We start from the raw sequence: 104,560 nt of genomic DNA, 5'->3' as shown, positions 1-104,560 counted from the left end.
ATGGAGAACCACTAAACTTAACCACATTTACAGTTTGGGTGTCAACTGATCCACTTCAGATCGGACCCACCTATGTCTTCATCTAGATCACTTATTGGTGGATCCTTTTCTGAGTGCTTTCATGTTGGATTACTGATATAAAAATCACTTAGGATTAACTTCCTTAACAAGGAGCATTCTTCTTGGAATGTGATTTATAGGTCCACTAAAGAGGGTTTTACCTTTCTCAAAAAAGGAATTAGGGTTTTTCTCTCTCCAAGGCTGGGTTTCTTTAGTGGTGTTTTCCGGGCATTTTTGCTTGGGTTGCAGAAAGAGGGTTTTGGTGGGGTTTTCACCGTTGTTGGAGAGGTTATGGTTTTCACCCTTGTTTGTATTTAACAATCCTTGTTAGTAATTTTTACTTGCCAAATTGACCGAGGATGTAGTCCAAGTGCCGAACCAAGTAAATCTTGTGTCTCTCCGTTTTTTGTTTTCTTTCTTTATTTCACTACACGCTTGAATTGTAGCCAACACTCATTTGGACTAATTATGTGTACGGGTGGTTATTCAGTTATAACCAAACCGAATAAATCGAAATAGTTTCGGTTATCAAGTTCCGGTAACCGAAGCCGAACCAAAATTCCTAAAAACTGAACCAAAACCGAACCGATTAACAATTCGGTTAGAACCGAATAACTGAATTGTGAGAGAAAAAGAGGGAAAAAAGGAAAATCTCAGTTTGGATCGGAGAGCTAGGATCATCCGATCGAAATGATTTTTTGAGCACAACCTAATTAAGCTGTGATCAATCAAATGGATGGTTTTGATCATCCTACGGAGTGCCATATATCACTTTTTTTTTTTGGGAAAAATGGTTTTCATCCATAATTTCGGTTATTCGGTTAACCGATTTTTTTTTGAGACCGAATAACTGAATTTCCAAAAACAAAAACCGAAACCGAACCGACCGAACCAATTCGGTTCGGTTATTCGGTTATAACCGAATAATGACCAGCCCTAATTATGTGGGTTACCAGAGGCTATTTGTTATTATTTGCTTAATAACCGGATTTCTAGGCCGCGGGTTCTTGCCACAACATTTTAGGTAGACTTGGCAAACGGTGGGCCGGGCCGGGTTTGACCCGACCGGTACGGTTCCGGGTCAAAATGACCCGGAAAATTTTATAGGCACGAAACTTGGACCCGCACCTGGCCCGTATGGGCCGGGTCGACCTGCGGGTCACCCCGGTTTTTTGACATATTTTCTGCTATTTTTTCCCTGTTTTTATGCCCACACAGCCACACTGTAATAGGATGATCCAAACCATCCATGTGATGGGCAATAACATAAATAGGTTCAGCCCAAAAAATCATTTCCATAGGATGATCCTAGCCCTCTGATCTATGTAGGAATCGCATATTATTATTTATGGAAATGATTTTGGGGCACAACCTATTTAAGCTGTGTTCCATCATCAGATGGACGGTTTAGATCAAAAGCTCTATAGATGGTTAATTGATTCTAGTTTTTTCTCAATAATTTATTTTTTGTGTTTTTTTACCCCTGAGATCGGCAATTTAGGAGAATGTAAGTAGAAAGTAAATGAAACCATGCTCCCCTCAAAAGTATTCATGGCAAACAAGTGTTAATGGGCATGACCCATTAGAGAAAAAGAAAAAAATTAAAGTAAAAAGAAGTCATTGACAGCAGATAACATCATCACAGAGCTAAAATTGGCATTTATTCGATTTTCAACCAATTTAATGGTGAATTATCCATCAGAGGTCCCCTTATAACACTGATTCTGATACGTGTATTTTTTTGGCTGGTCTTTCAGGATAAGATAGAATTAGCCAGGTTGTTTTGATAAGAGTTATCTTTGTAAATAAAGCCATTAGAGGCTATCTTGTAGGGCTGTTAGCTATATTTTAGGAATTATCTAGTCTACTACGTGTATTTTGCAATTTGTATTTAAGTAGTAATCAATCAAAGAAACGGGCAGCTGAGATTTGATTCCTATTTCCCCTCTATTTTGGTGCAATCTCCCATACGAGATTATTTTTCCTTTCCTCTTGAGCAGTGCCTTGTGAGACACCATAGGTCGAGGATGCAAGAAAAGATACCAAGAAGCTCTGTCATTGAGGAATATCTTTTCTGATCATAACAGATTCTTTCTATTGTTTATTACCCATTATCGCAAAGTTTATGGAGATAAATAATAGACAGAGATTATTGAGAAACAAGAACTCTTATTCAATTTTGGTATTTTTTTGAACAGACTATAAGCTCTAAGCTCTGTGAAGATCCTGTCCATCAGAACCACTTGGTGCTATATTCTACTCCCAAAATAAGAGATGTGCACTGGACGACTCTGTTGAACAGTTGAAATTTAGTTTGGATGGAGCTTCGAAATCCTCCTCAGGCTTAGCAGGGTGCAGGGGTGTGGTGCGAAATTAGAATGATGCCCTCATGTTTGGTTTCTCGAAGCATTTGGCGGCAGTTAACATATTAACTAGCACAATTCACACTGTTCTTATTGGGCTTCAGTTGGTTTGGAAGAGATCTCCTATTCTTCAGTTAGAAAGTTGTTTCCCAGCCTTCTCAATCATAAGTTCAATGTCCACATTCAATTCTCCAACACTGTTAATAGGAGTTGGAATCTCCTCATATGATTAAAAATTCGAAAGATATCTTCAGCTCAGGTAACCACATTGCGGAGTGGTTTGCGAACCAGCCTACTAAACATCTTTTACCAAGTTTAATTTCAACTAAATTATCACTTTCATATCATGTGAAAATGATAGGCATACTATGAATCTAATCCTTGACGGATTTGCAAAAAATGGTCTCATATGCAAATTGAAGATGAGAAATAGATCCCAAGTCTTCTCCTCCACAATCAAGCCAGACTCCTCGGCTTTCACCAGCACCCTGGCCAGGGCTTCTCCAACGATTGTGAACATCAAAGGAGAAAGCGGGTCTAGCTGACTTAAACCACTAGAGCTTTAGAAAATGCCCTTCGGAATCCATTAAGAATCATCCATAAGAACGGTTTGAGATTCATCCCTTCATCTATTACCTCCAAACTAACTCAAATCCTATACTCCCTAGCATGTAGTCCACAAAATCCCAGTCAATATGGTTGTAGGCCTTTGCCCTATCTATTATGCAAATCACCCGTACAATTTTTTCCTTGTGCCACAACTCCAAACATTTGTTAGCGAAGAGGATACCATCAAGAATATGATTTCCTACCACAAAAGCACCTTGGAAAGGAGTGATGATTGATCCCATAACTGATTTAAAGTGGCTGCAAGGATTAATGCAAGAATCCTGCATATGTTGTCAATTTTCTGTCTAGAAGGGATAACATCAAAGAAATTTTTTAATCTGATATGCTCCTCTAAAGATAGAGTTCTAAAAGGGATACAATTAAATTTTGGGTGCCACCTTGTCCTGACATAGTACAACCTTTTTGAGAAAATAGATTATCAACTCCCTCATTCTACTCTCATCTTCTACCCACTGGCCATCATGCAAGATTCATTTGATAGCATTCCTACTAAGTGTTATCAAGGCCATTATGCGGAAGAAGTTAGCGTTCTTATCTCACTCTCTCCAAGCCAGCACTGTTGAACACTGCCTCCATCTAATTTCCTCCCAAAGAAGAATTTCATCGGATTCTTGAAATAGCTCAGAACTTTTGGAAATGCGTCTCCCATTTAGACGCCCACTTACCATCTCACCCAAATATTTAAGGATAGATTTAGTCTCTTCTTTCTTGATCTTGATGGACCAAACAAAAAAAGGTGACCTTCCGGTCCTTGCTTTAATATTTAAGGGATTGAAGCTTCTTAGCCATCTTGAAATCTTCCCACCCTAGATGTTATTGCCCAGCCCTCACTCCCTGATGGACTTGGTGAACACTGACACAAGGAACCGCATATCATCAAATTTAAAGGGAAGAGGAGAACCCTTGATGATGAATTGCATTGGGAAGGTCAGAGAATGGTTCGAGATTGGCCTAGGCACCGTCGACCGATAATGATTGGGAAAATGATCCTCTCACTCAGTAGCGTATAGGAAGCAATTTAGATGAGCCATCACTAGACGTGGTTGGTTGTTAGCCTAGGTAAACTGCATGCCATCTAAAGGAATATCTGCCAATCTCAGCTTGTTAATAGTACAATTAAATTTCCACATGCCAGTGGCCACTCCCTCCCTTTCATCCATAAGGGAACGTCTTTGGATTATCAGGGTCGTACACTGAAGAGAATTTCCAGCAAAAACTATCCTGCACATTCTGGAAGCATATCGATAGAGCAAACTTATCTATGCTACTTCCCCTCCCTCGTCATCAGAATGTCAACATCCCCGAGGAAAAAAATGATTTTTTCTCCGCATAGTTTTGGTTTTCTCATTCTCCGTAGAGAAAAAAAAAATGCAGAAACGCTAAATTTAAAGAACGGGCCCTAAGTTTCTCATATGAGGCTATTGGCCTCAGATCTAAGAATTCAAATCCATTCACACAAAAAAGACCCTAGAAATGAGAAGATTAATTACTCTCCCCTTAAATTCAACCTCACCATTCTTATATAATATGTCAAGCTACGACAACCGGATCAAAATGAGTGTTGATGCACAAACAGTCTCAAAGGGATTCCCATTGCTCCAACCCTGCTTTTATATAACTTTCTCGAGTAAGATAACGCAACGAGTGTGAATGCCTACAAAATACCAAAGCCCCCCTCAAGCGAGGCACATAATACAAAAGTGGGATAACCCACTTTGTCATTTCTTATTAGATCTTAAATGAAGACAGAATCTTCGACATCTTCTACGGATGTAAAATACAGAAGTTTCTTAGCAACTGGGAGTGAGAACCATACCAATCAAAGAAATTCCCTTTTCTATTACAAGCGCTTAACTTATAAACTGCACATTGGAATGAAGCAACAAATTCTAGTGCATTCAGTAGGGGAAAACACATTCAGTTCTAATTCTATGTTCTAACCAGATACCTTAACAAAAATTAGAACCCAAATTAATAGAATACCCTGACATTTAAAGGAAGTTTTATGCAAGCTGTATTACACCTTAGTGTATTCTGGGGACAATAGTTTGTCATTTCTAAAATGCAGAGAACTAAACAAATAATAGATGTGTTGAGGGAACTTCTTACATAACACCATAAGTGAAAATGTGTAGAGTCATAGACTATGATGTTATGCCAAGTTGTTGGAGAATTTAATTTTGATTTTCCCAAGAACAACACATATATAATATGCGTGCATCATTGTTATTGAGAGTCAAGCCAATTCATGTATAGCTAATATGGGCCTGAAATTTAAGATAACAACTACGGATTAACATTGTCCATTTAGTCCATCCAACTAGCCATGCTCTACAATATCAATTTCAGTTTATCCATCCTGTTTTGAATCTAATTGACAAGTATATTTTATAATGTCAGTTTATCCCAATGTTATCACAACAATCGTTTAAATTGATACAATACTAATAATTTCCCAATAAATGCATATATTTTAACAGTTTACTGCCACAAAATACATATATATTTTTATTATTGCAATATTAACAAAATATACTGATAATATTGCTACATTTGTCATTTCTTACATGTAAATACATATAATTTCTACTTTTTACTTACTCTTTGACTTCTATTTTTTTAATTATTTCTATTTTCCAGTACAATTCCCCGATATTATCCCAATAAAATCAGCAAATTTTGATATTATCCCGATAAATACCTGGGTCGATAAGTATTGAGAACAATGTCAATTCTATGTTCAAAATCAAATGATACCCCAATCTTGATCTCCATCTAACAAAAGAAAGTACTGTGAGGATTTTTGTTTCTTTAGAATTCAGCAGGAAGTTTTAATATTATACTGAATGAATAAAAGAAAACCCACGAGTATCTTGGGCATGCGTTTGACCAATTCCCACATCACATGTATTCTCTTAAGTTCAGCTGCTGAAGTTCATGCGGACGACAAGGACGTCAGCAAAATTTTGAGATCTCAAGTCACCACCTCAATTCCCACAGCAGTCAATGAAAATCCCAATAAGAAAATACTTGGTCACCGGTTTCAACTAATAAACATTCTATGGTTTTACTGTCGACAGATCAACACAATCTAGAGGAAACAACCCCAAAGATAAGGTGGACCAAACATTACTTTCATTGCTACAGGCTGTTTATTTCCTTTCTAAATTACTCTGGAAAGGAAATAATTACCCTCAGACATGGTTTTAAATTTCAGTTCCAGTTTTGGTTTTGGCCTCAGCCAAAAACAAAATTTCGGTGGAAATTTCGGTTTCGGTGAAAATCTTATAATTTCGGCCAAAATTTTTAAATTTCGGTTTCGGTTTTTAAATTTCGCTCCTGGCGGCCGAAATTTAAAACCATGCCCTCAAATCATCTTGGTAGTAGGGAAAGATATCAATCAGAACCTTAAGCTTTGACTAATCAGATATGCAAATGGTCCAAACCTGATAAGTTTATCATGTTTTGAATCTAATATCCTGCACCAATGTCGAGCTTCATAGAGATGTTATGGTTATATATTTCATAACATCAACTAAATAAGCACCAAGACTCATTTACCTGGTTCTTCCAAGTATGTGAGAAATGAGGCAACACTTGGACAAGTTCGTCATTCAGATGTACAGATCACTTCCAATAAATAGGCTAATTTGTAAAGAAACGTTATCTTTAGATGTAGGCATTCATTTGTTACAATATCATAAATGGAGGTTATTGTTTTCAAGGATGCTATATGTTCATTCTTTAATTAAAGGCTAAGGATTCATTAAACAACAAGTTATTTATTAGGCATTTTTAGTATCACAAATCTGCAATGCCGTATTCTTTCACGTGTTAGAGTTTGATTGTGTTGTATAATCACAATAATAATCCACCTCAAAATATGTAAACTTAGAATTAAGTATTTATGTTTAAAACTTCATGAGCAATATATGTAAGGGTAGTATCAACCAATATGCTTAGAAGGAAAGTAACCATCCAACTCGTCAGTCACCTTAAAATCTTTCACCAGTTAAACTTTCAGCATCTAACAAACTATTAGCAAAGCTTACAAAATATTCAAAAAAAAAAAAAAAAAACACAAAGAAAGAAAGAAAGCAAAACTTACAACAACTTTGAAGTAACTTTTATACCACTATTCATGCTCACTGACCTTCAAAGGGTTAACCAAGAGTAACTGTCAAACATCATTCTGCTCCAAATGATCAGGTGTTGTTTGATTCACACCTGAAACGAGCTCTGCTTCAAATGATTTTGAGGGCAATCTCTCATAAATTTTGGACCCCAGAGGCAGAAGTTTACGCTGCCCCGAGTTCAATGCCTGGTTAAGTTCCCGGTACTTCCACCTCTGTTGAATATAAACTATACTTGCAAGCAGAGTAGCAAACACTGGTATTGCAATGTCCCCAAACTTGGAGTAGAAATCGAAATTCGGGTTTACAAATTCATACTCCTCAGAGAAGTAGGGATTAAAAACAGGAGCTTTTATGTAGTCATAGAAATGGGGAAGAAGCCTCACTACTGTCACTCCAATGTAATATACTTTCCGTAGTGGTTCACAGTTGATCTGCCACAAAAAGTTGCCAATGATTTGAGGAAGCAGGAAGAAATCTTGAACAAGACCAACATACTCCTCGAGTTGGGTTTCCCACTCCCTCAGTTTATGGCTATTTCCTCTTGAGTCAATATACAGTTCTGGCCGAAGCGGTCTCTTACTAGTGTTTACAGCATGAACAGCAAGAATTATTAGAAACCCAATCGCATGTAAAGCCAAACTAATGAGACAAACCTGCCTATCACTTGGGACACGATCTGGTTCTAGAGGAGTACGTGTGAGTAGTCTCAAACGAGATTTCCATACCTTCTGGCAGAGTCTTAGGGTAAGTAGAAATGCAACCAGCACAAGAAACTTAACAGTATAATCAATTGCCCGGAATTTCTGGTTATTTTCAAGATCATATGATGGGGTTTCATAAGATTCTGATGCCATCCGAGAGAATAGGGCCTCTGCACCTGTAATCAGTGGAAGGCTATATCCAAGAGCCTGAACACCAAGCATGACAAGAGAGATATAGGGAACAGCATCAACCTTATCTCTAATGTAAAATAATTGGCTGAATATGCATGCAATAGCCACAGACAGCGTCAAAATACGAAGAATACCCTCTACACCCTTGCGCGAGAGTATGTCTTCTCGTTGCCTCCGATATAAAATGGGAAGTGTCAAGAGATTGATCGGGCTAAAGTGGAGGGGGTCGTCTTCATTCCTTTGGCTGGTGATAGAGATCTTCACTGTTGGATTCATTAACCACAGCGCAGTTGTGGGTGGGTACTCCACTTTCACTTCGATCAAACAATCCAGCCCACCTTCAAGATCCATGCTCTCAAACAAGATATTCCACGATGCACGGACATCCCTACAACCAATTAGATACATCTTTCCAACCATTGGGTCATACAGACCCTCCAAGAATAGCACTGAGACATTGCTGTCAGGTTTACCAGAAAGCGTTAGCTCTGCAGAGACATTCAAAAGAAGTTGTTCAGTGGATTTTGGTTTAGCATGGAATTGCTTCTCCCCTACTACAGATGATTCATTTTGAGATGACCAATAACGTCCAAACAATGGACCTAGAGAGAGGACCTCCATCCGAATAGATGTCCTTTGAGAAGGAACTTTGGGTAATGGATCAGATATTGCAGAGACATGAAGAGTGAGGTCTTCCGAAAGAAGAGAAAGACTAACTTGTTCATAGCCATCCTCCAATGTTGGATAGCTAAGGAGTGATTTCTTTATAACAGCGCCTAAATAGAATGACTCACTTCTCTCCAGAAATGCACCAGCCAAGTTGATTTTTGAGTATTTATATGAAAGATGAGAGGTGCTGAACCTGTTCCACAGTTCCGAAGGGTGGAGTACCCTTTCAAAGGATAAAGGAAAGTACGAATTTGTCTCATTGTTGATGCTAGATATGCTCCCAAAGATGATGCTTCGCTGTGTGATAGAAAAAGAGATGGGAACATACAAACAAATGCGAGAATTGCACCCATCTGCAGCTCCATTTAGGCAACCAACCATGCAAAGCTGCCCACCAGAGGAATTCCATATTCCTTCAGCCGAAAGTGTCATGTTAGTAAGAGAACTTCTTTGTGTGGCTGTATACTGATTCTCCAATGGAGGAATTGCTCGGAATATAGCGGACACTCTTGCAGTACTTCCATTATTTTGCACAAATTTAGGTTCACACCTCACATCCTCAATCATGAGCTTGACATTCTTAAAACCACCATCTGTGGCCCTAACCTCCCTTCCAGATGCAAAAGGACCCAACTTACTGCAATAGTCATCAGTGACATTACATTTCCAGTTTGGCACGACATTAAAAGCTTCTCCCGATGTAAACTGCTCAAGAATTCCACAGAACCCAAACCCTTTAAAAATCTCGATCTGGTTGTCAGTCAAGTTATCTTGAGCTGGGTAAGGATCGCAGGCTTTGGACACAATCCCTTCGGATCCGAACTGATAAATCGAATAAGGGCCCAACTGGGAAGATACGTCGATCTTGTCAAAGTACTTAACATTAGGTTCCTGGTTTAGACTTCTCATCTCACCATGTACTGTTCTGCTGGTCAACGTGAAGGTCTTCGGATAGTGAAGAACGAGTAAGATCTTGTCATCTTGCAAAAGAAGAGGCTGGGAATAGCCAGAATTAGAACCCTTCACCCATTCCCATGGATCAGTAGAATCAGATTGTCTAGAAGGCAAGATAGAAGTCCCTAACAAACATAGAATTCGCTCCCCGCCATTCCTTTCCGATTCGACATAAACCCCTTCGAACAGAATCGAAAGCCAAGAACTCCCAGGCAGCATCTGAAACTGAGGAGATCGCGAATAAATACTGTAGGACGACGTGACATTTCGTCTACTTATGCCTAAATTCAAAATCCCACTAACATTAACCATTTTTTTAGATCTATGAACTGAATCAACATCCATCACTCTAAAAGAAACCAAGTTTAGGGGAGGGGGAAAACCCGAATCGTTCTTCGGTGCATCGCTGCTATCGAATGGCATTAATGGTGCACCATTATTCTCCTGTCCCCAATCTCCATTACTGAAGGATAGTTCATTTGGAATACTAAATTTTCTGTTTTCGTCGGGTTTCAGTTCAGAACCTAAAGATATAACAGATGCACATTTCTTTTCGACCTCGCCAAAGCGAGCATAGTTGTTGCTCACAGAAGGGTCATATTCTTCGGCCAAGGTAGGAGTCCATGTGAACACTTCATGACCTCTGTAAGAAATCGTGAAGCTAAAGAAGAACAAGAACTCTAAGGTCAAGAGATAGAGAATCAGAGATAGAATCTTCATAACTGAAAATTGTAGGCCTTCTTTTTAACAATTTCTCAACTACCCACTTGCTAAAACAAGAAATAATAGAGATCCGGATGCTCAGAAATAGAATGTGAGAAAAAAATAGGAAAAAGAAAAACTGGGTTGGGAAAATCTGATTCAGTTCTTCACAACAGATGGAATAAAAATGTGAAGAAAAAGTAAGATGGGACTGAGTGAAAATTTATAGAGAATTTGATATGGAACTGAAAATCTCACTTACAATGAAAGGTTCTTTGTTTCCTGTGGTTGATTGGGTGTCTGAATCTTTCTAGATCTTGGAGACGAGAGCGAGAGTGAAGCCAAATTTACGAAAGCATTGTGTTTTGACTTCAACATAAAAGAAATGAAAATGGCAAAGTTAAATAATACAAGCTGCAGTTCTATCAAAAGACCATTGCTTCACCTAAATTTTCAATCCTACCACTCACAACTGAACTCGTTTAGAATGAGAATGATACCCTCTACTTAAAAAATCGTTTTTTTTTCTGACAAAGCTAAGCCCTGGTCGTTAAGATTATGACAATCGATTGTAAGTGCCAAACTGATTATTGTTGTCATAATCTTTAACAAACAAGGGGATTGGGTCTCTAGCTCAATGGTCAGGGCTTTGTTTTCAACCTAGAGGTGGGAGTTCAACCCAACCTTACCTGTCAGAAAAAAAAAAAGTCTAATCTACTTGGTTTTGGATTTTGAGCATCAAAATTTGAGTACAACCATAATCAGTCTTGGGCTCAAAATCCAAAATCAATAGGCCCTTAATGTTAATGATTCACTTCAAATAGGTTATTATTCTAGCTCAAACTACGATTAATCCGACAGGGCCTTAACGTTCATTATTCACTTCAAATGTTGACGTAAATACCATATTTGTTTTGGATTTTGAGGATTGATTGAGTCCAAAATTGATTATTGGACTTAAAGCGGCCGTTTTCATACATGGGTTTTAGAATCTTGAATTTTTTCAAAATCATGGATGGGAGACAAGAGAAGAAGGTGACTGTTTGTTTCGCTTCTCTTTAGAATCCTGAATTTTAAGTAAGAAATCCAGGTTTTAGAAATCTCTCTCCCATCCTGAGATTTCTAAAACCAGGAAACATGGGATGATCTCCTCCTCTCCTCTTGTTGACGGAAAGAAGGGCGAGAAATAAGAAAACGAGAAACGGTCTCCTTCTTCTCTCGTCTCCCATCCTGGATTTTGAGGAAAATCAAAGTTTCTAAAATCCGCCTATCCAAACGGCCCCAAAATACTATTTAAAACCAATAATCAGTTTTGGACTCAAAATGAATCCTCAAAACGAATGTTTCTCTGGTTACCCATAATAGTTGCAAAACTTTAGAATTATTGAAAAACTCAAATTTTTGTACCTTATTTTAAACCTTAAAAAATCCTAAATGATTCAAAATTTCTCGCATTTATCGAATTAGATGTGAATTTTATAAATTCAACTCAAATTTTCCTAAATAAACACAGATTAGATAAATAACAGCATTTTGTCACATAGTGTTTATGAAATCTAATTAGAAAATAAAAATTATAAAAGATACATTATAGTGAAAATTGAACTCAGGTCCAAATGTAGCAAACACATGCACTTAACCAGCCTCAGATTATTACTTTTGTTATATCTTACATGTAAATAAATAGATAAATGGAGTAACACATGCTTATTTACTAAAACAATAGTAAAAGAATGGTCTAGTCCGGATTTCGGGATTCAGTGGAACACTACTTTACCCGGGCAACTGAAATTGGAAATGAGTCCAAATTGAGAAACCGTTGGGGCAGTTTGTAATATTCAAGTGGAATAGGGGGTGTTTATTTACTAAAACAATAGGAAAAGACGGCCCAGCGACGCGGCGGTGATTTAGGTGAACCAACAACCTCCACCGACCCTTTTCTATGGTCCGAATTGGGAGTTTATATAGAAAGGAGATGATTACCCGCACTTGCTTGTTTTGATAATGTCACTCCACACATTGTTTTTCATTTTTTATTGGATTGATAAATTCGCACCCCCTGTAGGATAATTCACGTCCCTTTTTTTTGTTAAAAAGCGTTGAAGTCTGCCACATTTCCTCCTTTAACAAACAATTAGTAAACTCACAACAAGTTTAAAGTAACTTTTAAATCCTGCTGCAAATGACTAATGAGTTACGGTTTGTTTATCGCCCGAAACTATCTCCGCTTCAATTGATTTTGGGGGTAATTTCTCACAAACTTTGGAACCCAGAGGCTCATTGTGCAGTAATTCAACCATATTTATTTATTAGGTCTTATTATGGATGGGCTATGCACGAGAATCCACTCTGATTGGATGATTCTATCCCTTCGATTTGTGACTATTAAATAGAACCAGTGGGCACCTGTTTACACCCATTTTCGGGAAAGATCGGTCATAAGAGACCCAATCACTAGATGACAACTCGGATGGGCCCCTTCTAATTTCTAAAGAGATATTTGCCAGGCCGGCATTTAGCGGGAGCAATGGGAACATGTGGATTAGACCGTTATCATAAGTCCCTTCCCACATACAAGCGTGACTGAAATACTAAAACTACCCAATTGGAGTGGGTCAGATACGTGACACATTACCACCCAGAAGAAAGGACGGGCGAATAATGGAGCATGGAGAATGCAGTTACTAAAAGAGTTCCCCCCATGAGAACGTGGGGTAATGAAGTCATTGATGTGTGGTTTCCCGAATAAAGCTATAGAAGGAGATGACTATCTCCAAGAAAGGGGTCCCAGAATCAAACAACAACATGTTTTAGCATTTTATATTTTATCTTTCCTGCACCGTACCTTTAACTTTCTGTAGCTATAGCTTTTCCGGATTAGGGAAGCAATGAATTCATCTTCCTAGGTGGGTTTTTCTCTTTAATTCAACTATCCCTTGCATTGGCATTTGTGTCGTTCTATTGGTTCGTTAGATCGAACAATTTGTCAATCCTAAAAGTCGTTTGCATTATGCGTTTGTGTCGTTATATTGGTCCGTTAGATCGAACTGTTTGTCGATCCTAAAAGCCGTTTGCATTATGCGTGCACCAACGGCGGCGTTTGCATTTTGTGCTCATTGATGTTTCAACCAGTCACGAGTCGTTCACATTCTGTGCGTGTCAACTTGTTATTCACATTATGCGTGTGTCGACATCCTCACATTTGGCGTCGTGTCTGTAATGTACTGTAAAAAGTTAAAGGGAGAGGAGCCTAAGGAAGAAGTATCATTCGATCCCCTGTTCTTCTCAATTGCCCGAAATCCAATCATAGGGGATGGAAACATTTCAGTCGGTTGTCAACCCCTGCAATTGAGTTTCCAATTTCTTGCCTCCCATGAGGCGGGCATGCCCATGCATTTCACCACACGCTCACACACACCCACACTTGGTGCAGTGGCTGACAACCCCGGACCATTTGTGACGAAACAGCCCCACTTATACTTTTGCCACTAATACTATTGAAAGAAAAAATATGAGCGTGCCTCATTTAACTATGGGTGTCAACAGATCCTATTCGGACCGGTTTCACCTATGCCTTCTCCATGATCCATTCGGATCCTTTATTGGTAAGATCTTAATTGGAGTGCTCTATGGATCCTACTGCTAGTGCCTTGTCCATGATCCATTCAGATCCTTTATTGGTAAGATCATAATTGGAGTGCTCTATGGATCCTACTGCTGGTGCCATGGCCATGATCCATATCGAATTGGGCCATCCATCGGAGTGACCTGGGTCCTAACTAAGTTGTACACACTTTGAATTTTGGAGATTTACAACATTCTGTCCACTATTAGTGTGTGCAGGGTGGACGCACATATATCATGAGGGGGCCATGGCTGTACATGTATGCTTAAGTATTTATCCCTCCCCCCGCTTTTACCCGTGTAAATTCCTGTCTCTACGCCTGACTCTGTGGCTCCATAATTTCTTCAGTCAAATCAATCCCTTATCTATGAGTAATCGAAGCATCTAAATAAGTAAAACAATGAGAAATCATATGGTGAATGCGCATGTAAGTCGGTATCAGCGGTATTACAGGAGTACCACCCTTGATATTTGATCCAACAGCAGCATCTTAAAAAGTGGGCTGCTGTTGGATCAAATATCAAGGGCGGTAGTTGGAGAGAGAGAGAGAGAGAGAGAGACTTTTTTTTCCAAAGGATAAAAAGAAAAAAAAAATTGATTAGGAATTTTATGAAAAAAGTACCCTTCATGAATACCCTTTCATTTACAGCGTATGAAGGGTATTTCTGTACATCAGCACCCTCCAAACGATAGATAATGTGGCTATGTCTGGGTCCAATCCGGCATGATTTCAGGCCTTGATATATGAATTCGAATTGGATCCAACCCCATAGGTGCTGTCCAATTAAGTCCGACCCTCTGGAACCATTAGCTATTGAAACCCTTACATGTAACTACTCAATTTCGTATAAACATTAACATGTCTAATTCCTCTCTTCAGTGTCACTCAACACATATTTTTATCAAATAACAGTCCCTTTAGAGGCCGACCAAAGCGATTCCATTCCTTTCTCCACCCTCACATGTATGAGATGCTAAGATCCATGTACGTCAATGGTCAAACCATCAAAGAAAAAGGAAAAGAAAAGGCCTTTCTTGCCCTTAATCAAAGACAATGACAAAGATTCCGAGAGTGTGAGTAGCATGACTAATGTGTGACACACTTACCACTTTCTTCTTTAGAAGCTAAGAAGCCAGCTTAATTTTATTTTAATGGTAACCCCTTTATCTAACCATACATTTCTAGCTTGACAAAGCTATGCTTCTATGAGCCTCTTTGGATCCCACCAAAAGCCAAAGTTATTTTAAGTTAATCTTACTTGTAAACATGGCATTAAGCCCTCGTTGAAAGCCTAAGTATAGCCATTATTTTATAAATAATTACAGCAAATATCAAAATCATTTGCATATAAGATCGCTATTTGGTAAGGCAATACATATAGCACTATTTAAAAGTAGGCTTATTAGAGGGAATGAAATCCTCACTCCCTGATTTTGATAATGGTACTCCACACTTTATCAGTCACTATTATATGATTAGCTGTCGAGAGCATCTATCTTAGGAAATTATAACATCTTTTAAAGCTAGTTAAAAAGGTAGAAACTAAGGAAGTAGGGAGTGCAAATATCATTTCCCGTATTATAATTTTCAAAAAATCTATCAGCTGCCAATTCAAAACGGGGTTTAATAAAGTGAATGGTACCCATATCAAAACAAAGGAGAAACTAGGCAGAGATTATAGTTGGGTTAATTAATGGTGACGATCAATTAATTAGACGATCTCACACCGAGTGCGTGCAATCGAGACCATTGATCTTGTCGAGCATCAAGGTTGTTAATTATAGCATTTTTACAAGACTCTGTGGGCGCTGATGGACAAACCATGCAGAAGAGGTATTAGGAATTGAAATTTTATAATTTTTCAAAAAGTACCATGGGGCCCACTTTATAGGAAAATCCTAACCGCTCCTTTGTTGGGCCGTAACTTAAATAGGCACTGCCTTACAAATCATCTCCATCGGATGATGATTTGTAATGTGCAGTCCCTGTACAGATTCGAAGGTTAGGATCATCCTAGGGTAATGGATTTCGAGCTACAGCCTATTTACATTGTGGTCCAACAAATGGATGGTTTGGATCATCCTATGAAGTAGACCCCGCTGTACTTTGAGTGTGGATATCATCGATCTACCATCGTTGCTCCATATCCGCAAGAAAGAAACAAAAGAAAGTCATAGTGATAATCGAAAAAAGATATGCTAGTGGCAGTGGTGGGTTCGAATTTTATCGGCTTCGAATTTTCACAGTTGATATTCCCACGAAGAGAATACACCGAGACAAGAAGGATATTCAGAACAAGGACGATATGGAGAATATTAAGACACGTGTCAGGAGGAGAATCCTCTCTAATCGACAGAGAATCGTGACAAAAGGTAAGGGTTGGAGGCTTGTAGGAGAAGAGTAAGATGGGAAAGTGACCAACCTTCATTATTGCACAGGGGAATTCGATGCAATCTCAGATTCTCAGTGAGAGGGAGAGAGAGATTAGACACTTTTTAGTGAGAGAATCTTCTTACCTTCCTACCCACTTCACTAATAAAGTTTAGTAGCAGAGGAAGATTCCCCACCTCTTACTCCTCTTTCCTTCTTTCGGATGGAGGTTCTTCTCCTTTAAGCTTTGGGTTTTGTGCAGCTGTTTATACAACCGTAGAATTCGGACTTAGATATTCCTCACCCCACAAACTCAAAATATAAAATATTCTCTAATTTTCCATTACATATTCTTCCATGAAAAGCTTTTTATACAACAAAAGCTGCTTCTTTTCTTTCGAATATGTTTTTTAATAGTGAACGAGTGTATGTGGTATATGCAGCTTTTCATTAATTAATCATGGCAGATTCATGCTGTTCATAAGAAATTAAGCTTTGGATAAACATCAGCTTGGACCCATTGCATTAATTGATTCATAAATGCCAGTTTTCTATGACAAAATGATTTTCAACCGTCAAACTCTCCATTTTTCCAAAAAATAGAGACGTAAAGGATAGATGGAGACCATTTTTTTATTAGTGATATAAACCGTTTATTTGTTGGTATCTATCCTAGATAATCCATACCCCAAAAATATTCTCTATTGGACAATCCTAATCCTTAAACTTTGGTCTCTATGGAAAAGCATCAAGATGTCAGTATAAATAAGCTAGTATACGTAGCAGATAGGTGAGATGGGTGAGCAGTAGGGAGCACAAGGAAGAGAGAAGAGTCTTTTCCCATTTGTGATTTGAATTCGTACAAAAGACAGAAAAAGGTTCTTAAACCGAGCTCTAAGCACATGACCCATGGCCACCTTGATTCCTTCTCAGACCATCCCTAGCTTTTCCCTTTGTTCTTTACAAGAAGTTACCATCCCTTTGCTTTATCTCTTGCTTTTCTTTCTCCTCACCCAAAACCCAACTTTATTCTCCCCTCGAATTCACCCCTAAAACCAAGACGATCCCCTTCGATCCTCCTTGTGTTCACAACACATCCTCTCTCTCTCTCTCTCTCTCTCTCTCTAGAAACAATACTACACAAACATGGGTTCATCTTCGGAACTAAGCCTAGATTGCAAGCCCACAAGCTATTCAATGCTTCTAAAATCATTTGGAGATCAGTTTGACCAGACCCAAAAGCTTGAAGAGTTACTTGCTCGCCTCGAAGAAGAACGATTAAAGATCGATGCTTTCAAACGCGAGCTTCCTCTCTGCATGCAACTTCTCAATAATGGTAACCATACAATTATTGTTAAGCAATTACATTCATTCTTTTTCTTTCCTTTTTTTGATGGTTAAGCCTAATCTGTTAAAGTATAGGAAGATAAGTAAAATAAAACAAAGGTAAAAAGCATGCCAAAATCAGAACCAAAGAAAATAAACAAAACTGAACTGAATTTGTGTGGTGCAACCACTTATTGGTTTTAAAATAATTATTTATATTTATAGTTCCATCGCTTATAAACTCACGCATGACTTTGAGGTGCTACGATGATTTCCAATTACGAAGAATTTCGATAATATTTGTGAGCTTCCACTGTGAAAACATCAATAGTTTTCTGTTTTGAATCATCTTTTTTTCCTTTCCAGCCATGGAGGCTTTTAGGCAGCAGCTTGAAACTTACCAAACAAACCAAGAAACAAGACCGGTACTCGAAGAATTCATACCTATTCGTCACTCAAGCTCTGAAGCCTCAGAGAAGGTATCAAATTTATCGGAAAAGGCAAGCTGGATGACATCGGCGCAGCTATGGAGCCAAGGGAACGATGTGAACTTGCACCAAATGGGGACTACATCTTTGAAAGAAACTGAGCATAGCATTACTGTTAGTCCAAAATTGGCTTTAGATAATAAGCAAAGAAATGGAGGAGCTTTTCTTCCATTCTCTAAGGAAAAGAATGGATGTACTGGTTCCATGATGCGAACTGTGCCGGATTTGGCACTGGCTCCGATCGATAAAGATATCGATGAGAAGAAATGCAACGAATCGGAGAAAGGAATGGGGTGTCCAAGGAGAGAGATTTGCAACAAAGGCGGCGGCGGAGTGACAACAACAGAGCAAGGAAAGGGGTCGGTGACTCAACCAGAAGCACAAGCAACAACAACACAGGCACACAGAAAAGCAAGGAGGTGTTGGTCACCTGATTTACACCGGCGTTTTGTGAATGCTCTTCAGATGTTGGGTGGCTCTCAAGGTATGAGGAAAGTGATATAAATTTAAGATAAAGTAAATTTCCTTCTTTCATTTTTAGGAGTGTTTCATTTGTTATTTTTTATGTCTCTTTTTTGTCTTTCCTTAAAACGATTGGATTTTCATGTCTTCTATTTATCTTTTCCAGAAAAAAAAAAAAAACAAGTAATTTTCCTGGAAAACGAAAAAACGTGGGAGTGGTACCGTTACCCTCCTATTGGTGTTCTTGTTATTGATTTCTTTTGTGATGTAAATTTTAATCTGTTGAAACAGTTGCTACCCCAAAGCAAATCAGGGAGCTGATGAAGGTTGATGGGTTGACGAATGATGAGGTGAAAAGCCATTTACAGGTCTCTCTCTCTCTCTTTCAACATGCATGATTAAGAGTGCCCGCTAGAGACGTATGACACTTTTGAAGAAGTTCTATTTGCTCAATGAGTGACTCCCCACGAACCCCTCTTTTTGTTTGTACACTACTGCTAGAAATTGATCCATATGATCGAAGTTATATACCCTATAACACAGGCCTTATCCACACAAGCAATAGACAACTTACGAAGGCTTTGGAATATTATTTCGGGCACTCAAGCTTTCTTATGTCACATGAATCAAATGTTTCATTTCATCCGGAAAAAGCCATCTCTTTCTCAACAATGCCTAACATTGAATTGGTCTCTTTACAGAAATATCGACTCCACACTCGAAGGCCGGGCCCAACGCCTCAAGCGGCCCCGACCGCAGCACCTCAACTCGTAGTCCTAGGTAGCATCTGGGTCCCACCAGAGTATGCCACGGCTGCAGTGGCGCACAGTGCGGGTCCCGCAATCTACGGCGCACACCCATCCACACACACCTCTGCACACTATTGTTCACCTCAAGACTTCTATCCTGTGCCACCTCACCACCCCTTACATTCCAACCTCCCCCACCCTCATCACCAACACCGCCAGCACTACAATGCGTCGCCTCAAACACAAACCTCGCCGGAATCTGACATCCGGGATGCTGGAGATCGCTCGGAGAGTATCGAAGAGGAGGGAAAGTGTGAAAGCAACAGCTGGAAAGGAGGAGATAGTGGCGAGAACGGGGGAGGAAAGGGTTTACTTTCATTGAGAGACAATGGAGAGGAGAGCAATGGGAGCGAGATCACCCTCAAGTTCTAGGATTAGGGTGTGGCTCTTCGGCATAAGTCTAGGGTTTGCTCCCTGGAGACGTGTGATGGAATCCCACCCGGGCTTACCCTATGCGCGTGGTTTACGGGCTATTGCGCGCATCCGTAGGGAATAGTCCTACTTCCAAAGGGGGTGGGGACACCCTACGTCAAAAAAAAAAGAAGAAAAAAAGAAGAAGAAGAAAGTTCTAGGATTAGGGTTTTTTAATTCCCTCGTTGAGGATTGGTTTTCTTTTTTTTGTTTTTTCTTTCTTAGCTTCTTGAGAAGATAAAAAAGGAGTAAAAAAAAAAAAAAAAAAAAAGAGAGGAAGAGCCAAAGCGAGTGTTTTCTTTTTCTCCGTTCTAGTCACTGCGTGGAAAATGCAGTTGGGCTTTACGTGGGTTTTGGCGTTTAGAAGAGGGCTTTTCGGATCAATAGAAATTAAAAGACGGATTTACCCTTTATTTTATTTATTTTTGTTTGAATGACAACGCGTATGTGTCACCTTTTCGAAATGAGATTTTTGAGATGTGAAGGATAAGTTTGTCTTTTTAGGATGAATGAGTGTTGATGCGACGTATTATCACTTATCAGCCAGCAGATACCTACAACGGCGTTTTTTGTCTTCACATTTTGCTTTCGACGTGCAGTACGTAAAAGTCTAACAGGTTCTAAACCGATCATTTGGATCAACGAACGTAAATAGGTTGGGCCCCAAAGATATCACCAATGGATGATCCTAACCCTACGATTTGCAGTGTTTATATAATGTGTTCTCCTCCTACAAATCAAAGGCTTAGAATCATCCCGTGGACATGATTTGAAAATGTGCATATATAAGTAGACGTCGACATCACATGCCCGCAGGTGTGAACGGACTTGTATCGGCATGACCATGTGACTATCTGCTCTCCTTGTTTTACATCTTTATAGTCTCTTTATGAAAAGCTATTACAATTCCCAAAATGCTCTAAGCACTACTTTGTTTTCATAATGTATGAATATATACCATTATATATTGGGAAATGATTTCAGCACTCCACTCTTGTTAGAAGATGCGCGAAAGCATCTTATTGTTTAGTATTTAGAGGGCTTGTAAAACTTTTTTAAGAACTGTAATATTCCAGTGACAGCCCTTTAAATACTACACGACAAGACGCGTCGCTCATCTTATAAAAACATAAGAGTGTTGATATCATTTTCCTATATATTTTGGTGTATATATACATAATGGTAGAGTTTTGTAATTTAAATTTACCTTTAGCTATTTATAAATAGTTATTAATGTAAATTTTCGTACGCCAAATAAATCTTTCAATTTTTCTTTTACATTAATAATTTATAGTCTCTTTAGCTATTAATTTAATGGATTTACAAGGCAAACCATCTCGCGGCTCACTTTTGCAGGAGAGAACCATTTGGAAACTGTCTGCGAAATGGCTTTCTACTAAATTGCCTAGCTAGCAAATCCCATAATTTAATATTACATAATAAATAACTATTGGGAGATTCACATTTGTAAGATAAAGAGAAATCTACACCTACAAGGTTTTGCCATTATATTTAGTATGAAGTATTAGTGGACATAAGTTACTGCCACAAAACGTAAGACAGCTCGTACATATTCATTACGGAAACTACTGCTTCCTTTGACAGAATTACCATTTGACAAACAAACACAAGCCTTAGTAAAGCTAAATAAGCCTTGTTCTAGCTGAGGTATATACCCCATATCTCAAACTTGGGTTTTCTTCGCCCCCATTAGTATTGTCGGAGAGTACTTCAGAATAAGAGCCTCCTCACATAACTTGACAATCTGAGTCTGCGGGAGAGTGACCATAACCATCCTACTCAGAGGACCCTCACCCTCAGGCGAAGGAAGTATCAATACCTGCCCTTCTCCAAACACTCGCTCTAAGTAACACGACACTCGAATCGGCTCAACGCCCACTTCGAACGTGGCCTTGTAAGAAGACAGACTCTCCCAGTTAGCACACACAAGTTCAGGACCACTAAGTATAGGACGCTCTTCACTTAGCTTCTCTCTCCCACCTCTCTCTGACTCCAACCATTCAATCAAATCCATGACCCCTTCATTCCCCATCTTTCCCACCGCATCACTTACAGCCTTACCAGCTTCCACAAGCCCTCCTTCCTTTAATCCCTCCCCACAAACCTTACTAAAAACCATAGCATTTCCAAAGAACCCTTTATCTAGGCCCAACACCTTTCTCATCTCTAAGCATATAGATATGTCTAGGAGCCCATTCTTTCTTCCCTTTGCCCTGCTGACACACACCCAAAACAGCCCAGCAAGAGCCTCGAATGTAGTCGGGGTTGGCCCATCAGGCATACTAGACTCAGCCATGCACCAATTCACCATATCTTCTGTGAATGCAAAGGTCACCGTTGTGAATTGCTCGACGTCCGAGCTTGGGAAGTGCTTGTTTAGAGCCATGGCGGCTTCGTAATGGTTGATTAAGTCGATATTTATCTTATGGTCAGGGCTTTTGTAGCAAAGCTTTCTAGGGGGCAATGAATGGACATATGGGGGAGAGAGAATTTTGCCAAGTAGAGATGTATCTGCCCATGCCTTGATTAGCATGGTAGCGCAAGCTGTGTCTGCAAGCAGATGGCTGCAGCTCAAACCGATTGCTAGCCCACCGCCTTCGAACTCGGTAAGCTTCACTAAGACAACAAAATATATTAAAAGACCACCCACATGTTCAACAAAAACGATTTCTTAAATTATTTGGGTTGATGAGGATAATAACCTACAAGGGTTATTGTCACCCATCAATGTAGGACCAACAGTGATGTATCGGATTCATGGTGGCCCACCTAGTCTGTTATGTTTATGGCTCAAATTCTATCTCATGTATATTCCTATGGTCTACTACAATTTCAATGTAGCCCAAACTGCACCCATAATATTAAGGTATTCACGGAGGAAGGAGGTCAGAGTAGTGCCCCTAAGCACAAAATAAGGGAATTTTTGACATGAAAAGTGCATAGTTTACGTCTATAGGAGAAACAATTGTTCTCAAATTAGGATTCGGATTCTACACAGGTCTTGGTTGTAGACCTTTTGGGTATCTTGTATTTGGTAATTTTTCGTCTATTGTAGAAATTCTTGTATCGACTTTGCTTGCTGAGTTGCTGATTCAATCCCACAATATAGGGGTGTAAACGAGCCGAGCCGAGCCGAGCCGAGCTTGGCCAGGCTCGGCTCGGCTCGTTAAGCTCACAAGTGAGGCTCGGCTCGGCTCGGGCTCGGGCTCGAACAAGGCTTGGCTCGGCTCGGTCAGGCTCGCGAGCGGCTCGCGAGCCTTACCGAGCTTGGGTTATTTAATGTTCACACCCCCACATCTTCCCTGGACAGCCCTGCTAGTGTAATTTGACTACTTTTTTTACACTATGGGGGGTGGTCCTAGTAACAAATGGGGTTCCAAAAATGAAGTGACATATTTTGCCCCCCCCCTTTCACTCCATGGACAATCCTTTTAATGTATATATTAATATATAATATATATATTTAAATATATTAAATTCTTAACGAGCTTTAACGAGCCGAGCCGAGCCTGGCCTAACTCGGGCTCGGCTCGGCTCGTTAAGGATTCGAGCCGAGCTCGAGCGAGCCTCCGAGCCCGAGCCAAAATTGACACCCTTACCCCAATATGATTAACCACGTAAATCTCTCGTATCTCGATGGGATTTTTTTAATATAGTTTCTATGATTGTTTGTGTTTCCATGAAAATCGACAGTCATCACAACAGTTGGAGTACAATAGGCTAGAGGGTTATGCTAAGTAGAGCCTCTTATCTATAGCAATATGAATTAGATATGGCAAGAGGGTTTGCTAAAGGGAAGTGATGTATCCACCACTTTATTTTACTTGGGACTGTCACCTCTAGTGTATCTATTATGACTGTAGAGGGGCTGATTTACTTCCAAGTAGGAAAGACTCAACGGCCTGATTGCCACATACACTGAAGTTGGCTGTCCCATGTAAAGAAAAGGGGTGAATTTATCATTTCCCTTTGCTAAAACATCCATGTGCAAATTAACTAAATTGCCTCACCTGAACATAGAATGTGGACCAGAAATATTGCTTGTGAAACATGTCCTCCCAGTAAGTGAGCTTCAGTTCTTGTACCCGATCCGCCGTCTGTAACCATTCTTCAACACTCCCACTTGCTCTCGCCTCGATCATTCTCACACCTGCATCGTTACACTTAACCATCCAATGCCCTTCTGGGTTCTTCAGTAACCTACCAGTAACAATCGGAAAACTTGTCAGCGTCTCAGACAGCGACTCTCTTAGTTTTTCCGTGATTCCACCAACATCAAATTTGGTTTGAAAACGATAGTAATAGATGATCCGAACATTGTGCTGTTCCATGGCATGATCGAGAACCGACAGAGAGTAGAATTTCCCCGGTTTCACCGGCTTAGTGCTAACGACAGTTCGCTTGCACAGGAACCTGACCTCAGCCATGATCGGAGTCTCAAGCCTTTCAATTTCTGACTATATTTCTTTCTTCTTAACCTAGTCTATCTCTATATACAGAGACTGTTTGTAAGTTTGAACAACCCATGTTCCACGGGAGAATGATTTTCTCATGATGCAAGCAGGTTGGAAGGGGGAGAGGGAGAACTGATATTTCCATCAACTTTTTCTCTAATTACCAAAAATGCCAAGTAGTTTTCATTTATAATTTCAAGGTGTTTCAAAGGAAGGATGAAATGGTCATTGATTGAATACATATGGACATTGGAGGGATTGCAAGAGCCAACTAACTGATCCAAATGCACAAAATTCGAATTCAGACAAAAGATGACACGAGATTGGGATGAGTGGCTTTGCCCCATAACACAAGATTAATAAAAGAACCAATATTTCTAACAAGGGTGAATTTTTGTTTACTTGACAGACAAACCTACATTCAGTTATTAACCTTCCTTGCTTTTGTTACTGCGAGTCTGTATTCAGAAATCAACACCATCATAAAGCAGCACAAAACTGATTCAAGTCCCTTCTTTTTCACTCAGAAACTGTATTTCAACTCCACACCATCATCATCATCATCAAAAGGGCGGCTTGAGATCCACCTTTTGATTCTCTCACGAACAAAGAGGCGAGATCCGCATGCTCCGGCGAGTTCCTGTTCGAATGCCCACTCATGCTGATCTCACAGAGCCCCATAGTCCCCACAATCTTTGAGGGCTGTGTCACTTGTTTTGAATCCCATCGGTTTCTTTGAGATATAAGTTCAGGAATTAGGATACCGGTTGAACCCCTGTATGGCTTCTTCTATTTCTCGATAAAAAGAAATATCACCAACAGTAGTTTGAATGTATATACAAAGGATTTCTTTTTTAAAACTTCTTACTAGAAGATAGTGTCCATAAATTCGTTGATAGGAACCCAAAGATACAAATCCGGCCAGGGTTAGGTTAGAACGAAAGTTGAGTTTAAGTGTTTTAGAATTAAAGAACTAAAGGGCAGAGGTAAGAGCAGAAGAAAATCTTCTAAACCACAGAAGTCGAAAATGCTCCAGTGGAGGACACCATGGTAAAATGGCATGGAAAAGATCTCTTGCAACCTCACAATCAACAAAAGGATAACATCTACCGATGCTACAGCAATTTTTACAGACAGAAGAACCTTTCTGCTTATCTTCTTTGATCAACTGTCTATCATAAATGAGAGAAGAAATCGAAAAGAGAAGATTTGAGAAACTAAAAATATATATAAAAAATTAAAGCTAAATTGAACCTCAAAGCTAAAAATATATCAAAATTAAAGTTGATATCCAGCATGTTACAAGGAGCTTATAACTGAAAACAGCAATTCGGTGAATTAAAATAACCATTACACAATGAAACAGATGGATGATCATCGTATCAGGGTTGAACCTCAAAGCTAGTGATTTATCAAAGTTCCCAACTTGGATAAGGGGTTCAGGCCTTCCCATTTGCATACAGGGCTCCTTCCCTTATGCCAGTGTCCTCTCCATCATCAGCTTCAACCATTGTTGTATCAACGATCGACTGCAGGAAGATGCGTAAATTGATGCTGTGAGTAGCTTATGTATATTTGTAAGATCCGGTTACTCATAAACTCATATGCATCCAATGCATGAAAAAAAAATAGTTAGCATGAAAATGAAGCATAATTTTCACACACGAGAAAGACTAGGTGTGCAGGAGCACCCTGTATACTTTTAGGAGTTTTCCCAAACTATAAAAGGGAAGGGGGAACTGGATCTAGTTTTCAATCTTTCTGGGGAGAGTACCATCCCCTGCCTTCGTCCGTAAAGGTCAATTTTTGGGCTGTGTGGAGGATGAAGTGGTATGTGAAGACAAAAGCATTGATCTTGTAGAAAATCAAGAGGCAATCCACATGGCCTTCGTCCCATCCCTAAAGGACGCATCCCATGCATAAGATAAAAAGGACTACAAAAATCAGTGGTTTAGCTTTTCTTAGCATAACCATAAATAAGGACCTAAGATCATCCGATCAAAGTGTTTTCAACAGCATTTGGCCAGATTTATGATTGCTGTTCAGATCAACTGATCCAATCAGGTAAATGAGGCAGAAGTGGACAAGATGTGTATTTGAATAACGAGCATAAAAGCAAATTTATGGTCAGCATCTTCCTTCATACCCATGCAGAATACCGCATTTGAGTGGCCAAGATGTCGTGAGTGCATCCTATATATGCATATCCATTGTGTGCCCTCACATGCACCCACAGTGACCACTACAGAATCATGTCTCAAGTGTTGGCATCAATGCATCATTCATGCTTGAGACCAAGTTGATGGTGACAGCTGACGTGCACGTGAATGATCACTCATGTAGATGCTTTTTTCACTAAAACTAGTTGGGTTTTATCAAGCATACATGAACCGGCAGGCCCAATTTCAGCTAATCGATCAGACTCAGAAGTTGACATCCATAAAGAGTGTGTTCAGCAAGGCTTCTCATTTGGGAAGCGACTCCGAGTCGCTCCGCAGAATCCCATCTTTTTCGTGGTTTAAAACGTGTATGTATGAGAAAATTTAGAAACGGGCCTGGGTGGGTCAGGATAGCTGAACAAGATTTTAGGGATTCTATTCTTTTTTCATTCACCGAACCTAAAAAAGAGGCGGAAATCATTATCTGACGGGTTTCCGAACACACCCTAAATGAACAAAAACAGTTTGCTAAGATCCTATAAAAGCATCATGGCGAGAGAAAGAGGAGGAAGCAAACCTGGAGTTCCTGTTCGTAGTTTTTGAGCCTTTCAGTGCAGTCTTTCACTTGCAAAAAGCATCTCTGCACCTGCAGAAAAAAACATAAATATACAAACATGATCTCCATGAACTCATAGTTCTGTAATTAAAGTGCAACTACCCTTGAAATTCTTTGACAATACATTTAACCTGGTAAACATGTGAATACCTTCGTCAGCTGTGTATGCCGTTGAGAAGATATCTTCTTTGCAGTGCCCAAGGCATCCTCTAACCTCTGTACTCGTCACCAAACCATTCCAATCAGTACAATGAAAGGAATCAGGTGGGTCACGGAGCTTAGTCCACTTTGATTTTGGCCAACCATGTGAAGACATCAAATGCTAATTCAAAGGACAAAAATGAAACTGAAGTTGTTAACAGCTTCACAGACCTGAGACTTCTTTTGTAAATCTGAAATGAGCTGTTGTTTTTCCTTAAACTTCTCTTCGATCTGAACAATCTGATGATGCAATGGAAAATCATTTTTCTATTATTCATTGGATTGGCTAAAAGAAGAGAGGAAAGAAACACGGACACACTTGCAACTTAGAAGTTGAAATGGCATGGAAGTCAGTAAATCTCATCATGGAATCAAGAATTGAAGCATCTGCTTAGGTTGGATTTCCACCAATTGATAAAAGCAGATCCTAATTTAGAGTCATCAGCATGAATCTTGCTTAGGGTATGTCCGTTTGAGATTATGACTACCACTGATGAGCTAGCAAACTGATTATTGGACTCAAATTACAATAATTTTGTGTCCAATAATTGGTTCGGGGACTCACCATCGGTTATCATAATCTCAAACGAACAGGGCATTAGCTTTAACTAAGTCCCTGTTCGTTTGAGATTGACCCAACCGATTGTGAGCCCCCAACGGATTATTGAACTTAAAATAATTGGTTTAGGGCTCTAAATCGGTTGTCACAATCTCAAACGAACAGGGCCGAAAAATTAAAATACCACACTAAGCAAGTCTGATCCATTTTGAAGGCCACGCGTACCACAAAAGACCTTAATTACTAGAAGCGGCAGGAAGTGGGAAGTGGTGAGGCAGCAGTCTTGGAAATAGGAAGTAAAAAAAAAAGTGCTACTTGATGGCCTAAAGTAATTAGAAATTACGAGATCTGAAAGAGTGAGAAGACCATAAAAGTAAAAGACTTCAAGATTGTGCTTTTATGAACTAATATTAAAATAATAATTACTGTACAGACATGTTTATTTTCTTTCATAGGCTTGCCGTGTCTGACACCTCTTATCTGTGTCTAACATTGTCACACTAAATCTCTCTCTCTCTCTCTCTCTCTCTCTCTCTCTCTCTTAAAAAAAACAAAAACCAAACACAGCGTCACACCTAAGTTACAAAATTCGTTCTCACATCATAGTTGCACATGACCTTAAATTTTTATTTTTTTTGTAATATTATATTATTCAACAGATGTATACATGGATGTTGATTCAGTTTTCTAGGCCCCTGTGTCTGACGAGTCATATCTGTCTAACACTGACGCAATCTAATGTTATTGGAATTTGTCGCCATAACAAATCCTCCCACTTGATCTTCAAAATTTTCCGAACTAAGTGCACAGTTTTGCTGGCATGCTTCAACTATGCATTGGGTCAAGACAAAAAGGCTTGGTACATAAAATCACACAGACGGCGCAATTTGAGTCACTGAAATAAAAACAAAAGTCCACATGCTTATTCAACTAGATAATCTGAATAAGTAAGCACACCTCTTTTTGGAGCTCATCACGCCTTTGAATGGATATCTCTAATTGTTCACTAACCTGATCAACATGAAAGTATTAAATCGAAATGAGAGCGAACACCAATCAATCAAAATTTCATGAATATGTTCTAACCAATCAATCAAAATTGTACGAATATGTTCTATGTACTAAACTGCGCAGTCAGCGTACCATTGCTGATTACCTGATCATGATATTCATCGCTGGAATTTGATGAGAGCTCCCTACTTCGACGATCGCTGACATGAAGACTGCTTTGGAAAACCACAAAGCATAATCAAGCAATGCTCTTCTACACACAGATAACTATCAATTCCCATTTAGATTACTCTATGAAAGCTCTACAAGTTTAGAGAGCACTTAAATACCATTTCAAAAATAACTAAATTTTTTTTGCAGCGCGATAACCTAAAATGGCACACCACTGCATTCAAAGTAATCCATGGCCATTTTAAGAGACAGATATTAATTTCATTAGTTTTGGGGCGAAATTTCAGGCAAGGGCCATTCCAGTAAGAAGGAATTCCCAAGGCCCCCTACAAGTCAGATATCACATCCCACACTTTGATATGTGTACAATCAACCGCATGATTAGCTAGCTTATTAGCTCGGAAGTTTTTGGAGACGGCAAGCTAGGATCGAAATTTCTACAATTGATGGTGGATACTGTAGAAGCAATTTGATCTAGATAAACGAGATTTTTTCTTGAATGGCAACTATTCATTAGAAAAAAAGGGCTATGCGCGGGGGCTGAGATGATCAAAATACACAACATAAACAAAGAACAAAAGATCAAAACCCGAGCAGGAAGGTAGTCAAAAGTCTCTAGAGTACGTCTATCCACCCTAGAGCGAGGAAGCGTGAATGCATTGCTATTAGTCAATTGACAAACATACTGAGAGGTAATAGAGTGAGATTCATAATGCTGCTCCAATTTGTGGTCAAGTTTGGAGCAGTATATGGGGTTGCCAGCCTCAATGAGATCATAAGATTCATAACCAACGTTACAGATCATGACGTAACAGTCTGTGATACAATGCTGAATTACCAGTTGTCTTAGTAAAAAAGAAAAGGAAAGTAACAATGCGTAAAATCAAGAGCTTACCGAAGCTGATTATTTGACTGTTGCTCTTTACCCTTATCTCTGGAGTCTCTGCTTCTATCATCTTTAGTTTTGTCGGTCTCTCTATCTCGGTCCCAGTTGAGATCCCTCTCCATGTCACGCTCATGATTCTGGTCATGTTCTTCATCCTGGTCATCCCGATCTCGATCCAGTATATGGTCTCTTGTATGATCATGTTCGCGTTCGTGCTCATACTCTCTTTCTTGTTCCCGATCACGCTCGCGAGAACGATCATTGTATCTGTCTCGACGGCGATCTCTATCATGAACACAACCCCTTCCTCTATCTCTGCCCTTATCCCAGTCCATGTCCCTCTCCATATCCCGATGGAAAGTTTTAGAAGTTAACCTTCCACCTCTGGTACGCACTTCATTTACTCTTACAACTCTCCCGGCAATAGTCTAATTTAAAGCTTTGCAATGTCACAAAACTAAAATGTAGGAAGAAGAGCCAAATATTCTTTGACCTGTAAACTACAAATATGCCACTGAATAAAAGAGAATGAAGAAAGACATACCCTGCCGTTCATATCATTGATAGCATCAATTGCAGATCTAGGATTGGTAAAAGTAACAAATCCATAGCACTTCCCCCCAACTTCGCGATCATTAATTATCTGCATGTAGAAAGGAAATAGCAATTAGCAGATGCATAATTCCACATGCAAAACAAACCCAAGGATATTTTCCAATACTACATTCTCCATGTCCTAGTTCACCATGTTTCAAGCATTCATGCTAATAGGTATTTTAGCTTCAATCTTGCCAAGTCATCCGTAGATATACTATTGATCTTTCATATGCATACATGCCACGTATATAAACTAATAAAAACATATATACTATTTACCGCGACCCAAAAACTCCTTATGTAGACCTTGATGTGGCCACATATTCACAAATTTTGTAGAGAGAATGAGTCATTGTCTATCGAGATTTATTAATTAGTTGGTGAATTGACTTTTACTATCATGATTATCATTGCCACATATTCATGCAGAATTGACTGAAAAGTTCCAGAGCCTTTCAAGGATATTTTCAATAGTTTTGAAGAAATACTATTGAGGATGGATAGTACGGCCAGAGGACGAAGAAATTGGAAGAAATGGGGATTAGATCAAATTCTATAGGTCGGAAAAGGATTCCCAAACATGAAGATTGGGTGGGAGTGAATGTTGCGAAGATTTAAGGAGTTATGGTTGATTTAGGGCTTTTTCTTGATAACAAGAATTTGAAGTTTTCGTGTTTATTTAGGACTCTAGGAGCTTTTCTATAAATAAGAATGGGGCAACCACGACACACGAATTTCTCAATTTATTTATTATGGTTTAGCTAGAGTTTCAAGTCAATTATCTTCTTCAAGTGATCATTCGACTTATGTATGCAAGCTGAAGAAAGCTCTTTATGGGTTAAAGCAAGGAGCAAGGGCGTGTTATGATAAGATTGCCGAATATTTACAATTTTATTGTTATTTTGCTTCAAACTTCAATTCTAGTTTATTTGTGAAGAAAGGGGGAAGACTTGCTTGTTATTGTGCTTCTTTATGTCGACGACATGATAGTTACCGGCAACAATGAGGTGGAGGTTGCAAAGCTAAGGGCGGAACTATCTATTTGTTTTGAGATGAAGGATTTGGGAGAGCTAAGTCACTTTCTTAGCTCGGAGGTGAATAGCTTGAAGGATGTCATTCTTGTTTCCCAAAAAGGCCATGCGGAGATATGGATATTATCGCCCCCAATGAAATGAAGTAATTCAAGTCCGGCACACTCAATTACAGGCAAAATCCATGTGTGAAACAAAAGTTGTATCATATAGAGAGAGAGAGTTAGAAATTCAGTGTCATAATCGTAGGTATAGAAATGAAACCTAAGAAAAGGGGAAAACCCTAATAATGGAAGAATAGAAAGCATAGAAGACAAAAAGGCATTGAGAAGGGACGACCTTGACGGCAACGACGGCGCCATACAAATCGAAGACTCTGCGAATGCTTTCTTCACTGGAATCGTACGGCAGCCCTCCCACGTATATCGAATTATCATCGTCCAGCGTCATTTTCCCACTCTTTCTGCCAACTAGAAACAGTGAAAGAGAAAACTTACGGGCCCTAATTCTCAAAATTGGAAGAAAGAAAAAGCAAATCTAATATAAAGAGGAGAATGCACGAGAGAGGTGCGCGCTCGCTGTACGCCCACCTCAACGAGTCGCAAGGTCCGAGTCGTCTTGTACGAGTTTTTATATGGTGTTAGTCTACAATTGTTCAAAAAAGACTGTACGGTCCACACCAAAGGATGATCCAAACCGTCCATTTTATGGGCCACATCATAAATAGGTTGTGCCCAAAAAAAAATTTCCATAGGATGATCCTACATCTGCTGTGGCACATTAAATGGATGGTTTGGATCATCTTATTTTTGAAAAAATGTTGGACTATATGGTCTTACACCATATATATTTTAATGGGTCCATCTTGCATATTTTAATGAGGTAGGGAAACTAATTGTGAAACAAAGGAGGAAATTATATGATTAATGGGCATATACACACAGATCGGAGGGTTGTGATCATCCTATAGAAATATTCTTTTCACACAACAACCTATTTACATTACATTGTGGACCATCACATCACATGCACGGTTTGGATCATCCTATAGTGTTGTCCGTACAGTGCTTTTTGAAAAATAAGGGCCCTTTTTAAACAGCTGATGTTGGATCAAATATCAACGGGGTACCAGATAAACCCTTTGAGCTTTACGTGTGGGTATGAATCGCTCGAAGGCATGGGAGTAGGGCTGCAACTCGGGTCGGGTTTTTTTTCGGAAAACCCACGATTCCCAAACCCGGCCCTACCATGATAAATCTCGGGTCGGGTCGTTGGGTCGGGTTTTTTCACGTTGACGCAATTTTTTAAGGAAAACTCTTGTTTGGCAAGGCAACTCAACTCATAGAAGCAGAAATTACACTCACATTACACTTGAATCAAACAATGATGTAATTACACTCACATTACACTTGAATCAAACAATGCTGGAATCAAACAATGTTGTAATGACAATCAAACAATGCTGAATCAAACACTTGAATCAACTCTACTCATTGAAGCAGAAATTACACTCACATACTATAACAGTGGGTGCGTGGGTTTTTACTTTTAACTTTTAACTAACAATAGAAAAAAAAAGTACATACTATAACTTATGTAGCTCCGGTCGGGTCGGGCCCCTTCAAACCCGGCTCGACTGGAGATTCATGCGGGCTTTTGGATGCTCAACCCGGCTCGACCCGAAACCCATGAAATCTGAACCCAACCCAGGCTATTTTGGGGTCGGGTCGGGTAAAACACGGCTCGAGTTGCAGCCCTACATGGGAGGCGGAGAAACGTACGGGACTCCTCGCAAAATGAATAGCCAATAGCCTGTAGTAACAGGGGCTTTAGGTCATTTGGCCAAGAGAGACAGTAAGAACCTTGCAATCTCCACCTATAGGTTGCTGCTAAAATCCCCAAACATCTTTAAAATCCGCTATTGGTCGCTTCCTACTTGGTAGATACCCTTCTCAGCTTCGCATCTATCCGAATCCCCCGCCTCTCTCTCCATGGAAACTCCATCTGAAGACTCAACCACCACCCCCCTCCTCCCCCAAAGATGGCACAACCGCCTCACCTCATTCTACCCCACCAGCTTCCGACTAAAAACCAGCATCTGGTCAGAGCTCGGCGGCTCCGTCGGCGATCTCGGCACCTACATACCCATCGTAATAGCCCTCACCCTCGTCAACCATCTCTCCCTCTCCACCACTCTCATCTTCACCTCCCTCTACAACATCCTCACCGGCCTCCTCTTCGGAATCCCCATGCCCGTCCAACCCATGAAATCAATCGCAGCCGTCGCCATCTCCGAATCTCAAACTCATCTCACCGTCCCCCAAATCATGGCCGCCGGTATCCTCACCGCCTCTTTCCTCCTCTTCCTCGGCGCCACCGGTCTCATGTCCTTCTGTTACCGTTTCATCCCTCTTCCTGTCGTCCGCGGAGTCCAGCTCTCTCAAGGTCTCTCCTTCGCCTTCTCCGCCATTAAATACATCAGATATGATCAAAATTTCTCCACCGGAAAATCCAACCTCCCCCGCCCCTGGCTCAGCCTCGACGGCCTCCTTCTCGCCTTCTCAGCCATCCTTTTCATCGTTTTAGTCACCGGTTCCGGAGAAGAATCGTCTTCATCTTGCTCATCTCTGCCGGAATCTTCGGATCGCGTTCGTCGTGCTAAGAAATTTCACATTCCAGCAGCCCTTGTGGTTTTCTTATTGGGTTTGATCTTGTGTTTTGTTAGAGACCCTTCAATTGTCAAAGACCTAAAATTCGGTCCGTCGAAGATCAGTTTAGTGAAGATTTCATGGGATGATTGGAAGATTGGATTTGTACGGGCAGCGATCCCTCAGATTCCGCTTTCGGTTTTGAATTCAGTGATTGCGGTTTGTAAATTGTCTGGAGATCTCTTCCCTGAGAGGGAGGCGTCTCCTATGACGGTTTCTGTGAGCGTAGGGGTTATGAATTTGGTGGGTTGTTGGTTTGGAGCAATGCCTGTTTGTCATGGAGCAGGTGGGCTTGCTGGGCAGTATCGATTTGGGGGGAGGAGTGGTGCTTCTGTGTTGTTTTTAGGGCTTGGAAAATTGGTTTTGGGGTTGGTTTTTGGGAACTCCTTTATGAGGATTTTGGGTGAATTTCCTATTGGGATTTTGGGGGTGCTTTTGCTGTTTTCAGGGATTGAATTGGCTATGGCTTCGAGGGATATGAATAGTAAGGAGGAGTCTTTTGTTATGTTGGTTTGCGCTGCTGTTTCTTTGACTGGTTCTAGTGCTGCTTTGGGATTTGGTTGTGGAATCATACTCTTCTTGGTGCTCAAGCTCAGAGAAATGGATTTCTCTTCAGGGTTTTTGGGTGGTGGTTTTATCAAATCCAAATCTTCTGACGCTGCTGAAACCGGACTCAATCCTTAGGATTTGAACAAGAGAAGATATGGGTTGTTTTTTGGTTTTCATTTCTAGTGTTTTTCATTTATCTCTGTTTTACCAGCAATGATTTTTCATTTTTAGGATTGGCCATGGGTAGTATTGTGTATAAACCCTGTCTCTGTGTCTCTATATGACTATGTTATTGCCAGCAATGGAAATTGTACATTTATACTTCCGACTTTTAGAATTTATTGGCTTATATTTCCTCCCAAAAATAATCTCAAATAACAAATTAAAATAAATTTAATTGGAATTAGAGAACATATGAGTATGAGATAAACTCCAAAATTCTCTATAATTTCATGCACCTCTTTTGTAGGTTGGTGCATCGAAAGTGGGATAAGTGGGGTAATTTAAATTTTTTCGGGAGTAATTTTGTCTTTTGGTCCTTCAAAATCTTGGGCATACGTGGTTTATTGGCAGTGAGCAAATATCGGAATATGCAGACGTTAAACTTGTACAACTTCTCACTTGGCATCGGAATTCAAAAAAGATCTTTGGGTGTTCAAATAAATTGACAGCTACATTCTCCGCCTCACTTCCTTGTATCACGCCCTGAACTCCTTTTTCTTCTCAGGAAGTTTCATTTCTCACCCGTTTTTCCAATTGTATTGATTTAATTTTTTGGGCTGAAAGATCAAAGACCATGGCCACTGGCTTCTCATTTATAGAAGAAGAGATGGCCATCGACGAAAGCCTTGGATATCCGAGGGTCTACACGAAGCTCTGTCGAAAACCCAGTCTCCACAACCCCTACAAGCAGGGCCCTCCTTTCACTTTCATTCCTTATGTCTTGCAGCCTCAACAAGTAAGATTATGCCCTCTTTTCTCATCCTTTTCTGAGTTTCTTTTTGGTTCATTCATTTCCTGCTATCAGATGTTTCTGATCATGGGTTTCTTCATATTTGTGTTTTGAAAATGAATTGTTAAGAGGATCTCTCTCGGGATCTTTTCTTTCATTTTTTGTTTGTTTTCTTTGTATTCATTGAATTTCCATGAACAAATGTAATAGAATGTATTTGTTATGGGTTTCTTTGCATCGTGGGTGATTTTATCCCATAATCTCTCCATTCCGAATCTTATATTTCTTTTCATTTTCATAAGATCATCATCAAGATAGTCAGGAACTTTCATGTTCTTTGGTTTTTGTATGTGAACTGCTAAGATGATCACACCCCACTTCATATTTTCTTTCTTCTCTAATTTTCCCTCGGTTGTTTTTGTTCAATTTCTGTGAAGAAAAGTACACTATATCCTAATCAGATGATTTTGGTAGCCTGTTTACTTGAAATAGATTTTTTTTTTTTTTTTGTCAATTTATAAGATAATCTGCAAGAAGAATGATAGTTTGAATGATCTTAATCAGTTGTTTCTAGTCATGGCCTTTCTTGGCAATTGGGTTTCTTAATTTAACTGTATCCACCTTTCTATTTTCGCTTGTATTTCCTTTTCTTCTGAAAATGATAGTTAAATTGATCTGAATCAGATTTATGGTAATAGGTTTCTTGATTGTGAGTTTCTTGGTGAATCTTTAAGACCAGTGATGTTTCTTGTCACGAGTTTCTTCATCTTAGGTAAACGAGTATTTTGCTTGCAGGCTTTGAGATCAAGTGATTACAACCAGCAGTTCCCTGTCATTGATCCGAACAGAAAACCTTCTGTGAACCCCAGGAATTACACCAATCTACTATGGAAGCAGCTCAACCAACTAGGGTGAGCACTTGAATATGACTTGAGGTGAATGAAATATTGAGATAAAATTTTATGAGGCTCTAATTTTCTTTTGGAATTGTTAGGAATGCTGGCTTTGATCCTGCAAAGTTTCGAGTAGACATGTATGGAAACGTTCTTTACTTCTATGCAGATTCCGGTTCTCCCCTTGCTTGGGAGATTGATCACTGGTTCCCTTGTTCAAGTAATAATTTACATAGAAATGTGTTCCCTGAAATCTAATCTGTCTGTAATATATTCTCTTTTTCCTTAAATTAATCATTTTAGGACTATATTTGGGATTTCAGGAGGAGGAAAAACTGTTCCTAGCAATCTGAGGCTATTGCAGTGGCAAGTATATAAAAAGAAGCAGGGCAAACTGGAATTTCTCGTTCCTTGGTGGGATCTGCAATTGGGTATCTCAGTAAATCAGTTCCTTTCTATATTTGCTTCTACAAACTCGGATTTTAGGTAGGTTTTTATCTGATATCTGATACTATATTTTGGCCTTGAAAAGCCAAAGGCAAAAACTGATGACATAGGTTTCGGATGTTTTACAGGAATAGAGCATTTTCATTGTTGTTCTTGAATGGTGAAAATGAAGAATTGAATGATTCACAGGTGATAGAGTCTCATGCTTTTTCACAACAGCTCATTGAGACAGAAGAGAAAGTAGGCCTTGCTCCAGCTGCCATTGTTTTCTCACGCAGAGATGTAGATCAATCTGCACTGAAGCCCCTTGATCTCAATAGACCTCCAAGGACAAACTCTCTTGCAACTGGTTAGTGTATGATCAAAGAATTCCTACACTCCTCTCTTCGAAATATTCACTTTAGCCTTAATATAAAAATTAATTTGTGTTCTTCATAAGGTCTATCAGCTAGAGAGACTGCGAAAATGAAAATGATGAAGCTAAAGCAGAAATTCTCAGTTGAAGATGTTGAAGCTCGCTGCAAGAAAATTCAGACATTCAGACCAAGTTTTTCGAAAGAAAATGAAAATTATGACATTGGTAACAACCAAAATATGGCCATTTCCATAGCTAGAGATTCGCTAAAGCAGAAAGAAGAGTCTGCGAAAAAGCGGGCAGAGATACAGAAATTTGAAGATGATGAATTGATGGAACTGAAACTGAAAAATGAAATGGAAAGTCTAGCTCTTCGAGACTTAGAATCGATGCTCATAAAACGCAGGAGAAGAGTTGAAACATGCAGGCGTTTGGCAGAAACACAGTCTTCTTACCGGGCTTTACTTGAGAAGATGATCCAGGATGCCGTGCACCAGTAAGATGGAATAAACCCTTAGATTTGATAGCCATCATACCAGTTGTTAAAGAAACAATATTTTACGCTCTGTAGTGTGATTTTTATGTCTTTTCTTGCAGGAATGTCATTTATAAGGAGCAGATTAGATTGAACCAGGCTGCAAGCAGTGCCCTCATGGAAAGATTAGAAGAGCAAAAAGTAATTTGTGATTCCTCAGAGAAAGAACTCTACATGAGATTCAAACAAAGAGACGGGATGGAGACCCAAACCAGGCTTTACTGGCAACAAGCAAGGAAAAGGTCACATATGGATGATACTCTATTTGAGGAAGAACAGAAGTTGTCAGAAGCCGGGATATCTCATGGTGAAGAGAGAGAAAGGGAGCAAGAGGAAGATGAAAAGACGAAAGCCGTAATAAGCACCAAGGATGCGGAAAGGAACCTTCAAGAGGATAGGTCTTTGATTGTAGCGGATGAAGAAATACCACTCAACGATAAACTCCAGGAATTAGAAATTGGAGACGGGAATTGCAGAAAGACCAATCGAGAAAAGAATAAGAAGAGCAGTTCACTTCCTCAAAGCCTACCAAAAGAAAATGATGAAGAATACAGAAAGGAGGTTGGTAAGAGGAATCTTGACAAATGGCTTCAGATAATGTTGGAAAACACGCACGAAAGTTCACTATTAGATTCGCCTTTGCAGAAAGCTGATGAACATGAGAAGAGCAAGGCTGAAGAAATTTTACAGAAGCTGAACCTCAGAAATCCACAGAAGCGGATTAAAATGCTAAGACTTCAAGCTTCGGAAGAAAGGGCTGGTACTAATCAGAATGAAAGCCAAGCTGGTTCAAAATCAGTTTTCGACGAAACTAGTTGTTCTGATCTGACATGTACCAAACATCAATTTGAACAGAGAAAAGAACCGGTTGCTGGGATGGATGGTAGTGAGGTGAGCAGTGCTTACAAAGGTGTTGGAAGTAGCAGGAGTTTTGTAGGGAAGGAGAGAGGACAGAAGATCGGAAAGGAGGTGAGGCTTGCGAGGTGTGAGAGTGCTAGAGCCTTTAAGCCAATTCCATCATCTCCCTCAGTGCGGGCCTTTAGGCCAAAACCATTATCGCCCTTGGTGATCTTGGGAATGAGAAGAGGAGTAGATTGCATGGCAAAGAAGCCATTGGTAATTGATGATGATGATGATGTGGATTGTGATGAGAACCATGTGACAAAGGATAAGTTCATCAAGACATCAATCAAAACCTACGCCCAAGCAATCAAGAAAGCAGTTAAGATGTGAAGTCGTTTTTCTTGTTTCCTTTGTGGCTGTGTGCCTAGAATCTATAGTAGATGAATAAGTGTTTCCAGGCTGTTCTCTCCTAGCTCTCCGTGAAATTGCCTAGCAAATCCCAGTAGAAAATATCCATATTGATGTGACTCGGACTCGACCCACTTTAGGCTCATGTTTCGATTTCTGCTTTGAAAAGATGCTATGAATATTTGGGTAGCACAAAGTCAGTTCCTTAAGCAATTCTAGCCACCTGAATACATTCTACTCAGTTAAATTTGGACCATTACCTGTGTCTATACATTTTTCTTTTCAAAGGTGATTCAATCTAAGTCATCTTTGGGTCATGGCATCGCCACACTGAAACCCAATAGACGAATGATTTGGATGAAGCTCATCTGATGTCCGTGGGTACAAAATGAGTATCGCAAGGGAACTTTTACGTTCGTTCATCACAGCATTCCTTGCATTTTATTAAAAATAAAAGAAGTCCAGTACCTTTTTGCAAGCAATTCTAGCATTGTTATATCACAGGAGCTTCGGATTTAGAAATATGGAATCTTATCCCCAACATCGACCTGAATTAGGTCACCAACCAATCATTAAAGCATTATTGTTTCTAAACTTGTGAACTGAGCAACAACAAAAGAGGAAGATTGAACAACTAAAAAGTGAGCATTAATTGAAACAGCCCTGAGTGTGAAGTTAGGGTGCGTACGTTATATGCCAGACTCAGATTTCCAGTTGTCTTTTTCTAGAAAGAGGTTGTAGCCTCATGGACTATCAAGATATCATATGGGAAGTGATATATCGGCTCCCTTTTTTACTTGGGACAGCCCCAAAGTAAGGTGTTATTGTCCTGTACCAAGAATTTATTCTGGACATTGGGAACAGGTAGAGTTGGGAACGAACTATGAGAAGATTGGTAGAGGGATTGAAAACGGGTATATATTAGTTTTTTTTTCATGTGTGAATAATGAGTATACACATCTCTTTTTTAGAAACAATACATCCATAATTATTAACTCTTAACCTTGAATCTTATCTTAGAGGTGCGCTACAAAAGCCACTTAAAAATTGTTGGACCCTCTCAATTATGCAAGGAATTCTCTAGGATTCAATCAAGATTGGTGTACTTGAGTCTCACTCACTTTAGATTTACAAGTAATTTAGAGACCACAAGAGTTACCTCTATAACTCTATCTCAATTATTAGGCAATCATAAATCAATATAAAGCAATTTGATATTAACAAACCTACCATTTAAAAGTCGATCAGCGGTTGCGATCATCAATAGATACCAAGATGTGTTTAGATCAAATCAACTTGGTTTAATCAAACGGCGGAGGTTGAAAATATAAAGATTCAACAAAAGAATATCAGCTTTAAGGGAAAGCGAGTTGATCTAACCCTGTTTGGATTACCTTGAGATTTTTTTAGATGGAAATATTTTCCTTTCCTAATAAATTTAGACAGCTGTTTAAATAAAAGACAAGATGAATTAGTGCAATTATTAAAACATGGCAGTGATCTTATCTTTCAGAAAATGTTTGTAAAATAAACATGATAATGAAATGGTTGAAGATAACTTAAAATGAGGGATTTCAAGAAATTGGATGATCCGAACTTTGTGCTTTCAAATGGTTAGACGCGAACAGATCCGTCATGTGACCACCTGATTATGTGGACGTGGGGCCCACACCTTACCCGCACATCCTATTCAGTATCAGAGTCGCAGTCATGGGGCCCACGTATTTATATGGAAGTCCTGTGCCTCATTTTTTATGTTTTTTTCCATTTTCATCTCTAAATCGTCACGCACTGCAGCAACCTCATCTTTTCCTCTGTTTGGATTGGGAAAAATATTTCTCGCAGAAAATTTATATACGGAAATGATATGCCTTTATCCAAATAGGGCCTTAATTAAGTGCGCTTTTGAAGATGCTTTACACATCAATGCTGTCATTCAATAATTGGGGGAGAAGTTTGGTTTACAATTTTCTTTTTAAATAACTATCTTTTCTCTTTGAAAGATGTTCTGTTGCCATTTGTAGAATTTTATATAGTTAAATAAGTGATATATTAGAATAAATAAATGTATATTTATTAGGTGGGATTTAGCAAATCCCTTATTAGGTATTTAATACTGATAAATTTTTTGAAAATGCTAAAAAGACAACACGCTGGGCCGCGCTTTACTGCAAGTCAAACAAAATATCATTTAGAACACCATGGTTGGATTGCACTATATTCTTGATCCATATATCCTCTTTTTAGGACTCTGCCACCAAAAGATAAACAATGAATGATTATTGTTATTATTTATCTTATGAATGGGATGCCCATGAGCAAGAGCATGCGGGTCACCTATGATGTTCTTCAAGATCAACGATCTTGATTGTGGATACATCTCCCCATATGTGATCCAAGAATTGATCGTCACCATTGAGGTTGTTTGTGGAGGTCATATATATATATATATATATATGAGAAAAGTTTTCCTAGTCGGCCCCGTAGAGAAGGTTTTCTAGTATGCCCTTCTAAAACACCGTCAGATCTAAAGTGGTTTAATCTAAGCCCTTCAAATACAAAACCTAATGATGTATAAAAAAGAGAAATTTCGACGCCCTATTCCCTCGCTGTCTCTCGAACGAAAGTAGGGTTTTGAAAAAAACCAACCTCGCTGAATCTCTCTCTCTCTCTCTCTCTCTCTCTCTCTCTCTCTCTCTCTCTCTCTCTCTCGCGCGATAGAGAATCGTTGGGTTTTTTCACCCAACAGAGACCTCTCCTCTCCACTCTCTCTCGCCGCTGTCTCTCGAACGAAAGTAGGGTTTTGAAAAAACCGAACCTCGCTGAATCTCTCTCTCTCTCTCTCTCTCTCTCTCTCTCTCTCTCTCGCGAGAGCGCGATAGAGAATCGTTGGGTTTTTTCACTCAACAGAGACCTCTCCTCTCCACTCTCTCTCGCCGTCTCTCTCTCCCTCTCTCGCTCTCACAGTGAGACCTAGTTTTGGGTTTTCCCTACTTTGGCTAGCACAAATCAGAGGGTTTCAAAGGCATCTCCTAATCAAAGGGTTTCAGAGATATCTCCAACCGAATCTTGTGAGTTTCTATCTTTTTAATCTTGGATATTTTTGGGGATTTTTTGTGTGGTTATGGCTGAAATTTTTTAGGGTTTATTAATGTGGTGTTATGGTTGGATATTTTTTGTGGGAATCTGCAAATTTTTAAGGGTTTATTGATGGTTGAGATTAGATGGAACAATTTCCATCTAATCTCAGCCATCCAAATTAAAAAATTCCTTCCTCTGTAAGTTTCTTCCTCACCTTCCTCTGCACATTTTTAGGGTTTATAAATGGGTGGATTTTTTTTTGTGATTATGGCAATTTTTAGGTTCGATTTGTGGGGCTATTTTGTTCAAAAATTCTTGAAAAAAACTCATTTAAAGGTGGTAAAAATGGCTGGTTGGATATTTTTTGTGGTAATTTGCACATTTTTTAGGTTTTATTGATGGCTGAGATTAGATGGATCAATATCCATCTAATCTCAGCCATCTAATCCGTGGATGAGCTCATTTTTTAGCAGATTTTTTCTGTCAATGTTTTCTGATGGATTTTCTCCTCACATTGAATCAATGAGCACACTGTATCCAAATTCTATCTGATGAAGATTCTGAAATGCCCCTTAATTGTCGTTGTTCTTTTAGAATGGACTACTTGATGGATACTAACTTGGAGCAGACTGTTGGGCTATCAATTGATGACATCGATGCTAATAGGTTACTTTTTGATGAGGAGGGGGAAGCTTTTGGGTTAATAAACAATGAATCTGTCGGCAATCAGTTACTTTTGAATGAGGAAAGGGGAAATCTAAATGATGGTGCCTTACTTTCTATGGTCAACGAGGAGGGTTGTAGTGGTAACAATAGTGAAGATGGTGAGAGTCATGTATTTAAGGAACCCTTTCTTAACCAGGAGTTTGAAAGTGTAGAAGCTGCTTATGAGTTTTATAATATTTATGGGTTGGCCACAGGTTTTGGTATAAGGAAATCCAAAACCGAAAAGTCGAAGGCAAATCATGAAGTTATAATGAGGAGATTTGTTTGTGCTAGAGTGGGGTTCAAAAATACTAAAGATAAGAGGCAAGTAGGAAAAGAAGTGAAGTTGCATCGAAGTGTAAGAGATGGTTGTGGAGCGAAGTTGGAGATTAGAAAGAAAAATGAGAAGTGAGTTGTGTCTAAATTTGAAGCCAAACATTGTCATGAACTCACCTCTCCTGGCAAAAGACAAATGCATCGTTCACAGAATAACTTCGTTAAGAATGTGGTCGCCAAAAATTTGATAGACACTCTCAGTGGACGCAGGGTTCAATCTTCTAAAATTGCTAGGTTTCTTACTTCCACATCTAAAGCTAGTGCTGTCACAGCACATCAAGTTGTGTCCCACGTGAGAGTACACAGGCAGAACAATATGGGGAAAGAAGCATTCCTAGTAGTCCAACAGTTCCATCAGAGACGACCAGAAGACCCAAATTTCTATTTTGCCATGGAGATGGATAAGAAGGGGAATTTGCGATCCATGTTTTGGGCCGATTCACGGGCTAGGAATGCTTACTTGGTCTTCTCTGATGTCATTGTGTTTGATGTGACCTATAGGATGAATAGGTTTCAGATGCCTTTCGCACCATTTACTGGAGTTAACCATCATAGGCAATCTACCTTATTCGGATGTGCGTTGTTAGCAGATGAGAGAGATGAGACATTTACATGGTTATTTGAGCAATGGTTAAAATGCATGTTTGGTAAAGCTCCTGGTTGTATTATCACAGACATGGACATTGCTATGAGAAATGCTATCAAAACCGTTTTCCCAAACACACGTCATAGGTTTTGCTAGTGGCACATACAGAGGCACCTAGTTGAGCATATTGCACCCATGCGAGATTCTGATAGTGAGTTCTGTAAGGATTACAATAGGTGGTATTTCAAGAAAAACATACACGAATGTGAGGAAGAATGGGAAAATTTTGAGCAGAAATATGGGATTGAAGAAAACAGTTGGCTAGGTAACATGTGGCAGCTACGAAGTCATTGGGTGCCAGCTTATTTTAGGGACACTTTCATTGCTGGAATGTCATCCAGTTCACGTAGCGAAAGTATCAACTCATTCTTTGACGGATTTGTTAACCATAGCACTACTCTACAAGAATTCGTCGAACAATATGATAAGACACTTGAAGATCGTCGAAAAAAAGAAGCTGAAGAAGATTTCAGGATAAAATCTTCAAACACAATATTATTGTCTTCAAGGAACAAATTGGAAGCACAAGCTGGCAAATGTTATACAAGGTCAATGTTTACCCTATTCCAGATAGAGATCAAGGATAGCAATGATTGTTGGTTTGACTTATTGGGTGAGAATGGCAAAGTGACAGAATACAGTGTAGGAATGAGTGATGAGGAGACTTGGAGATGGTGCAAGGTTGTCTTTGAAGATTCTGAAGAAGGTGTGATGGTTACATGTGAGTGTGCGAAGTTCGAGATGGAGGGAATTTTATGCAAGCACATCCTTCGCATAATGTCCCTGAGGCGTTTAAGTAGCATTCCCGAGCAATATATATTGAGTAGATGGACAATTGAGGCAAGATTTGTTTTCGATGGTGGGATGTCTACGGCCGAAGAAGATAATGATGAGATTACACATCTTCATAAATGGTTCCTAATTTCAAAGTATCAAAGATATTTAGATGATTATCAATCTCCGAAGAGCTTGTTCAAGAAGATAGATGAAACTCTTAACGAATGGATTGCGGATGGTGAACGGCATAAGAAAGAGAAGCAAAATGCCTTGTCAACTAGCGGAAGCCAAGTATATTCTAACATTGTCATGGAAACCCCAGAAATATCTATTCACGACCCCCAGCTTGTGAAAACCAAGGGTCGTCCGAGAAATGCTACACAATTCAAATCTCCAATAGAGGTATCCCAAGCTGGATCCAAGAGACGGAGGTGTAAAAAATGTGGACAATTAGGCCATAATAAGAGAACCTGTAACAAGAATTCAAAGGCATGGATTTCTACTTCCTTGTCTAGTTTTTTTAGGAGAGATAACATATATATCACTTTTTTCATTTACTATGTATGCCAATAGATGTCGACAAAAAATGATCAAGAGGAATCAAATGAGGACGGACAGGAAAAGGAAGGGAAGAGGACCTAATGGCAGATTGAACAACTACAACAGGTTTGTGTAATTTGTTTTTTAGTTGTGATCATAACCCAAACATTATTTTTTTTCTCATTTTGTTGTTCCTTTTAATGTGTCTGCTATATATAACTTACATGTGCTTTACTATTTACAGGTAAAATGGCAGAGCGTAGATGGTGTTGTGGACATCCAAACTTTGGATGGCAGAGCATAGATGGTGCATGTTTGTTTGTTTAGATTGTGGATGCTGTGGACATCCCTGTTCTTGTAATCCAAGTGCTTTACCATGTTTCAGTTGTAACAATGAATTTTAGCAGGCGGTTTGTGTACTGTCTCAGTTGTAACAAAGATATTTAGATGTTACTATGTTCCATGTGCTTTACTATGTGGACAATTAGATTGCTGCACATGGTCCTACAGGTAGTTTGTTGTACTAATCCCTGTTCTGCATAGTAGAAGTAGCTAATGGAGATATGTAAAAGTACCTTTTTTTTGTTGCTCCCAAGAGCCTTTTTGTATATTAGCAGGTGGTAAAGAGAAGATGGATTGTGATGTTTCTTTTGATAGTTTTGCAAAGTGTGAGTTCACCTTTTATTTCTTATTTATATGTTGTAAAAAATGGACTCAATTGGCTTGGGTCAAGAATATAGTTCCTTTAATTCTGATCACTGTGTGCCACATGTACATTGAGTTAAAGCCAGGGGTGTGTTCGGCAAGGCTTCTCATTCTCATTCGACTAAATGGGGCAAACCAGCTTAATGAGAATTTTTGGAAGCTACTTCAAGTCATGGAGTGGACAGTCCTCGTATGCTTTTTTCCCCTTTTATCGGTAATGGCCCCCCTTCTTTCAATTAATAAAATTTTCCATCATTAAAAAAATAAAGATAATGGATTTATTAGCTGTACCGAGTATTCCCTCATCTGCACCACGTTGTAGCACTTGAACAGGACACCAAACCCAATTTTATTTTGTTAAAAATTACCTACAGAAAATTACCTACATAAGTGATAGAATCCTCGAAGTAGTGATTTATTTATGCCGGTTTCGTAGATCCCAAATGTTCTCTTCCCTTATAAACCATGCATAATTGCAAGGTAGCTGATCTTTGAACAAAAGAAAAGACCAGCATCGTAGAAAAAATTGATTGGCGTCTATTATTTTGAGACCTCATCAGGTGTGAGATGTACCATGTATGGGTCCTATAAGAGACCCTTATCTGGTGGCTGGTGCCCAAATTATGTATCTCCATTCCAAGTCTACTTTAGTTTAGGATCCTTTATTTTGGCACCACGTTATGTATGGGTATGCACTATGCACCATGTATGTATCCATAATAAATGTTTGGAAGGCTTTATGTTAGGCCTTAATTGCATATGCAGCATACCATATCTATCACATTAATTCAAAAAAGGCTTATTGCCTTCGAAATAAACTGATATCATACTCTTAAAAAGGGAAATGATATTTGTCATTCCTTGTTTTGATAATGAAATTCAATACTTTATTAGAAGAATTTTCTGATTTGTTGTTGACAGCTTTATGGGATTTGTAGAGAACTGGTAAATTAAAAGAACAACTATTGAAAGAAAGCTTCATTGTCCATACAACAAACATAAACATACAACAAACATAAACATAAAAAAAAATTAAAGGTTAAGTTCATCCAATCATAACAGCTTTAGGGTCATGGCAATCCAAGGTAACGGCCTGAAACTTTTGAAGAGATACAGAAGAAGAGGTACCAACAAATAAAGAAAAAAAGGGCAACAACTCCAACTGCTTTATTCCACCCCTTCTCATTCTTTATGACTTTAGAGCGTCGCACCAAGAGCTTCAATTCAACTACCGCTTCCTTCGTCTCTTGAACCGACACGTTCAATCTCGATACCTCATCTCCCAAGCTTCTTAGATGGTTATTGGATTCCCTCTGCCACCCAACCAAGCTAGATAACGCATCTCCCAAATTGTTCTGTACACGGGGACTCTGAACAGGGTTGACCTTCCATCACTATTGGAAGATGAAGCCATCAATTTCTTTAACCTCGCAAAAAATAAAGAAAATATTAGAAAATGAACCCTCATATAATAATTGTTCTGTACACATTTTCTTTAAAAAATGAACCCTTAATTTCAAACAAATACAACAACTAACAATTGTTTTGTACACATTTTCTTTAAAAAAAATTGGCAAAATCATGAAATGGCTAGCAGGTGAGGAAGAAACTTACAGAGGAAGGGGTTTTTCATTTGGATGGCTGAGATTAGATGGATCAATTTCCATTTAATCTCAGCCATCAATAAACCCTAAAAATGTGCAGATGACCACAAAAAATATCCAACCAGCCATTTTTACCACCATTAAATGAGTTTTTCTCAAGAATTTTTGCACAAAATAGCCCCACAAATCGAGCCTAAAAATTGCCATAATCACAAAAAAAAAAATCCACCCATTTATAAACCCTAAAAATGTGCAGAGGAAGGTGAGGAAGAAACTTACAGAGGAAGGGGTTTTTCATTTGGATGGCTGAGATTAGATGGATCAATTTCCATCTAATCTCAGCCATCAATAAACCCTTAAAAATTTGCAGATTCCCACAAAAAATATCCAACCATAACACCACATCAATAAACCCTAAAAAATCTCAGCCATAACCACAAAAAAAATCCCCAAAAATATCCAAGATTAAAAAGATAGAAACTCACAAGATTCGGTTGGAGATATCTCTGAAACCCTTTGATTAGGAGATGTCTCTGAAACCCTCTGATTTGTGCTAGCCAAAGTAGGGAAAACCAGAACTAGGTCTCACTGTGAGAGCGAGAGAGGGAGAGAGAGACGGTGAGAGAGAGTGGAGAGGAGAGGTCTCTGTTGGGTGAAAAAACCCAACGATTCTCTATCTCGAGAGAGAGAGAGAGAGATTCAGCGAGGTTGGGTTTTTTCAAAACCCTACTTTCGTTCTAGAGCCAGCGGCGAGAGAGAGTGGAGAGGAGAAGTCTCTGTTGGGTGAAAAAACCCAACGATTCTCTATCGCGAGAGAGAGAGAGAGAGAGAGAGAGAGAGAGAGAGAGAGAGAGAGAGAGAGAGAGAGATTCAACGAGGTTGGGTTTTTTCAAAACCCTACTTTCGTTTTAGAGACAGCAAGGGAATAGGGCGTCGAAATTTCTCTTTTCTTTACATCGTTAGGTTTTGTATTTGAAGGGCATAGATTAAACCACTTTAGATCTGACGGTGTTTTAGAAGGGCACACTAGAAAACCTTCTCTACGGGGCCGACTAGGAAAACTTTTCTCATATATATATATATATATATATATATATATATATATATATATATATATATATATGAGAAAACTATTGGTGAGCTAGCGCATCATTTTTTTGGTGCGCTTAAGTTGTTATAATGCCTCCCATTGGTGCGCTTAAGTGGGACCCAAACATTTAAACGAATGGGAGGCGTTATAACAACTTAAGCGCACCAAAAAAATGGTCTCTCTCTCTATATATATATATATATATGTGTGTGTGTGTGTGTGTGTGTGTGTGTGTGTGTATGAGAATAGTGTTCCCGGTAATGTTACCAGACAGCTTCCCTGGTAACGAATTCTTAAAAACCCTCCTATTGGCTAATCTGGTGTGGGGCCAAACGTAACAAAGTCGGAAAAAAAGAAAGAAATTGAGAATAGTGTTCCGTATACGACTCATGTCTTCTCTCCTTCGAATAGAAACGGGAAAAAAAAGAAAGAAGTAGAGAATAGAGTTCGTATACGACTCCTGTCTTCTCTCCTTCGGATAGAAACCCCCCTTTCACGTCTTTGGCTAGGGTTTCTTCGGATAGAAATCCCCTTTCTCGTCTCTGGCTAGGGTTTCAAACCCAGGAAAATAATGACCTAGAAAGGATGACAATATGTAATAAATGAATGTGGAATCAACATTTATTGTAGAACCCAGACAACTCAGAAAAAAGTAATAAACGAATGAATGGTGACTCAGTTTTTTAAACCATTGCAGAAACAAATCAAATAATATATATACAGAATATCTATTGATTGATGTTGTCATATTTTTCTTGTGTTCTTTCTTTCACCATCCCTGGACAGGCCATCTCTTGTTGGAATCTGGTAGCCACGATGACCACCTCTTCTTCTTCTTCTCTTGAAAACTCCCTTGGGTTTTGTTGGTGGCATTTGCTGTTCCATTCCTGAAAAAGACACGGTTGAAAAAGAGCCAACATGTTTTCTTGGTTGGAGGAACGAAACTGGACAGAGAAGAGGGTTTTTTCTCTTCTGAAACCCTAGTCGACGGAGAGGGAGAAGAGGGTACCTCGAGTCTTTTTAGGCGCTTGTGTTTTTTTCTTCATTAACATAAGTGGGACCTACCATTACTAGCCAATAGGGGACTGAATAAACCAACGTCCGCAGATAAGTTATCTGCTAACGTTAGAAGGAACACTTTCCTCTCTCTCTCTCTCTCTCTCTCTCTCTCTCTCTATATATATATATATATATATATATATATATATATATATATATATATATATATACACACACACACACACACACGCCCCTTTTAATTGTGTGGACACCCCGATTTGAAACCTTTTCACCGGTTAAAAAAAAGTACCCGGTTACACATAGTAAGTCTTTTTTAAATGACCAAAAGACCCATAAAAGCATCTAAATCGCCAACTCTATTTTCCATCTTTCCCACACGTCTCGCCCAAATCCAGAGTCCAAGCTAGGTGAGAAATGGCTGCCTGATTACATGCCATGGCCCGCTGGAATGGGAAAAGAGATAGGATTTGTTTCCGTTCTCTTTTTCTCCGATTTGATTTCGAGTGCATGCCGTGTCTCAGCTACTAAAAACGTCGGCCTTTTTACTTTCTATTTTCCTAAGAAAACCTAAAATCACACAATCGGATTGGTAACTGTAGAAAGCTCAGGGTGTGTTCGGCAATGTTTCAAGTTAAACAATGGGGCTCTAATTTCTTCCAATCTATTTATATTTTGTCTCTCGGAAAAAAATTATATGAAATAGTACCATTATTATGGCGTGCAATTTTAATGTTGTTGGATTTTCATAAGTAGATCTTGATTTGCAATGGAATTTATGAGAAGTCAATAAATAATTGCATCTTCTGTAAATACGATCTTGATTTGCTTATGCTCTCATAAGTCAATCGTTCATATCGAGAGCTTCTTGATATCAGGATACATTTTCAGCAAATTTTTGGAACTTACCTCTCGACATTAAGAATTGGGTCGCTTATTGTGTTGTATTTACATTGTTGTTCAGAGAATGCTTTAAACACTTGTTTCTGTAGATGGATAAGATGAGATGCTTATTTAGTTTTGTGTTGTATGGCAGAGCTTGAAGGAGCTATTACAGTATTACAGGATTTGTGTTTCTACACTACTTGGAATAAAACCCAGAAAGACCTTCTAAGTTAGGCGTTGTAAGCTCGAATTTTGGTGAGACGCTCCTGGATTTGGGAGAGAGACAGACGTGTGGAGAGAGAGAGAGAGAGAGAGAGAGAGAGAGAGAGAGAGAGAGAGAGAGAGAGAGAGAGAGAGAGAGAGATGGGATATGAATCACTGTCATGGGTATTTATGTGATTTCAAAAAGTGCATTTCGGGTATAAATGGCTACCTTCGTTAGCCCGTTTGGTGGCGTGAAGATGGGTGTCCGCAGAATTAAAAGGGGCGTAAATATCAGCTCCCTATATATATATATATAATGTGGGACCCATGTGTTTGGGCCCTCAAGCTCATATAAGCTATATGAGCTTCAAGCTCACAATCATTTTCCTCATATATATATATATATATATATATATATATATATATATATATATATGAGAAAACGGTTCCTACACATATGTGTAGATAAGTTATCTACACACTAGCTTAAAATACAGTGGGGGCCACATTATTTGGGTGATCCAAACCATTCATTTTTAAGGCCCTCACATAGATAGGGTGTCCATAAAAAATCAGATCCATAGGATCATCCTAGCCATTCGAACTATGGAGGCAAAAAACGGACTAATTTGTGAAGGTTTAAAGACATCCATTTTACCTCCACAAATCATAGGGTTGGGATAATCCTATGGATCTGATTTTTTGTAGACACCCTATCTATGTGAGGGCCTTTAAAATGGATGGCTTTGATCACCCAAACAATGTGGGGCCCCACTGTATTTTAAGCTAGTGTGTAGAGAACTCTCTACACATATGTGTAGGAACCGTTTTCTCTCTCTCTCTCTCTCTCTCTCTATATATATATATATATATATATATATATATATATATATATATAGAGGAATATGTTTGTGCGCTCAAGCTCTAATAAGGAATGGTGCGCTTGAGTGCACCAATCACATGGGTCCCACAATTTCTGTGAGGATCCAAACCATTCATTTGCAAGGGCCTATCATAGATAGGGTGTGTACCAAAAATCAGATCCATTGAATCATCCTAACCCCTCCAAAAGTGGAGGGGAAAAATGGGCAGATTTGTGGTCTGTCAATTTTGACCTCCACAAATGGATGGGTTAGGATGATCCTATGGAGCTGATTTTTTGTACACACCCTATCTATGTAAGGCCCTTTCTAGTGAATGCTTTGGATCATCCTAACAATGTGGGCCTCAATGGTTTTTGAGCTCAAGCTCACGAATATGTTCCAACGCTCAAGCTCACAATCCTTTTCCTCATATATATATATATATATATATATATATATATGAAAATAGTGTTCTTGCGCAGTGCTCAGATAGCTTATCTGAGCAGCAGCTTCAAAAGCTCATGTGGCCCCACATTTTTAGGGTGATCCAAAGCATTCATTTGGAAGGCCCTTCCATGAATAGGGTGTGTACAAAAAATGAGCCCTTTAGGATCATCCTAACCCTGCCATTTGTGGAGGGAAAAATGGTTAGAAACAGTGTCTGTCTATTTTCCCATCCACCTTTGAATGGGTTAGGATTATCATATAGGGCTGATTTTTTGTACACACCCTATCCATGGAAGGGCCTTTCAAATTAATGCTGTTTATCACCCCAAAAATGTGGGCCACATGAGTTTTTGAAGCAGCTGCTCAGATAAGCTGCGCAAGAACACTATTCTCATATATATATACACAGAAAAGTGTTGCTGCTCGGTCTTGTAGCTAAGCTTATCTACTCGGTCGGGTTAAATACAGGGAGGCCCACATTGTTTGGGTGATCCAAACCATTCATTTGAAAGCCCCTTACCTAGATAGGGTGTCCACAAAAAATCAGATCCATAAGATGATCAGAGGGAAAAATGGGCAGATTTGTGGACAAATTGTGTTTGTCCATTTTTCCCCTCTGGGTCTGATTTTTTGTGGACACCCTATCTAGGTAAGGGGCTTTCAAATGAATGGTTTGGATCACCCAAACAATGTGGGCCCCCACTGTATTTAACCCGGCCGAGTAGATAAGCTTAGCTACAAGACCGAGTAGCAACACTATATATATATATATATATATATAAGAAAAATGATTGTGAGCTTGAAGCTCATATAGCTTATATGAGCTTGAGGGTCCAAACACATGGGTCCCACATTTTTTGTGGTGATCCAAACCATTCATTTGCAAGGCCCTGTCATAGATAGGGTGTGTACAAAAAACGAGCTCCATTGGATCATCCTAATCCCTCTAAAAGCGGAGGGAAAAGATGGGCAGATTTGTGGCAAACAGTGTCTGTCCAATTTGCCCTCCACTTTTGGATGGGTTAGGATGATCCTATGGAGCCGATTTTTTGTATACACCCTATCTCTGTAAGGGACTTTCAAATGAATGCTTTGGATCATCCTAACAATGTGGGCCCACATGTGTTTGGACCCTCAAGCTCATATAAGCTATATGAGCTTCAAGCTCACAATCATTTTCCTTTATACATATGTATATATATGAGGAAAGTGTTTCTAGTTGGTCAGCTAGAGAACCTTCTCTAGTCTCCCGACCAAAAAACAAAGTGGGCCCACATTAATTGGATAATCCAAAACATTCAATTGGTAGGCCCTGACATAGACAGGGTGTGCTCAAAAAATCAGCTGCATAGGATCATCCTAACCCTTTGATTTGTGGAGGTTAAAAATGGACAGATTTGTGGAGTTTATACGTGTCCATTTTAACCTCCATAAATCGAAGGGTTAGGATGATCCTATAGAGATTATTTTTTAGGCACATCCTATCTATGTCAGAGCCCATCAAATTTTTTAGGCACACCGACTAGAAACACTTTGCTCTCTCTCTTTCTCTCTCTCTCTCTCTCTCTCTCTATATATATATATATATATATATATATATATATATATATATATATATATATATATATATATGAGAGAGAGAAAAGAGAAAAGAGAAAAGAGAAGGTACTCCTTGGAGTAGATAACTTATCTACTCCCTACCTTAAAATAATAGTTGGAGCCACATTGTTTGGGTGATCCAAAGCATTCATTTGATGGGCCCTCACATAGATAGGGTGTGCCCAAAAAATCAGCTTTATAAGATCATCCTAGCCCTATGAACTGTGGAGGCAAAAATGGACGTGTATAAACCTGCACAAATCTGTTCATTTTTTGCCCCCACAGTTCATAGGGTTAGGATGATCCTATCGAGCTGATTTTTTGGGCACATCCTATCTATGTGAGGGTGCATCAAATGAATGCTTTGGATCACCCAAACAATGTGGCCCCAACTGTTATTTTAAAGTAGGGAGTAGATAAGTTATCTACTCCAGGGAGTACCTTCTCTTTTCTCATATACATATATATATATATATATATATATATATATATATATGTATATATATATGTATATATATATATATATGTATATATGTCAGGGTCCATCAAATGAATGCTTTGGATCATCCAAACAACATGGGCCTACTGCGTTTTTGGTCGGCGGACTAGAGAAGGTTCTCTAGCCGACCGACTAGAAACACTTTGCTCTCTCTCTCTCTCTCTCTCTCTCTATATATATATATATATATATATATATATATATATATATATATATATATATATATATATATAGGGGTGAGGTTTCTGAGGTATCTCGCGGCCTAAGCAAGCCACTAAAATATACCATCTCCCATGTTGTTTCACATCCAACCCATTCATTCCATAGGACCTCACATAGATAGGGTGTTCCTAAGAAACCATCTCCATACCATAATCATAACCATTCAATCTATAGAAGTACATTTTGAAGCCATCCATTTTAAACCTCCAAAAATCATAACCCTAACCGTAACCTATAATCCTAACCATAACCATAATCCTAACCATAACCTATAGAATGAATGGGTTGGATGAGTCAAACAACTATAGGAGATGGTGTATTTAGTGGGCTGCTCAAGCTGCGCAATACCTCATAAACCTTTTCCTATATATAGACACACACACACACACACACACACACACGTGTAGATAAGTTATCTACACACTAGCTTAAAATATAGTGGGGGGCCCACATTGTTTGGGTGATCCAAACCATTCATTTGATTGGCCCTCACATAGATAGGGTGCCCACAAAAAAATCAGCTCCTCATCCCAACCCTACGATTTGTGGAGGCAAAAAATGGACAGATTTGTGAAGGTTTATACACGTCCATTTTACCTCCACAAATTGTAGGGTTGTGATGATCCTATGGAGCCGATTTTTTGTGGACACCCTATCTATGTGAGGTCCAATCAATTGAATGGTTTGGATCACCCAAACAATATGCCCTCCACTGTATTTTAAGCTAGTGTGTAGATAACTTATCTACACTTGTGTGTAGAAACCGTTTTCATGAGCTCAAGAGCAAATAGCTTATCTGCGTTCGAGCACAGAAAACAAGGGTGGGCCTACATTTTGGGGGCGATCCTAAGCACTCATTTGAAAGGCTCCATCATGGATGAGGTGTGTACCAAAAATTAGCTTCAATTGATCATCTTAGGGTGTCCATTTGTAGGGGGAAATGGACACTGTTTGTCCACAAATCTGCCAATTTTTCACCTCACAAATGGAAGGGTTATAATGATCCAATGAAGCTGGTTTTTGGCACACAACCCATCCATGATTGGGCCTTTCAAATGAATGCTTAGGATCACCCAATAAATATGGGCCCACAATGTTTTCTGCACTTGAGCACAGGTAAGCTTATCCGCGCTCGAGCGTAGGAACTGTTCTCTCACACATACACACATATATAGTCACAATAGAATGTTTTGTAGAAGAAATCTACTAGGAGTTTTTTGTTAATATTTTTACTATTGATATAATTAAAATCTATCAAAATAATAAAAGTGTTGAGAGAAAAGTTCAGAAATAGCCTGTTTATGGATCGAGGCATGTCAGAAAATGTTCTTTCCTTAAAGACGATATGCCCCCCTTTTTTGCACCGGGTTGATTGGTGTCTATCTCTTAAGATACAACGATTCTTTGGGCCTCTTCTGTGTAGGAAATCGATCACTCGAACTCTTAACTGCCCTTATTGCAAACACAATAAAATATAAAAGATAACCTTGAGGAAAAATCCATGGAAAAAATGGTATTGTGGGGGAGAGATATTTTTACCTACATGAAGAGAGAAGATATTAACTTTTTTTGATGAGGGAGAATTTAAAGGGATTAGACGTTTGAAAACGTCACCGTGTCCCTAGAATCTCCTCCCATTCTTAACCTTTCACATGCCTCTATTCTCTCTAAACTTCTTCCCCATTCATAACGAAATCGTTTTTCACTAATTTGGGTCCCACCATATGCATTGTTTGAGTTGAGTTGGTGGGACCTACCCTATCAAAACATATTGGAGAGTGTCATGGGTATTTTGGCCATTTTACAAGTAATATTAGTCTGTTTACATATGTATATGGACATTTTGGTCTTTTTTTGTATTTTGGTGACAAAATTATGACACCCCTGGATTTGCAAAACTCACCCTCAATGTGATTGTTCTATTTGGGGGAAAAAAGTAGGGCTGCAACTCGGGTCGGGCGGGTCGGGTTTTGGAGAACCCAACCCTACCCGAGAAATATCTCGGGTCGGGTCGGGTCGGGTTTTTTTTCGGAAAACCCACGATTCCCAAACCCGGCCCTACCCATGATAAATCTCGGGTCGGTTCGGGTCGGGTCGGGTTTTTTCACGTTGACGCAAATTTTTAAGGAAAATTCTTGTTTGGCAAGGCAACTCAACTCATAGAAGCAGAAATTACACTCACATTACACTTGAATCAAACAATGATGTAATTACACTCACATCACACTTGAATCAAACAATGCTGTAATCAAACAATGTTGTAATTACAATCAAACAATGCTGAATCAAACACTTGAATCAACTCAACTCATAGAAGCAGAAATTACACTCACATACAGTAACAGTGGGTGCGTGGGTTTTCACTTTTAACTTTGGGATAATTACATTTACACCCCCTCTAGTTTCTGACACATCCACTTCCACCCCTATAGTTTAAAACGTGACAAATACACCCTTGTAGTTTCAATTTGTTTAAGGTTTGCCCCCTCAGCTGAAGGTTCGTCCATAGATTGAAGGGTTAGGATGATCCGATGGAGCTGATTTTTTGGGCACACCATATCTATGTCAGGACCCATCAAATGAACGCTTTGGATCATCCAAATAATGTGGGCCCCTACCCGAATCCAAACACTACCAAAAAATCATCCAAATAATGTGGGCTCACATTGTTTGGATGATCCAAAGCGTTCATTTGATGGGTCCTGATATAGATAGGGTGTGCCCAAAAAATCAGCTCCATCGGATCATCCTAACCCTTCAATCTATGGATGAACCTTCAGCTGAGGGGGCCTACCTTAAACAAATTGAAACTACAAGGGTGTATTTGTCACGTTTTAAACTATAGGGGTGGAAGTGGATGTGTCGGAAACTAGAGGGGGTGTAAATGTAATTATCCCTTTAACTCTTAACTAACAATAGAAAAAAATGTACATACTATAACTTATGTAACTCGGGTCGGGTCGGGTCAGGCCCCTTCAAACCCGGCTCGACCCGAGATTCATGCGGGCTTTTGAATGCTGAACCCGGCTCGACCCGAAACCCATGAAACCTGAACCCGACCCAGGCTATTTTCGGGTCGGGTCGATGCGGGTCGGGTAAAACCCGGCTCGAGTTGCAGCCCTAGAAAAAAGGGCGATGATAAATTCGCCCCTCTTAGATAATTCACACCCCTGAACTTTCCTATACGGTATGTGGCATGGTGCGAATTATCCAAAAGGAGGTGCGAATTTATCATTGCCCAATAAATAAATTGGGGACGAAACCGTGCTTTTATTAGGGGTGGCAACGGGGCGGGGCGGGGCCGGATGTTGGGGTCCCCTTCCCCTTCCCCTCTGCGGGGAATTTTCCCCCTCCCCTTCCCCTTCCCCTCTGCGGGGATGGTGGGGAATCCCCCTCCCCTCCCCGCGGGGAATATCTAATCCCCTTCCCCTTCCCCTCCCCGCATCCTTCGGGGACAAAATCCCCGCCCCGCCCCCTCTTTGGAACCCAACCAAACCAGCAAACAGAGCTTCTTTCTTCTACGTCCATTACAGACAATATTGTGATGAATGCTATGATTCTATTCATGTGATCAACAAACAGATGGACAAAATCAGAAATGCATGGATGAGACAACAAACATAAATAACAACAGGACCTCATCTTTCAGCAATTTTCTGCATAAATTGTGGAATGATAAATAGGAAATGAGCACCAGGATTACCTTCATTAACAGGCAGCCAATGTGCAAAAAGTAACTATTTCAGTAGTCACAATGAACTTTAAAAGTCCATAAGTGGGCGCTCACACACGCAAAATAATGTTCATTAGTTCATTCTGTATAGCATGTTAACCCCTAGATGAGCATGAGAAATGAGAATGGAGAAGAGAACAAAATCAACAAATGACTTATTTCTTTAAATTCAGTCTAGTGCTGACATGAAACAAATTTCTAGTAGCTAAATTTTTCATGTTGAAAATTAAAACCTGCAATCCAACCCTAAAATTCTGTTGGCACTACGATTTTTTGATAATTGCATACACTCAGCGTCTCAGGCTCTCAGCTTGTCTTTATTATTTCAACATCTGTGAAAAGGTTATTATAGTTCCCAAAATGCTCTCAGAAGCTAATTAAAAGGAAAAGACAAGCTAAGTTTATGTTTGGGGGAATCTTGTAGCTGATCCACAGAGTTTCTAGTAGTTTTCCTTAAAAAAAACACTTAAAAATTTACAAAAAAATGGCATTGATTTGCGGGGCGTAGCGGGGCGGGGCGGGGACAACTCTATCCCCTTCCCCTTCCCCTTCCCCTTTCAAATCGGGGAATCCCCTCCCCAAACGGGGCGGGGCGGGGCGGATCCCCGCTTTTTCGGGTGAAATTGCCGGCCCTAGCTTTTATAGGCTAAAAAGGAGAGGAGAGATGATTCGGTTTATTTGCAGCGATTTCAGTGTATGGGCTATTCATACTGTCTGATCGCGACCAGACACTAATAATAAGTAGAGGGAAAATGTGGACCCCAGCAAGTGATAGAGCATGTTGTGGACCTATCTCAGTTCCATCGGATGTACGCTATTTCCTACCAACCGATAACGACTAGACAATTATACGAAAGGAACGGTCCCCCAATTACAATTTGTATCCAACATTTATTGTGGGCCCTACTCATTATCCAACTGTACTAGATCCTAATTTTTAGTGTCGAATGTTCAAAAGGAAGTGATGGATTCACCCTTTTTTTCTTCACTGTCCACCGCTCTCTTTATGATAGGGGTGCAACTCCGGTCGGGTTGTATCGGGTTGAGGCCAAAACCCAACCCGGGATAGCATTCCCTCAACCCTAACTAGACCCAAACCGAGCCTCGGGTTGAGGATGGTCAACCCTAACCCAATCCGCCTCCAAATCGGGTTGGGGTCGGGTTTGGGTTCACCTAGGGCCAAATAGAAAAATACAAGAAAAAAGCATAATCCTAGAAAATAAGGAGAAAATTAGAGGACGGAGGGTTCGGGTTGGCAAGGTCTCAAACCTAACCCAACCCAGAATTAAAACGGGTTGGCTTTTCCCAACCCTAACCCTAACCCTAACCCAACCTGAGCCAAAATCGGGTTGAGCCCCAAGTTGCACCCCTAGTAGAGGGTGGCTCAAGGAAGGAACGGGAGCCAATATATCACTTCCGTATTCAAAACGCTCAACATTTTCCTTTTTAATTTTCATTTAAAATTATTAACACCCACACAAATCCAGTAAATGCATATGTATATATGTATAAATACTGAATTTTAAAAGGAAAATAGAAGTAAAGTTCGATTCTATTTTATTTTATTTTTTTATGTTTTCATTCTCTAGGGTTAGAGATGGAATTAGGTGGATTTTTAGCTGACAAAAAACTGAAAAAAAGACAAAGAAATAAACAAATAGTTTTTATTTTTCATTGATATCAACGATAAAAGGTAAAAACGGAAAACAAAAAAAGATCTCTACTAGTAAATAAATTACTCTAAATTGGCACATGAATGCATGAGAGAGTAAGAGAGAGGGGAACAAAAGGCCTAACAAATATAAAAGTCATTATATTTTATCTGATTGGAGCTCTAGGGGAGCCGCGGCTTGCCAAGCCGAAGCCGCAATGAGGGGGCGGCTGTGCCAGCCGAGTGTGAGACAACCTTGTTTCTCTTCAACACAGTAACCTTCGGCGGAAAAGAGAGTGAGCAGCATGCTAGCCTGCTTGAAAGCGTTCGAGCCGAGATGTAATGGCTGGAAGCCGGCTCCAATGAGTCGACCCCGCCACTTGTCCAACGGCTCATGGCGCTCGACTCGGCTTGCGCCCTCACAGCACACCACGTTACAGATTTCCCTCTCGATGTACATCTCGGCTACGGCTTTCTCCGGCTGGAGCGGGCAAGCCTCCAACGAGTCGAACATGGTCGAGTAGTAATACAAAGCTTCGGTAAATCGGTCCAAAAACTCGGGCTGATTATGGTCCGCCTCCTGTTCCACCACCGTTAGGATCTTCGGGTTCAGGCTCCGGATCCAGCCCAAAACGGAGTCTATCGGACCCGGATCCGATCCGCCGAGAATGCGGTGGAGCTGCATTACGGAATTAACAGCTACGGCTTCCATGGATCCAACTTGGAGCATCCAAGGCTTGACGTCGTCGAGCCGGGAAGCCGCGACTCCGCGAAAGGCAAATCGGACGTTAACAGATCTGGCGAGCTCGGCTAAGCGCAAGCCGATCTCACGGAGGGAATCCCGGCCGTCCGGTGAAGGAGGGCCGATTCCGGTTAGACGTAGGAGAGGGGGCCCACCAGGACGGAGGGCTAGGGCTTGGATGAGCGCGGGCCATTGTAGGCCGTGCATCAGGTTGAAGTCGATGACGTGGACGCAATCGTGGCCTTCGAAAGCTTCTAAGATGGCTTGGTTGGCTGTGAAGTGAGCGAATTTCAGGTAAGGGCAGGCCTCGTAGAAGTGGTGGTAGAGGATCTCGTTTTCCAGGGCGGAAACGGAGCCGGTTAACGGCGCGTAGAGCCGCCGACAGAGTGCGCCGATGAAGTAGCCGGCGACCTTCCCGATGCCGCATGCAGTGTTGACACGTGTCAGGAGGAGCCTCATCTCTTCGATTAAAGATCCGGCCAATCGGATCTCACCACGTTGGATGAAATCCGCGCAGTTCATCAGCAAGTGCACTAACCGGATTCCGGAGTCTTCTTCTCCCAACGTTAAATGCTGAGGTTGTAGCTGCTGATGATTTTCATTTGCCGTACAAGGAGGAGGTGGCCACGTGTCGAGCATCGCGTCCGGTTGTTGTTGGACGGCCACGATCTGATCGTCCATGTAATGGAGATCGGAATTTTGTCCGGGAGGGTGGGTATTGGAGAGCATGGATTCGACCCAAGAGGCGAGATCGGAGGGGTTGTAGTGTACGGCATCGGAGACGATTTGTGACATCTCCGGCGCGTTCACCATAGCAGACTCGAGCCGCTCGAGGCTCTGTGCCACGTGGCGGAGATCGGAGGATCTGACTCTATATCCAGCTCCGGCCAGCAGGCCATCTATATCCGTTATTTTTCCGGCGCAAGGGGACGAGCTGCAGCTGCTGCTACCGCCGCCTCCGCTCGTCGAGATACACGAATCGTAGGGTCCCATTTCACAGACGGTCAGAATTCCGATCAGTAACTGAGAGTTCTCCGGCGAGCATGCCGGATTCCGGCAATCTTGCCCTAGGAGGGAGAGAGAGAGAGAGAGAGAGAGAGAGAGCGAGGGGGAGGGGGGGGGAAGAGTTGGAGTGAAATGTGAGGAGAAAGGGAAGAAGAGGAGAGTGGGGTTTCTTATTTGAGAGAGAGAGAAGGGATATTATGACGTCATGGGGTAATGACATGTATGAGGGGTGTGCCTGCCACTGTCAAAAAGTTTCATGGGGTCATCCATCGGAGTCTACGCACGTAGCAATGACACGAGATTTACCTTTTCCTACTCTTTTCGTTTCCCGAGAAATTTAAATCTCCAAGATGAATTACTCCGAAACAACCAAATCCAACTATGTGGCGAAATTATCAGGGGCATATACCAATTGACAGTGTATTCAGGTCAGATGGGCAGAGTTTCTGGCACACCAGCATAAAGCGATGCAAATGCTCAATTGTAGGCATCTACACGGTATGATTCTCCTAAACTAGTAAACTTGGAGCCTTGATACAAGGGCCACCTTGGTAGCAACTTATGTTCGTTTATCCATTCGTCTGGAATGCTTCACTAGGGTGCCACCTCTTTGTATTCTAATGCAATGTGGCACCGCCATTATACAATACTGGCCCCAACTGTCCACTTGAAAAGCCTAGCGTTGGAATCTAATCACACAACAGAATGCTAATGGTTGTTTATATGTAGTTTGTTATTGTAAGATTCCACATCGGAAAGGAAAAGGGAGAGAAAGTATATGTTATCTCTCCTTCTACATGTGTAGACGTGTCTTTAGTATCTCCAAGAGGGTGAGCCTCGTGGAGTGGGTCGGGCACGGACAGTGCTGTTGGAAAACAAAACCAAAACCAGGGAGGGTTGAAGACTCAGAGGCGGATAATATTCACACAGTGGGGTTAGAGAGTGGCCGCTATCATCCATTTTCTGCAACAAAAGTTACATATTTTATGTTATTGATCCAATTGAAGCTAGGTTTATTAAATGGAGAGTTAGGATCAATCAAATATGGGGCGCCATATTGTATTGCAATGAGCTTGTGCCCAACTCAAGCATTCTTCTTGGTTCAGGTCAGGGTTGAGGCGCATCAACTTCATTTGTGGCTGACGCTTTCTCATTTGCAACTTTCTTTTGTTCTAAATCAATAGTTAGTTCTACTAAAAAAAATTCAAATTCTTCAAAATTAATATCTACATGAGGTGGGAAATTGGGACACGTGTTAAGAGTCGAAAAATTAAAAAATGTTGGAGTGATAACAAATAAAGATGAAAGCGAAATTGAGCATTGGACAAGTTACCTTCAACGTTGGTTTGTGATTTTCTAGTTTTAATTATATTTCACAAACCATTTTATGAACCAATCTGCACAAATCCCTTTACAATATGGCATGTCATCGACCAAACTAGGTAACTCACCCCAAGGCATTTCGCACGCCGGATGTTGCATGAGAAAGCAGCCACATATGCTCAGATTTTGTCTCATTCATTTAATTCGATTGAGACGGCTGCTCTAAAGTGTCAAGCCATGGCTTATCACATCTAAATAATTAAATTTACAAAATAAATAAAAACATTATCCTTTCTTCACTGCTTAAAGAAAAAAAAAATCATTTTTATCATTCCTACGATGCGGTAGCAACTCATCGTCTATAAACCTCTCAACAACAAGAACATAATTGAAAAGAAAATAAAGCAAAAAGGAAAATGGTTAAAAATAATGGAGAAAACAAATGCGAAGTGGAGAAATAGTTTTTTTTTTTTTTTTTTTCCAATAACATGATGACCACTGTCTTAAGGTGGCCCAGCAAAGCAATTGCTCTAATCACCATGTTACGGTGGGCCTGCCTAGTTTCATAGTATTTTTCTATACCATTAAAATATCACGATATATCATGAGAAATATTCAATTAATGTGATCTAGAGTAACTTCAAAGGAATTATTCTCTACTTTTTTTGTGTTTGTGGTGGAAAATCTCGCCATGTGATATAAGCAATATTTCTCACACAGAAATGAGCGCATGATAGTAACACCTAGTGTGAGGTCTAAATCAATTGGATGTAAATTTATTTATATTTTTAGTTTTTCTTACACAGCTAACAAAACCAAACGCCCAACTGGTTTTGTGTTTTTTTACATGTAATAAGCAAATGGGTGGTCCTTTAAAAATGTCTTGAAAATGTCAAAATATGTGTCTTTTTTTAATTTTTTAGAACTTTTCATCCTATCACCCCCGATTCTTTGTCATGGGTACTCTCTAATTTCATGAAACTCGATTTCATTGCTTTTCTTGGATGAATTTATCAGCGTCTTTAAGAGAGAAAAATGTTACAATATTATGATAATATTAATTTTAAACATGGGTTTTGGGTGCATCTTGATAATGACCATTTAACGAGTTTGAATACCTTCAAATGACAAGAAATCGCTATGAGAATGACAATTTATCATGGATTTTTTGTTTATTTCTTTATCATTTTCAATTGTTGTGGTAGATGTTAGTGAGTATAGTCAATTAAAAATTACAATTAAGTTACAAAAATTATAGCTGAATGTTTTAATACCTTGGGATTTGCTAGGACCATCGCAGAAGGCATTTTGTGGACCCGTTGCATGAGAGAGCTGTCACATAGCCTCACTTTTCATTTGATTTTGTTCTTATTCATTCAATTTGTCTGAGGTGGCTGCACTCTCATGCAACAGCCAGTCCGCAAAGTGCCTTCTGTGATGGTCCCTAGCAAATCCCTAATAACAGCCTTACCCCTGCTTTGCAGAATTGCTGTTTCCGTGACACGAACCCGTGGAGAAAAAAACTTGAAGTATACCTGGAAAAAAAACTTTTAAGAGGAGAAAATTTTTCGTAAACAATCATGTACGATATGGACCTGCAGCCACGTGTAGCGATCAGATCCATGAATATTGATCAAGAATGGTAAAAAAAAAACATCCTTTAAGAAGTCTCCAAGCCTATGATTTCTGAACCCCTCAATTGCAAATGAGATCTGATTTTGACAATAGATCTAAATCTGGGATTTCGATTTCTTTTACTGAAATTTCGGTTTTGGTGAGGACCGAGATTAATATAGCTGGAATCGAAATTTAAAACCTTGATGATGGCACATGAGATCAACGCTACCATCACAAAGAAAATGTGCATCTGTGCACTAAATAATGATCGATTTCTTTCATCAAGATGTGATAGTCTTGTTGCTCTCTCTCTCTCTCTCATACAAATACTAGCATTCTTGGCCCATTTTATGCATGGATGTAAAACAATGCCTGCATATTCCATCAAAGCATCAGGTGTAAAATAATGAGGCGCACACTATGCATGGGCTTGTGTGAAGATTGCGAGACCTAGGGATGGCCAACCGGTTCGGTTCTCGGTCCTTGGTTACTTTTTTTTTCGGTTCTCTGTTCCCGGTTCCATGAACCGTTAGAACCGAACCGAACAGTAGTACATAGTAGGACCGAACCGAACCGGACCGAACATAATCGGTTCGGTCCGGTCCAGTTCTCCGGTTCTAATGGCTAATTACTAATTATAATTTATAAAAACTTTTAATTAAAGTTATAATATAAGTTACTTTCTTATTATAAGAATAGTATTAACTATTACTTATTAATATTATAAGTAATTTATATTAATAAGTATATGTATAATAGAAATATAAAAAATATTATATATATATATATTCAAAAGTTCGGTTCTTCGGTTCCAGAACCGAACCAAGAACATTAGACCTGGAACCGAACCGAATAAGTTCGGTTCTTCATCAGTGGAACCAAACCGGACCCAAAGTATTTTTAAACAGTTCGGTTCCGGTTCGATTCTGGCCACCCCTAGCGAGACCCACACTGTCAAAACATGGTGTAAAATGGTGGGCCCCTCTCATGCTATGCATGGACCTGGGTAGAGATAGTGGGCCTACTCATGGTGGGCCTCAACCATGCTTTGCATGGACTTGGTAGATATAGTGGGCATATTCATGGATTGTAAAATTGTGGGGTCCCACCTTATGCATACGTTTGAGTAGTGGCAGTGGGCCCTACCATATCAAAACATGAAATGTAAAATGGTGGAGCTCAACCACGGTAGGCAGGGGTGAAAGGAGTGGTTGACCTTATAAAAACATGTTTTGTAAACTGGGCCGATGGTGTGATGCATGAGGTGTAACCATGTCATGAAATCCTACTTTCTAGGGGAAAATGTTTTCCAAAAAAAAATTCTTAGAAAAATGGTTAGTACGTGTATATATATATGAAAAAATGTAGCTACACATACGTGTAGCTAACTTAGCTACACCGACGGCTTAAAATACAGTGGGCCCCACATTGTTTGGGTGATGCAAACCATTCATTTGATGGGCCCTCACATTAATAGGGTGTGCCCAAAAAATCAGCTCCATTGGATGGTCCCAACCCTTCAAACTGTGGAGGGATCATCCAATGGACCTGATTTTTTGGGCACACCCTATTAATGTGAGTGTAGACACCCCATTTTGACAAGGCCCTAAACCCGCATATTCGAATAAAATCCCGAGGTCAGACGGAAAATGAATGAAATTAATCCGAGCAAAAGAGAATGTGGGGCCCGCTTGTGTGGGACCCGTTTGTGTGGGACCCGCCTGTGTGGGACCCGCTTTTGTGGGGCCCGCTTTTGTGGGGCCCGCTGATGTGGGACCCGCTTGCGTGGGGCCCGCTTGTGTGGGGCCCGCTGTTGTGGGACCCGCTTATGTGGTCAAAGAGAGAATAAGGACTGTCATCATTTTCTTCGTTTTTAAAGTGGGCGTAATGAGTGGTTTTGGTTTTCGCATGGCATCCAATGCCATTTGAAAATTATTTTTTATTTTTTTTTATTTATTATTTTGCAAAAAAATGGGAAATGGGGGGGGACAAGAGGGGGACAAAAAAAAAAACCCATCATCCTCTCTCATGATGAGTCATGAGAGCCTCCCCAGTCTTCTTCTCTCTCGCAGAGAGAAAAGACCAGAGGAGAGAAAAATCCAGGGGAGGGAACTGGAGAAGAAAAAAAAAAAACCAGAAAAAAAAAAAAGAACCAGAGAGAAAAAAAAAAGAAAAAGAGGAGGAACCAGAGAGAAAAAAAAAAGAAGGAAAAACCAGAGGGGAGAGGGAGAGAGAGGGAGATCTGCAGAGGGGAGAGAGAGAGAGAGAGAGGAGAGATCTGTAGAGAGAGAGAGGGAGAGAGAGAGAGAGAGTCTTCTCCTCCGGCAATCCAGCCGGAATCCGGCGAGGCCAAACCCATCTCCGACCGGCCATCCACCGATCACCACCACCTTCTCCGGCATCCTCCCAACCAACCACTGGAGCTCCACCGGCATCCACATCTCCTCCACCCCACCTCCAGCGGGCCCCACCTCCAGCGGGCCCCACCTCCAGCGGATCCCACATCAGCGGGTCCTACATCAGAGGGTCCCACATCAGCGGGCCCCACACAAGCACGACTCTGTCAACACCTTCCTGGATCTCTTGTTCCTCCCATAGCTGGCGTAAGTTCATTTTTTTTTTATTTTATTTTATAATTATTCATTCTTCGCACAGCGGGTCCCACATCAGTAGGTCCTACAGCGGGTCCCATATCAGTGGGTCCCATATCAGTGGGTCCCACAGCGGGTCCCACATCAGCGGGTCCCACAGCGGGTCCCACATCCACGGGTCCCACATCAGCGGGTCCCACAGCGGGTCCCACATCAGTGGGTCCCATAACGGGTCCCACAGCGGGTCCCAGCGGGTCCCAGCGGGTCCCACAACGGGTCCCACAGTGGGTCCCACAACGGGTCCCACAACAGCGGGTCCCAGTGGGTCCCACAGCGGGTCCCACATCAGTAGGTCCCATAGCGGGTCCCACATCAGTGGGTCCCACATCAGTAGGTCCCAGTGGGTCCCACAGCGGGTCCCACATCAGTGGGTCCCACATCAGTAGGTCCCACAGCGGGTCCCACATCAGCGGGTCCCACAGCGGCGGGTCTCAGCGGGTCCCACATCCGCGGGTCCCACAGCGGGACCCACAACAGCGGGCCCTAGTAGCGGGACCCAATGCCAGCGGGCCCCACACAAGCATACCGACTCTGTATTGGCAGCCACCTCATTTTTCTTTTTATATATATATGTCAGCCCCCTCATCTTGATATTGTCAGTCCTCTTCACTTTAATAATGGCAACCCCTTTCATTTTGGTTTGTACAGCCCTCTTCACTTTAATAATGGCAACCCATTTCATTTTGGTATGTGCAACCCTCTTGCAAATGGTGTTAACACCCTTATTTGTCCTCCATCTCTTTAAGAGACATGCCTTGTCTCATTAGCATATATTTTTTAGAATTTCCAGTTTGAGAGTCAGTCCTTCAGTCAGTCCAGGAATTTTTCCTATCATCATAGGGGTTAGGATTCTGTCCATCATCTCATCAAGTCGTGATCTTTACCCGCTCCGGCAAGGTATAGGATGCTGTCCAACCCTTGCCGAGTTATTTTCCTGTTCGTTCCCCCGCAAAGTATAGGATGATGTCCAACCTTTGCGGGATTCCAGAAGTCTCCCTACCCTTATGATGATAGGATTTTATTCTCTGGTGTCAAAAAAACAACAAAAACATTTCAAAAATACTTGAAAACAACAAAAACATTCCAAAAAACACTTGAAAATTCAAAAACATCTCAAAAACAATTCAAAATCCAAAAATATTTTAAAAATCAAAATTTCAAAAAATCTTGAGTCACATAGATAGGGTGTGCCCAAAAAATCAGCTTTATAAGATCATCCTAGCCCTATGAACTGTGGAGGCAAAAATGGACGTGTATAAACCTGCACAAATCTGTTCATTTTTTGCCCCCACAGTTCATAGGGTTAGGATGATCCTATCGAGCTGATTTTTTGGGCACATCCTATCTATGTGAGGGTGCATCAAATGAATGCTTTGGATCACCCAAACAATGTGGCCCCAACTGTTATTTTAAAGTAGGGAGTAGATAAGTTATCTACTCCAGGGAGTACCTTCTCTTTTCTCATATACATATATATATATATATATATATATATGTATATATATATATGTATATATATATGTATATATATGTATATATGTCAGGGTCCATCAAATGAATGCTTTGGATCATCCAAACAACATGGGCCTACTGCGTTTTTGGTCGGCGGACTAGAGAAGGTTCTCTAGCCGACCGACTAGAAACACTTTGCTCTCTCTCTCTCTCTCTCTCTATATATATATATATATATATATATATATATATATATATATATATATATATAGGGGTGAGGTTTCTGAGGTATCTCGCGGCCTAAGCAAGCCACTAAAATATACCATCTCCCATGTTGTTTCACATCCAACCCAACCAACCACTGGAGCTCCACCGGCATCCTCCCAACCAACCACTGGAGCTCCACCGGCATCCACATCTCCTCCACCCCACCTCCAGCGGGCCCCACCTCCAGCGGATCCCACATCAGCGGGTCCTACATCAGAGGGTCCCACATCAGCGGGCCCCACACAAGCACGACTCTGTCAACACCTTCCTGGATCTCTTGTTCCTCCCATAGCTGGCGTAAGTTCATTTTTTTTTTATTTTATTTTATAATTATTCATTCTTCGCACAGCGGGTCCCACATCAGTAGGTCCTACAGCGGGTCCCATATCAGTGGGTCCCATATCAGTGGGTCCCACAGCGGGTCCCACATCAGCGGGTCCCACATCAGCGGGTCCCACAGCGGGTCCCACATCCACGGGTCCCACATCAGCGGGTCCCACAGCGGGTCCCACATCAGTGGGTCCCATAACGGGTCCCACAGCGGGTCCCAGCGGGTCCCACAACGGGTCCCACAGTGGGTCCCACAACGGGTCCCACAACAGCGGGTCCCAGTGGGTCCCACAGCGGGTCCCACATCAGTAGGTCCCATAGCGGGTCCCACATCAGTGGGTCCCACATCAGTAGGTCCCAGTGGGTCCCACAGCGGGTCCCACATCAGTGGGTCCCACATCAGTAGGTCCCACAGCGGGTCCCACATCAGCGGGTCCCACAGCGGCGGGTCTCAGCGGGTCCCACATCCGCGGGTCCCACAGCGGGACCCACAACAGCGGGCCCTAGTAGCGGGACCCAATGCCAGCGGGCCCCACACAAGCATACCGACTCTGTATTGGCAGCCACCTCATTTTTCTTTTTATATATATATGTCAGCCCCCTCATCTTGATATTGTCAGTCCTCTTCACTTTAATAATGGCAACCCCTTTCATTTTGGTTTGTACAGCCCTCTTCACTTTAATAATGGCAACCCATTTCATTTTGGTATGTGCAACCCTCTTGCAAATGGTGTTAACACCCTTATTTGTCCTCCATCTCTTTAAGAGACATGCCTTGTCTCATTAGCATATATTTTTTAGAATTTCCAGTTTGAGAGTCAGTCCTTCAGTCAGTCCAGGAATTTTTCCTATCATCATAGGGGTTAGGATTCTGTCCATCATCTCATCAAGTCGTGATCTTTACCCGCTCCGGCAAGGTATAGGATGCTGTCCAACCCTTGCCGAGTTATTTTCCTGTTCGTTCCCCCGCAAAGTATAGGATGATGTCCAACCTTTGCGGGATTCCAGAAGTCTCCCTACCCTTATGATGATAGGATTTTATTCTCTGGTGTCAAAAAAACAACAAAAACATTTCAAAAATACTTGAAAACAACAAAAACATTCCAAAAAACACTTGAAAATTCAAAAACATCTCAAAAACAATTCAAAATCCAAAAACATTTTAAAAATCAAAATTTCAAAAAATCTTGAGTCATGTGCAGAGTAGTTAGGAATTCAGTCCGAACTACGTTGGCTTGATCCCTTTCAACAGGGTACGTAGTGCAGCTTGGGGTCCACATCCCAGGTCCAGCCAAACCTTTAAAAATAAGCATTTCAAAATTTCCAAAAATACAAAACTTCTTCAAAACCTTTTCAAAAAGATCTTCCCCTAGAGTTAGGAGTCTGTCCTAGATATTTAGGGTGTTTTAGAGTTAGGAGTCGGTCCTGATTTGTATTGATATGGTGTGTCCTGTCGTGTGAGTGTCCCTAGAGTTAGGAGGCCTCAAGTCGATCGGTTAGACATTTAGTCGAACCGATGGCTAGACTAGGAAGCATATAGTCAACCCATGGTTTTCCTTAGAATGCACAGCCTAGATACACATAGGATGTAGGGCCCACCTGCATTAGCTTAAGGCTAATCAACTTGCATTAGTTAGTACATATAGAGAGTCGTAAAAATCACAATCCACTTGAATTTAAGCAATCGCACAAAAAGCTTTAAAAACTAGTCGAGTCTAGTTGATCGAGTCTAGGATAGCGGTCCTAGAGGTTTAGGCATTGTAGTTTAGCATAGGACACCGAACTACGTTGGCTCTGATTCTTCCCGAGGCCGGGATACGTAGTGCAGCTAGGATGGATGGCCATCCTGGTCCGAGTCAAGTATTGCATTAGAGTCTAGGGTTTGTCGTGTCGGGTCGTGTGTCGAGTCGTGTTGTGTTGTGTGTTTTGCTGTGTTTTCTTATTTTTATGTACAGATCCTATACCTTTAGCTGTAACATGCATGTGCTTGTCCACCAGAACTTAGACACCAATTAGGCATGGCACTCATAACCTAGCTATTCTTAGGCGACATATCTTTCATTTCTTTTGTGTGTGCTTTTTATTCATCTCCGAGACATGCATGATTAGCTAGACGTTATCTCGGAGATATTCGTTCTCATTTCGCATGATTTTCGCCCAAAACTCTTCAAAATTAATAATAAATGGCATAAGAGACCAGGTGCTAGCACTTGGGCGAATTGGGGGCGCCTAATCCCTTCCCCATTCGTCATCAGGCACGAACCCTATTTTATATCTCTGGTTATCCGTTGCAACAGAGCACAGCATGGGATCCAGGGCCCACTTCCTTGGATGGCGACTCTTCTTTGTTTAAGGTACGCCTCGAATCTGGGCTAGTCCCCGAATCGAGAGGTATCTCACTTTACATCGCCGCTCATGCTGTGAGGGGCACTCTTTCGAGAGTTCCTTGGTGGGGCTCTCCTTCACGTGGACGATCTAGAGAGACTCGCGCGGGGGCCCGTCCCCGCGCCCCCGTCCCGGATCTGGTTCCACAGTGAGGGCCTATCAAATGAATGGTTTGGATCACCCAAACAATGTTGGCCCACTGTATTTTAAGCAGTCGGTGTCGCTATGTGTAGCTTCACTTAACTCTCTCACACTTAACTCTCTCTCTCTCTCTCTCTCTCTCTCTCTATATATATATATATATATATGAGAAAAGTGTAGCTACACATACGTGTAGCTAACTTATCTACACCGACGGCTTAAAATACAGTGGACCCCACATTGTTTGGGTGATGCAAACCATTCATTTGATGGGCCCTCACATAGATAGGGTGTGCCCAAAAAATCAGCTCCATAGGATCATCACAACCCTACGATTTGTGGAAGCAAAAATGGACGTGTAAAAACCTTCACAAATCTGTCCATTTTTGCCTCCACAGTTTGAAGGGTTGAGATCATCCAATGGAGCTGATTTTTTGGGCACACCCTATCAATGTGAGGTCCTACCAAATGAATGGTTTGGATCCTCCAAATAATGTGGGCCCACTGTATTTTAAGCCGTCGGTGTAGCTAATTTAGCTACACGTATGTGTAGCTTCACTTAACTCTATATATATATATATATATATATATATATATAGTTTAAAGTGTTGTGATGATCCAATGGAGCTGATTTTTGGGCACACCTTATATATGTGAAGGCCTATCAAATGAATGGTTTGGATCACCGAAACAATGTGGGCCCACTGTATTTTAAGTTGACGGAGTAGCTAAGTTAGCTACCCGCACGTGTAGCTACACTTTTCTCTCTCTCTCTCTCTCTCTCTCTCTCTCTCTCTCTCTCTCTCTCACACACACACACAGATATATATATATATATATATATATATATATATATATATATATATATATATATATATATATATGAAAAGGATTGTACGCGCGAGTGTGCCGAGCTTATGGTACGCTCGAGTGCCCAATCACATGTTGGCCCACTTTGTTAGGATGATCTAAAGCATTCATTTGAAAGGCCCTTACATAGATGTGATGTGTACAAAAAATCAGCTCCATAGGATCATCCTAACCCATCCATTTGTGGAGGTCAAAACAGATAGACACTGTTTGTCCACAAATCTGCCCATTTTTGCCTTCCACTTTTGGAGGGGTTAGGATGATTCAATGGAGCTGATTTTTGGTACACACCATATCTATGATAGGCCTTGCAAATGAATGCTTTGGATCACCACAAAAATGTGGGACCCATGTGATTGGGCACTCGAGCGTACCATAAGCTTGGTACGCTCGAGCGTACCATCCTTTTCCTCATATATATGTATATATATGTGTATCTTTTACAAAAAAATTGGAATGATTTAATTCTAAATAGAATAGTAGTTAGGGTTACGAGTCATGGGGTGTATTTTATTGGCATTTCAAAAATAGTAGCGAGGAATATTCGAGCTCGATGCATGTGTCAACAACAGGTGTATAGACAATGGACATACATCACAAGTCATTGTGAAAAAATAAAGCTATTAAATAATTATTTATTGGTCGCCATTGAAATGACAAGAGGATTGCATTTTTCTATAAAAATTAATATCAAGTTGGGCGGATTTATTTAATGGGAAAAATGGGTTTGATATAAACAAATGAATGAAGAGATGGGGTTGTTGTTTTTAAACTAATTGCAATGGAAGGAGAGATCTTTGGAGACCAAGTTACATAGTCCAAACTCCAAGCTCCAAACCCCAAGCTCAAGAAGGGGAGTTATTTATTGTTTTTTTATATTCATGGTTTATTTTCAAATGCTCTCTCTTTCTCTCTCTAAGATTATTGGGGAGCTCTTTCTATATTTTATTATGAAAAAGGAGCCCAATAATTCATTTAATAACTCTGGTGAAGTAGTGATATTGATCTTTAAGGGTATCCCTAATTTTCATGATATAGGATCCTCTTGATCCAAATTCCATGTGATCCTCACACACTCCCTTGTGTCATATTAGTAAGTAGAAGATAGATGTCCATACATCTAAAAAAAGCTCAACACATGAAAGGAACTTTCTTTCCATCTTCAAATATATATCATGATATGGGAATGGGATCATGATTTACTAGTGCAGTACTTTCTAATGTTTAACAATGAATGGAAATTTTTGTAGTAATATTTAAAAGAAGTGATTGAAGGTTTGTTAAATAATACATAGGCGACATCTACAATATGGAATGAAAATAACAGTAATATCTTTTAATATGATTCTAATAAGGCGAGTCAATGATAGATGACTCATACTTTTAATTAATCAGGCGATTTTAAGGAGTTTTTGATAAGTTTTGGGAGAAAGACTTATCCGTACGAGAGTTTGGCCCAGGTGAAAAGGAGTCGATCTATGCAGTCGAGTTCATGGTTTTAAATTTTGGTTTCGGTACCAGTTTCCGACTTCACCGAAACCGAAATTTTGGCTGAAATTTCAAAATTTTGGTCGAAATAAAGTCCTGTTTCGGGTATTTGTGATTTCGGTTTTTGTCTCGACCGAAACCCAAAATTTTGGATTTCGGTCCAAATTTAAAACCCCTAGAGTTTATAATTGACTTGGAGTGTTTTCAAACAGTGGTCCAAAGAGGAGCAGATTGAGGTGGTCCTCTCAAGTGATTGGGCTTGGGGGACCAAAATGGCGTGGCTAATGTTTTTCACTTAGTGAGTTAAGTGTGAGAGTAAGATTAGGAATTATAGAGAGAAATGTTAACTCGAATCCCAACATGTCATTCGAACAAAGATGTGGTGTAACTACTAGCAGTCAAATTTATTAAATGTGTTTGTTTGAACAATATCTTGGGACCAGCATGCCCTAGAATATGTTGTTGGACGGACAGACACTTAGGTGTATGTGTCCCTCCCGTTGTTTCAGCTGACACTCACGTTACTTGTACACACCATGCCTAGGTTTTATGCCCCTTAGGCTTTGGTCCCAAAACTCCCCCCATTTGTTTTCAAAATTCCAAAAATTCTCTCTCTCTCTCTCTCTTTCTCTCTCTCTCTCTCTCTCTCTCTCTCTCTCTCTCTCTCTCTCTCTCTCTCTCTCTCTCTCTCTCTCTCTCTCTCTCTCTCATGCTCTCATGGGATTGGAACGAATCGTTTTATAGTTGGAGCCTTGGAGGGTTATAATCTAGTTGTTGCTTGCGTATAAAATTATTTATACGTGACAATTCTATCATTTTACAGTGAGGATAGAATACATGTTAGAAAAATTATGTGCAAATCTGTATTTTAGGATTCGAGAATACCTTATAACGAATTAACACCTTAACTTGAGAAGGCAGAAATCAACAATAACTATTCTGCAAGAATCAATTGTAATCAAACAGAGATACAGTTAGACCACTTATCGAGTTGAGGCACGAAGGATCTTCGCTGTCCTTAAGGCAAATCTCGCCCCCACTATGACGAATCAATGGTACAGATGGGCGTCTTGGCACATGCCTCAAGGATACAACAACTCTTGCTCCAGGGGTGTGTACTCACGCAGTCTGGATGCCTAAGAACTCACTTATATGTGCCAAAAGCTTTGATTAGAAAGCTAGGGGAAAAGGATCTGAAAATCAGAGAGAAGGAGCAGAAGAAGAATCCGTTAAGGATATCTTTCTGTTTTCTCTAGAACCGATTTTATAGAAAAGCAATCGATACGTTAGGGTGAAACGTCGCACTCTTTTAGTGCGTGAGAGACTTTTTCCAAATGGCCACTAAACCACGATTAAGGAATCTCAAACAGTAAAAAGAATGAAAACAAAATAAATAAACTCTTGAACCGTTAAAAGAAAAAGAGAAAAATAAATAATAAAAAAAGAAAAGGCTTTGGGCAATGCGCGTGGCCGGGCCGGGCAGCGCGTGTGTGGTATGGTCTAACCCACCGGCTCAAGCGCGAGGGTCTCCCTTTTCCTCTTCTCATTCACAAGACATATAAAAGTGGATATATATACATATGAGGAAAATGTTGGTGAGCTAGCTTGCCCAATCACATGGGTCCCACATTTTGGGGAGTGATCCAAACCATTCATTTGCAAGGCCTTATCATAGATATGGGGTGTACCAAAAATCAGCTCCATAGGATCATCCTAACCTCTCCATTTGTGGAGGGCAAAAATGGGGCAGATTTGTGTCTGTCCATTTTTGTCCTCCACAAATGGAGGGGTTAGGATGATCCTATGGAGCTGATTTTTGGTACACCCCCCATCTATGTAAGGGACTTTCAAATGAATGCTTTGGATCATCCTAACAAAGTAGGCCCCCATGTGATTGGGCAAGCTAGCTCACCATAAGTTTGGTGAGCTTAAGCTCACTAACAGTTTCCTTTATATATATATATATATATATATATATATATATATATATATATATATGCCCAAAATTTGAGTTAAAATGCTCAAAAGGCAAAGAGAGCCACAAAGGACAAACTATAAAATAGGTCACAAAGGACAAACCAAAAAATGACAAAATGTCCCACAATTTGTAATTTTGAATTACAAGTTGGTTTTTTCAATAAGAAAAAATCAACAACAATACATACCATCCCAAGTAAGGCCCTGTTTGTTTTGGATTTTGAGAATCAATTTTCAATCCATAGCCAATTCTAGGCAAAATTGGGAATTTGCTCCTCAGTTGCAGGATCGAGTTTGGATTCGAATTGATTCTATTAGTCAACAAAAATACACAGATTGTTGGTACGTATAATCAATGTTTGAGTCCAAAATTGATTATAGGCCCTGCTTGTTTTGGATTTTAAGAACCGAACGTGTGAGTCCAAAAATGATTGTTGGACTCAAATTTACGTTTAATTTTGATAGAATAATCACTTTTGGACTCACAATTGATTCTTCAAAACCAAAACAGACAAGCATTGTTTTGGATTTTAAGAACCAAATCAGTTTTGGATTCACAATTGATCAAAATCCAAAACAAACATGGCCGAAACGTTACCAAGAATTGGTTTTGGAATCAAAATCAATCTCAAAATCCAAAACAAACGACACCAAATGAATATCAGCAATCTAATGAGATGTGGACCCACGACGTTGATAATGAGATCTTCATATGATTATGTGGGCACACAAACTAGGCAATTTCTCTCTGTTCTAGTGGTTTAGGAAACTTCTATGCTATTGCTACCGTTGGTGAGAGCCGAAGGGGCCACCTGAAGTGAGTGGGAGCCACACTTATCGTCCCGATGAAGGCACTACAATTGGTATGGCCCACTGCAGTTTCTAATAAAACTTAGGGGGATGATAAATTTGCACACCTGTAAAGGAGGGTATCTGGTCGACTTTAACGCTTTTCTAACATTAAAGGGTGTGAATTTATTATTTCCCTAAGGCCCGTTTGGATACCTCAGATTTTGTATTTGGATTTGGAATTGAGTTTTCAGTACAAAATGAATAGATCTGGCAGATCATATTGAGGGAGACAGAGAAGGAAGAGGGTAATTCCTGTAGCAGGGGAGAGGTTGAGGAGCCAAGAGGGTTAAGGAAACTCCCAGATCAGTGGATTTCCAATTTCTTATTTCCACATCTTATTTGGAAATCTGACTTTTTTCACAGTCAGTCGCTGAATTGGAAATTCGAGGATTTGATCGGGATCCAAATGTCAATGCAAAAATGGCTGCAGATGTGAGAATTCCAAATCAAAATCTTCTCGGCATCCAAACGGGCCCTAAAATTGACCAGCTCATGGGCGTCCCAAACCTCTGTCTAAGAAGATTAGGCCAATGGAGGATCGCCTAACATAATGGGTCCCACCTCTGACTGATCTCAACAGTTAACTAATAGACATTGCTTTGGATCCCCTTTGTCCTAAAAAAAATCAAGTCAATCATCTTATTGCAATGTCAAATAATGTGTATTTTTTGTTGTTGGCACAGACAGTTCACTTTTAATGAACAGCATTACATATTATTGGATGTTAGGATTGCATGATTGCTGTGATTTTTGGGACATAGGAGATCTACAGCAAGGACCATCAGGTGAATGATTCAGATAAAGGTAGGGTCCACTAGGTGGTAGTAAGCGCACCTAATTGTATTACAATGAGGTCGCACCCTACAGAAGCATTCTTCCAACATGAAAAGCTTCACATGATCTTAGCATAATCTAGATGCTTCACCAATGGTCAAAACCATTGCATTAGAGGCTGATTACGCCAATCAGACAATCCCAACCATTCCATCAGAGGCCTCCAAATGGGCTGTTAATAAACAGACTTGCGCAACTAAACCTCCATCAAATGCTCCAAACAGTTGGCCTGCAAATGATTAAGGGTTTTCAATATGATTGAATTTTATGTCTTGGTCCTAGAGGCACTCCAACATCGTAATTTCATTTAAACATAATCAATATCTAACTTCAATAGCACAAGCTAGGCTCTAATGCCACTTTGATAAGAAAATTAGCCCTTTTCCCGTATATTTGTTTATTGAAATTGATAGACCAAGCCAATCTAAGATCACAGACAACAATGTCATGAGAGAAAAATAGGAAAAGGGTTCAAAGTGAACGTACTGATATTTGGAGAACCTTTCAAGATGAAGGGAAAATCAGAGCAAATTTCATTCACTAAGGCCACGTTTGGCAACCGTGAAAAATTAATCTATTGAATAATTAGGTGCTCAAGTGTACGAGGCGGGCGGAGGAGGGAGAGCATAACACATGAGTTAGTGGGAGTGGAGAGAGCTTCAACAATCCCTTAAAAATAGTGAAGTTTTCCTTTCTTTTTGGAGCTTCTCATGCTCCCCCCTCACTCTCTTCCCTCTCTTGCCTATCTCACACAAGTCGCAGCACAAATATTACATGGAAGATTTTTTCAAGGTTTCCAAACATGGCCTAAGGCTCCGTTTCTTTTTAAAACTAAACACCAAGCTAAAGATGAAATGTAGGGATGTTGGCTAGGACAACTTTAATCGGAGTGACTCTGACTCCACGAGAGACGAGATTTCTCTTCCACGTTGATAATATTCTCTCCAACCTTTCCACTATCAGATCCCAGGGTTTCTTTTTGGGACGACCAAATCCTAAGCAGCGACCCAAATAAGTGGTATGGAATTCTTATAAAGTGCATCCCAATCCCAATAGGCCTGCCATTCTACTTTTCTCTTCCTCTTCAATTGCATTCCTAAAAGCTTGGATTTTTTGAAGTTCGATCTTTGCACATAAACACCTCGATGTAAAATAGGCATGAAACAAAATTTACGCCTATTTTCACTTAAAATTGGTGTAAATTTTTTTTCACGCCCATCTTATGTTGAAAGAGACAGAGCTTAAGCAAAGAATCAAGGGTAAAATACAATTTTCTTTTCAAGCTAACAAGGAGCTTGTGATCTTCAAGCTCACATAAGAGAGAGAAGCCCACTGATTTTAAAAATTAAAAAGAAAAAACCCACATGGGAATGATATTTGAGTAGACAAAGAATCCACCCAAGAATTCTTTGCCTGCCTATAAATGGAAACTAGGAAAAGGGAAACAGAATCTAATACTTAATTTCTAACTCATTTTCCTTTTAAGGCCAAAGGCTAGAAAAGCACTTCAGAGGAACTTTCTAACAAGAGGTTGGAACTAAATATCTAGGTTTAGTTGGAATGTTGGCCAGATTACCTTCCCTTCCTTAAGATTTATGACATCCACACTTACAGATCGTATCAATATCAATACGATATAACTAGAAGTGTTGTTTTCAGGCCTTTTTAGCCATTTATTTTTAACCATAAGGCCCATCATAGCCCCATTCATATTAGTATTGTTCATGGTTCAAGCAGACTAGAAACTATATTACACGTAAAATACATGGATTTGATTTGGGGACTTCTTACCAAAGGGAATTTGTTCTGGTAGATGTCTTGCATTTTGTCGGTGATTGGTTAGTACCGTAAAACTTTTAATGGACTTGCATAGCACATGTTTTGGCTTCTGTAAAACTGAATTGTAAAGAATTATTGTTTTATTATAATAAAGAGTAATCCAGATCTTTACGTAGACGGTTAGTGATCAATAAGGTTTTGAGCCGGGAACATCTTAGCTGCTTGTGTTCATGTTGGAAGGGGTATGGTAATAGGTTAACAATATGTCTGGGCCCAATGTAAGCCCAATAAGATAGATGGGCTTACTTGAAGAACACGATTCCATAATGGGTAGACTCTAGGCTTTCTGTTAGTTATTATAGATATGAGATTGGTCCTTGCTCTCACCTACAAGGTTGTTATTACTCCCAATTAGAATACACATAATGAAGCGTGGAGAGAGTAGAAGACCGCCTCATAATGTTCTTCGTTTCGCAGAGGATCGGAATCATCCTAGGATCAAGAAATCATCTTTTCCAAAGGATCAAAATCCATGGATAGAGGTATTTATCGTCGATCTCTGCTTGTCTTTAATTTTTTGAATTGTATGCTTATGGTTTTGATGACCCAACCTTAGTTATACTAGTGCTACACTCCCAACTAGGGTATTATGTGAGTAGTAATGAAATCAGTCTTCTAATTTTTGAGGAGAACTCAGATACGTTAATGAAATGTACGACTTTGATATATAATCAGCAAAGGTAATGATGATTGAATTGGACAATTTCTTCAATAAATTTGGGGTCTGGACACCCATGCGCGGCCAATTGAGTCGACTCACCGGTGAGTCCCAAACTGATAAAAAGCCTACATTTGATACAAACATAGATGCTATACTATCCTAAAAGTGTTTCTTTCTAGCACGCTTGAGATCCGAGTGCTTGAGATCCGACTATGTCATACCAATGATAGCTTAACGTAAGAGTCAACAATGCATTCGTTTATAGTCTCCATGGTCATCAGTGAAAAATGTCCCCAGCTGTAAATTCATACATTTAGTCTCCATGATCATCAGTGGAAAATGTCCCCAGCTGTAAATCCATACCGGATTCCATTAACTTTTATCCAACTCGGGTAACTTTCTTTAAGATGTCATCTTGCATCTTCTTTCTTAAGCTCCTCTAAGTCCTTTGTTCGCTTGGCCTCGGCATAAATGTTCGACGTAAGAACATATATATGTGCCATGGTGCATAGGCTCCAATTCTAGTATCTTCCTAGTAGCAAATTAACCCAACTTCCATGGATTCCGGTGGCATCCGGCCAGTAGAGCACCCCAGATACAGACATCAACTTCCAACTTTAAGCTCTATAAATTAAGTTGCTTCTTCAAAGTTTTAACAATCAGTGATGCCCAAGAAGACCAATCAAGCGGAAACACATACAGGAAGAACATTTAGAAATGTAATGGAATTGGGTTTGATGGATTTTCCGCCAATAGATTGCATTTGTTTGAAGATATGGAGAGCCTCTCTCCCAATTCCAAGCATGGCCAGACCGGAAATCAATGCAGCCCATCCATTGATATTGTGGGGCCAGTTGTAAGAGATGGGCGGGAAAGGGAGACTTGAGAGGGTGGGTATAAGGGGAGCATGAAAAGCTCCTAAAAACAGGGAAAAAACCTAATTTTAAGGCAATGTGCGGCAATCGTGATTTTGTTTTCATGATAAATTTAGTTTCTCAAGTGGTGAGAGAGGGGTAATACGTGTGGGAGGAGACATTTGAGAGGGCACAAATAAGTAGAGATTTAGAAGTTGCTAAAAAACAAGGTAAAAATCAATCATATTTTGAGAGAATTTTTTTTTTTTCCCTTGTTTTTCAGGTCTTTGTCACTCTCTACTCATTCGTGCCCTCTCGAATCGAGCAGACATTTGAGAGGGCACAAATGAGTAGAGATTGAGAAATGGCTAAAAAACAAGGAAAAAATCAATCATATTTTTAGTCAACTTTTAAGAGGCTAGCCTTGGTGCAAAGGTAAGGTTGCTCCATTATGACCTGCTGGTCACGGGATCGAGTCACGGAAACAGCCTCTTTGCAAAGCAAGGTAAGGCTGCGTACGTCTAGCCCTCCCCAGACCCCGGAATGGCGGGAGCCTCGTGCACTGGGCCGCCCTTTTTTTTATATTCAATATTTTCAGTGAACTTTTTTGTTTCATTGTTTTTCAGGCTTTTTTCATCCTCTACTCATTCTTGCCCTCTCAAACCTCTCCTTTTCCCACCTGCCCTGCTCCTTCTTCATCACTTTAGTGATTAAATTTATAATGAAAAAAAAAATATGGTTGCCAAACAAGGGCCACGTAGTTAATCATCATTCGCCATTTTTTAGGGATTTCTCATGCTCTCGCCTCTCATGCCCTCTCAAGTCTCTCCCTGCCCCTCCGCAGCCCATCTCTTCCAATTGTGCGGACTAATATTCTATGGGGTAATTTCTCTTGGGTGCCAAACATGCCCTTAATATGTTCTAAAATATGTATTTCAAAATGATATTTATTTTGTCTTATTAAATCATTTTTTGTAACAAAGTGCTCTTATTCTTAGCTTTATCCTTAGTGAAAATCTTTAGTCACATATGAATAATGAAAACTAAAGAGACTAAATAATCTTTAGTCACATATGAGTTTTTATGGAGAATAAATTTCTCTAAGGGTTGGGATGTAATGAAAACTAAAGAGACTTGAGAGGAAAACTTTCATAATGTGCATCGAGTCGAGTCACGGTTGTGTTTCTCCTTGACCACACTAATTTTGTTTATTTATTTTTATTTGACATAGTTTATTTTATGAGGAATGATAGATGCAGGGGCCCTCTTTATGCAAGGGCTAAAGAAGGGCTCTTGAATAGATCCACGCCATTAAGTGAAACCGAATTCAGTTTCTCAACCGATTATAAAAATGACACGGAGTTATTCAAGGGCCCTTCTCTGGCCCTTGAATGAAGAGGGCCCTTGCATCTATCATTCCTCTTATTTTATTCATCTTTTATTAGAAGTGATCGCAATTGCACATGCATATGTGATCGAAAAACTGATATTTGTGATCACAAATGATAATGTTTGAATCTCTATCAATTTTTGTTTGTGTTCGCTTTAACGAACAATCATTTTATTGAACATACACGTTTAAGTAAACAGTCATTTCTAAATGAACTTTTCAGCGAATTCATTAGTACATGGTTGTGAATTTTTTTCATCCAAGAAAATTCTCTTTTCGAAATCAAAAGCGAGAGTATTTACACAGTTTTTTCCTCTGCATTTCTCTCATTCTGTTCTCTAGATTCTAGGGGTGCAACTTGGGTCGGGCTCAACCCGAACCCAACGGGTTCAACCCGATTTTGACTCGGATTGGGTTGGCATTTTCTAGGGTTGGGAAAAGCCAACCCGATTTAATTTTGGGTTATGTTAGGGTCGAGGCATTGGTAATCCAACCCGACCCGACCCGACCCGAACCTGACCTCCGTCCTCTAATTTTGCAATGATTTTCTTAGAATTATTATTTTTTATTGTATTTTTATGTTTGGACCCAGATGAACCCAAACCCAACCCAACCCGACTCAACCCGAACCCGATTAGAAAACGGGTTGGGTTAGGGTTGACCATCCTCAACCCGAGGCTCGGGTTGGGTTGGGTTAGGGCTGAGGGAATGCTACCTCGGGTTGGGTTAGGGTTGGCCTCAACCCGACCCAACCCAACCTGAGTTGCATCCCTACTAGATTCTTTCAAGTAGTCGAGGCACACAAGGCATGCTCGCTAGCTAGTCCACTGGACAAGTCATCACCATACACATCTTCGACTCGTCGGAGTGGAGGCAATTTGTCATAAGGACGATGGGTTTTGATCCGAATCTCAACTGGGTAATTAGTCTAAATTATTTTTATTTTATTTACAAGATAGGATTGTTCATTTGATAGATTATCGATCCAATTTGGATTACAGGAACTGATTTCTTGTGGTATACTTTATATACATCATTAGAGTCCTAGCTGCTCGCAACCTAAAATTAGGCTTGTCTCGGAAACACCCCCTCTTTTAGGAACCATGGTCAAAATGTTTCAATATGCCACATACCTCAGCGCGTTGGCGAACTACGTGCGAGCTAGTTCCATGCACTCACACTTTTTGCACATATTCATCAAGAATGACAAAGAATTTGGCTAATTGCTGCTTTCAATTCCCTCTTCTTTAAGGTAACAATGAATTGTTAATGTTTTATACAGAAATATGAATATAAATTAATTTTTTTAAAGTTTAACTTATTTATGATTTTGCCTCCCACTTTTAAAGTGTATTTTTTCTCCTTTCCCTCTGATAGTTTTGTCCCACATTACGAAATCTGGCCATTAAAATTCCTTCAGTTCTTTATTTTTCTACTGATCCAACCGTAGGATGGCTCAATTGTTGGATCTCTAACCGTTTCGTAATTTAACATACCAATCATGTCTGTTTCAATTGAAACACATATCTATCATGTGTACATCTAGCCCCCCAGATCCCGCAATGGCGGGAGCCTCGTGCACTTGGCCGCTCTATTTATTTTTATCATGTGTTTCAATTTTCAAAATGCCTCATTCTAATGGTCGATTTTTTTTTTTCAAATATAAGAGACACCTTGGAAGGACGCTTTAACACAGACATTTTGACTATAAAAGGAGTTCACCTCAGACGCGAAAAATACGGTGCTCTTTACTTTCTTTTTCTTCTTTTTTTCTTTCATTGTTGGGCAATTAGAAGTGTTCCACTTATATGGTTCAAATCTCTCCAATTGTGTAGATTATGAAAAGGTCGGTACTGATTAGGCTGAGATTTGCTGCACCAGAGTTTTTTTTTCCATAGAGGCTCAAATTCACCTAAAGAGTGAACTTAGTCCGTACCTCATCTCACTGTATAGTAGATTTTTCATACAAACTATATATAATTTTGTTCGTTGGAAATAGATGTCCAAAATTAATTCATATTTTCTCATCATATTTCCTTAATGAGGAATGCTAGACTCACAGGCTCCCTTGCCAAAAAAATGGGTAGAGGGTGCCCCATTGGTTCGGTCAGGTTGAGCTTTTGCTAAAAAATTGAATTGGATCAACCCTTACCTGTTCCGATTTCAAGGTAGAAGCTCAACCCGAATTCCCAAAGCTCGACCTGAGTTGCATCCTGATTTCTTCTAAATAAAGGTCTGATCATGTCATTCCATATAGAAAGACTAGGGTTCTTAAATGGTTTTATTAACAGACAAATCCATTTACAAGAGCCCCCTAAACATCACATCAGGACCTCGAAGATCAGAGTCTGAGAGCAGATGAGACGGCAATTCCGGCCATATTAGCCCCCTTTGTCCCACATTCCGGCAATGGGACCCACGTCCAATCCCTCCTCATCATGTCATAAGAGAGCCAAATGAGGTCCCACAGACCCTTATAATTAGACAGCAAAACAATTCTAATTATCCCATCTCTCTCCTCTAAACAACCCATCATCACACCATAAGCCTTCTTAATCCTCTCCATCAATTTATTGGGAACCTTCGAGATAAAGTCCCACCCATTCCCATCTAAACTCAACCCCCATATTTCTATCCGAGTAAAAACCCTCTCATCCACACCCTCCGATCTAACCACCACCATGTTCCCATCACCGTACACGTGTAAGCGATCGATCATATCACCCGTACAAAGACCGATCGCCAAACCCTCCTCCACGCCTCCGTCGAATCTCGGCCGGAAAATGGTCGGAGTGTCATTTCCCGGCCGGTAGAAAATTATGACACTCTCTCTCCTCCGATGGACCACGCTAAGGAAAACCATATCCTTATCAGCGCCACGCTGCAAATTTCCTTCCCACTCTCTCGCCTCCATAGATCGCCACGTGTCCGTTTCTGAAAAGTACGCGAACAAAACCGGCCGGTTTTCGTGTAACTCGGCGAAATAAAAGCGGAAAGTGTCTGAACCGGGCGGACCGGAGACTAGTTTTAAACCGGATCTCCGCCACGATGAAGTGCCACGTGGCCCCAATGGACTCGCCGGGATTTTCCGGGCTACTCTCCTCGTCAGATTGACCACGATCAGTTCCCGGCGATTGTTCGACGAGAAGAGAAAAAAATCGCCGGATGACGTCAGGAAGTAGAGATCTTCTCCCGGAGGAACGATTTCGTACAAGATTCCGGCAATCGGAATTTGAAACCAACGGCCGGATCGATCGTTGAAGCCGTGGAGAATTGAATCACGAGGTGATCGCTTCTTGTAGAGGAAGAGCCAGCTTTCGGAGATGGATCGAAGGTTGTAAAGATAACGGAAATCGTTAGAGATGACGGAAGCTAGGGTTTTTGAGACGGATTTTAGACGGAGAATTTCTGGCAGGGATAGACGGAAGAGGATCTCTTGGATGAGTTCCGACGGGAGGAGGTGAAATCCGATGGCATTTGATGGCCGATTCTGGTCGCCGTTCATAATTTCCGGCGGGAGAGTTTTGTCCGGGTATGTAATCTGTCTTCAGCTTCGCGGTTTTTATTTGAAGCGGTTTTTGGATTTTAGTGAAATTTTTTTATTGATTAGATAAGTGCGGGTAAGTCGTATAGCCTCTCTTATGCTTTCTCTCCTATCGTTCTTGTTTAAACTTTTTATTTTATTTTATTTTATTAGGAATTGCTAGCGTCCATCGCAAAAGGGATTTCGTGGCTGGTCTGATGTCCGATAGACCAGCCACATCGTGAATGGAGACAACAGCTTTTGTCTCCATTCACGATGTGGCTGACCTGATGTCCGATAGACCAGTCGTGAAAAGCCTTTTGCATGGACCCTAGCAAATCCCTTATTTATAATATTAAAAATTTAACTTTTGTAATGGCAATACTGTGCTCAAGAAATTACTTAATTCTTTAGGTCGCTATTAGGGCGCGTAACATTTCCGACATCAAGCCTTCGACATCCAGCATTAGTTTTCTTAAGCCAATCTTTAGCAAGCCGTAAGCGTGGTGTATAAGTATGTCTTGAATTCTATATATGACGTGTCAAAATCACATAATTTTGCATTTGGATTAAATTTTTAATTATTATTGCGGCTGTTATAGTGTATGCAGTTTTAGTTTTAGACTTGTGATATAATTCTAATATGGTAACCTATCTTTGATTAAAATGTAGCTAACAATATAAATCCCGTGTTGTTTTTGATGGGTTTGTTAATTTTTTTTATTTATTATTGCGGCTAGCCCTTCCCAAGTAGTGATAAGCGTCTTCCACATCCATAGATTCACTTTTTCGATAAGTGATCTTTGCTTTTGTGTGGAAACCTTACCAATTCTCACACCCTACTAAGGGTGTCAATTTTGGCTCGGGCTCGGAGGCTCGCGCGAGCTCGGCTCAGCTCGGCTCGGCTCGTTAAAGCTCGTTAAGAATTTAATATATTTAAATATATACATTAAAAGGGTTGTCCATGGAGTGAAAGGGGGGCCAAAATATGTCACTTCATTTTTGGAACCCCATTTGTTACTAGGACCACCCCCCATAGTGTAAAAAAAGTAGTCAAATTACACTAGTAGGGCTGTCCAGGGAAGACGTGGGGTGTGAACATAATATAACCCAAGCTCGGTAAGGCTCGCGAGCCTGGCCGAGCCTGACGGAGCTGAGCCTGGTTCGAGCCCGAGCCCGAGCCGAGCCTCACTTGTGAGCTTAACGAGCCGAGCCGAGCCTGGCCAAGCTCGGCTTGGCTCAGCTCGTTTACACCCCTACACCCTACTCACTCATGCCCTCTCTAGTCCTCGTTCTCCCACCCTCCTTACCCCCTCTCTTTCATCATCTTATAAACTATATTAATGAAAAATATACATGGTTGCCAAACATGCCTGTGTCCGTTTTTAGAGTTGTAATTGCATAGGTAAGTGATAACAACATGATGAGTGACGGGTGATGGATATGGGACAGTGCATGAGATGGGCTTTCTTTCTTTTAATCCGACGTGGGCCCTATCTACCGTTCAGAAAATGCAGTGCCCGTATTGTTGACTTGTAATGGATACACCCATTTGTGGCTGATTTGGTTTCGGGTAAGTAGTTTAACGGCTTTCCAAATTCAACTGAAAACATGGCCAATTTTGCTCAAATCGCGTCGATCGATGACTAATCCAACTCGGTTATTTTAAAAAATTGCCTACATTCAACGGGCAAAATTAGAGAACCAACTAGCAAGAAAGTCACTTATACTGCCAAGAGTGAAGTTAATTTGTGGGTCTTACGGTTCGGGGTTACATTCAAAAGCAAAGATGCCATATCAGAAAATTGAATCCATGTGGATGGGCTTATAAGGACTCGGGCACCCTCGCCTTAACAGCTAGCTTTAAAGGGTGAGTTCTACCCTGTCCCAACACCTACAAAGATGAGAATCTATGAGAGATCCAGACCGTTAAACTTGTAGAACATCTAGGGGCAATCCTCACGGTCTTGGTCCAATCGTGGAAAGAACATCACATGTGTTTCATATATAAAAGACACCATCAAATCAACAAGCAAGGTGATCTCAATGGCAGGTTTTGGTTTTTGGTTGAACAGATCTGATCATGAAAATGAGGCAGAAGTGATCATGAAAATGAGGCAGAAGTGGACTCAATAAGGGTCTTGTAGCCTCGCAGGAACGAGTCTGAAAGTGGCTTTGGGTTTAGAAAGTGGGTTTGTTTTTAGTATTTTCCTATTGCATTGAATGGGTGTTCCTCCCTGAGCCAGTTAAGTGCAATAAAATAGGGAGCCAGCAAAGACACATAGAATAAAATACAGGAGAGAAATTTTGTCATTTTCTGAACAGTAAATAGAGCCCACGTACCATTTTTTTTAAAAAAAAATAAAAAAAAAGAAGGCCCACTTGAGCCTTGTCGCATATCCATGAATCGTGAATCATCAGATGTCATTAACTTGCAATTAATGTGCACGCGTGCTCACTTAGCTATGCAATTTTGTATTAATTAAGCATGCGCAATATGTTACGTAATCACTAGGGGTGTAAACGTATTCACTTTGTTGAGATTTTTAAGGGATTGGGTATGGACGTGGGTTATTGGGTAGATTTTAGTTAAAAACGATGTGTGCAGCTTGTGGCGGCTATCACTTTGCAATTTTTACGTGAATTTGCTATTGTTTAGGAGTATGCACATATGATGTTGTTGCTAAAGTTTAGAATCAGTATTGCACTTGGATTCTTATAAATAATTGTAATTGATTTAATGAAGAAGGCATAAATTTATTCCCAAAAGTGTGTCTTGCCCACAAACAAGGATGGACCCTTCCCTCGAAGTGGGTCAAGAGGCTGATCTTCCCTCTAAGAAGATCAAATCCGTTGCGATCCGAATCGGGTTTATAACAAAGTGGTATCAGAGCAAGGCATGGATGATCCAAGGATCGAAGGTTGGAAGTGGCGTTGCGTTATCTTGCGGTGGGACAAGAGAGAATGATTAAGAAGATGGAGGTGATGTTTTCTGCTCTGAACCCTCGGTTTGACAAGATGACGGCTACACGTATGCGTGGCCCGAAGGAAAGCTCTAACAACCAAGGCCGTAATGGAGGTAGATCTTATGGCCTCTATGTGACAAATGTTTCACGTTTAATGAATTCTTGTCTTCCCAAGTACAAAAAAGGAAAGGAGAAAAAGGCACAGAAGAAAGGCATTTGTTAGCCTTGTCAATTCCGACAAGGTCGTTGTCAGAAAATCCGTCGTTCCTTGCAACATATCCAACACCAATAAGCAGATTTCCTTCCACGACCATCCGTGTGTCAAAATTTTAAAAAAATATGGCATTGGAGCTTTGGTGATCACAAGGTGAGATTAATTTGAAAATGAAGTTCACTCAACTCTTGATGATGCCATACAAAATGGAGACTAATCGTACGATGAAGAAAAGAAGAAAGGGAGCAAGAAGGAAAAAGGAAAAAAGATAAGAGAGAAGACTTTTGAAAAGTCCTGCACAAGAAGATTTCATTTTTCTCCAACTCACTAGTGCTTCATCTCCAACCTTGAGGACAAGGTTGATTCCAAGAGGGGTGGAATGTTACGTATTCACTTTGTTGAGATTTTTAACAAGGTTATTTCAAGAGGGTGGAATGTTACGTATTCACTTTGTTGAGATTTTTAAGGGATTGGGTATGGACGTGCGTTACTGGGTAGATTTTAGTTAAAAACGATTTGTGTAGGTTGTGGCTATCACTTTGCAATTTTTTAGGTGAATTTGCTATTGTTTAGGAGTATGCACATAGGATGTTGTTGCTAAAGTTTAGGATCAGTATTGCACTTGGATTCCTATAAATAATTGTAATCGATTTAATGAAAGAAAGCAGAAATTTATTCCCAAAAGTGTGTCTTGAGCACAAAGCATTACGAACCCTTCTCTCGAAGTGGGTCAAGAGGCCGATCTTCCCTCTAAGAAGATCAAATCCGTTGTGATCCGAATCGTGTTCATAACAAAGTGGAGAGTCATGGCTCCTCTCGAATTGAGCCTTTAGGAGGTCTGGTTGCCTCGAATCAGCCTCTTTCCCCCTCATTTCTATTTTATTTTCGCTTATTTCCGTTACAGCTAATTAGGCATGTAACATAATACTCAACTTCTTGGAAACCCGTCCGTGCAAACAAGAACTCTAGACAAGAATACACTCCTCATACTTCGAAATGGACACTTAATTGAGCCGACAATCCTCTCTCTCTCTCTCTCTCTCTCTCTCTCTCTCTCTCTCTCTCTCTCTCTCTCTCTCTGACCCTAAGGGACTGTTTGGATATGCAGATTTTATAATCTTGGATTTCATCAAAATCCTACATGGGAGACAAGAGAAGAAGGAGACCATTCGTTTCGCTTCTCTTTAGAATCTTGGATTTTAAGTAAGAAATTTAAGTTTTAGAAATCTCTCCCCCATCCTAATATAGTAAGATTTGATTTCTAAAACATGGAAACATGGGATGATCTCCTACTCTCTTGCTCACAAACTTATGGAAAGAAGGGTGAGAAATCAGAAAATGAAGGATGGTCTCGTTCTTCTCTCATGTCCCATCTACTATTTTGAGGAAATCTAAGATTCTAAAATCCGCGTATCCAAATGTTGAGAAAGTTGCCTTATTTCCCATGCTGGTTGGGAAGGCAAAATTAGAAATAACTTTTATTTAAGTTTGGTGAAAAAAACTATGTATTAAAGGTTTACTCGTGAGAATGGGAAAGGGGTGAGCGGCAAGAGTAGAGGCCTCTAGTGAGGTGTGTCGGCTACCTCTAAGCGGTTGCAAAAGTGTGGAGAGAGAAGAGAGAGAAAGAGTGAGAGAGAAAGAGAGAAGGAGAAAGGATTCCTCTTGGGGTTTTTCTTTCGTTCTCTTGTGGGTTTCGCTTGGGTTACTCTTGTACTGTCTTGGTTTGAGAAGCAAGGAAAGGTTTGCAGGTTGTGGGTTTGTGGTTAGTCCATTGTAATCCTTGTATATTGTTTTCTCATAGTGGAAGATCGTGTTTCTCGCCCATGGAGTAGGGTTGGCCGAACCACGTAAAATCTTGGTGTACATCCTGTGGTTTGCTTTTGCTTTTTAGTTTTCGATTTAATTTGTGCACGATCCAATCGGATTTGCCCAGCTGATTTTCTCAACACCAAACGGTGCCTAAGGGGCTATCTGGATACCTGGATTTTATAATTTAGTTTGAAAGATGTGTACAAGAGGGGCACAAAACAACGGACGTCCTCTCGTCTGCCATCTTGGATTTTAAGTGAGAAATCTAGGTTTTAGAAATCTCTCCCCCATCCTGAGCTTTATAAAACCTGGAAACATGTCAAATATCCTACTCTCTTGCTCGATGGAAAAGAAGGGTGGGAAATCAGAAAACAATTGGTGGTCTCCTTCTTCTCTCTTTCTTCTATCCAGAATTTAGAGGAAATCCAAGAAAATAATCTAGATTGGTTCATAGAAGGTTAGTAAGAGAAAATCCACGTGTGTTCACATTGGAAGGAGTACGGTAATGAGTTAGCAATATGTGTGGGTCCGATGTAAGTCCAATAAGGTTAATGAGCCTATTTCAGGATCGAGAGTCCGTAATGGATGGACTCTAGGATTTCCTTCCAATTATTACCTAATTTCAGTTATATTTGAGGAGCAAGAGTCCGTAATGGATGGACTCTAGGGTTTCCTTGCAATTATTACCTAATTTCAGTTATATTTGAAGAGCAAGAGTCTGTAATGGATGGACTCTAGGGTTTCCTTTCAATTGTTACCCAATTTCAATTATAAATCTCTCTCTCTCTCTCTCTCTCAAACAAAACTTCACCTTGAGATCGGCCAAGCCTCGTGCGGCGGGGATTCCCCAATTTAGACGAGGATGGGATGGGACGGGGATTAAAAAATTTCCTGTTGCGGGCGGGGACAGCGCAGCGATGGGAATGACTGTGGCCCCGCCCCGCCCTGCCTGCTTCAATTTTTAGTAAAGTTTTTCCCTGTTTGAAGGGAAATGGTATTTAGCACAACCACGTTTTCAAGTTTTGATTATTACAGCAACTCATCTCGTCTTTTATTAGTTAAAGAGAGTTGTCAAAGGCCACTACAGTTCCCAAAAAGCTCTCACAAGTCCACAAGCAAATTAAAACAGAAAAGACAAGAGTAGTTTGTGCAATTATTAAAACTTGGTTGTGCTGATATCATTTCCCTGTTTGATATGCTTCTCCTTGCCTAACAAACACGGGGTTTCGAAATTTGAATGAACAGAAAAGAAAGTGCCTAGACAGTTAGACATGGCAGCTCCTCTGTCCCTGCAGACCCACATCCCCTCATCTAGTCATGAAAAAAAACCCCGCTTGAAAACCAATACCCTCATCAACAAAAACAACACAATTCAACCTCACCCATGTCTCGTTTTGCTCGAGAAATGCTCCAACATGTCCGAGCTGAAGCAAATCCACTCCCAAATGATCAGGACCGCCCTCATCTCCAACGTCTTCGCCGCAGGCCAAATAGTCGCCTTCTGCGCTCTCGAAGACCTCCCTTACGCCCGTCTTGTCTATGCCCAAATCCTCAATCCCACACCCTTCATTTTCAATTCCATAATTCGTGGTTACACTAACAAAAACTTAAATGGAGAAGCACTTTCATTTTATCAGGAAATTGTCGAACAAGGTTTCTTACCAGACAATTTCACCTTCCCTTCGCTTTTCAAATCTTGTGAGGATTTGAACCAAGGGAAACAGTTGCATTCCCACGTTGTGAAATTCGGTTTCCCCTCGGATTCTTACATTCAGAACACGTTGATGAATATGTATTCAAATCGCGGGTGTTTAATCTCTGCGCGCCGGGTGTTCGATAAAATGTCTGAGAGAGATGTTGTTTCTTGGGCAACTATGATTGCCGCTTATGCGAATTGGGATCAGTCTATCGAAGCCTTGAGTCTCTTCCATCGGATGGAATTCGAAAATGTGAAGCCTAATGAGGTTACTCTGGTGAATGTTTTAACAGCTTGTGCGAGGGCGAGAGATTTGGAAATGGGGAAACGGATACACGAGTATATGATTGAGAATCGGATTGGTTTTAGTTTAATTGTCGCGACAGCTCTTATGGATGTGTATTGTAAGTGCGGGTCTGTCAATCTCGCGCGTAAACTTTTCGACGAAATCCCAGAGAGGAATTTGTTTTGTTGGAATATCGTGATCAATGGGCACGTTGAAGATAGTGATTACAAGGAGGCTTTGCTGCTCTTCCGCGAGATGCAGCTTAGGGGCATAAAGGCAGATAAGGTGACCATGGTGAGCTTATTGATTGCTTGTACCCATCTAGGTGCTCTCGAGCTTGGGAAATGGTTGCACGTCTACATTGATAAGGAAAATGTCGAGGTTGATGTAGTCCTAGGAACAGCACTTGTGGACATGTATGCAAAGTGCGGGTGCATAGAGATCGCATCGCGAGTTTTCCATGAGATGCCCCACAAAGATGTTATGACTTGGACGGCCATTATGACTGGTCTAGCGATGTCCGGGCATGGGGAGAGGGCTCTGGAGCTTTTCTACGAGATGCAAAGGAGTGGAGTGAAGCCAGACGCTGTGACCTTTGTGGGTGTCTTAGCTGCTTGTAGTCACACAGGACTTGTTGATGAAGGTTACCGTCATTTCAATTCCATGTCTAGAGTTTATGGCATCCAGCCTAGTGTGGAACACTATGGGTGTATGGTTGACATGTTAGGTCGCGGTGGTCACATAGCAAGAGCAGAAGAGTTGATTAGAAACATGCCCATGGCACCAGATTATTTTGTTTTAGGAGGTCTCCTCGGTGCCTGCAGGATTCATGGTAATCTCGAGGTTGCAGAGAAAGCGGCTCGGCAACTTCTAGAGCTCAACTCTGACTACGGTGGAGCCTATGTTCTCCTGTCTAACATATATGGTTCATTAGGGAAGTGGGATGAAGTTACGAGGACAAGGGAACTCATGGCACAAAGGAACATTAAGAAACCCCCTGGGTGCAGTTTGATAGAGGTGGATGGGATTGTTCACGAATTTGTCATGGGTGATGTCTCACACCCTCAATCCCCTGATATCTATGCAATGGTGGATGACATGGTGCAACGCTTAAAGGATGCCGGTTACGTTTTCAACAAATCTCAAGTGTTATTTGACATGGATGAGGAGGAGAAGGAGAATGCTCTCTGTCGCCATAGCGAGAAGTTAGCAATTGCCTTTGGGCTTATAAGTACAAATCCAGGTGCGTCTCTTCGAGTTGTGAAGAACCTTCGTATCTGTAGTGATTGCCATTCTGCAACCAAGCTCATCGCGAAAGTTTACAATAGGGAGATTATTGTGCGAGATAGGAATCGTTTTCATCAATTTAAGGATGGATCATGTTCCTGTAAGGACTTCTGGTGATGATCTTGTTTGTTCTTAGATCACGTCATTTAATATTGATTAGCATAGGGTGGTGTATCAAAACAAGTTGTTCTAACATGAATGTATAGATTATCCATTGAGAAATGGAAGCTTGAAATATTCCAAGTACATTTTTCCCATATCTTGAGTGTTGTTTACTAGATTAGTAGCTGATCTTCATCATCTCAAGTATATGTTTTGGCTGATTGGGTATCTTGTACTGATTAAACACCTCTATCTGGAAGCTGCAATTAGCCTTTTCCTAATCTGATTGAGCCAATTGATCATGCCTTCCATGGCTCAATGAAAAAACATGACAGAACTAAGAAGGAAATACCCAACATATCTTACTTTAGACTTCCATGAATTGGCAGGTCAAGAAGCTGAATAATACAAGGATAAACAAGATGAACTAGATACACTAAACCGTCTAACTGTTTAGCCACCTTCAAGACAATGAGTTTCTCCACTTTTGTGGGGTTTTTTTGCCTTGCACCAGCTTTGCCTTCATCTGTGCAGGCGTTCGGTGCTCCAACCCCACCTCAGACTCTCCACCATCTTCCTCTATCCTCTCTCCCTCCCTGGCCGGTCGAAATAAAGGCCCCCTTAGCTTTCGCCAACCAAAAAAACCCTTCTTTTTGTCCAAAAGCTTATCTATCTGAGCCTGCATTGAGTAGCACCGACTCTGGAGCTTGAGTACATCCTCGCGCAATCTCTGAATCTCATTCTGTTGAGCTGACAGTTCACGCTTTGATTGGCACCGGACAGACGCCTGAAGGGAAGGGTTCGGGCTAATCACCCTACTAAAGGAGCCACTCCAGTCAACATGACGCCCAACCTTTGCATGCTCAGAGAAGAGCACCTGGATTACAGCTCGAACAGGCAATCGTTCATTCTGTGCAGCATGTAGGGATGCCTCTGGCGATAGCTTCCGGCTATCGATCAATCTACAGAGAGCCTTCCTTTCTTGCTTAGGCGTGCTTGGATGTGCCTGCCAAGGGACATTTGAAGGTGTCACTCTATGGAAGAACATGAGCTTGAGGATAATTTGATCATTTTGGAAGATCGACTAATGATATAAACCAAAGTAACCTCAAACCAATTTTAAGTTAGATTTTATTAGTAAATGGGAAGTTACAGCCTCTTTGAAATTTAATTCCAGATCACTGGCTCTAATCTGTTTAGAGTTTTGGTCTCTCTGCATTTCTTGATTGTGAAGAAGACATAGTTGGCCCCAGATTTGAATGATCGCAGCCATTCATTTCTCAGGTTTCACTTTGGATAACCTATGGCAAAAAAAGAAAAAATAAAGTACCACTTGCCGGTCCTAAGCACAATAACTTCAGCCAAAAACTACATATAACCAACTGTTCAAATTCAACAAAAAAAAGTTACTAATGCAATATTTGGCAACCATGATTTTTATTTTTTATTTTTTTTCATGGAATATTATCTTTCTAGATGGAGAGGAAGGACAGAAGAGGAAAAGACCTGATCGGGACTGAGTTAAGGCTGGCAATTTCACCCGGAAAAGCGGGGATCCGCCCCGCCCCGCTCCGCTTGGGGAGGGGATTCCCCGATTTGAGTGGGGAAGGGGATTTAAAAAATTCCCCGATGCGAGGAAGGGGAGGAGAAGGGGATGGAGTTCGCCCCGCCCCGCATTAATGCTATTTTTTTCTTGTATTTTTTTGAGTGTTTTTTTTTTTTTTGGGAAAGCTACTAGAAACCCCTTGGATCAAAACATATCTACAAGATTCTCCAAAAATTTTCATAATTTCCATTAGTAGAGTTTTGTCCCTGAAATGGCTTTTTATGTTTTCTTTTACCCATAATCCATTGGGCATTGTCCTTCATTATATTAGTATATTATCCTTAGAAATTCCTAAAATCTCTCCATCAAACCATCACTGTAAGGCAACATTAAATTCTTTGAAAATCTCCCTCCCCCAAATAAAGGCAACATCTCTCTGATGAGTGATGAGATTTTATATGGTGGGCGCTCGTATAGTCCATTATTTTTCAAAAAGTAATGTATGGGCTACACCATAGGATGATCCAAACCGTTCATTTGATAGGCTAAAATTTAAAAGTACTTTACAGGCCACACCATAGATCATCCAAACCGTCCATTTGATGGGCCACAACGTAAATAGATTGCGGCCCAAAAACCATTTCCATAGGATGATTGCAACCCTCCGATCTATAGAAGGTACAATAATATGCAATTCCTCTATAGATCAGAGGGTTGGGATTATCCTATGGAAATGATTTTTGGGCCACAACCTATTTACGTTGTGGCCCATCAAATGGACAGTTTGGATTATCCTACAATGTGCCCATCAAGTGGAAGGTTTGGATCATCCTATGCCTGTGGTAGTATGGTGTGCCCATCAAATGGACAGTTTGGATCTTCTTATGGTGAGACACGTACAGTACTTTTTGGCAAGTGGGATTGGGAATTAGGGATCTGCTAGGGACTATTGATCAATTAAATGAATCTGAGAGCAACCACCTTTGTCCCCATGTTGATAAAATGAATAAGACAAAATCTTAGCCTAAGTGGGTTGTGTGGCTACTCTCACATGCAACAGCCAAGCCGCAACATGCCTGAAGTGATTGTCCCTAGCAAATCTTTAGTTTTAAACCTAACATTTACCAAAGTAAAGTGAGAAAGTAAAGTGATTGTCCCCGAAGGATGCGGGGCGGGGAAGGGGAGGGGATTAGATATTCCCCGTGGGGAGGGGAGGGGGAAAATTCCCCGCAGAGGGGAAGGAGTAGGGGACCCCAACATCCGGCCCCGCCCCGCCCCCGCCCCGCCCCGTTGCCAGCCCTAGACTGAGTGAGGAGAGGAAGGATGAAAATTATGGGAAAAAATACGAATTATTTTTCATTATTTCTTATCTGCTTCTCATCCTCTCCTTATTCATGTCCTCTCGAGTCTCTCCTCCCACCCTCTCTAACCTTTTCTCACCATTGATAAACTAACCATCTGATCCCTTCTTCAGTGGAGCATGTGTCCTCCTTGGTTTGGAGACAATCTTGCCCTCCGAGAGTTGCTTTCTTTGGGTGGTCGGTTAGCTGGGGCCGCATTCAAACTATGGATTTTTTGAGGAAACGAGGAATGTGGTTGGTAGATCACTGTCCTTTATGTTTATCCGCTGGGGAATCCATTGACCACCTTTTCATACACTGTAAGGTTGCTCGCCATATTTGGGGTCTTATTTTTTCTCGTTTTGGAATCAGTTGGGTCCCCTCCAACTCTATGGCTGAATTCATTCAGAGTTGGGCCTGGACTCCTTGGAAAAGGAAAGGCAGAACGCTGTGGAAGATGTGTCTCCTGGCCTCATGGTGGTTCTTGTGGAAAGAGAGGAATGCTCGTATCTTTGAAGGGAAGGCTAGATCTCCCTATTGGATTTATATTCAGTTGATAGCTGCGGTCATATCCTGGGCTCGAAGCCTTCCTCTGTTTCGTTTTGTTTCAGCTTTCGACCTCTGGGAAGGATGGTCAATCATATGCTTGGAATCGGCTACCAAAGTGAAAATCCTACCCTCCTGGATTCCTCCTCCTCCGGGGTCCCTGAAACTTAACTTTGACGGATCGTCTATCGGCAATCTAGGAATGGCAGGAGTAGGGGGGCTATGTAGAAACCACAAAGGGGAAGTCCTCTGGGCCTACTCGGGGCCTATCGGAGTGGCAGACTCAAACGAGGCAGAGGTCCGAGCCGTTCATAGCGGGCTTCTCTCGATGCCTCGTCTAGAGTGCGACAAAATTATCGTCGAAGGGGATTCCTTAAATGTTATTCGCTGGCTTTCGGGTAATGCTTCTCCCCCTTGGCGATTTTTGCCTCTCTTAGAGGAAATAGAGGACAGAGCTAAGGGCTCCTCAATAGTTTTTCGCCATGTCAGGAGATCAGCCAATGCGGAAGCAGACACCCTTGCCAAGAAAGGAGTCTTTCGGGCCGCGTTTGAGTGCTTTGACTATCTACCTCCTTGAATTATTGTACTGCTATCTTTGTATTATCTTTGTTCCTTCAGGACCACCTCGGTTCTGTTTTTACACATATATATATATATATATATATATATATTCTGTTGCCCTTTTCAAAAAAAACTTGGCCAAGAATTTAAGATTTCATGAACGGCATAATTTTTTAGATGTAAGGGATCCAAAAGCAAGGCTTATCGAATAGACTGTTCAGATCAATCAAAGGTGGAACCTACTATACCGTAGTGTGCGTACGCTGTAGTGGGAGTGCTTCACTATACTACAATGATGTCGTAGTATAGTGGTAAAGTGCAAAATAAAGGAATATTGACCAATGGGGGTGCCCTTTTACCCCTTTTTTGCAAGGGTGCTTGTGAGTCTAGGTATCGATGGCTCGATATTTTTATTGTGTGCAACTAAGCTTAAATAAGCACCCACAAATATATTATTGATGGCTCGTTACAAGAGGCATGGACTTACTTTGAGATAGGTATCGATGGCTCGATACAACCCATCGTCAGTGGCACGAGCATGGCTAGGTGGAGCTCCGGCGAGAGCCATAAATTCCGGTAACATCAAATTGGCATCCACAGCGACCTCGGCGAGGTAGCAATCTATCAGCTTGGCTACCTTGACAAGTGCTGCTCCTCTCCTTGTGGCTTCATCCATGCCGATGAACTGTTTAACCAATCGAAGGACGAGCTCGGCGTCTAAAAGGGTTCCGCAACTGTGACTAAAGGCAGGTATCATTAGCTCCTTGAGAGAGGCCTGGTCGAGCTGCCACGAAATTCGTTTCTCAAGCTCAGCTCGATAAGCTGACTCAATCCCGACCATGTTGGCCGTTCGTAGGAGCCTTAGAAGGAAATTGCAAGACACTGAGTCCTTCTCCGGGGGGAGGACTCCTACTAGTGTCTCAACAAAGAACCTTTTCTTCATCCACGAGGCCGTGACACTCTCCGGCGATTTGGTTGGATTGTCGTGAAGTTTGACAGTCTCTTCACCAGAGAGGTCGGGAAGCCACTTGGAAGCGTAATGAACAATAATTGAGCCGATGAGGTCCGGTCGAACACCTTTGGACTTGAACCCGGAGACTGTTTTCACAAAGTAGTCCATGTCGAGGATGGACGTGTCGTCGAGCCAGCATTCCCCGGCAAATTGTGTTGCCAGTGGCGGCTTTTCGATGGCGAATTCCGGCTTTGCCACCTTGTCAGATGATTTTGGGAAGAGGGGCCTCATTCTAGTGAAGAGAGAGAGAGAGAGAGAGAGAGAGAGAGGTCCTAGTTGTAGAGCCAAGAGTTGATAATGCTCTTATTGGAGGAATTCATGCTCCAAGGCACTTAATAGACAAAGGTGACCCGCGAGAGCTCCATACACTGTGATCCCTCGCTATCTCCATCTCAACATAGCTCCCATTTGAGTCATCGAGACCGTCCATCTAGATGGGTTTGCAATGCAAGAGTCACAGTACAAAAATCACACCAATCGGATAAACACAACCTTCGATCTTTCGGACCATGTCTTGTCGGCGGTTTATGATTTGCGTGCCCTTGAAGATCACCTATTGTGTGTATAATACAGCTCACACGTGCAATTGATATTTGTCAGCCAACATGATTAAAACACTCTGGAATTCAAGATGCCTTTTTAATCTCGAAAATGACAAATATTCAAGGCTAGTATTCCTTGTAATTGCTACATGTAAAATGTTTTTTTCTTTTTGGGTTCTTTGTAAAAGGTAGAAGCTTGCTGCTTAAAGGTAGAGATGAAGAGGGGGAAATATTATATGTGGATTTTACTGTTGAGAGCATGGGGTGGAGAAGGGAGAAGGATAATGGGGTGATGGGTAGAGGTTTGTTTGAAGGTGAGGGACGAAAGTAGAGACAAACTTCTATTTTAATGTAATGCAATATTCCTTCTCTCCATGACTCATTGCCATTCATTCTCTGCGACCAAGACAAAACTTTATAACAAGAGGCCAAAGGTTGACAATGACTTGAATCCCTATATGAGGCTGTTCATGAGGACAGCAAGCAGGGTTACTTTATCCTTGGACAACTTTGCTATCCTCTGTTTACATTGACCTTTATACTTGGATAAAATATTACAAGAAGAAAATTGGTGGATGGCAGAATACATAATTTTACGATAAATTATCTAAGCAGGATAGGAACAGCTTATTAAGGATTTGGATCTCTCTCTCTCTCTCTCTCTCTCTCTCTCTCTAATGCATGCATTGTCACGTGCATCGTTAGATCATAGCGTGCATCATTAGATCATAGTAGATTGATCTAAGATCAGATCAACTGACCGATTAGAGTTCTTTTATGGATAGAACAGTAACAATTAGTTTCTATAAATAAGAGGGTTAGTCTCTACTGCCATCAAATTGATCATCAGAAGATCTATCCCATCAAAGATATATATATATATATATATATATATATATATATATGAGGAAAGTGAAGCTACACCACCGGTGTAGCTAACTTAGCTACACCGCCGGCTTAAAATACAATGGGCCCACATTGTTTTGGTGATCCAAAGAATTCATTTGATTGGCCCTCACATAGATAGGGTGTCTACCAAAAATCAGCTCCATAGGATCATCCCAACCCTTCAAACTGTGGAGGCAAAAATGGACGTGTAAAAACCTTCACAAATTTGTCCATTTTTGCCTCCACAGTTTGAAGGGTTGGGATGATCCTATGGAGCTGATTTTTGGTGGACACCCTATCTATGTGAGGGCCAATCAAATGAATTCTTTGGATCACCAAAACAATGTGGGCCCATTGTATTTTAAGCCGGCGGTGTAGCTAAGTTAGCTACACCGGTGGTGTAGCTTCACTTTCCTCTATATATATATATATATATATATATATATATATATATATATATATATATATATATATATATATATATATATAGAGAGAGAGAGAGAGAGAGAGAGAGAGAGAGAATATATATATATATATATATAGAGAGAGAACATTTCCTACACACTTGTGTAGGTAAGTTACCTACACACTACCTTAAAATACAGTGGGGGCCCACATTGTTTGGGTGATCCAAACCATTCATTTGAATGGTCCTCATATAGATAGGGTGTCCACAAAAAATCAGATCCATAGGATCATCCCAACCATTCAAACTATGGAGGCAAAAAATGGACTTATTATAGTTTTGATTAGGTTTATTGTATATGTGACCACAACGGCAACAGCATCATGATCTACTCGGGTCTTTCTAGTGTATGTGATGCGAATGAAGCAGAGGTGTCTGCACTTCTCTTTGGGCTAAAATGGTATGGGAGGAACAATTTGGGCCCTCTTATTGTTGAAGGCGATTCATCTAACACTATTGCTTGGGCAAAAAAACAGATGTTGTGGCCCCTAGCAGTTAGCAAGATCGATGAAATCCGTGATTTGGCAAGATTTATCCGCATTCAATTCGTCCATATGCGGAGATCTGCGAACCAATGCTGATGAATCAAGGCAAGGGTGGATAGTGAAACTGTCGTGGTTGTCTATGCTAACGAGATGGACTAGCGCCCTATATTTTCTTATGTATTTCTCTATCAGATTTTCGATGGTTATTATCTGGATGACATGTAATACTGGGACATCTTTTACCTTCTTGTATGTTTTTCCATGATATTTCAATAAAATTTATGGTAACATTTGAAAAAGGGGATTTGCTGGGGCCCATCGCAAAAGGCTTTTTGTGGCTGGTCTGACGTGAGAAAGACCAGCCGTGAAATGCCTTTTGCGATGGACGCTAGCAATTGACTGAATGCATTGATCATAGATTTATTGCAACTTGCCTGCCATATTGATCATAAATAACCTCCTTCAAACGCACCAAAGGTTTAGCCAAACAAACTGCTTATATGGAAGTTCCTCTGAACATATCAGCTAGTTGACCCTCACTTTTGAAAAATTGAACAGTGAGAGTGTCTCCAGATAGGCATTCCCGCACAAAGTCTTATTCAAATTGGATATACTGGCTTATTTCATCTGGATTTATTTCAGTTTAGAGAGTTTAATTTGAGTTTCTCCTTTTGACAAAAATTTCAAACACTAGCATATTCATTGCCTATGAAAAGATGTGCTTTTATAACTATTCAAACAAATGACCGCACAAGATTCAACTCGTGAACAGATTGATATTGATCTTCAGATTTCTGATATGAGGGAAATATAGTCCTCTATTATGAAGGGCAAAATCCTTATGTTAAGGGTTCTACCGAAGCAAAGGTGCAGGGGCTTCTATATAGGATCGGGTTGTCGGATCAAATTCTGATGGACCAGCTCGTTATTGAAGGTGACTCTCTTAGTGTGAATAGATGGTTGACAGACCACGTCAGATATCCTTGGAGATTAGCTGATCCTATTGACCAGGGGTCTCAATGCAGACAGCTATTTTGCTTGACCATCCCTTCTGAGTTTTGTTTCAGCTGTTGGTCTTTCAGGCTTTAGTTTGTGCCTAACTATCCTTTGTAGTTTCTTTCTTTGATGTCTTTGGTGTATTTGACCACCACGGTCATTGAGCGTCACCCATTCTGTAATAAAAATTTTACCATTCAAAAGAGAGAGAAAATAGAGAGATCTCATCACTTGGGTGCAAAAACATTTTATACATAAATTATTTAAAGTGGTTGATACTTTGAACTTGTATGTCGAACAGCAAACTATCCTTAATTTTAAGAAAAGGGCTAAAAATATGGGCTCCTTCCTAACGTCCATTTTTGCACCCTATGGATGCCACATGGACGTGATCGGATCCATTGATCCACCTGGCAATCACAAATCCAGACAAATGCCATAGAGAACACCTTGATTAGATGATCTTGGGCCCTTCATCCATCAAGCCTCATTCAGGGTCTGGCAATAAAACCTAAACTGTTGATTTTTTTTTTTTGGGTCCTCTATCTTATGCATGGGATGTCCATTCAGAATGGGACAAAGACCATATGATCTTCTACAAGATCAACAGTCTCAAGTCCGCACTTGTCTCTGTATGGAACCCAAAAATTGATCGTTCGCATTATCTCGACAGTGACGGGCAGCCTAGCCGTCCTCTGATTTTAATAATTGGATGCAGTAGTTATGTACCTATTACACAATAAAGCAAGGAAGAGAGATGCTTCTTATCAATAAAATTTAAGGTGCCTCCATGGGTTGCTAGATAAATCATGTGTGAATGTGTGTGTGTGTGTGTGTGTGTGTGCGCGCGCGCGCGCGCGCGCGTGCATGCATTTGCTCCACATCCTATAATTTGAAGATCCTTGATAAAATCACAGACCAATTATGATTCTGAAATTATGTGGAACACAAGTAAACCATTTAGCCCATATCTCCAATGAAGTGAGCAAGACACTCAACTGGTACGTATACCATTTTACAGAAAGACGTGATGCACCCATGACGAACTCAAGTGAAAGTGAGATGTTTGAATGTAGAAGTCCTCAGTTTGCTGTTAATGCATATTCTGCTAGTTATACTTGGATGGATATTATCTGATTCAGCAAAGCCCTCAAATAGGATTCCATTAGCAGATAGTATAAAAACTCAATCTTCAAACCAGTCACAAGTTCAGAACATTGATGTTTCAATACAGAGAAAGTTGGCCATAGGAAGCATCAACTCAATTTACACTGTAGTTCCAACTAGCAGTTCATCAATGGGGATTTTCTGCATGCAGGGTAGGGAAAAGATGATAACAAGGACAATATAAGCTGGGAAACTTCCTACCAGGTCCACCGACTCTAAAAAAAAGGATTTGCCATGAAAGTCCAACAGTGACAAGTAAAAACCATGCAATGGATTATGGAGCTGTGATTGGTCATGTAAGAAACTTTTAGCCCCGAACAAATAGAGTCAAAGAAATGTAAAAGGTGTAGGACCTATATACTCAGAATGAAAAAAAAAAAAAAAAAAGTAACCCTTGTAATAAGAAAAGACAAGTTTATTATTGTGGCAGGAGAAACATCTGACAAATTGTAGCGGCACGTGTAAAGAAGTAGACATTCTTGGATCGATACAGATTAGAAATATGATCAAATACCCATTCAACAATAAGCAAGATAAAGATAGAAGTGTTA

At 40.5% G+C, this 104,560-nt stretch overlaps 10 protein-coding genes and 1 pseudogene across 14 annotated transcripts; 5 read left to right on the top strand and 6 right to left on the bottom strand.

Moving 5' to 3' along the window:
* Positions 1-7,043: 7,043 nt before the first annotated feature.
* Positions 7,044-12,707, bottom strand: LOC143858971 (uncharacterized). Its single transcript, XM_077369662.1, has 3 exons — positions 12,606-12,707; positions 10,670-10,776; positions 7,044-10,366 (listed from the first exon to the last, which is right to left on the bottom strand). The coding sequence occupies exons 1-3, from the start codon at positions 12,705-12,707 to the stop codon at positions 7,234-7,236; spliced, it is 3,342 nt and encodes a 1,113-aa protein (XP_077225777.1). The 3' UTR covers positions 7,044-7,233.
* Positions 12,708-17,199: 4,492 nt separating this feature from the next.
* Positions 17,200-20,348, top strand: LOC143859688 (myb family transcription factor EFM-like). 2 transcript variants are annotated; one of them, XM_077370344.1, is made up of 4 exons: positions 17,200-17,739; positions 18,096-18,701; positions 18,971-19,029; positions 19,381-20,348. In XM_077370344.1, exons 1-4 carry the CDS (start codon positions 17,550-17,552, stop codon positions 19,858-19,860), a joined length of 1,335 nt encoding a protein of 444 aa, XP_077226459.1. In that variant the 5' UTR covers positions 17,200-17,549; the 3' UTR covers positions 19,861-20,348. The 2 variants fall into 2 exon arrangements, with proteins under 2 accessions (XP_077226459.1, XP_077226455.1); XM_077370340.1 differs by having other exon boundaries at positions 18,971-19,047; positions 19,381-20,339.
* Positions 20,349-21,372: 1,024 nt separating this feature from the next.
* LOC143846963 (protein ECERIFERUM 26-like) lies at positions 21,373-24,400 on the bottom strand. The gene is made up of 2 exons (XM_077355587.1): positions 23,931-24,400; positions 21,373-22,531 (listed from the first exon to the last, which is right to left on the bottom strand). Exons 1-2 carry the CDS (start codon positions 24,345-24,347, stop codon positions 21,584-21,586), a joined length of 1,365 nt encoding a protein of 454 aa, XP_077211702.1. The 5' UTR covers positions 24,348-24,400; the 3' UTR covers positions 21,373-21,583.
* A 1,182-nt stretch (positions 24,401-25,582) lies between these two features.
* Positions 25,583-32,196, bottom strand: LOC143859676 (uncharacterized). 2 transcript variants are annotated; one of them, XM_077370332.1, is made up of 9 exons: positions 31,945-32,196; positions 30,522-30,620; positions 29,987-30,405; positions 29,066-29,135; positions 28,867-28,920; positions 27,522-27,590; positions 27,300-27,365; positions 27,111-27,179; positions 25,583-25,903 (listed from the first exon to the last, which is right to left on the bottom strand). In XM_077370332.1, the coding sequence occupies exons 1-9, from the start codon at positions 32,053-32,055 to the stop codon at positions 25,814-25,816; spliced, it is 1,047 nt and encodes a 348-aa protein (XP_077226447.1). In that variant the 5' UTR covers positions 32,056-32,196; the 3' UTR covers positions 25,583-25,813. The 2 variants fall into 2 exon arrangements, with proteins under 2 accessions (XP_077226447.1, XP_077226452.1); XM_077370337.1 differs by having other exon boundaries at positions 29,066-29,132.
* Positions 32,197-33,543: 1,347 nt separating this feature from the next.
* LOC143846953 (molybdate transporter 2-like) lies at positions 33,544-35,185 on the top strand. The gene has a single exon (XM_077355578.1). It carries the CDS (start codon positions 33,597-33,599, stop codon positions 34,995-34,997), a length of 1,401 nt encoding a protein of 466 aa, XP_077211693.1. The 5' UTR covers positions 33,544-33,596; the 3' UTR covers positions 34,998-35,185.
* A 136-nt stretch (positions 35,186-35,321) lies between these two features.
* Positions 35,322-39,351, top strand: LOC143846936 (uncharacterized). Of its 3 annotated transcripts, none has more exons than XM_077355569.1 (8): positions 35,322-35,557; positions 35,649-35,820; positions 36,610-36,725; positions 36,809-36,927; positions 37,031-37,193; positions 37,283-37,503; positions 37,603-38,005; positions 38,107-39,351. In XM_077355569.1, exons 2-8 carry the CDS (start codon positions 35,659-35,661, stop codon positions 39,275-39,277), a joined length of 2,355 nt encoding a protein of 784 aa, XP_077211684.1. In that variant the 5' UTR covers positions 35,322-35,557; positions 35,649-35,658; the 3' UTR covers positions 39,278-39,351. The 3 variants fall into 3 exon arrangements, with proteins under 3 accessions (XP_077211684.1, XP_077211669.1, XP_077211676.1); XM_077355554.1 differs by having other exon boundaries at positions 37,594-38,005; XM_077355561.1 differs by having other exon boundaries at positions 35,322-35,820; positions 37,594-38,005.
* Positions 39,352-44,198: 4,847 nt separating this feature from the next.
* On the top strand, positions 44,199-45,684 carry LOC143858962 (protein FAR1-RELATED SEQUENCE 9-like). The gene is made up of 2 exons (XM_077369656.1): positions 44,199-45,242; positions 45,625-45,684. Exons 1-2 carry the CDS (start codon positions 44,199-44,201, stop codon positions 45,682-45,684), a joined length of 1,104 nt encoding a protein of 367 aa, XP_077225771.1.
* Positions 45,685-59,898: 14,214 nt separating this feature from the next.
* Positions 59,899-61,777, bottom strand: LOC143846926 (protein SLENDER RICE1-LIKE 1-like). Its single transcript, XM_077355544.1, has one exon. It carries the CDS (start codon positions 61,632-61,634, stop codon positions 60,060-60,062), a length of 1,575 nt encoding a protein of 524 aa, XP_077211659.1. The 5' UTR covers positions 61,635-61,777; the 3' UTR covers positions 59,899-60,059.
* A 23,141-nt stretch (positions 61,778-84,918) lies between these two features.
* On the bottom strand, positions 84,919-86,082 carry LOC143858953 (uncharacterized). The gene has a single exon (XM_077369652.1). The coding sequence runs from the start codon at positions 86,080-86,082 to the stop codon at positions 84,919-84,921; it is 1,164 nt and encodes a 387-aa protein (XP_077225767.1).
* A 6,014-nt stretch (positions 86,083-92,096) lies between these two features.
* On the top strand, positions 92,097-94,615 carry LOC143846913 (pentatricopeptide repeat-containing protein At5g06540 pseudogene; annotated as a pseudogene).
* A 187-nt stretch (positions 94,616-94,802) lies between these two features.
* On the bottom strand, positions 94,803-99,973 carry LOC143846919 (root phototropism protein 3-like). The gene is made up of 2 exons (XM_077355533.1): positions 98,941-99,973; positions 94,803-95,466 (listed from the first exon to the last, which is right to left on the bottom strand). The coding sequence occupies exons 1-2, from the start codon at positions 99,694-99,696 to the stop codon at positions 94,924-94,926; spliced, it is 1,299 nt and encodes a 432-aa protein (XP_077211648.1). The 5' UTR covers positions 99,697-99,973; the 3' UTR covers positions 94,803-94,923.
* Between the last annotated feature and the right edge of the window lie 4,587 nt (positions 99,974-104,560).

This window comes from Tasmannia lanceolata, unplaced genomic scaffold (genome assembly GCF_043159265.1).
Source record: "Tasmannia lanceolata isolate RefF3 unplaced genomic scaffold, GAP_Taslan_0.1 ptg000003l, whole genome shotgun sequence".
NCBI classification, from domain to species: domain Eukaryota; kingdom Viridiplantae; phylum Streptophyta; class Magnoliopsida; order Canellales; family Winteraceae; genus Tasmannia; species Tasmannia lanceolata.
Note: the sequence above shows the minus strand (reverse complement) of the source record. Positions and strands in the feature narration are given on the sequence as shown.

Bases quoted from the DNA above. Each gene is read 5' to 3' on its own strand.
- LOC143846919 (XM_077355533.1), bottom strand. From the start codon at position 99,696: ATGAGGCCCCTCTTCCCAAAATCATCTGACAAGGTGGCAAAGCCGGAA. The intron at 95,467-98,940 runs GTAAGTCCATGC...GTCCCTTGGCAG, and splicing joins CCATCGATACCTATCTCAAA to GCACATCCAAGCACGCCTAA.
- LOC143846953 (XM_077355578.1), top strand. From the start codon at position 33,597: ATGGAAACTCCATCTGAAGACTCAACCACCACCCCCCTCCTCCCCCAA.
- LOC143858962 (XM_077369656.1), top strand. From the start codon at position 44,199: ATGCGAGATTCTGATAGTGAGTTCTGTAAGGATTACAATAGGTGGTAT. The intron at 45,243-45,624 runs GTATCCCAAGCT...TACTATTTACAG, and splicing joins AATTCAAATCTCCAATAGAG to GTAAAATGGCAGAGCGTAGA.
- LOC143846963 (XM_077355587.1), bottom strand. From the start codon at position 24,347: ATGGCTGAGGTCAGGTTCCTGTGCAAGCGAACTGTCGTTAGCACTAAG. The intron at 22,532-23,930 runs GTGAGGCAATTT...GTCTTAGTGAAG, and splicing joins GGTCCACATTCTATGTTCAG to CTTACCGAGTTCGAAGGCGG.
- LOC143859676 (XM_077370332.1), bottom strand. From the start codon at position 32,055: ATGACGCTGGACGATGATAATTCGATATACGTGGGAGGGCTGCCGTAC. The intron at 28,921-29,065 runs GTAATCAGCAAT...CATGTTGATCAG, and splicing joins GCGATGAATATCATGATCAG to GTTAGTGAACAATTAGAGAT. The intron at 27,366-27,521 runs GTCTGTGAAGCT...TGACGAGTACAG, and splicing joins ATTTACAAAAGAAGTCTCAG to AGGTTAGAGGATGCCTTGGG.
- LOC143846936 (XM_077355554.1), top strand. From the start codon at position 35,659: ATGGCCACTGGCTTCTCATTTATAGAAGAAGAGATGGCCATCGACGAA. The intron at 37,194-37,282 runs GTAGGTTTTTAT...GATGTTTTACAG, and splicing joins TCTACAAACTCGGATTTTAG to GAATAGAGCATTTTCATTGT. The intron at 37,504-37,593 runs GTTAGTGTATGA...GTTCTTCATAAG, and splicing joins GACAAACTCTCTTGCAACTG to GTCTATCAGCTAGAGAGACT.
- LOC143858953 (XM_077369652.1), bottom strand. From the start codon at position 86,082: ATGAACGGCGACCAGAATCGGCCATCAAATGCCATCGGATTTCACCTC.
- LOC143846926 (XM_077355544.1), bottom strand. From the start codon at position 61,634: ATGGGACCCTACGATTCGTGTATCTCGACGAGCGGAGGCGGCGGTAGC.
- LOC143858971 (XM_077369662.1), bottom strand. From the start codon at position 12,707: ATGGTTGAATTACTGCACAATGAGCCTCTGGGTTCCAAAGTTTGTGAG. The intron at 10,777-12,605 runs GTAACTCATTAG...TTTATGTTGAAG, and splicing joins TTTCGGGCGATAAACAAACC to TCAAAACACAATGCTTTCGT. The intron at 10,367-10,669 runs GTAAGTGAGATT...GTTCTTCTTTAG, and splicing joins GAAACAAAGAACCTTTCATT to CTTCACGATTTCTTACAGAG.
- LOC143859688 (XM_077370340.1), top strand. From the start codon at position 17,550: ATGGGTTCATCTTCGGAACTAAGCCTAGATTGCAAGCCCACAAGCTAT. The intron at 17,740-18,095 runs GTAACCATACAA...TTTCCTTTCCAG, and splicing joins CATGCAACTTCTCAATAATG to CCATGGAGGCTTTTAGGCAG. The intron at 19,048-19,380 runs GTCTCTCTCTCT...GTCTCTTTACAG, and splicing joins AGGTGAAAAGCCATTTACAG to AAATATCGACTCCACACTCG.